At 34.6% G+C, this 144,179-nt stretch overlaps 4 protein-coding genes across 5 annotated transcripts in view; 2 read left to right on the top strand and 2 right to left on the bottom strand.

The window, feature by feature from the left end:
• Positions 1–56,325, bottom strand: part of LOC110091779 (carnosine N-methyltransferase) — a 63,997-nt gene extending 7,672 nt beyond the window's left edge. The window contains exons 1-15 of the mRNA XM_020819412.2: positions 56,145–56,325; positions 50,008–50,080; positions 49,723–49,766; positions 46,641–46,683; positions 46,206–46,418; positions 45,917–46,063; positions 39,520–39,591; positions 27,242–27,286; positions 27,058–27,137; positions 21,746–21,810; positions 21,599–21,665; positions 21,357–21,470; positions 11,619–11,692; positions 334–431; positions 90–149 (exon numbers count right to left, since the gene is read on the bottom strand). Coding sequence (XP_020675071.1) covers positions 90–149; positions 334–431; positions 11,619–11,692; positions 21,357–21,470; positions 21,599–21,665; positions 21,746–21,810; positions 27,058–27,137; positions 27,242–27,286; positions 39,520–39,591; positions 45,917–46,063; positions 46,206–46,418; positions 46,641–46,683; positions 49,723–49,766; positions 50,008–50,080; positions 56,145–56,242 — 1,293 coding nt within the window. The 5' untranslated portion in view covers positions 56,243–56,325. The remainder of the gene's footprint in view (positions 1–89; positions 150–333; positions 432–11,618; positions 11,693–21,356; positions 21,471–21,598; positions 21,666–21,745; positions 21,811–27,057; positions 27,138–27,241; positions 27,287–39,519; positions 39,592–45,916; positions 46,064–46,205; positions 46,419–46,640; positions 46,684–49,722; positions 49,767–50,007; positions 50,081–56,144) is intronic.
• A 13,810-nt stretch (positions 56,326–70,135) lies between these two features.
• On the top strand, positions 70,136–87,054 carry LOC110098574 (probable ribose-5-phosphate isomerase 4, chloroplastic). The gene is made up of 9 exons (XM_020825759.2): positions 70,136–70,332; positions 70,921–71,048; positions 80,733–80,802; positions 80,990–81,094; positions 81,948–82,043; positions 82,129–82,185; positions 82,279–82,396; positions 83,064–83,130; positions 86,790–87,054. Exons 1-9 carry the CDS (start codon positions 70,144–70,146, stop codon positions 86,845–86,847), a joined length of 888 nt encoding a protein of 295 aa, XP_020681418.1. The 5' UTR covers positions 70,136–70,143; the 3' UTR covers positions 86,848–87,054.
• A 5,486-nt stretch (positions 87,055–92,540) lies between these two features.
• On the top strand, positions 92,541–120,641 carry LOC110095171 (WD repeat-containing protein 75). Its single transcript, XM_028695427.1, has 16 exons — positions 92,541–92,922; positions 93,013–93,198; positions 94,530–94,706; positions 96,463–96,853; positions 97,218–97,336; positions 108,298–108,375; positions 108,554–108,694; positions 108,792–108,836; positions 109,919–110,082; positions 112,506–112,593; positions 112,679–112,764; positions 114,049–114,178; positions 114,297–114,429; positions 115,295–115,443; positions 119,652–119,844; positions 120,064–120,641. Exons 1-16 carry the CDS (start codon positions 92,803–92,805, stop codon positions 120,267–120,269), a joined length of 2,406 nt encoding a protein of 801 aa, XP_028551260.1. The 5' UTR covers positions 92,541–92,802; the 3' UTR covers positions 120,270–120,641.
• Positions 120,642–122,586: 1,945 nt separating this feature from the next.
• On the bottom strand, positions 122,587–136,181 carry LOC110095907 (ferrochelatase-1, chloroplastic). 2 transcript variants are annotated; one of them, XM_020821950.2, is made up of 10 exons: positions 136,025–136,181; positions 134,703–134,813; positions 134,077–134,422; positions 128,449–128,592; positions 128,013–128,114; positions 127,447–127,550; positions 127,226–127,352; positions 124,143–124,295; positions 123,874–123,974; positions 122,587–123,161 (listed from the first exon to the last, which is right to left on the bottom strand). In XM_020821950.2, the coding sequence occupies exons 2-10, from the start codon at positions 134,780–134,782 to the stop codon at positions 122,846–122,848; spliced, it is 1,473 nt and encodes a 490-aa protein (XP_020677609.1). In that variant the 5' UTR covers positions 134,783–134,813; positions 136,025–136,181; the 3' UTR covers positions 122,587–122,845. The 2 variants fall into 2 exon arrangements, with proteins under 2 accessions (XP_020677609.1, XP_020678325.1); XM_020822666.2 differs by having other exon boundaries at positions 134,703–134,783; positions 136,025–136,175.
• Between the last annotated feature and the right edge of the window lie 7,998 nt (positions 136,182–144,179).

Here is a 144,179-nt window from a genome sequence, read left to right as displayed (position 1 = left end):
ATATCAAAGAAAGAGCAACTAATCAAACAAATTTCTAGCCACATATTCTGAGGATTAGGAGACTGAGGTAATTGAAACTCTCTACAAACCTCTTCAGGCCCATATGCATCTGCAAAATGGTAAAGCAGAGGACCCAAGTTTATCCAGACCTACAAATTTAGAAAAGGTGGACGGAGTCATTCATTGGAGGATAAGGAGAATGATTGGACGGAAACTATTAGGTTTGAAATCCATTTGAATATAATTTGTTCAAAAATGAAGGAAAGATGGAAGTATGGTAATAGAATAGTAAACTTAAGAATTATGTTCATTCATTATGTGAAATATACTTACACCCCCATCTTTAAGAATTTTTGATATAACTTCGATGTACTCAACAATGTTATGTGCAGTATCCAGGAAGAAGCAAGTCGCCACAGCATCCCATGAAGCTGCAGAAGTAATAAATTGTAAATAAACTCCAGTTAGGATTACTGCAGATATATCATGCATCTTAAAAAGCAGATACCTAACCAGCAGAAAGTTAAAAACAAAATCAGAGATCAGACTATAGCATGCATGGCAGTGCAGAATAATGCAAAAAAAACAGTGTTAAAGTTCAATAGTTCCCAGAGAATCCTTGTAGATGCAGTTTAAACTGTGTAACATAAGTAAGGCATAAACTTTATTGTAAAAAAATAAAAAAATAAACTGCGTAACAAGAAACAAGAATTCTTTCCAAACATTTCCCCCCAACGGATGTTATCTCATGGTAAAATTACAAGAGTGTTCACATTTTCAGCCCATAAGAAAATCTCAATTTTCATTTAAAAGGTATGATTCAGGATGTAGCCATGATTTCAAATAAATCCCAATGCAATCTATTAAATATGGGAAATTTGACTTTTTTATCCCTCAATGTGTTTTTTTGGGACAAATACCCCCCCCCCCCCCCCCCCCCCCCATGTTATCTCATGGTAAAATTACAGGAGTGTTCACATTTTCAGCCCATAAGAAAATCTCAATTTTCATTTAAAAGGTATGATTCAGGATGTAGCCATGATTTCAAATACATCCCAATGCAATCTATTAAATATGGGAAATTTGACTTTTTTATCCCTCAATGTGCTTTTTTTGGGACAAATACCCCCCCCCCCCCTCCTTTTTAAAGCAAAAATTCTTCACCCCCCCCCCCCCCTTTTTTTTAAGGCAAATATCCTTCAAAGTACTTTTTGGACCTACATAATGCCAAAATTCATATGAAAGCTGAGGATTGAGGAGCTAGGGAAGCCAAAACCTTGAATATGATTTGAACCTGGTTCAAGCTTGTTTGAACAAGATTTGAAAACCTTACTCACAACTGCTTCATCATCGTCTATGCTAGCTCCATCAGCCCGTCAACACCATCATCTATGTCTTCCATCCAGATAATACCAACAATGCCTGCTCTCCAACTTGGTCGTCACCACTGATCCTTTGTAATAGGGTTGGCACCAAAACCTTTCTTTCATTCCCTTATTGGTTCAAACACGATTCGACTATTTATTTAGCACAAACTTTCTTCGTCCATTATTTGAACACGGTTTGAATAAGATAGCAACAAAGCTAATAAATTGAAAATTGCAGATACAATAACAATTCTAATAAATTAAGAAACTTTTAAACTAATACTTATTGCATATTGTTCCCAAATCTCAGATGGAACTTCTGAAATTTGCTTTGGTGTAAGATCATTATTAAATGGAACTACTGAAGTTTAAATGCACATTATATTGTTCAAAATAGATTAAAGATTTCATTTTCTCTATAATGACATGCCAAAAGATAAAAACAAACTTTAACAAAAAAAAAAAAAAAAACCTGGGAACTATTAGAGGCAACATGACAAACTTTCTCAATTTGAAGGTCTTTTATTTTTCTTTGGATAATCACTCTTCAACTTCACTATTAGAGGCAACATGACAATACCCTTTATTTCATCTGACACATCCCATCTATCCTGATATCTTGCTAAATATATATTTCCAGAATACAAACCTAACCAAGCCTCTTGAGTTTAAAACCTTAAACAAAGGCTATATTAGCTTACACCCCAATCAAGAGTTCTAGCAAATGCATGTTCACACAGTAGACCCACTACATAAAATTTCTAGAAGTGTGTGTCATCCTATTCAGATCAACTTCACCATACAGATCAACATCAACAGGTAGTTCAAACTAGCCGATAGGATACACAATTAACATTTGAGCCTTAGTCAGGAGAATATCCAATGTTTCATCGATCTCCTTTGATAAAGAAGATTTAACATTCATTGTGAGGATGCACCTTTCAAAGAACCATTTGTCATAAATTTGAGGAACACTATCCAAGTGGTTATTCAATAACATGCACTTTTGGTAATATTACTAAAACTCTCTGAAACAAAATTAAAATGCACTTTTGGTAATATTAGTTAAACTCTATGAAACATCAATAATCCTTAAAATATATTAATTTTTAGAGAAAATTTTCCCACCTTTCAAAATCTATTGATTATCCAAAATGTAGCAATGTCAAATTAATTGATCCTAATTTAATCAAATTGTCAATGAAACTTAGCCCTCTTATAAGCTTTGGTGTCAACTGATGCTCCACATGACAATGATCAGTTTAAAAATTTTTCATGATATTTATCCCCATGTGACAATTACATGCACCATGATGTCTCTAGAAATATTTTAGATAAAGCTTTAGTGATCTTATTACATTGATTAGAAACGAACACTAGGTTCTATACTAAGCCTATTGATTCTGTTAATCTAACCATGAAATACAACTACGAGATATTAATTTCTAAGTCAACTATTGCAAATCTCACTAGATAAATATGAGCACGGGCATCTTAGGCCATAGCGACTAGATAACTCCAAATCTAGAACAAAAAAAAATCTCATCGATACTTAGCACTAGATGACATGCATCCTTAAAGCATCAAATATAAACACCGAAAAATAATTATATACAATTAAAAATCCTGAAATATCTGCATATTCTAGAGAGATTAATCTAAAAATATGCATAAAGGAGGATTACCACCCAAATTTATCATTAAGATTTTTAGATATAAAACTTGGATAGAAGTCATAAAAACAATTTGAAAGATTATGAAATGTTTGTTTAGTATGACAGTTATAGTAACTTATATTCATTGATTAGATCTACAAATTAAAAAAAAATGAAACATAGTAAAATGATAATATCTAACATAATGTGTAACAAAAGTTCATCGAAATTATTAAAAATTAAAAAATGCATATCTTTTAATCTCTACATTATTGAAGTTTAAAACCTCTAATAAAATCTTGAAATGCGCTTGTGTTCCTCATTCATAACTAAAATGACAGAGATCCTAAACTAGCTTAAGCACTGCCTCGAGATTACGGATCAACAATCAACTAAACATACAATAAATAAATATAGTTCCAATCCTTTTGAATTAGACGATCCATCCATCTTTATAACTCAACTCGAACTACTCAAGAATACCTTGGCCCCTCTGGTGGATTAACCACCAATTCTACCAGACTTAGAAATTTAACTCGACTCAAGTAACTACAAATAGGCATTCAATAACTTAGAGAATATGTTCTCAGTCCTAAATAACTTTCTCCTTAAATGAAACCACACTCAGAACTCTCCTCATAAAATAAATCATGTGATTACTCAGGAATCACGTAAACATTCAATGAACAGAAAGGTTAACTAATAACATTTCAAGAAGGGTTAACTAATAAGAATTGTGTGACGAGTCATAAAGGGTTACACTAACTAATCTGGCGAATATCCAATCATCTCTCCTCACACAAACATACAATAAATAAATATTTCAATTATTTTTGAAAAAAAATATTTCAATTCTAAGATCTTTAAGAGGGAATTATTATAATCATTTCCACAAAAGAATTTGAAAGAATCTTGAATTAGTGGCAAACACCATTCTAACGATATCAATCAAGCAATCCATGGATAATAGCTTTACATCAACAATCAATGCACAACTTTCCATCTATAGCAAACCAACAACTTGCGAATAATATTGCATTTCTATTGTATAGTTAATTTTAAAATCTAGAATTGAAAACTAGTTTCCTTATTAATTTCTATCCAATAAATTATTTTTTCACACATTTATGTACATCTTCCTTTTTTAACACAAAAAAGGAGAATACATTTCTCTCATCCAATCTCTCATTGTCTACTTTCTTTGCTTATTTTAATTTTTAAGATGATATCAAAGCCATTAAGGTTCTACTCCTTCTGAAGCTAAAGGTTTCCTTCAACATGGAGTGTCTCATCCAAAGCCAAAAGGTCATTCACCAATATTGATCCAACAAGAATGGAAATAAAACATGCGATGTATCCTTTTGAAAAGAAGATGGTCTCCGCTACAACCAAGAAGAAAGTGGCAAAAAAGCAAACAACTCCAACCCTATAAATCATCCAGAAAATAAAAAAAAAAAAAATTCCAAAATGTAGGCAATCTATGAAGAAATATTAAAACTAAAAATTTTCAAAGAGAACCAACAATAATGAAAAATCATAGTAGCTCTCTTCTTATTTTAGTCATCTAAATAGCCGAAGACAACTAGTTAATCTCTCATAAATATCTTATTTAGGAATATGATGGACCGGTAGATTTGATTGGGAGAGAATAAGGAAGTTTCCTAATAAAAAAAGAGTTGTTTAGGAAGGTTCTTAATCAAAGGGGAATTATTTAGCAATGTTTAAATTACAATTTGGAGGGAATTATTTAAGCAAGAGATCAAATTTGAATTCAAAATCTAAGAGGAATTTATTAAGGGAAAAGGAGGAGGAATTAAGGGGGGATTGTTTAGGAAAGTTTTAATTACAATTGGGAGGAAATTAATTTGGGAAATAAATCTAATTTGAATTCAAATATGAAATGGAATTATTTAGGGAAAGGGGATTGATTTGGGAGGAAATTATGGGAGCCTATTTAAGGCTAACAGTAACGTGATTTCAGATTATGCCTTTGGGAGTTTGCTGAATTTATTTATTCTTGGGTTATTTGGGCTTTAGCCGTCGGCTAGGGACTTGGGAGAGCCGGATCCTCCTCTCCAATTGAAGATCCAATTGTGTCTTGCTATTTTCTTTCATATATCTTCTAATAAAAATAGTTTTGATATGTTTTTCTTCCTAATTTTATATTGTCGTTCGCTGATTTTGAGGAAATTGCATCCATTTCCTATCTGAATATCACTGGAATAAATTTTGGTTGGAAAAAAGATAAATTCTCATCTATATTCATTGGAAATCAGTAGAAAACTACTACTAAACAGTAGAGTTAGGAGCATTAGATCACATGCAACAGAAGATAAAAATGTCACTTACATTTGCAACCCATGCAGGGAAAATTATAATATGCAAATTATAGATGCAGCACTATCAAAATAGGTAATAGTTTTTATTGTTCTCTCAAGAGACGGAAGCTCAACTCTATGCTTATAGTGCCTAAATTACATTACAACTTATTATCAACTAACAAACTAACTCAAGACAACTTATTTTGCTAATATCGCATCCAATTTTTGTCATTTTCAAGATTTAAGCCTAGGGAGGATGATTAATAGTGCAAAATATATCCAGGACTCTACGTTCTAAATAAGGGCCCCTCAAGTAATGTAAAGGCTTAAAGAATGGATTATGTATCAACCAAAAACCCACTTCAAATTCTAAACATACTTCAACTATAGATAATGATGTATGGCTTTGGCATTATTGTCAAGGACGACCAAACTTTACTTTGAAGAATCAATGCAAAGAACCTCAGGGTAAATTTTATCATTTGGCTAACCATAACCGTAGTTCATATCTCAAATAAACCTAAAAACTTTCTAGACTTTTTGCATAAGTCCACAATGATGTGTGAGAGACCTCCTAGAATAAAAAAATATCTCTAGAACTAAATGGATTATTTCTTTCACCAACAATCATACCTCTCTCAATTGGGTTTTATTAATTAAAAAGTTAAAAAATGAGACGAAGTTTTAAACATTTCAACATTATGATGATCCACAGTCAATTTAAACATTTCAACAACATTATGATTATCCCAATATAGGCAAGACTTCATTTTGTGGATCATCACCAATTTGTATTTCATTGGTCTTTAAAATTGTGTGGATCATCACCATCTAAAAAATTATAACTCTTTAAATCTATGGGCTAGGGCTATAATATTCCATATATACTGCATAGTTACCTCAAAATTCCAAAATAAAAACTATTTTATAAGAATTTATTTCCTCAATAGTTATTTCTCCACATATTTATGTAAATCTTCCTTTTCTTAGATACAGCAAAGAAAAATATTCAATCATAAAATCTCCCATTTTCAAGAACAATTAAATTCTCATAATTGCTCAATTGGCATCTCTCACAGGATGTGATAACCTCCAAGATTATCATTTTCATTGAGTACTTTTCTCTCTAACCAATTGATGAAACATAGGAATTCAATTTCAATAATGAACATTATGATCAATTGCATGAAATTGAATGTAAGTTGATACAATAAGCATTAGATTTCCACTTCATACTTGCATGGCCAGTCTCCTTTGTTAAATGGCAAGCACCTAATGATCAAGATCGATCAAAGCAAGTTTCAATCAAGGTTCAAACATGCATGGTAAGGCCCTCTTCTTTTATACAAGCATAATGTGCTAAAAAAGGGATTGCTCACTTTCCAAAGGCTTAATCAACCACCCATTCCAGGAAATCCAATTTAGGTATTACAGAGTGGTTTAAAAGCAACATAATATGGAATGGATGGCCCTGGCTTTGTTGGAATTCAAATATCGTATTATGAAATGGTTTTAAAATCTTCTTTAGTGTTGGCAAACCACTCCCCTTTGAGCAGTTTAGGTTACTTATAGGAAATACTTGAGTTCGAAAGTAATCCTAAGGTAATACTTGAGTTCGCAAGCAAACCGAGTCGAAATTAGTACAAAAACAGAGAGAAAAACTGCTGTCACGGTAGAAAACAGCACCCACGCAGCAGGTCTTGCGCCAAAACAGTGGAAAATAGGGAGGGGAAACAAGGATTTCACTAGTAGATGCAAGAAAACAATACAAGATACAATGTTCTTCAATTCGAGAGGAAGAACAACTCTCCAAAACTCTCTAGCAAAGCCTAGAGCCCAAAACCATGAAGAGATCTCAAAATTTCAGCAAATCTCAAGATGAAACCCTAACTCACACCTTAACTCCTAATTAAAGCAAAAGGACTAAATTAAAATCCCTAAACAGCCCCTTAATTCAAATTTCCCTCCTAAAGCTCATTACATTAAGTGCTTGGGCCCACAAGGACTATCGAACCCCCCCCCCCCCCCCCCCCCCCCCCCCCCCCCCCCTCTCTCCCTGCTCTGATTCCGCAACAAGTGGGGCCGCCTGGAATAAAAGAGGAACCGACCCCCCCAGGCCAGCGGCATAACAGTTACGCTTGGAACACTCCATATACGCAAGAGTTATGTAATTATAAAGAATCATTGAAAGAATTAAATTATTATTGTGCTTGTTTGCAAATGCCTTGGGAAGTGCCTAAATGGCTTCTTCTTCCTTTCAAGGATTTTCATGTGTCGTCTTGTATCTAATCGAATAGACGATTAGGAAGACTAAGAATACTTTCTATAAATCTTTTTTCCTTTCATTTTTACCATCCTTGCTTTGTCTTATGTTTTATTCTTTTGTATCTTTGTGCTTACTACAACTATTATTATGTTGAAAGAGGTTTGGTGGATCCATTATCCAATATAAGTTATTTAGTAACCGGATCGGACCGGCCGTTTCAACCATGAACCGATCAGGTGGCCGTTGCGATCCAACCTACAAAACCAGCTTCGCATCGAACGGGATCAAATAGGATTGTAACAGCAGTTCAACCTGTGAACGGCTGAACCGGTCAGAGTTGGAAAGAACCAGCCGGTTCTATTAAAAAAATTATTTTTATTTTAATTAAATTTTAAACAATATATTTTAGTTTATTAAATTCTTTTAACTTTTTGCACTTAAACATATAATCATCTTTCATTTTCTTTGAAGCCTATATATAATATTATAATTAGATATCTCATGTTCTACCAATATATATAACATAAAGTTAGTTTTTATAGCTTCATAATAATGTTCAAAGAAGCTCAGGTAAAATTGCAGCATTATCATCATTGAACTACATTAAGGTCATAATGCCTCTATCGGGATCCCTTTTGCCCCCACTTATGCAGGTATTATAGCATCTCTTTGTCAACCATCAACTAATATGATATTCATTATTGAATGGTCATTAGATGCTTTATGGCTTAATATAAAAGACATACCTAATATAATGCTTGCATAAGAAGAATAAGAAAACAATAATTAACTCAATATTTTTATTTTCAAAATGTTGCCAATTAGGAAAACATTTACATGATTATATGGTACTACATTTTAAGTTTGAACTCTTAAAATTTACATGTGTTCGTACATACTTGATTTTTTTACTATAGACCCACTTAACTGAGTTTAACTCGAATGCACTTTACTCTTTGTTTTGATCAATTACAAGTGTACATGCCTAGAAACGAGAGAATTTACTTTTTAAATTAAAATTGCATTTCTTACCCCCAAGACGAATGCCTCCTTGATTTTGACATCTCGTACCTTTTTTCGCATTAGGTAATGCATTAGTGTTGTGCTAGTGCTGAAATTAATTAATTAACAGTAATTAATTTATTGTTAACAGAAATTAGAATTTAATAATTAATAGTTTTAATTGATTGTTAACCATAATTAAGAGTAATTATAATTTAAACTTTAGGAAAAAATAAAAACTAAAAATTAATGTGAAAATTTTCACACATTTACGAAGAAATTAATATTTTGGGTATAGTTTAATTAAGAAATTGTTGTATTTTTACCTAAAACTTTTGGGTATTAAAGAGAAGAATGCTGGCTGTTCTTAGGAGAAAACGAAGGGAAGAACAGATGTTGGCTGCTACTGTGGAAGAAAAGAAAGGGAGCCACCGAGCCACCACTTGGAATACATTCCATAATACAAAAAAGAAAACTAGAGAGATAGAAACCAAACTCTCATTTATATTTATCAAGGAAAAAATTGATTGCAAATGAAGGAGGGACTCCTGTTTATAGAGCTGAACCACCCCTCCACCTCTGCGTGAATAGTATAACTACTTAATTGATTAAACATAACCCACTTGGTTGGGTTTGCTGAACCAACCGATATTGGGACAGCTCTAGCGTCATTCCCCCCACTAGGCGATGCTTCTGGATAATCTGAAGCCACTAGTTAGTAGGGTCTTGGGTGCAGAGTAGTATAAAGGTTCAACTTTCTACCATAAGGATGGATACCATATTTTCATACCTTTAGTCATATGTCTTGCCTTGGGCAGTTCACCTTGTTCTGAATATATTATGACGAAGTCATTCATTCTCTTTTTCATATTGTACACTTACAAGGCGGACAACTAATAATTCACCCTCATCTTTAGGTAAGAGTTGTTCTTCCATTGGTTCTTTAACTTCTGGAACCAAGGAAGTGTTGTTTTCGCCTGGTGCTTCTTCTACTAAGATTACCAACTGCCTTGTAGGATAATTGGATGCAAAATGTCCAAAACCATGGCAATTGAAACAATTGCGAATGGGGATAGAGGTTGTGAAAGCCGGTGGAGGAGGTTCAATAGTTCAATCAGGTGTTCTTGCGGTTTCAGGTCATCAGACAATAATAGGACCCAGTGCCAGAAGTACTCCCAGCCCTGTTCGATTGCTAAAATTATTTTTCACAGTTTGTTGTTGTTTTTCTAAGTTGAGAACGAGGTTGATGACATCGTTGATTGTCCAATATGATTACATTTGTACCACATTGGCAATGGATGGGTTTAAACCCAAGAAACTGAGCTATGGCGTTCTGTTTAGGTTCCACCAAGTTACATTTCAGCCCTAACTATTTGAATTCAGCCGCACAACCTTCCACTGAGAGTTCTTATTATTGATGATTGGGTAACTAGAAAAATATATATTGGCGATAACGTGCCAACAAAAATTTTCACCACATTTCTCTCATCATTTTATCCCATGAATGGATCTAGGTTTTCCCTTCACATTGTTTTGATCACTTCAAATTCTCCAACAACAAAAAGGCATTTCCTTTTAATTTGATGGCTATCAATTTAACAATGCGTCGAGAGGTACCTCTTTGTATTCAAGAGTTCGTTGTATTCAAGAATTTGCTCCACGGTGTGTAGCCAATTGAGAAATTCATCCGAATCCAATATTCCTTCAAAGTCTGAAATCTTGAGAACACCTCAAGGTTCTCGCCTAAAATAGCAAAGAGATAGTTCCTCCTCAAGCTTCTTGGTGAAAAAGATTCTCCTTCTCCGCTTGATTTTCTTCATCATTCTGGCATTATGTAGGATGGCATAGTTCCATCACAGCAAGCTTTTCTTGAAGTTGGTTAATCTCCCTTTATAATTCTTTCATGGAAGGTTCTTGAATTGGTCTTGGATTTGGCTATTCTTGGCAGTATTCTTGCGGTAAATTGACTGGCTCTAATATCAAATGACATCCGAATAGGTGTGAACAAGGAAAATCCAAGAAAGAACACACAAACCTGAAGGAGAAGGGGGAAGACAGCCTAAGAGATCCACTGGAAGGGCAAGAATTCCTTGCTCCTGCTGTTGTCGGCAGTTGAACCAGAAGGGTGTCGATGCCCAGATGACTGCAGCACTGCAGGGATGATTGACAGGCATCCAGCTGTTGCTGGCAGGCTTGGAGGAGAAGAATTCTAGCTGGTTCTTAGGGGAAAATGGAGGGAAGAACAGAAGTTGGCTGCTGCTGTGGAAGAAGACAGAGAGGTGGCCGCCACCTGGAATACATTCCAAGATACAGAAAAGCAGAAACCAAACTCTTCTTTTCAATTTTCCAGGAAAATGTGATTACAAATGAAAGAGGGACTCCTATATATAAAGATGAAATCCCACCCCACCGCATCATTTGTAATCAATTTCAATCCTCCAGGAAAATGTGTTTGGTTGCTGCTGGCGGGCCTAGAGGAGAAGAATGCTGGCTGAGTGGCTGCTCTTAGGGGAAAACGGAGGGAAGAACAACAGTTGGCTGCTATTGTGGAAGAAGAGAGTTGGACAACACCTAGAATACATTCTAGTATACAAAAAAAAAGAAAATGAAAAGTAGAAGCCAACTTCAAGTAAATAAAAATTGTTTCCGCCCCCCCTTCTCTCTCGTTAAGGAAGCATCCCGAAATCATGAATCATTTGGAATGGGACTTGAATATATTCCAAAATATTCAACAATGTCAAAACTGCCTTCATCATAAAAAAAAAAATCATTAGTTGGATGAGCTAGCATCAGCAATAAAGCGTGGCCTGTTAATTAACGTTAGAGAAACATCACTTTTGTCAACCAAAATTCAATGTCTTAAACAAAGCACACTCAAATTGAGGAACTCTGTCAAAAAGAATGAGATAAACTTCATTCAAACACAAAGTATAATGCACTTGAGAAATATCACTGTATGTGGTCGTAACATCTAATAAACGTCACAGAAGCGCTATAATCACCATACCTTCTTGATCTATATCATTATAGACCTCAATGAAATCGCCTCCACACATTGAAAAACCTTCAGTGATCCCTGCACTATTTAAAATACAATAGGTTCTCGACGATAAGTTGACACACAAAGTGTAGAATTGTTCTACTGAATAAAATGAACAGTCAATAAAAAAAAGCAGAGAAGATGATAGGACAATCAATCTATTAGTTGTTCTCCATCGATGATAAAGCATGACCACAAAGTAGAGGATAGGAGACCAAGGTGTCTATGCGTGGCTGCGTGCAACCCTTTTTTAGTAATGAGTATATTGTTCTTTATCCAAGTTATTATATATAACACAACAAAGGTACAAGATCCAACGGTAGTGCTTCTCCAAGCCAATTCAAGGATTTAAACTAGAACTAGATTAAAAGATTAAAATTTTAGGATGCAATATGCCAAAACTATGTTAGACAACTGTTTTAAGTGATGAGGTTTGATGAAATAAGATTTTTGTTCATCAAAAGTAACGTCAACAGATACAAGAGTTTTTTTGGTGGATGGATGCATAGTTGTCAATGGCGCAAAATAGCGCGCGCCATGGCGCACGGCGCGGCGCGACGCACCTACGGCGCCATGTTCATGGCGAGGCGCATGTGTTTAAGATAGCGCGCGCTATTTGCGCCACATGTGAGCCATGGCGCATTGCGCACGGCGCAAAATAGCGCGCAAAATTTGTTTTTAAATTTTGGTATACTTATGAATATTTTTATACCGCTCGGTACTGCTAGTTACATGCTCTGTACCGCTCGGTACAGCTAGGTACACACTCGGTACTGCTAAGTACACGCTCGGAATCGCTAAGTACCGCTCTGTACCGCTCGGTACATGCTTTGTACCGCTCGGTACATGCTTTGTACCACTCGGTACAGCTCGGTACAACTAGGTACATGCTCAGTATTGCTAAGTACATGCATGATACCGCTCGGTATTGCTAAGTACATGCATGATACCGCTCGGTACCGCTATGTAAATGCTCGGTACCGCTAGTTACATGCTTTGTACCACTCGGTACAGTGATAGAAATAGGTATAGATACGGTATACCGCTCCCTAATATTATACAAAACGAACTTCAAAATTTCTCTACAAATAAATTTTGTTCCGGGGGCAGGCAGAACCCCCGCAAAGGGCGCTGCCCTTTGACCCGCCAACCTAAACCCGGGCAGGTCGAACCCCGCCCAGGGCAGTGCCCCTTGGACCCCGGCAGGCCACATATTATGTTTCTTGGACAATATTATGTTTCTTTTATCTAAATTTGTTTGCTTTTAGGTGATCATAAATGTCAGATTCATGTTCTTATAGGATTATGAAGTAGCGGTACCAGAGGGTGATGAAGAGGATTGAAGCTTTTTTAACATTTGGCTGATTGATGATGGATTCCCAAGAAGAGTAGATTAATTTTATTTGATCTTAAAAAAAAAAGATTCTAGTATTTGAATTATGAGATATTTGAATGTTAGTTAGTCGAACTTATATATGTTATGGTTGTCTTTTATTATTATGATAGCTTGTCTTCATTTTTAATAATATTCAATATTCATGCTTATTATTTTATAATTTTTATATAGCTTGCGACCTATGTTCAAAATAGTGCGCGCCGCGTTGTCGCTATGCCGCCATGGCTCCAAACTGGACCTTTGCGCCATAGTGCCGCCATTCGCTGTTAACAGGTTGTATGGATGTGATGATAACAATTATAAATTTTTGAGTGGATGAATATCCAACTAGAGCCTGTCAATTCGGGTCACGGTCGGTTCCGGGTCGACCCGGAATTGACGGGCACTATTCGGGTTCGGGTCAACCCGACCCGTTTTTCACAAACGGGTCATTTTTCCGGACCCGCACCTGACCCGCTTCGGTTTGGTTTTTCGAGTTCCTCAGCGGGCGATGCAGAGGCGGTCAGGCAGGTGGCGGACTGCACACAGCGACGGGCGGATTGCGGCGCGAGGGTGCGCGGCGGCTGCAGGGTGCAAGGCGGCCCGATGCAAGCTGCAACGCGGGCGAACGAAGCGCCGGAGCGGTCACGCGACGCCATGTCACGCGTGGCGGCGTGGGGCTCGATGCGGGCAGTGGCCACTGGCCAGTGGGGCAGGGGGGCAGCCCGTGTACGCGTGGGGCAGAGCAGGGCAGCCGGGGCACGAGGCACGGGGCAGGCGGGCAGATTCGGGCAGGTTCGATTTCAGGGTCATTCCGGGTCATTTTCGGGTTGTCGGGTCAACCCGAACCCGACCCAGTTTTGCAAACGGGTCGATTTTCCGGACCCGAACCCGACCCGCTTCGGGTTCGGGTCAACCCAAACAGGAAATTTTCGGGTTGGGTCCAATATTGACAGGTCTATATCCAACAAAGATACATTTGAGTACTCTTGGATCTAATTTTTCTCTATTTTGACAATGAATATGAACATAGGAAGTGCAAATATTATGGGTGTGACATTGTTATGGGTTTAAAATTCTGGGTAAAAAGAGGACAGAGTATTCATTAGTGTTTTTAGTGCCAAGGTTGTTGAAGGTAGTCGGTTTATGAGATATGCAGCGGTCAGAAAACCTTCCCCCCAATAAGATTTGTGTACATTGTGGTGGAATATAAATGCATGGGTGGAGGCAAGAAGATGACTATTTTTTTCTTTCTACAACTCCGCTTTGTTGTGGGGTATTAATGTAGGAAGACTCATGAATGATACCTTCTTTTTTAAAGTAGGAGGGTAGAGTTTAGTTAAAATACTCTTTTGCATTGTCAGAACAAAGTTTTCTTATTTTTATCCCGAATTGATTTTGTATCATGGTGTGAAAAATGGAAAGGATAGTGCTTACATCAGATTTATTTTTTAGGAGAAAGATCCAAGAGAATCAAGTGTGCAGTCATTAATGAAGGATGCAAACCATTGGGCCCCTGAGATGTCAGAAATTTTTTATGAGTTCCCAAATATCACTATGAATAAGGTACAAAGGGGAATGACATCTCTCAATTTTATTTGGAAAAGAAACTCATTTATGCTTGGCTAACTCAAATGTTTCACAATAAAAATATTCATTTTCCAACTTATAAAAAAGTTTTTGATGCATATTTTTTAATGCATCAAAAGATGGATGTCTTAATCTAAAATGATGAAGTAAAATAATAGATTTTTGTATTAATTAAGAATAACATAGAATAGCCATTATTGATAATGGTGGATTTGTTCAGTTCTTCTAGGTAGTAAAGTTCATCTCTCTCCTTAACGAGTCCAATCTTCTTCCCCGGTCCCTGGTCCTGAAATAGTAACAAGTAGGGTTAAATAGGACTTGACAAATATGATCCCTAGTAAGTTTTTGCATATAGATTAGGTTTTTAGATAATTGAGGTACGTGGAGCATATTTTTTTAGAGAGGGGAGGGAAATAAGGGAATATCTCCTTGGCCTGCTACTATGATAAGAGAACCATCAACAGTGATGATTTTCTTATCACTCAGATAAAGAGTGCAGTTGATGAAGAGGGTAGTAGAGTGCGTCATATGATCTATGACTCTTGAGTCAATGATTCATACTCCTTTCAAATAATTTCTAGAGGCACTTAATCCAATAGATATAGGAAATTTACCTAAAAGTGAGACGAAAATGTAGGTGATTTTTCAAGTTATACTAAGAGTTGTTTTAGCTTATCAATATCTTCTTTGTTGAGCTCTCTAAAACTGGACTGTGTTTCTGAGATCAGCTGACTTTTTTTTTTTTTATCTGAGATGAGCTGACTTGTTGTAGTGTTAACATGAGATTTTCTCTTTTATCTACTTCTTTGATTCCTCTCATTACTTATGAGCTTTCCATGTAACTTCCAGCATGTCTCATTTATGTGTCTTGATTTCTTGAAATAGCTACATTAAAGGAAGCCTTTCCTTTGTCTTGAGGTTTTGAAAAATCCTTACCTCTTTCCTTCCATAATACCTCTTAGGCTATCACCATTGTTGAACCTTTAGCAATCTTTGGTTCCAGCATTCCGATGGTTCCAGCATTACGTCTTGTCGACTTTCCTCAGCACGAATGAGAGAAATGATCTCATTTAGTGAGGGTGTCTCCTCGTTGCCAAGAATCTAAACTATAACTTGGTCAAACACTGTATTTAATCCTGCAAGAAAATCATACACTTTATCTTTCTCAATAAAGCTTTTTAGGAAAGCCGCATCTTCTAGGCACTTGGTCTCTATGCATCTGTAGCTATCAAATTCTTGCCACAAGCTTTGAAGGAGAGTGGCATTGATGAGGACATCAGCAGAAGATTTCGATGCGTCTACCATCGAAGGAATCGTAGATCGACGGCTATGATTAAGAGTCTCTAATTATAATGCATTTTTGTATTTCTTTTATTTTTATTTCAGCTTTACCATTATACCCCTATGTGGGATTTCTTTTAAGTTGTAGCCCCGAGGGCATTTGAGCCTTTTATTTTTCTTTCATTGTGAGACCTATATATAGATGTCTTCACTATTGTATGGAGGTAATGACCGATTAAAAAAAAATCAGCTTTGGTTCATTGTCTTTGTGTTCATTGTCTTTTTCCCCTTCCTCTTTCCCTACCCTAAACCCCCTCCCCGATCCCTCCACCAAAAAACAAAAAAAAAAAAACTGGAATTTCGAGAGACCTCTTCCTAGTCTTGGCCGAAACCCACCAACACTCCGCCAATACCTCCCTACTCCCTTGCTACACACTCAATCCAAGGAGGAAGATACGCTACTATTGGGTCCCCTCCCCTCCATGGATGGCGGATCCCGAGCTTGACCACGGATTCGTCAACGACCATCAAGGCTTAGTGGATATTCTACAATTTTCTTTATTCGACCTCAATTTGAAAATTGACGACGCCGTCGATGAATACATCGACCACATCCTTTCACCTTTACGTCTGCTATTGAAGAACACCAACCCTCCGAACGTTGGCAAATCATCGGCCATCCACCAGCCTTCCCCTCCGCTAACTTTCCATTGATCAAGACCGTAAGCGTCCTCTTTCTTTTGGGGGCATCCCTAGGATTGTTGAAGTTATTCTTCCGCTAACCCCACTATCAAGAGTAAATGAGAGGGAAACTCGAAGGTGAATTTTCTATTTATTAAACGATGGATTTTTATTATTTTTCATCTTGTGTTATTATGAATTTTTATACTTATTTTAAATTATTCTATTAATCTTTTGTGTAATTGAATATCAAAGCATAATTGTAACTAAGATATCTTAGATTCTTATCTTGGTGAAACATTGAGTTTACAATTATCAAAGTTTCATAATTTGTTATTAATTTCTAAGCCATTCCTGTGTGGCTGTGTCCATATATGTTTCACATCAGGCATATTCAGTCACAGTCTTGCTTCCTTGTTTTGTGCTTCCCACCTTGACTTTAATTTCGAAGAATTGTGAAGCATTTCAAACTTTTGAGAAGGTTTATCTGGCAGCTTCCCATATGTCTTTTGCAGTAGATAGGAACATGAAAGTATCACTAATTTTCGGAGCATGGAATTCCACAACCATGACATAATCATGGAGGCTGCTTCATCCCAAACTAAAAAATTAGGATTTTTTCTTTTGGTCCTACCTCATGGAGGTGATTCATCTTTCCTTTTTCCTTTCAAATAATCCTTCACAAATTGAAACCACTTCAAATAATTCTTCCCATTTAAGTGATAGAAATGTTGCATATTTTGGAGATATCTCCCTTAGTGCACCATAGAGTCCTCCATTTGACCAAAGCTTTGGGAGGAAATTGCTTTAGACATTGCGGCGGCAAAGGGCATCGATGAAGGCTATATCAAGCATAGCAGTAATGAAGACTCCGTTGATTATAGATAGGATAACAACAAGGGAAGGCTGACAATGAACGCATGGCAGCACAAAAAATTCAAAATTCCTGCAACGAACACTTATAGCAGAATGATATGAACTAAAAAGATTTGAAAATTAAAGTTGATGATTGTCTAAACCACTTCTTAAGTAGTAAAAGCCCAAATAATTACATATTTTATTGTCATTTCTAGAAAATCTTTATTACAAATTTAATTCATAATGAAAACACTTATAGTAAAATGATCTGAACTAAAAAAAATTAAATTAAATTTGACAATAGTCGAAAACACTAATACGCAGCAAAAGCACAGTGAATTACATTATCAAAAAAAAAATTCATACACATTTAATATATAGTGTAAAAACATTACTAGCATGAATTGAAGTAGCAAAAACTAATTTTATTACAATTAATTTAATAAAAACAAGCGGAATTTGAAACTTTTCCTTACAATCAAAATTTGTATACATAGTCGAACCCCGCCAGGTAGAGATGTAAAACGGGTCGACGGGTCGGGTTTGGATAGAACCCAAGTTAACCCGAGTCTAAATGGGTCAACCCGAACCCAACCAATTTTTCAAATGGGTCACGTATTTCAACCCGGACCCGACCCGTGCGGGTCACCAGGTTGACCCGCAACAACTCGCGGACCTGTTTGATTCAAAAAATGGGCAATTGTAACGTCAAGCTAGGCGACACGGTGACAGGCAGTGCCTGTGCGTCCTACGGGTATGGGGTTGTCGTCGAGCGCGAATGAGTTAGACAGACTAGAATCGACGCGGGCATTTAGAGGACCAGACAATGGTAAGGGAGTCGAGAGGACCGGACGCCACCAGACGGACTGGACTAGACGAGCTGACGTGGTACGAGAGTCTAGAGCTACGCGAGTAGATGCTAACGACTAGATGGACTGCGGGACTGAACTGTGGACTAGACGTCACCGGACGGATTGCACTAGACGCGGACGACCAGACGGACTGGACTAGACGTTCACGCACCAGACACGCTGACATAACACTCTAACTGGGCAGCCATTTTGCATACATGTTAACCCGAGTTGATTTCAGGTTTTCGGGTCAACCCGACCTGATTTTGCATACAGGTCAAAAACTTGAACCCAACCCAACCCATATGGTAAATGGGTTGACCGAACCACAAATTTTTTGGGTTGGGTCAGGGTCCGGTTTCGGGTCATCTTAGATTTTGACACCCCTACCGCCAGGGAGAACTACCATTCGGACCCGCGACATATTCCCTAAGTATACATAAAACAAAGCTACTATTCCTTCAGGTTGCAGCTCTTTCAACTTCAATTCTTCTTCTCTTAGCGTTTGCATACTGCCCCTTGAGATTTTGCTTTCTATCGGCATACCCTCTACTCCAATAATGAACGTCCTCCTCCAAATCATTCATCATCTTCATCAACTCTTCCTCGTTATTTTTTCTCAGCAAATATCAAAATTTTATTGAGCTAAAATCCTATGTATTGTGGAGCTTTCGCGGTTATTTTCACTTAAAAAAAGCGTCAACCCAAAAACCTAAATTTGAACGGGATGTTGAACCTTTGGTTCGGGTCGATCGGATCAATAAAATAAAAATTAAAATGAAATCCAATTTAAATATCCACGTCTACACTCCACGTGTCATGATTTAATTGGAGTCCGGATATAGAGCTACGTCCGGACTCTGCAAAGAATAATTTCTTCCCACATTGTTGGATAGAGGCTTGATGTTGTTATTTAAGTGCTCAATGCTGTAATATCTCCACCTACCTAGCCTTCCAATATGGAGTACAACTTCCATTTTACTTCATGAGGTTTCCCTTTGATCTCAACTTCCTTCAATGGTGACAATGTGGATGATTGACCTCATGCTTCTTCTCTTCTAGTGTCTCTTCGTGATGTCGCGTGCCACCCATCTTTTGGTCCCACGAATGTTGTTGGTCCATTAGCTTTTGCTTTCAAGCTTAATCATGTTGCAGCTACTCCTACGAAGTCTGACTCACATTTTTCTTTTATTGAGGTTTGCTATGGGTAAGGAATCTCTGCAATAGGGTCTATATGCTTGTTTTCCTCTATCTTTAAACACGGCGAATTTTGCTAAAGCTCAAGTAACACAATTTATCTTGTCAAGCGCTCATCTTTGCTAAGGCTGAAATTTTGTATTTAGCATCACCATTTTTGTACACTTTGGCTAGTAAATTTGCCTTTGGCAGCCCAAATTTGGAGATTATTCATAACTTTATGTTTGATTTGCATATGATGGTTAATTTCTCTAGCTTAGCAAACAATCCTTGAAAGAATATTTCATCTTATTGCTCATATTATGTGAATAGACTTATGATGCATATATTGAAGTGTATCTTTATAGTTTGATACCTTTGAAGAGCCTGTTATTACGCCTAAGATTTGATACTAGAAAGAAAATTGTAGATTGGTTGATCCTAGTGTAGAACTACTATGTTTTCCCTCATCTAATATTAACATCATCAATCTAAATTTTTTTCTCATCAGGATCAATTCTTAGAAAACCAATACAATTAGATGATGCTACTGCCAGACTCTTCCAATCATATCTGGCCTGTGTTATTATTGAAATAGAAATTTGACAGTTTGCCTGCATATTGTTAGTCTTGCCAAACCTTTAGTAATGAATATGCTGATTATTTCAAGGCTCATCCGAAATTATGAAATTCACCTTACAAGTCCCTATTTATTAATCATAGTTCTATTTAGTATGGTTTAGGCATGCAAGATTTTCATGTAGTTGATAGTAATGATTAATTTAAATTTTCCAACTTATTGGAAGTTGTTCTCTCAATTTTGCCCCCATGAAATGTTCTCATGCTCCAGAATCTACTAAGCCTCCTGATTGAATATGTGTTTTCCTGAGCTGCAGTTAGTTTGTAGAATGCCAGCAGCCCCCCATTCCCACATCTCCAACATCTTCAAATATGACTGTTGGATCTACTGATACTTCAAGATTCATGTTTGGGAAAGCTATATTATATATATTTAAATATAAATAATAATAAAAAAAATGTTTGGGAAAGCTATCTTTCAACATTGAAGAATCCTCAGTTATCATTTCATTCTTCACTACGATGTTATTATTGTGTTCCCATTGATAGGCATGGTTGCTCTAATATGGAAATGGTTGATGCTTCAAGCTTAGTTCAATCCCAAGTTTCAACCCAAAGTTATTGATTTAGGCTTCGTTTGGGACGGCTTTTTACTGCTTCTTAAAATAACTTTTTAGTACAAAAGTTGCTTTAAGAAGCAGCAAAAAAGCCGTCCCAAATGAAGCCTTAGTGGATAAAAAATTTCAGCTTTTGGTTTTTTGCCAATGCACGAATAGAAAAAAAAAACTTCTTTCTCCAAATTTTATCAGATTTCAATATGGATGCAATAAGGCTTCTAATGAATATGGCGTTCTTACTAATCAGGTGCCTGAAAATAAGCTTTTACCCTATTTTTAGACAAAAATTACTCACTCAACTCTATGTTATCTTGATCCGATGTGTTTTATTTCTTTTCTATCCGTAGGTAATTCTTCTCAACTACTTCTTCCTGCATTTTTTTTTTCTCTGATAGTTAAGAAAAATTTATCACTTTACAAAACAAAAGGTTCTAAGTTCGATTCATGCCACAAAGGACATTATTTTAGATTATTGTCATTCAATCCAGAAGAACCTCTTCAGTTAGTTTCATGGGAATAATATCAACTAATGGAATGGCACTATAAATCTTTTCTTCTCAGAAGGTTGATATGTAGAAGAAATAGAGGCTTGAAGATTAAAATCACAAGCCAATGGAAACATCCAGAATGTATCATCACAAAGGGAAAAACACATGCCATTGTAGCATTAATGTATAAACCATTTCATACTAGTTACCTTGCTGGTTGAATATCAGGGAATGAGACAGGACGACATTGGTCATCATCGGATAGAGAATTGCAGTTGCTATGAATCCAAGGGAATATCGTCCACTGATTGGCTGCTTGAGTTCTAATATTATAATTAGATTGGATAAGAATAAGAAAACAGCTAAAAAATTATATGACTTTAAATTTGAATCAAGCAAATGAAATATAAAGGAATTGATCACCCAAAGAAAACAGAGTATCTGACTTAACTGGTTGAGGATGAAACTCGAGCAGATCATCATGTAATAAGAAAACTCATTGCCCTGACTCACAAAGCCTGTTTGGCGGAAAAAAAAGCGGTAATTATGAGACAAATTAATAGGAAAAACCTAATATCAGCTTTATCTTTCTAAATACCTAGGCAAGAAATCTCCAAAGCCAGTCTTCCAAGTCCAGCACCAGGTACCAAACAACTGGGAGGTCTACAAAGAGCAGGAACAAATTTCGGCAAGTTCAGCACCACAAAGCATATTCTTTAACTTTCTTTGATGCCACGACTTTGTAAGATGTTTGTGAAAATTTAAGGCAGCAAAAGTAAAAAAAATGAACAAAATAAAGATGATTTTACAGTCTATACCTAATTGTTTCACAATGTGATGATTAAAGAATGTTAATAGAACAAACACATAGAAAATGCATCTCCAACTTATGCTAATTCCGCAGAGGAAATTGTCAATATAGAACTCACTCAAGTGCTTTCACACTGCATTTTTTTCCTTTGTTTTTTCTTTCAAATTTTGTTCATTGATCACATATTCAGTAGTAATAAATAATTATATATTGTTATCAATACCTAGTAAAATCGGTACTAGATTCACAAAATATCATTAAATGACATGAGACCACAAATAACAGCATTAAAATTAGAATAAGCATCTAGTTACACCATGCATGCCCACATATACATGCTGTTCACACAGTAATGACCACAACAGAATACGACTCCATTGTGGGTTTTAGTTGTGACAAACAGCAGTAATTTCTCCATGGATAACTTACCAATATTATTCAAAATTAAGAATATACACTCTCTCTCTGACACAGCAAATACATCTTATAAGCAGTGTTTTAAAAAGGCAAAAAGTGGCATTTGGGTTGGGGAAATTGGATGTGAGACAGACGCCCCAAGAGTTGGGGTGCTGCCCCCGCCCAAGACATATGAAGTACATTTTTTAAACTCAAAGATTAAATTTCAATGATAAGAACGTGAACCTACTGTCAAATAAGTCAGCCAAAGAGTCATTTAAGTTTGAGAGCCCCCCAAGTGTATGCTTTCTTGGAATCACTTTTTGTTTTATTTTTAAAATACTTAAAATAAGTTGTGTTTTTTATTTTTAAAAACAAGTTATTTTCCAAACAACTCCTTAATCTCTTCACCTTCTTTCCAACATCTGGTACCCTCCCGTCCCACCCGCAAGTCAATGGCAGCTAAAAGCTCCCCAGCCCCTTTTACATGCACTACAACACCCCACCACTGACCTCTATTTCCTCACCAAGCGACCCATCACCTCGACAACCTCTCTTCACTCACCCCGCTCATTATCATCTTTGATTGCTAATACCATGCCCCAAAGCATCATCTCTTATGATCACGCCTAGTCCACCCTCCTCAAAACAACCTAAATCAGGTGCTACCTCAACAAATCTTCTCCAAAGTAGATCCATGGCTAGCTGAGCACGACAACATAGGGCACATTGGCAACAAAACTAACAAACTTTTTCCATCAAGTTAATGGCATTGATCAACCTTTTCGTCTGGAGTGTTTGTGGGCTCTAAACAAAAAAATACAAGCCCTCAGGCTATCATACAATTTTTTTCTTATAAAAATATAAATAAAATACAACAACAACAACAACATCAAGCCTTTGTCCCACTACGTGGGGTCGGCAACATGAATCCTTTTTCTCCATTGTGTTCTGTTAAAAGTCAAATTCTTGTTTAAATCTAATAAAGAAATATTACTTCTAACAATTTCTAACCAAGTATTTTTATGTTTATCTCTACCTTTCTTAACATAAGTCAAGTCTAATACCTCTGCTTTCCTAACCGGGTCATCAGAAGGCCGTCGTTTTATGTGACCAAACCATCTAAAGCGACTCTCTCTAATCTTATTTTTCACTTGAGCTACTCCAACCTTCTCACATATATGCTCATTTCGTATCCTATCACTAAGGGTAAAGCCACTCATCCACCTGATTATACTCATCTCTGCAACACTTAACTTAGTATTATGCTTCTCTTTTAATGGTCAACATTTGGCACCATAAAGTATTGCAGGACTAACCACTGTCATATAGAATTTTCCCTTAAGTTAGAGGGGGACTTTTCTATCACACAACAAAGCCCAATGAATTCCTCCATTTCAACCATCCAACGTGAATTCTGCTGATAATTTTCCCATCTATTTCACCATCACTCTGAACAATATATCCAAGATATCTAAAACGTGTACTCTTATTAATGACTTGAACGCCCAAAGTCACAACCCCCTCACTAAGTCTATTACTACTAAAATTACACTCCATATATTTAGTTTTAGATCTACTCTGGCGAAAACCTTTAGACTCTAAGGTTGACCGCCGTAATTCAAGTTTACCATCAACTCCCTCTCTAGTTTTATCAACAAGAAGAATATAATCAATAAAATGCATACACCAAGGTACATCCTCTTGCAAATGTCTAGTGAGAACATCCATGACTAAAGCAAAAAAGATATTGGCTTAAGGCTGATCCTTGATGTAATCCAACCAAAATAGGAAAATACTTGGTCAAGCCACCTTGTGTTTGAACACAACTAATAGCTACTACATAAATATCTTTAATAATTTGAATATAAGATTTATTAACTACTTTCTTTTCAAGAACTCTCCATAGCACTTCTCTTGGAACTTTATCAAATGCTTTCTCTAAATCAATAAATATCATATGTAGATCCTCCTTATTTTCTAAATTTCTCCATCAAACCTCTCAATAAATGTCTGGCTTCCATAGTAAACCTACCCGGCATGAATCCAAATTGATTTTGAGAAACATTAGTATCACGCCGCAACTTATGCTCCATAACTCACATAGTTTTAAAGTATGAAACATTAACTTAATTCCTCTATAATTCGCACAATCTTGTGCATCACCTTTATTCTTAAAAATATGAATTAACACACCATTCTCCACTCATCTGGCATCTTTTTAGTCTTCAAAACACTATTAAAAAGTTTAGTAAGCCAAAAATTTTTTAATCTCCTAAGCATTTCCACACCTCTATTGGAACATCATCAGGTCTAACAGCTTTTCCACACTTCATTTTCTTTAAAGCCTCTCTAACTTTGATTTTACTAATACGTTTATAAAAACATAAATATTTATTTTCAGTAGGGTGCTAAGGTCACTAAAGCAAAATATCACATCCGCCTACGTTGAATATCATCTTCTAAGAAAAGTACTTTTTTATATTCATTCTTAATACACTTCACTTGAACTAGATCATTACTACTCATGTCTCTTTGAATGGCTAACTTATACATGTATCTTTCTCCCTCCTTAATATCTAATCTATTAGATAAATCATTAAAAGCTAAAATCTTTGCATCGTATATTATTTTCTTAGATTCTTTACTTGCCTCTTTATATTTATCCTAATTATCATAATTTTTTACATCTAAACTAATTTTTAAAACAAATCTTTTTTTTTCTTTTTCTCATACATTTGGATTCCACCACCAACTCTTTTTAGTACTAGGAGCTTTTCCCTTTGATACTCCTAGCACATCTTTAACAATATTCTTAATATCAATAGCCACTTTTTCCCACATAATATTAGCATTCTCATGCACAGACAAAATCTCAAGATCTAAAATCTTACTTTCAAAAATATTTTTGTTAATATTATTTAAATGCCACCATCTAACCCTAGAATATCATTTAACTTTATTTTTTATTTTCTCGACTTTTATTTTAAAGTCCAAAACTAATAATCAATGTTGGGTACATAAATTTTCACTCGGAATAACTTTACAATCTAAACGATCTAATTTTCTTATAAGAAAATAATCAATATGAGTTTTACTATATCCATTTTTATAAGTGATGAGATGGTCATCTCTTTTCTTAAATAAACTATTAGTAATTAAAAAATCATAAGCAAAAGAAAAATCTAATATGGTCTTACCACCTTCATTTGTCGTTCCAAACCCATGGCCACCATGCATACTTTTAAAATTATTTGCCTCTCTACCAACATGTCCATTTAAATCTTCTCCAATAAAAACTCTTTCTTCAAGAGGTATCATTTGTGTTAATTCTTCTAAGTCATTCCAAAATTTTAATTTTGAACCCATATCTAAACCTACATGAGGAACATAAGCACTTATAATATTAACAATCTTAGCATCAACAATAATCTTTAAGGCTATAATTCTAGTTATCTCCCATTACAATCTTTAAAGCTAAAATAAATATTAAAAAAACAAAAAAAAGACTCCAAACAAAACTAATGTAGTTTTTTATCCTTCAATCTCAAAAAATGGCCTACTTGAAATTGAAAATGGCCTCTTTGTCGATTTTCAACCCAGATCTCTAGATAAATTGCTGAACTTGTAGCCAATCTTTCCTCCGCCAAACATTAAAGTTATTTCCATTAGTTTCCTTTATATTGATCATTGAATCCACCATGGGTGTCCTATCTGCCAATTGCTAGAAACTAGGTGACTGATAAAGGAATTAAGACATAGATGAAGTGAAGTTTATTCCTAAAATTTAATTTGTAACCCCTCTACTTGCATCTACATTCAACTTGGATGCCTCAATTAGATAACATGTTTAAGATAAGAAGAGTAAAAAAGAGTGAATAATTAATTGGCTTGTTTGTTTAATTTTCATCTAATTTACTTTACTTTAAATGCTAACGTTAACTACGGAATATGATTATGAAATGTCATCAACTGCATTATGCATGCATATTCTATGAAAAAAAAAACTCTGTTTTCATTCTGGTTTTTTATTTAACTAGAATTTTAGTTTAACTAGTTCTTTATACACTTGTTTTTTAGTCATATTTTTAAACTTACAGAATATTAAAATTAAAAATCATAGGGCCTACGCTCCTCCTGTACCATGCCTCCTTTAGGTTTTTTCCTTCGAAGAAATTGCTTATATGTTTTGAATACTGTCACTTCTCTAAAAGAAACATCAATTTAAATCAGCATGATTGCTCATACATCAATTTTATAATTCTATCGTGTGGTTATGCTTTTTTAAGTTGACATCTTTATTTAAGTATAGAGAAAAAATAGATTGTTTTTTATTAAAAATATATACTCTCAGATAAATAAATAATTTAATTAGCCTTTCTTAGCCAATCACAAAACTTGATTTATCTAAAACAGAATCTATTTCTTTGTAGTGCAAACCAACTTATTTTCTCTAAAACAACTTATAAGCACACTTCTACAAAAAGAATTCTACGGGAACCAAAAGAACTATCCTTCCAGAAACATGCCATATCAACATTCAAAAACATGATCAAATTAGAACTTGCTCTCTTTGAAAGCTCATTTTGAAGATTTATTTGAAATGCAGCAACTAGCAGCCTAGGGCCTCAATATAGGGAGCTAATTGCAAGCGACCCATTAAGAATACTTTTAGTAATGGTATATATTCATAGAATCAGTACCTTTCCTTGCGTCGAACAGGAAAAAGGCGATTAAGCTCTTCAAGAATAGGCTTATAACATTGATCACGCTCCTTTTGACCCTATAGTAACAGGATATGCCAATCATTTGAAATATAAAGGAATCAAGGAACATTCCACATGAAAAACAAATAAGTAATAAGGGAGCATGAAAAGAATAATGTACCTCCATTGCCCAATCTCTCACAATGTTCCGAATAATACATCGTACCTGAAAACAAGTTCTTATTAATTTGGAATTCACAAGTATTGTGCAGGCTCTTGATTTTCTACAAAATAGAAGATAAATAATTAAAACATTCTGGAAAAAAATGAAGTAGTCGAACAATAAAATTGAGTGTATCTTAAGTATAAATGCCTAACTAAAAAATGATTGGTTGCTAGGTTTGATGGAACATTGATGGAGGTGAAATGATTTTTCTACATTGATGCGGTTTGACTGATCACATTGATGAAGCCCTATTGAAAGAGATACCATTTTGGAGGTTGATTTTCTTCCAACTAAGGATCAACTTATCTAGAAATTCATCATTAAGAGGTGAATCAATGAGAAAATGATTGGTTGCTAGGAAATTGATCAGGTCCTGCCCGTACATAACCTTTTGTGAAGCATATATAATGTCAAACTAAAAAGCAATAACACTACCCGCCTACCAAAAAGAACAATTAGAGTGGGCCTAATCATTAAAATTTAAGTTGGTCCACTTTAAATATTAAAATTAGTTTTTGAACCAACATATAAAGACAAAGCTTTGCGTAGCAAATATTAATGTCAGGCATTGTTTTTCAATGATAAGTGCTTTAATTCGACCCCTCTTCACCATCGACTAATCTAATAGAGGATTATTTATTCCCCATCTTCATTACATTGAGCAAGAAATTCCCCTAACGACTCATCCCATGCCGTCCCATTCAAAATTAGTTTCTTTCCCAAAATCAAAACTACAATAATTGGGAGATGCAATAAATATTGCTTTATGAAATCAAAAGCTCACGGACAATTATTTTTACATATGACAAAGGCATCCTTTTTAATCAACTAGGCAAAGGGTTGATACCTACTCAGGAGGTTGGAGATGACCCTCCATATATATGCCAACCTCCCACAAATAGAGTGAAGCTACTTAAAATATTTTTTTCGTTGTGGCATTTTGACAATTGATTTCATTTTAATGAGGTCTACTTCGATACCACTATAGCATACAACACAACAAAAACAACAACATACGTAAGGTATCAATTACATGAAGTATTTTTTTTCATTATGCCATATTAAGAGTCAATTTCTCATCTAAATCTGATAAAAATTAATATTTTCTAACCAAATCTTTTTAGGTCTACCTCTATCTTTATTAGCATAGGCCGACTTTAATACATCTACTCTCCTAACAAAGTCATTGGAAGGTCAATATTTTATGTGACCAAATCATCCAATGTGACTCTCTAATATCATCTGCCACGGAGCTACTCCAACCTTTCCACATATGCACTCATTTCGAATTTGTCACTAATTGTAAAACCACTCATCCAATCGAGCATCCTCATATCTACAATACTTAATTTAGTTTTATGTTTGTCTTTTAATGGACAACATTCTGCACCATAAAGCATTATAGGTCTTAACACCATCTTATAAAATTATCCCTTTAATTTTAGGTGTACTTTTCTATAACATAACTGGCCCGATGCATTCCTCTACTTCAACCATCCAGCTTGAATTCTACTAATAATATACCCATCTATTTCACCATCGTTTTGAACAATAGACCCGAGATATCTAAACGTGCACCATTCTTAATGACTTGATCATCCAATGTCACAATCTCACTACTAGATCTATTGCAACTAAAATTACACTCCATGTGTTCAATTTTAGATCTACTCAAACAAAAAAAATTTAACTCTAAGATTGACCTCCATAATTCAAGTTTTTCTTCAACTCCCTCTCTGCACTTATCAATAAGAAAAATATCATCAGCAAAAAGCATAAACAAAGGCACATTATCTTATAAATGTCTAGTAAGAACATCCATGACTAAAGCAAAAAAGATATAGGCTTAAAGTTGATCCTTGATCTAATCCAACTAAAATAGGAAAAATACTTGGCCAAACCACCTTTTGTTTGAGCACAAGTAATAGCTCATGTATACAAATCCTTATTGACTTGCATATAACTCCTTTTTATTCTATAACTCTCCAGAGCACTTCTCTTGAAACTTTATCATGTGCTTTCTCTATATTAATAAATATCAAAATTTTCCATATGAAATACCAAAAATGCATTTCAACGAATTCATTTTTAGATTGAATTTTGTAATTCTTACAAACAAAAAACTAAGATCATTTATGATCAAGGTGGTTCAACTTTATAAGAAGTGATCGACATGACAATCTACTTATTTATGTACAACACTATAAGTTCATCAATGACATCATGGTTCTTTGTAATGTAATTCAACATTTTTCAAATCAAAAGTCATCGCCATGCAAAAGTAGATACCTATAAGAGTGCGGAGGATGTGTTTATCGTCTTTGGAAGATATCAAGATTTAGTTATAGCCTGATAACCCATACATAAAGGAGCATATCATGGTTCAATCTATTGTCAATCATGAGTTATGCCTTGGATAGTGAGAAGTTATCATTTGGGAAGGCTTTATCTCGATCCTAAAAATCTACAAAAACACAAATTTGGCCATTTTTCTCCTTCATTAGGAAGCAAAGCCCTACATGGGATCCTGGTTGGGTACCCATTGAATACCCACGCTTATGGGAAGGCTTTACCCACCCACACTCACCTATGGTGACTTTCCGGATGTCATACCCACCCACACCCACCCACTTTCCACGCTTATCGAATGCAGCCTACCCATAGAATAATGGCCTTGAGATTTTTTGTCATTTTCTCTGACTGTAAACTTTCAAGCCACTTACCAAATTTATCATGGTCGTGACGCGGTTCAGTGTTGCGCACTGCGTAGTAAGGATTATTATAATATATTGCATGTATATGATGATTAGTAATATAAACCAGTTCTCCTCTGATGTTGAGTACCCACCCACAAGGCTATGGGCGTACCCATACCCACCCATGCCCATTGGATATGGGTGGGTACGTGGGTGGGTGTGGGTATGGGTACCCAATGCAGGGCTCTGTTAGGAAGACATTTTTTCATCTTGAATGAATCCAACTTTGATAAGATTATTGGTTTCAAAAACTTAATATTTCTTAATTTGAAGTTTCATTCGCCGAATCACCTGGATAACAAGTGTCATCTTGGGTCTGATAGAGAGCTTGTGGATTGCTACATCTACAAATAAGCTTGACATTTTCGAAGTTCCAAGCAAAGCCATTCTTATTTTCAAGGAGAAATATTTTAGTTCTTATATCATCTCATATTAAAGAAGAACAATAATAAAAACAACATTATGATCACTCTCTATGCTCAAGTCAATTTCTCAAAGCACATCAATTGTAGCTTAATCGCCTTTTTCAAACTTTAGAAGCCTCTTTTAAATCAGCAATCACCTTCAAACTCATTCTTGGATCTAGAGGGACAAGCTTCATTGCCTGTAATGGAATACCATGCACTCCTTAAGAAGCATGAGGATTAAGCAAACCCGAAAACTCATGTGCAATTCTCATGTTCTGTTAGCGCCAAGGCAAGATTTCTTTGCCAAAGCCTTCTAAAATCACAAGATTGTTCGTTTGTATGTTTAAGAGGATTTTGCTTTTTAATGATGCATTATAGAGCAGGTCAGAAATATTAAGGGACCATTATTCTTGTCGCTTCTTTCAAACTGTATCTTTTTCATTCTTATTTGAGAATTGTGTGGGTTTCTAATTTTTAGGAAAAAAAAATTACATGCCTATCACGGCCCCTCATTACAGGAACACAAAAGGTTTTTAACTACTCTATATCGCAAGTTAAAAGCGAAATCAATGTTTCAGCATGAGTAGTTAACACAACTATTATTGCCATGCTGCTTTGAGAAATTTGAGTGTCAACCACCCTTACTAAGTAGATCGAGACTTTCTTTTTTATATAGTTAATAAGTTGGGCATTAGACATCCTTTATAATGGAGTCATGGGTGTTCCTCTAATTTAATAGAGAAGTAATTAGTTTTCTTCATTTTTGTGTCATTGCAAGTGGGGTAATCTTTTCAATTAATAGCAGAAAGCTTCACTAAATTACATTTCTTTGCTTCTTATTGCCCTTTGCCTTAAAATATCCCAAATAGACCAGGGTGAATGTATGTGTTTTTTTTAACATGCATATTTGATTTTATCAGAGAGCGTGTTAGCAAGGGAGTTGACTTGAGTATAGTATAGGTTGGAGCACATATCTTCATTGGAGGCCGGATTTTAATTAGAACAGACACATCTATGAAAAGACCAAATTTGATCAAATGGGTTTGTTGACAATGTGCTTACCTTAATTAATTGAGATGTGGCTCAGATTTGTCCCATTTGAAGGGGCTCATATACGGAACATCTCGAAATAATACATGGTGAAAGTTCGTTAGGGATGTTAAGCCCTATAAAACTGGCCCAAGCTAACCAAGGGGAGGGGGGGGAGGGTGAATTGGTATTTAAAAAAAAAATCTTTTCTCAAAGAACTAAAATCACATAAACCAAAATCACACCACAAAAAAAAATAAGTGCGGAAATTAAAGTGCGGAAGCAAGAAACAAGAACATAGAGATTTATAGTGGTTCGGTCAACTCGACCTACGTCCACTCCCCGGAGGCGCCCTCCGAGTATTGCACTACAATCGTGACTCTCCTTTAGCCCCCACAGCTAGGCGGAGAAACCTTTACAAAGAACCTCTTTTTGCCACCCCGGCAAGGCAGAGAACCTATCTCCTTTTGCTTCCTCCTGAAGCTGGCAAAGAACCACAATCAGATGTTGAATCCTTACCTCTACCGACCCTTCCACGGACGAGAAACTCTAGACGAAGAAGAAGCAGAGCGATCCTTGAAGCAACCCTTGTGAATCCCCTCACAAGCTCCCCCTCACAAGATCTTCTCTCTCTCCCTCTCTCTCTTTCTCTCCTCAAGGTCTTCTCAGGTCAAGGCAGCAGCAAAAGATTATTCAAAACATTGAACAAGAGCTCTTAAATAGAAAAGCTTCAAAGGAGCTCATTAATTGCAAGTTGCCGACTATATCGTCCAGGATGATATGGACATCATCCTGGCCGATCAGTACAAATCTCAGAAGATCGGCCAGAGTATCGCCCTGAATGCAATCTGGACGATTGAAAATTGGCTTGATCGTCATCGTCCCGGCCGATCTCACGATCGTCCAGGCCGATCAGTTCAAATCTGAGGAAAATCGTCCAGAGCATCGCCCTGAATTCAAGCTGTCCGATCCCGATCGTCCAGAAGTTAACTAAGGTTTTTTAATATATCGTCCTGGCCGATCCTGCGATCGTCCAGGACGATATGATCGCATCAATCATCCTTTAATTACTTCCTTGATTGTCTGAGCAATTAAGGCATAATTTGTGAATATCATCCAGGCCGATCCAAGGTCGTCCTGGCCGATTACCAAAAAATACAGAATACCTTAATTGTTTATGGCGGCAATTTCTTTCTGTTTTGAGCTTATCGTCCAGGACGATCTGTTAATGACGGCTGCCTTAATTAAGAATCCTTGTTTAGATTTTCTGTTTTAAGCTCGATCGTCCAGGACGATGTAAATATCGTCCAGGACGATGTAAATATCGACCTGGCCGATATGAGTAAAAACAGAAATTCTAAGTCTCTCAAGTGTGTGTGTAGGGTTATACTTAGCATCGGTCTCTTTGAACATTCCAAATATACTCAAGAAGAGAAAAAATAAAGTACAGACTGACTCAACCCTAAACCTACACAATCTTGAACTGGCTTCGTTTGTTCGTCCGATCTTTGATTCCTGAAAAATTAGAAGTAACAAGCAGTCCAAGAGAGTCAAAAGTGTTTGTCAATCATCAAAACATAAGTCATGAAAATAGATTTGCAACAATCTCCCACTTTTTGATGATGGCAAACACAAGTAGGAAAAAACTCAGTAAAAACAGCAATTCATTAAAATTTCAAAGTTACAAGCACATCAACTTTTTCCTACCACATCCTACTCCCCCTTTTGTCATCACAAAAATAGGGTCCTAGACACATAAAGAAAAAAAAAAGAAAAAAGGAAAAAACACAGTAGAAACTAACACAAACTACAAAACAAACTACAGAAAATAGAAAAACAGAAAACAAAAAAAACTAGAAAAAAGAGGGACCCTGATCATCAGATGGAGGTGGTGGAGGTGGCTGCTGAAAGTAGCTAGCTAGCGAAGTAAACTGAGCATTGAACCAGGCGATGTCCTGGTCATGCTGCTGCTGCTGGTGAGTAATGTAGCTATCAAAACGGGCTAAAACCTCTGTGCGGTGCTGCTCGTAGCGGGCAATATCCTCAGAATGTTGCTGCTCCTGTGCAGCAACGTAAGCATCGAAGCGGGTCTCCCATCGATCAAACCTCTCCACTAACTGGTCAAACTGTGAGTGCTGTCGAAGAGGAACAGGATCAGGAACTGGAGCGGGAGCGAGAGCCTCCTCCTCCTCAGCCCCCCGACCTTCCCCATCTCCTGGGTGGAGACGAGTACTATGAATGATAGTGAAAGAATTGTTTGAGTAGCAAGGAGGCTGAAGGTCGTGACGAGCAGGATATTGAAGATTGTATTTGGTTTAAAAAATGTAGGCTATGAGATGTCCTAAAGCAAGGTTGGGTTTCCTCCTATGGCCTGGAACGCGAATAGTTGTTAAATGATCAATGTAACGAAAGAGTAGATCAGTGGCATTAAATTCTCTCTGAGCCATGATGAAAAAGATAGTCAAAGAAAGTAGAGGAGTGATGTGGATCCAGTCCCCGGCTTTTGGAATAATGGAGGTGTGAAAGACATGTTGAATTGTCCTAGCATTTTTGATTAAAGAGCTAGTCTCTTCAATATGAAAGGGTGTGTTGGTTTGGCGAAGAAAATGGTTTGCCGTGGACCAATCAAAATCAGGATTTGAAACGATTAGGTGCAGCTTATCCCCGGTGGTGGATAGCTGTAAAAGTTCCGCACAGTCCTGATATGTGATCTCGACCGGGCGTCGATTCACATAGGAGGTCAGGGCTGTGAAAGTAGAATTTATGCGAAAATTTGCATAAAATTCTAGCAGAAGTTCAAAAGAAAAAGGGACAACGAGGGTAAGTATGAAACAAAGAGAAGTGTGGGCAAAGAGATCCATTACCGGATACGAAAGGTGTGCAGGATTGATTATTCTGGAAAGGGTAATGCCACACTCTTTGTAGCGACGGTAAGCAGCCTGATCCTCTGCCTCCCTGAATCGAGGGTCCAGAGTGGCCCTCGAGGAACTCCCAGAAGCCTGTCGAACTCGTTTCCCACCAGCCATAGTAAGGAGTTAGCAAGAAAACACAAGAGAGGAAGATGTGTGAGGTGAAAAACATGGCTGGAATGGCCTGAATTTAAAGAAACGGCCATATCGTTCAGGCCATCTCAGATTTGTCCAGGACGATATGGCACAATAATTGCGTACAAGCCGATTGGTCAAAAAGGCGGTCCGATCGTCCGAGCCGATCAGATATCGGCCAGGACGATTAGACACAGGCGATCGTCCCGAGGAGCCAAGCCGGACGGCCGTTGAAAAAGCAGATCGTCCGGTCCGATTAGGTGTATCGTCCAAGACGATGCATAATAATTGATCGTACCGGCCGAAGTTAAAACGTTTTAAATCAGTGCCACGTGTATCATCCAGGACGAACAGTGTATCGGCCAGGACGATTGTCCAATAATGGATCGTCCGAGGCCGATTTTAAGAATTTAAACGTGCTGACACGTGGATCGTCCAGGACGATCTAGTGTATCGGCCAGGACGATGACCATAAAATGCATCGGTCAGGACGAAATATATTATCGGACAGAACTATCATCATGATTGCAACCGAGTTCGATCAGATCATCCAGGACGATAATGGATCGTCCAGGACGAAGAGTTACAGTAAGCACAGAAAATTTCAGCATATGGGAATTTGAAGAGTGATTTTCCTATCGTCCAGGACGATAAAAGTATCGGCCAGGACGATGTGAATAGAATTTGAAAATCAATGAAGGATGGTGATGATCAAAGCCCTCAAAAATAAAACAAAAGAAAAGCAGAAGGAAAGAAAAATAACAGCGAAAAAAAAAATACTAAAAACAATCAATTTGAAAAGAAACCAAATATTTTGTTTTTAATTTTTCTTTATTTTATATATTATTTTTTTTTATCAAAGCAATTCATATGAGAATTTCTCAAATAATTTAAACTTTAGAGTTTCAAGAGATCACTAGGTTAACAAATTTCAATCGGAAGAAGGTAGAGTATCCGATTCTGTTAACCCTAGATCGGACATCCTTCAGGGTATAAATTGTCTTTTGAAAAACGGACGCCTAACTCAGAATAACTAAATAGGATAAAAAGAAGATCCATTCAAAACTTGTTTACAAAGAAAATATCTCATAAATAATATGTCAAAGTAATTTTTCTCAATTATGAAATTTGCAATCAAGCCTTTGAAAATCTCACATAACTCATAAGTTCTTCTAAGTTTTAAAAGTTTTGAAAAGAGAGGATAGCTTGCTTTTTAGTGGGCTCATTTTATGCCTCTTGAATCTTTGATTGGCTCTTTGAACATCTTTTGATTTTTGATACACATTTGTGTATATACTTTTTATTTCAATTTTGGCGTCTTTACCACTTTCAATTTTATCTTTTGCAAGCTCAATTCTCTTTTGCCAACTCTTAAAAGTTCTTAATTGTGAGTATATCTTCTAGATATTAGAGAATAGGAGCACTCTCTCTAACATAGGGAAGAACTACCCACAAAACAAAACCAAAAATCATATGATCAGTGCAAAGGCAAGATTTCAATTAACTTGAGAGATATATAAGAACTTTGGATATTATGCACAAGATAGATTTTTGTAGCAAGATAAAAAGAATCTTAGTTTCAAAAATCATTGGCTAAAATGAGTTATACTTTTGTTTATAGAAGAAAAGCATACCACTAAACAAGGTCAGAAGGAGGGAAACCATCAACGGTATTTCTCCCTTTAACCGATTTAGAAATACTAAACATAATCTCTAAAACTCCAAAATTTTAAAAGCTTGAAAAGTTCATCATATGGAAAGAAAGCAAAGTGAAAACAAAATAAATTAAAAAAAAAACAACAAAAAACTAGCACACAACCAAAAGACTAAAACAACACTAATAATAAAAAAAAAATTCAAGAAATTTTATGAAGCAGCATGTTTAAGCATTTATGAGTTGCGAGCCTCCATATGTCCAATTATCCTATGCTCCCACGAGGTCTTTGGTGAGAGCACACATGCAAAACTCAACAACAGTCAGATTTAGGAACCCAAATTGGTTTGGGCCCCTTCTGTGAGAGCACCCATACTTTATTTTTTCTCTTCTTGAGTCTATTTGTAATGTTCAAAGAGACTGATGCTAAGTAACCCTACACACACACAATCTTGAACTGGCTTTGTTTGTTCGTCCGATCTTTGATTCCTGAAAAGTTAGAAGTAACAGACAGTCCAAGAGAGTCAAAAGTGTTTGTCAATCATCAAAACATAAGTCATGAAAATAGATTTGCAACACATGGGCCATGAGATTCAATTAATCGAGATTCAGAAGATGAAATTTCACCTCTCCCATCAATAGGTTTATCCATAGCATTTATAACACGACCCAAAAAAGCCTCGCTCACAGAAATCTGAGCGATTCTTCCTGTTGCTTTTATATAACTCCTCTCTTTTATTATTAAACCATTGCTAAGGCTCCTAAACAAGCCTTGTAACCTCAAGGGAAAGAAAATCCTAAAAATAATGGGCCTTACAACCTTCCTCTATAAATAAGGAGTAGGCCTTGAAGGTTGAGGCTTATATCCACTGAAAGGTCCGGAAGGTTGGAGCTTACATCCTAGCTTTTAGAAGTCTCAAATATTGGTGTTTACACAATTGTGGGCCTTAAAATCTTATCTTATGATCAAGGCTGGTTGAGTTTAGGTTGGATAATCACTTCACTATTTTTATATATAAATTATCCTCAATTTTGCAATAATAAGACTATCGAAACATTCTAACTAGGCTATAGAAATTATAAATATGCTTCTCCAGCTAAATGGATCAAGAAATAAAATTAACCAAAGGACATAGCTACAATGCTTTTCAATGATACCACAAATTTTATATGTAGAAGCAATAATTTTCCAATAGGTTAAATACAAAATTATTTCACAAACATTTATTTTTCAAGTGTTTCAAATTAAAACAAATGCAAGATATTTGATATGACTTTGACCGAGAATTGTAACTTGCCACCTTTTGTTACACATAAATCTTGTTAGATTTTATATGTTAACAAGGAAGTACAGAAGGATAATGTGGTCCTCCTTTGATGAAGTTGTTCATTGGAGAGCCTCATTGAAAACGGCTAATAGAAGTAGGAAAGGTGAGAGGAAGAAAATGGAGAAAAAAGGGTTAAAAAAAGAAAAGTTAAAGAACAAAATTGCCTTAATTCTACCTTGAAAACCTTTATTAACTCCTTCGGGAACTTTTAAAACATCACTATGTGAGATTCCGCAAGTTGTCAACAAATGCAAATGCTAGTTAAGTGAGGTGAATGAAGAGAGAATGAAAGAAATGACCCTGAGGTGTACTAAAAGCAGTAAATTCTCTACCGCATCATAATTTGCCAAAATCCGGATTTCCAATCTCATTTTCGTGGGCTCAAGTATTGTTGGAAATACTAAAAAAAATTTAATTGAGAATGTTTTATTAGTTGATGGTTTAAAGAATAACTTATTAAGTATTAGTTAATTGTGTGACAAAGGTTTTGACAAGACTCTCCATTTTGATCAATAACTTGCACATTTATCATAAATTAGTACTTGCAGTTAGTACAACTTGTTTTGACAGGTACACAGAGATCATTTTCTTCTATTATAATTTTCTTTGTTTCTCTTCAAATTTGCATAGTTCCCAAACCACCTTCTTCTTTCTCCATCACATGCAATGCACAATCACTAGATTGAAGGCCAGCTATTTGTGACTTCCTCTTGTTGATGACTGGACAACCAATCCAATCCGTGTACCTTCTCGACAAATGATGTGAGATCATGAGCAACTAAGTGTCATCGAAATCACAAGAGTACCACAAGGTTTCTACTCGGCAAAGGCTCAAACACTTATATCAAGCATTAGCCATACATAGTCATGAGAAAATATCTCCCTGAGGAGGGATTAAAAAATCAAGAAATAGAAGAAGAAATCAAGCCACATAAAAGATGCCACAAACACAAAGGGTAACTTTTTTTTCTAGGAGGGATCAACAATACGAGAAGCACAGAGCCTTTGTATGATGATACTAACTTAAGAAAAAGCATTCTATGCTCTATGATTATCCTTTATTCAATTTGCCTGTCATTAGCTATGGGATTTCCAAGTGGTGGCGAGACGAACACTAGGACATCAAGGCAGCAAAGAACGTGTGTGATTTAGAGTTGTGGGTTTTGAAATGGGGATCATGACTGGTTTGCATTATCAAGACGAGCATTGGAAAGCATAACATGGGGTCATACAGCAAGTGGAGTAAAGTACGCATAGATGCCGTTGCGAGCCAACCAAGCAAACGAGGGCAAAATGCATAGGGGCGCCTTTGCCAGATCATGGGCAAGGTGTGGTTGTGTGCGAACATTAGCAAACAAAGCAAAGTCACTTGTGGGAGAGGCAAAAGCTAAGCAATCAAATCCCAAGCAAAGATGACACGCAAGTAACGTGGGCAATGTCCAGGCACACATGATTATTTTTCTCTTTTCGTTAAGATTGAATATTTGCCAATAAAATCATGTAGCAATAATCACTAACAGAATCATTTGGATGATGCAAATCTTTTTTTAGATAAAAAATATAACAAGCTTCCTACAAATATATGTATATGATATTAACCAATAAATACTGTCATTTTTAACTTATAAATATACTCATCAATACATAATCACCTCAACAAGATAAAAAATTCCTACATGTAGATATTATAAAGATATTACTCCTCTTACTCTAATGTTATTGTGATTTAGATGGAATTGCATTGAGTGAAACAAAACTCGGGTAGCCATGTTTATGTGCACATATTTCAATAAGCACGCAGACATATGCATGTTCATACATTTTCACAAGTGCATGAATCAATGCAAGTGCAAATACAGCGATGGGAAGGAATGGAAAATATGTATCCATGTCTTTCACAGAAAGATCTTTCTCATAATAGGATATACTTAAATTAAATACGAATGATGCTAACTTAAAGCCACACAACTATCAGCAATGCACCGGCCACCAAGAATGTAATAGGCCCAACATACCTTATCAACGTCAACCAGAGGAACACTGGACCTTAATGATGTTTCCATCCAATTATTTGGCACTGAAGTTATCTGAAGTACAAGAAACAGAATTAGATGTACATTACATAAGAGAATAACAATTTGGAAATGATTTGAAGACAAATTTTAAAGGGTGAACATAAAAATAGCTTAAAAAATAGAATGGTTGCATAATGAGACAAATAAATGCAATTGCCTGGCAAAGCAAATCATCAATAATGCAAAATATACCAGCAAAGTTCAAACATTTTATTATGAAAAAAGAACAATTATATCATCTTAGTCAGGATAGAGAAAATATTTGATTCTAAAAATACCTATAACAAATAGTTATCAAAGATTCAGCCGCCTACACAGTTGAAAAATAAGTAAATTTTGGATGCACAACCTAACAATTAAATTTTGAGGAATATTAGAGAAACGAACCCTTTGACGTTCAATATCCCTAGAGAAACCCCAATATATGATAAGGAAATGAGTACAAGATATTTTCTTACACTACCAGTTTCCTCAAACTGGATCATATATAAATCAACTAGATCCAGCTTTCTACATGTGTTTAAGAAATGATGAGGATTAAGAGCCTTGATAAATATATCACCCAATTGTTTATTGGCAACATGAGTGATAACCTTCATCAATATAACAATATATTTGATGAAATGATAGTCATCTTTAATGTGTTTAGTCTTTTCATGAAAGACAGAATTGCTAAAAATATAAAATGCAGCTTGATTGCCACATTTTTTAAATCATAAGTTGGCAAAAGGAAAACCAAACTCCTTACTAAGATTTTTTACCAGCATACGTGTAGTAGATCATGGACTTACAATATATTTAGCAATAAATCTGTTATAATTGTTTACTTATTACTTCTCGAGGTCGCGTTTAAACACTTGTCAACGGCGAATAACGCAGCACAGCGCAAAGTTCCACGTGGATCCATGGCGCAAAGCACACGGCGCGGTGAGCGCCATTTTGAACACGGCAGAAAATAAAAAATAATTATAAAAATCATTATATGGATCATATTATAGAATATCAATCAAGTTAGATAAGGCTTGGTTAAATATGTCTGTGGTTCAAAGTTCAAACTATTAAAATAAGCTTTAAGTTTGTCCAAAATTTCTAGTAAAATAGAGTCTAAATAAAGTCTAATAAATTCTAACTAAACTATTTTAATCATATCAAATAATTTTAAAATTAACTATTACATTATTTTAGAAATTAAAATATATAAATATTAAAAACTATTTATAATTATATTAAAAAATCACTAAAATTCAAATTGCGCGTGTTGAGCGCCATTGCGCACACATGGCGCAAATGGCGCGTGCCAACTTAATCATGTGCACCACGCCATGCGCCATGGCGTGCACCATTGACAAGTAGGCCACAAGATTTTCACCAAAATAAGCACAATATCTAAAATTTGGCTTACTTTCTTCAATCGATCCAACATAGTCAAAATTGCATTGGCTTCAACCTTTAGATGATTATCTCTTTGGTAAACAAATCATTTCCCAAAAAATTTCATGGTATAATTTAAAGCCTATATGAGTCGAGATACTCTACCAATTTTTCTTCTTCAAATTTTCTATGTGCTAGCTAACCACAACAACAGCAAGGGATGCATCAGGTCTAAGCAACATTAAAAATGAAAGTAAGATTCGAGATTTTAAGATTATGTATGTGCATGAGGAAGCTAATATTATGTGGGAAAAAGTAGCTAATAATATTAAAATTGTTGCACGGGATGTGCTTGGAAATTCAAAAGAAAAAGCTCATAATAATAAAAAAAGTTGGTGAAAGAATTAAAATGTGCAAGAAAAGATCAAAAATAAGAAGTATTATTATAATAATTGGTTTAGATGTAAAAACTCTGATAAAATTGAGAAATATATAAAGAGGCTCATAAGGTGTCTAAGAAAGCAATTGTTATGCAAAGATTTTAGCTTTTAATGATTTGTATAATAGATTAGATTCTAACGAGGGTGATAGAAAATACTTGAGTTCGCAAGGAACCCTAAGGTAATACTTGAGTTTGCAAGCAAACCTATCCCAAATCGGTGAACAAACAGTAACGAAACTGCTGTTTGCAGTAGGAAAACAGCCCGAAACAATGGAAAACAACATAGAAACTGAGTAGAAATCTGAAAAAAATCAAGCCAACCACTTGTATTCCACTAGTAGGTTAATAAAGACAACAACCATACAAGATTCTTTGATTCGAGAGGAAGAGAACTCTCCAAAATCTCTAGCCAAGAAAACTAGAGCCCAAGCCTCCAAGAAGATCCCAAAAATCAGCCCCAATTCAAGATAAAACCCTAAATCCCTCTTTCCCCCTAATTAACTCCAAAGCCCCATACAAAATCCCTAAACAGCCCTTCTATTCAAATTCCCACCCCCCCGGTGCCCCCTTCCATTCAAAATTTCCCTCCCACACTTAAATTAAACCCAAGCTTGGGCCCACTTGGCTTCCGCCCCCCTTGCCCTCTTTTCGCCCCATGTGGGGCCGCCTGGAGTCCGTAAGGATCGGTCCAACCGACCCCTCCTAGGCCGGCCTAACAAAGGGCTAATAGGGAATAAGTAAAGGAAATAATTAAAGTGGAGTTAATGAGAAAGAGGAAAAGGTGGCAATTAAAATGGAGTTAATGGGAATGAGGAAAAGGTTGTAATTAAAGTGGAGTTAATGGGGAATGGGAAAATGCAGTAATTAAAGTGGAGCTAATGAGGAAGGAAAAAAAGGTTGAAATTAAAGTGGATCTAATGGGGAAGGGGAAAAGGTTGTAATTAAAGCGGAGCCAATGAGAAAAGGAATAGGAAGAGGTAGCAACCCTTGGGGAAACCAATGGATAAGAGGAAAAGGTGGAGGGAATACCAAAAGGCTATGGAGTGGGGGTTGGCTGGCAATGGGAAGAGAGGCAGGGTAGGCTTGCCGGTGCGTGGAAATGGTAGAGAGGGAAGTTGGTTCGGTTGTATGAGGCAGCAGGGAATTTCGGACAGTTGTTTAAAAGAGGGTTGGAGGGCTCAACAGCCAATGGAGGAAGGTGGGGTAATGAGGGAGAGAAAATAGAGCCAAGAAACTTGTCACGGCACCAATTTTTGGGTGTTACGTTGCCCTACTCATAGGGACTTCACTCTTCTCACAAAAAGACTCAAAAACACACAATTTAGAAAAACTGAAGTTTAATTCATGATAATCATCATCCCCATACAATAGCCTAAGGCCTCAATATATAGGCCTCGAAACATGAAGACTCAAAATACAAAAATGCCCCTTGGGCTACAATACACAAATAACCCAACATAAGGGTAAAATTAGAAAGACTCTCAACATTCATGAAATAAGAAAATCAAAAACATGAAATAAATCATAAATAAAGGCTCCTAATCATAGCCATCGATCTATGACTCCTCCTGTGATAGACGCGGAAAGATTTCCTACTGATGTCCACATCAATTTGACTCTTAACAAGACACAATAGATAAAAAGGATTCATGTAGCTAACCCCAGATAGTTGGATAAAGGCTTGATGTTGTTTCTGTTGTATATAAGAAATATTGTATATATAAAATAGATCATCTCCCAGAGATTGAAGAAAAACAGACATCGAAGAGATACCATGATAAGAGATGACCATGCTTGTTTATTACCAATCATATCAAAAGAAGCGCCAAAATATAAAACACAAAACAGCGTAATGAATAGTTACAGCCAAGTCAGCAAAAAGTAAAATAAGGCAAAAATGGGCATCTAGGACTTCAGGTCATATCCTCTTGGGAAATGCTAATAATACTAATGACGTGCTACTGTAGTTGATTGGAAAAGTGTCAGTGTTTGAGACATGCTCAACAGTGGGTGGATGACCAAACTTTTCCCAGCAACAGTAAAAAAATAGTGCTGACAATGTTAGAAATAGTTTCATCTACAACTACGACTACCACCACAGCCCTACATCCATGAGAAATATGAACACCCATTGCTATAGCGGTAGGGGCAGTATGATGGAATCAGAAAGTGAAGTAACTCAATGACTTGAAGAAGTCATGGAGGAATGAAGACGTTCAGTACAATAGAATCCACAACAGTTGAACTTGAAAGATTGCAAGAATGGATGAAGGCAAACGAGGAACTTAGCAAAAATAAAATCTTAATTATGCTTGTAACAAATAGGGGCAATATTGAGAGAGCTCATGCCATCTTCCTCTTAATTTGTACTACTACTCTTGAATGGATACGCCATCTTGCTGCAACAAACAATAGTTCAGAGTAAAAAATGTATACTCAAGAGACATTGGTGCTTTATCTATTTGGCAATTTTCTAGAGCATGGTGACAAATGCAATAGTGGGAAAACATCATATTTGAAGATTGGCCATTACAACTATGCAACCCTTTGTTCAAGAAGTAGAGAGTAGGGATGACAAAAATTTCTATTAGAAACCACATAGATAAGAGATAGTAGGTACATTGAGTTAAATAGATGTATCGATAGTAGATGAAAAGTGATGCAAGCAAAAAATTTGGGAAAACCCCCAAATTTTTTCAAGCAAAAGTAACTCTTTCTAGGATAATAAGAAAATACACGAAAAAACACAAAATACAACTTTTTATAATAAAAAGACACTTACAACTTTGACGCTTACAAACTTATATAATAAAAACCTAAACTTGCATTTCATTTGCTTTGAGAAGAATGATACAATTAGAGTGGTCACATGCAGAGAGAAGAAATAGATAAGAGGCCGAGACGAAAGAGAACAAGCTCGTAAGCTTTCCTAGAAGAGGAGTAGAAGAGGTGGAACAAGCTCGCAAGCCTTTCCAAGAAAAACCCCCAGGTTTTTAGATCCAAAAATAACATTATATCATTCTCATAACATCCTCGACTGAAGTTTGTATAGTTATCCTAGGAAAAAGCCCCAAATTTGGAAAAACATAACAATGACGCTTACAAACTTATAACCTGGAAACACCAATGCTTGCATCAATTTGGTATTAGAGCAAAGTTAGTATATCCTAGGTCTTGGTGTCATGTTAGTTGTCATGTATGTGAGTGTCATGTGAGTTTTGTTTGTGAGTCATGTTAGTTTTAATTATAAGTTTTGTTGAGCCTTGGTTGTATCCATTAAATGGCCGATCCTGAAGTCGACAGCGGGTTCATTTACAATGCTCAAGGTAAAGTCGACATTCTTAAATCACCTTTCTTCGACTTTGTTCCAGAGATAGTCCAAAAATGTGGAGGAATATGTGGATAGAATAATTTTTCAACTGGCTGCCATCATCAAAGAGCAAATTTCTTCCGTCCATTGGATGATTGTCGCTAAGGAAAAGAAATATTTCGAAGACGAAAATCAATTTTCATTGCGAGCAACCTCATCGGGAGCTGAGCTCTTTCAACCGTTACCCGGTTCCCTGTGTTGCCCCTTCGGTTCTCCCCTCATGTTGTTTCCCGTGAGTTGTTCCTCCTCCCTTTCTTGGGTGCTAGTTCCGGTTCCTGTGCCTCCTTTTCGGTTTCTTCACTGGCTGTTTTCCCGTGGTTGCCTCTTCCCGGTTCTTGTGCTGTCTTTTCGGGTGTTGTTTTGTGTTGCCTGCAGGCCTTCCTCTTCCCCTTACCTGATTGGTTCGGTTGGAGGTGGAAATTAGCTGTTTGGCTCCCCTCTTTCTCCTATAAATATTAGGTGTTTTGGTAAATAAAATAAAATGTTATGATGTTATTTTTGGAAGCCAAAACCTGCGGATTTCTTTGTGGAAAAGCTTGAAAGCTTGTTCCACCTCTTCCTCTTCTTCTAGGAAAGCTTGCGAGCTTGTCCTCCCTTCGTCTCGGACTTCTTATCTTCTTCTTCTCCCCGCAAGTGTCCACCCCACCTATATCTTTCATCTCAAGTAAAGAAGAGCTCCTTTAGGTGTTTAATTTTATGTTAAAGTTTGTAAGAGCGTTTTTGATAAAATAAAAGTTGTATTTTGTTTTGTTTTTTAGTATTTTATGTAATTTTCTAATTATCTAGGAAGTCTTTTGTTTTTGCTTGCAAAAATTAGGCTTTCTCCTAATTTTTGCTTGCATCAAAAAGTTTCTCAGTCAAGATATGTTTCCATTCTAACAAGGAAAACCAATTCAATATTCTTACCCATTGTAATAAATTCCAACCATTGGCTTGTAATTTTTAGGGAATCTGTTATCAATATATGTCAAAAATATGCTAAATAAGTCTGCATATACTTTAATAACAAAATGCTTTTAATTTTCGTTTAACTTTTTTTTAATGCCAAGTAAGAAAGAAAGGTTTAAATAACATAAAATATTGCACAGTTTTTTTCTAAAGCATTAGGATCATAACCAAAGTTGTTGATAGAATTGGGACATAAACATGCTTACATTTCCATTTGGAGTAGAATCACGGGGGGGTGAATCCAGTTTACAAATAAATTTGGCATCATCTTTACTTTCATCAACCAACTTGGCGTTGCAATCAGGTGTGCTCACATTCATAATAAGAGTACAAGAACTTTCACTTGAAATCTCCTGCGGTTATCTACAGGGGTCAAATATCTAAATGAAAAGCCAGAACAATAATGAAAGTTATTACGTTTTAGGAAGCCAATTCAAGAGCAAGTTCATAAATTCCAATAGCAAGTAAATCGTGATAAGGTCTGCAGTTAGGTACTTTTTCATTATTTATTTTTGAAGGGGTTTGAAGACATCCTCCACCGCAACTAGAAAACTCGGGCCTCTTGAGCACAGGCTGCTTCAGATAAGAGCTACAATCTTGAGTATAATGAGAAGCTTGCGTGCAGAGATGACCATTAGGAAGACGTTCAGTACCACCATGCCCGTCAAGATGTATATCTTGACTCATGTCAAAAGGAGGATCAAATGCCTGCAAAAGTATTTTTTTGTTAAGTGATAATCTTAAGGTATCATCGTTACTCCCAAATAATGCAAAGAATAAGTAGAACCAGCCCATCAAGAAAAAACAGGGGGAATTGTGAGCTCGATCAAAAATTATTTGTTTCACGGACAAAAACAACGAAATTTAAAATGCAAGCACACATATAATAATAATTAAAAAAAAACTAAGAACAGAGAAGAAAATATTTACTTGAAGCATGTTCATGATGAAAAACGAATTTGCAGCAATACACCTGCAAATAACTTATGTTAGTAGCAAAGAAATGTTTTAGTTTTCCAACAAATTAGGCAAATGCTGAGAATTTTAATTATAGAAAAAGCTGGGGTCCTAATACCAAACAGCCCAATGGTTTTCTGCACGATTGGATTCAAAAGCTTATCATGGTCATAACAAGGCTTAATTCTGAATTCATAGCACAAAAAATGTTCTAAATCCAGTCAGAATGCTAATTCAATATGTGACACAATTGGCCTTGAAACTTCTAGTAGAAATATCTCATTAATCATGTCCTCCTTTAAACATATACCATGGTTGTTCGCATACTTCTGATGAATTAAGCAGATGCTATCAATACTAACAAATCTGGTGTATGCAAATAACAGAACTTCCCACATAAAATCCTTGTTTGACAATCAAACGGAAAAGCAAAAGCACCAATATCAGGTTAAAACACAGCAATGTGATTTCAACCAACATCATAAAAACTCTTTACCAATAAACTTATGCTTCACCAGGGGCAGATCTACCAAATGCCTGGGGGGGGGCCTAAAAAACTAAAAAAAAAAATATTATATGATTTTTTAGGAAATTTGTCCCCTTTCATCTATTGTTTAGTCTTTGTTACAAGGGTTTTTTGGCAATTGCCCCCCCTAAAAGTTTTAAAATACTATGGTCTTTAGGCAATTGCCCCCAACATAATTAAACACATTGTGTAGAGGTGTTATTGTTAGGGAATGATTGACCAAATACAAATAGAAATAGTAAAGAGAATTCAAAAATATTCAGAAATAGTGAACGGTCGAACCCCGCAAGGGGGCGCAACCCCCTTGGACCCCCGGCATATCTGTTAAATTTCTACACTTTTACTTATAGTTTGTACCCAAAGTTCACTATTCCTGTGAATGGATGCACCCAAAGTTCTAAAAATTAGACCGTACATAGAACTAAGAAAATAAAAAAAGAGATTCAAGGTTCAATGACTTAATTGGGGTTGAACCGAAAGACATAATAAATATTAAATTATTTAAGATATAAATGCCATAATAATGATACAATAATATAAATTTGTGACTAAAAAATAAACAAAATTCATACACAAATAATATCTTCTATATTTTTAAATTTAAAATCCTTAAATCTTTAAATTTGGTTTACTTTTAATATAAATTTAGTTCATATATAAGCTTATAAATTTAATATAAATTATTATTGATTTATGTTATATATTTAGATATAATTTACACATAAAAATTATATATATATATATATTTGTGTCTATAAACTATTCATATTAGATCATTTATAATTAAAAAATAGATACAAAATAATTTTTTTATAGTGTATAATTAAATTAATTAATTAATTAGATAAAAAATAAATATTAAACAAAAAAAATAAATATTATTCACATTATCAAATAATAATACTAATTTTATTTTAAAATATATAGTGCATGTGTTATGATCTTCAAAACTTCAACTTAGTAATTTAATCCTACATCACTAAGAAACTTTCTCTTAGTATTGTTTACAAATAATTTTTTGAATTTGCATGCGTTAAGAACTCGTGTGAAGTTATGAGGCCATGAGAAAATGCTTAGTCGGTACTTCTTTAACAAAAAATTATTCTAAAAATTTAATGATTATTAAAATTTTAAATTAATTTGTTAAGTTTAAAGCTTAATTTAATATTTTATACTAATTATATTTAATTATTTTAAATGGTTCAACAATTGAACCGAACAATTCAACAATTTGTCGTTTGAACCAACGGATCTAAATAGTTCATTCATATTTGAAGAATAGGCAGGTTTTAAGATGGGATTAGATCAACCATATGTCAGGCTACGTTGAACAGATCGAACCGACCAATCCAATCCAATTTTCAAAATCATGGTTGTACCCGCAATCTGCCTATCAGTAGCTAGTGTGGACATCCTTTGTATTGCCAAGAAACAAGTCCTCCGATAAAAACGCCGGACAAGCGAACCTGGGGAATAAACTGACTGCGCAAATATGTCATTATTATTAAGCAAATTTTAAAATGGGATCCCTCACTTTGGCTTCTTGAGTTCTGAAAGCTAACAATAATTTCATAATTTCCAGGAGGAAACATTTCAATATGTCCTTCTAAATCAACCCTGGTAAAAAAGTGAGATTGCTGATCATTGAATTGAATATAAGCAGGCCATTAGTGACTTAGATATTAATATACACTACTTTCTGCTGCAAACCTAGCTGCCAATGTAACACTAAAAGCACTGAATCAACATATAGCTCAGTGAACTCCACTGTCCCTAGCACACAAACTCTAAATTAACGCTTTGACAAGCCCAGCGGCCAGCACCCATGGCACAAGTTATGATTCTAGGGTTAGAATGTAATGAAGATTAATGACAGCATGAGAGGAGAAATTTAGATTGAAATGAAATCTCTATTAAAAAAATGACAACAATAAAACCTTTTTAAATAGGATTTTGATCATTTCTTTGAACTGAATGGATTGCTTGTACAGAAAATCATAATTTAATTTTAAAAACTGACTTATTTCTCAGTTATGGAATTTCAGGGACCCTAGTAATCGGCAAGGAAAATAAGAGAGGACAAAATGCAGCCTTGCCTAAGGAGATGGAATTAACAAGCTACAGTCGAAGGACCAAACCCAAAAATTTAATGACTCAATAGATTTACTGGTAGCATAGCCACTATGAAAATACGGAAATTTGAATTCAGAGGCATTACAATTCAATCCTAAAAATCAAACGAATTCTAATCACAAGACTCAAGCAAGTACGGTAAATTTACATTTTCTACAGAATGTGCAGAGAACATTCACAAAAAGAAAACTAAAGGTTTCAAAAACTTCAAATTCAGTTGATAAGAAAACAAAATAAAATCATTATAGCTTCATCTTAGCTATTTTGGTTGGATTTATGAATCATTTCAACATTCATTACAAATGCAATACCATTAATCTTACACCATAAAATTCTTGATTAAATTTACTCAATTCTGGATTAGTGTAACAAAGTTTTAGCATAAAATTTAGTTACCGTCTAAGCCTTTGAAATTTTTGCAGAAGATGAGAAAGAAGTCCCTACACAAAAAATAAAACAAGCAATGTCAGAGATCAGGAATAGTAAAGCATGCATGATTGTATGGAGATCATCTAACAAGAATGCATGTTGCCGTTGGCTAACAGAGGCCAAATAAAAAATTAACAGCATGGAACAATCTAGTTTGACTCCAAAAATTTCAAAGGGGAATTGTTGACAAAGCAGAATTGAATAAATGTGTAAACTTATACCGAAAACCATTCTAAAATATCCAGCACTCACCTTGTGCTCACGTGAGAGCTTTCTAAATGACCTTTCATATCTCCTCACATCCTCCTCTGCAGCATCAGAGTAACTGAAACACAATGTTTACATTTTCTAGTTAAAAAGAGATGCAGCAAAGAGTAACAAGCAAGAACCAAAGATAAGCACCGTGTAAAGCACCGTGTAAGTAAAAAAAAGCAAGAGAAGCGTGACCCAGTGGTTAGGGAGGATTCCTCCTGTGCCTTGGCCCGCATTCGAACGCACACCCCTCCCGCATAAAAAAAAATCCTGTTAAAACAACTTAAAAGAGGCGAACTGATTGCATTCACCTTTATAGATGCTCCTCTCATGCAAGTTAGGTGTTATGTTATATCCTAATAAAGAATTTAAATCATAACTTCAGTTTTGGACTATAACACACAAGACAAAGAAACTAGACAAACAGGGCACCATGAAAAGCCATAAGCATGATATTTTCTTTCATAAAGCAATAATATAAAATGTATAATAAAAACATCAATTGCTATTTTTTTATCATTAAAAAATTATAAACATCTAATCTAAAAAATATAAAATATATATAAGAAAATCTGAAATATAAAGATTCAATGCAGATTAAAAATATAAGAATATCTACTTTCAGAACGGGAGAAGAACAAAATAGCTCAGGAAAAAACCATTGATCTAAAATTATGCTTAGAAAGAAAAAGGTTAAAGCCGTATCTAAGATTATAAGGCGAGCTATGATGCACAAACACGGATACAACACGACACGGGACATATCAATTATTGAAAATTTCAGGCACAGACACAGGTTAGACATGATATTATAATTTTTTATGTAAAATTAGTGAATAAAAATTAAATAAATATACTATTAAAAATAATTTAAAAATAAAAAGCATTTAACTAGAATTTATGCTTAAAATGATTAATATTAGGATGTCGAGAGTCGGGCGTCGTGTCATGTATCAGACATCGAGAGAGGAGAAAACAATGATATCGAGAGTTGAGCATCGATTTTATGCAACAACTATTGGGCTTCGATGTCAAGAAGGCATTTGTCGTTGATCTTGAGAGGGCGTTGGTCGTCGATGTTAAGACGACGTTGGACAAATATAATTTTCAAGTTATGGGTGTAGAAATTGCTATCGTCGAGCATCAATGTCAAGACAGTGTCAGACTTTGATGCTTAGATAATTTTGAATGTCAATGTTGTAATGACGTCAAGCTTCGATGTTGAGATAACATTGAGCATTTTTGTGAAACTAAAATTGTGACCCACTAAAGAGAAATAAAAATGAGAATATTCGATGAATGAGGTATTGAGTGCATGCAATTGATTTAGTGTTATGGATCAAAAATATAAAATTTAGTTTTTATATTTTAAATAAATAAAAATTTTAAATACGAAAAAATATATTTAAGACACATGTCTAATTTATATTTAATATTTAAGACATGCGTGTCTGACATGCATGTTCGACATGCATGTCCAATTTGCAAATGAGCTGTTGTACGACAAACGTGTCGGAGATGTGTCGGACACATGACATGTCGGATACGTGTCGAACATTACACATCTCTTTGAGTAGAAGTGTCGGTGCATCATAGAAGGCAAGTGATATGTCGTAGAAGCAAAAATACCAAGTAAAACATAAGAAAAACATAGGAACACCAATATAAAGTTGATTTTTTGGATTATCTCTTCAATAATAAAGCAAGATACAATTAATCTGCTATTCAAGAGGTAGATTCGCTCTCCCAAAAATCCTAGATATCGCTAAGAACTCACAACAATGCTAGAAAAATAAAACTTAGCAATAGCATAATCCTAACCTTAGTAAAAATTCCCTCTTAAATAGCCCTAATCACAATAACACAAATAGAGCCTTCCTAAACAATTAAACATAATTTAGGAAATATTCCTAAACAATTAAACTTTATTTAGGAAACATTCCTAAATAATTAAACATTATCTAGGAAATATTCTTAAATAATTTAACATAATTTAGAATACATTCATAAATAATTTAAACATGATTTAAGAAATCTTTCTAAACAATTAAATATAATTTAGGAAACCTTCCTAAATAATTAAACATGATTTAGTAGAGGTAATAGATTTGACTTATGTTAAGAAAGGTAGAGGCATACCTAAAAAGACTTGGTTAGAAAATATTAGGAATGACCTTTCTTTATTAGATTTAAACGAGCATTTGACTTTTAATAGGACGCAATGGAGAAAAAGGATACATATAGCCGACCCCACGTAGTGGGATAAAGGCTTGATGTTGTTGTTGTTGTTGTTGTAGGAAAACTTCATAAATATTTCTCTTTCGTACATAGTGAATATTAACTTTCCTGGGCCCCACAGGGGGAGTCGAAATCCCCTTTGACCCTCCCCCTGGTTTTGCCCAAACCTAGGCTAGTTTGGCTACTGGACCGGCCGGCTAGGTGCAGGTTGGTCCAATCCACCAGATGCTCCTCTTGTTCCTTCCTTTGTCATATCAATACTCCCCCCACCCCCCTCGACGCCCACCAAAAAAAATGCACCTTATCCTCAAGGTATAAAGATAGAAATGACTAACAAACACTATGTCTTCAAGGGGGAGCCATCTAATCATCCCAGAATCTCAGCCCTCTAGGTTATGCAGCTCCACCAAATAGCTCAGCCCTACTCCCTGCATGGTTTTGAGTGAAACCATGGTTCTGTACTGTCTAGCATCTCCTTGCAGCACCACCCTCCTCACATGACCCATAACAAAAGAAGATAAGGATGTTACATCCGTTGTCATATGCCTGAGAACAATCATGGAAAGGGCTGCACCAGAGCCTAACACCACATGTACTAGAGTTTTTGGATTAGAAATAATTGAGTCATTATGAGAATAGTTTGGCAATAAATGGTGGCCAGCACATGAGCATCTTTGCTAAAGATCTCGCAGCATGCAAACGAACAGTTTAATAGTTGTGCAAAGAGAGTTCCATGAGATCATCCATCAGAGGAACCATGTATTCTGATGGAGCCAAAAGGGTATCAGCTCGAATTTATGATATGAGGACTTTGATGATCTCCATGTATTATGCGTGAATGCTTTGTCAATAAGCGTCCACCTGGGTCTTCTCTTTCCAAGCGTATGAGAAGAAGCAATGAATTACATGGAGGTTCAATTATTGAAGCAGATTCCATTTTCCAAGCCTGAATATGATTTAACCAATCTTCATACTCCAAGCTTCCATAATTAGCTAAAGCATGAATTATGTGAATAATAAGTATCAAGACAATGCTATCATCTGATCTCTCTTTCAGCAAGTATCTGCAAGCCACATGTACTTGTTGAGCAGCTCTTTCCCTCAGTTCTGAACTACCAACAGGAGAGCCAACTGCCCAACAATTAAAAAGAAGTTGTAATTCTTTGTAATCCTGGTCTGTAATACTCGCGCTTCTGAGCGATGGACGCATCTCAGGCAAGCAGAGCATAACACCCTGCAATGATTAGTGTATACGCAACAATGTCACTTTCAACAGTTCCTTCTCATTCCCTGCATCTACATGAGTTTTTTGTCTGCCCTATTTCAAGAAGATCATCTAAAGCTGCTTAAAAATGGTAAACCAACAGCTCATTTGCAAATGAAAGCTGTTTTTTTTTTTTTCAGGGATATGCCATTTTGGGAGCGAGCTGTCATTTTCATTGTTTGAGCAACCCCATTCTTCTAAAATTGAAGCTCCAAGCTTCTCTGGCAATGAATTGTACTGCTCAATTGGATAATAGTGAACCAAGCTTCAAAGGAGAGAATGAAGAACATGATCACCAGCTTCATTAACCTTCCGTGAAGGAGCCCGGAATGCAGAGGCAATTGCTTCTTTCAGCTCATCTTTGTGATGAAGTAGTTGAGGGCCTGCATAACTGATGGCAATAGCTAGCACTTTTAAGTATGACTCCAACTGCTATTTCAAGAGCTGGGGAAAGTGTAGCCTTGGTGGATGAAGGTGTCCCTTGTAAAGAAGAGGTTACAGACTGCAGCAGTGGTTTGATAATGTTGGCAGCCGAGTCTTCTGGGTTAGAATGTTCACCAGCACAACAAAGAAGCCCAACTTCTGCAGTAGCACCAGGAAGAATATTTGCATTCACGAATCTGGAAATTTTCTTCAATGCCTATTTGAATAACAATTTGGAAAGTTTTCCTGGCATAACTTCTAACATGTAAAAGTAATGAGTGTCCTCAACAAGAAAAGTTCCTAGCCATTCTGATAATGCAAGGCTTTGAAGGAATAGGGGGGCATCTTCATTATCACCCAATACAATTAAATTGGAAAATATAGAACCAATTAATTGCATAGTTGCTAAGGTCTTTGGAGGATCATTTGCATCCATCCCATGCAATGCATTAGATAGGGGTATTGCAACAACATTCATGAAAGAATCACCAGCATGTATTTCCTCCTTTTGGGGAGATGCCAACAAAGAAGCAAGAAAGAGATCACGGCCAACATACGCCAATGAGGTAACATCAGTTTTCAACTGCTGAGTAGGAGTCATTGTCTCCAGGACCAACTGAAAGCGAGATGCAATGAAAGGATGACCAAGGTAGGCTCCACATATGCTAAAACAAAAGTTGCAACAACAACCGTTTCTGAAAGAATTTCGGTTGGGCTGAATTGACCCTGATCAATTAATTTCAGGGTCACTTTAACAAAAGGTTTTTCTAATGTTACCAAAGACAAGTCAACCTGTTGGTCATCCTTAGCATAAAATTGTTCCTGCCGAAGGCGCTTTTGATAGCTAATTACTAAGTATCTCAACCAGCGCTCCAAGGAATAAATCCAACGGCCTCCATTTGAAGGATGGTAATATTGCTCCATGAGGCACCCCAATCTCTCAAAGTGCTCATGCGTCATACTAACATGTTTTAAGTGAGAAACTACAGATTTTGCTATAGCTTTAGCAAGCGTTCCAGTTTTGGTGTAAAATAGAAAATCTTCTGTTTTTAGGAACCTCAAGAGGTACAGGATACGCTCCATTTCCAGTCAACAAGGGAACTTGAATTTCATCCTTTGAATCTTTGCGTATCACCAATCAATGTGCCATAAATACAATCTACTTCACAGCTACATGATCCTTGTGGATCACCAATCAATGTGCCATAAATACAATCTAGGGTATATCAGTTAATGGACATGTTGGCATCCATATCAAGGTTAAGTGATCAGATTCCAGCCAAACTTTTCATGACAATGACCTTTTCTATCAAATATCCCACCAAGGTCAATTTCATCCACTTTACTCTTTTCCAGTTTTCAATTTAGATTTCTCTCACAATTGAATAGAAGCCTTCGTAGGTTAATTCATAAAGGCCAGAAGAAATGCCTAGAATCAGCAAGCTCAATAGACAGGTTGGCTAGTGTAATTCATCGCTAACTTAGCCTTTTAGACACTTCCCAATGAACAATCCCTCAAATAAGTCGCATATATTTGTTTGGTTTTGTGTGCACAAGAACAACTAAAGATGCACAATCTGGATGCCATACCATACCAGCACAACATAGTTGTTCTAATCTACATATTTTCTCAAAACTCTCCCTAAAAATCCAAAAGATGATAATCAAGGTTTTCCTCAAATATATTTTCAGAGAGTAATCTAATGCAGCAACCCCTCCTAAAGGAATTATAAATCTATTTCTGGTAGAGTTAAATCAACATGATAACATGCTGGATCAGATTTTTAATTACTTACACAGCCAAACCATTATCTAACATCCAATGTAAACTTTGCAAAACTAACTTTAACTTATACATCCGATAAACGTCCCACTAAATCAACCATAATATCGTGAGAAAATATATTAGTTATGTATGACAAAAATCAAGGAAACCTCACTCCTGCAATTCATATTGAGGAAAATAAGTAATATAGAATAACTCAAACGAAAACCAAGGAGAAATATGAGCATAAAATAACCCATAGAACGCATTATTCAATTCAAGAAGAACAAGAACCGAAAAAATTTTATAAAAAAAATACTACATCAATAATAAAAAGAAAGGAAGCGGGTGAAGGAGCAATGCGTAACAACATGAATTCCAATAACAAATACATGGCATTAGGCTAGGGGAGAGAAAATGGAGAAATATTGGCTTGTTAGGGTTTACTTGATGTATGCGCTGATGATTCGGCGGAGTGATTTGATCTCGAGGGCTTCCTCGAGCTTGCTGTAGCGCCGCGGCAGCCCCTCTGCTTCGCGACTCATCGATCGCTGCTGATAAGCTCCGGATGCTCTTCTCGCGCTGCTCTCTGCGGCCAAAGACGGTACGTGAAAGCTAAAATGGGGTGCTAAATACTAAATACTGAGTAATCCCATACAAAAATACTTGCTGGTAAGATAAGTTTAGGGGGATAATTGGTACAGTGTATAATTAAATGCAATTATTACGTCATAATACATTAAGCTTTTTTCTTTTAAGATTGTGAATGAGTCAATGTAAAATTTCTCAAATATAAATGAAATTCTTGCCTTTAAAGAAATTTTATTTTTTTATAATATATTAATTTTAAAATGTATTGATTAACTATTTTAATATAAATAAATATTCTTTTTTCATCTAATGCTTGTCTTGTGTAATTTAATATGATTTTATTTGAAAAATTAAAAAAAAAATTATGGGAAAATTTATGGTGAGGTTTTGTAATTGAAATTTATTGATTTTTTTTAGAAAATATATGATTAAATTGTTATGTGTAACTTGAACTTAGGTTTGTCTATCTATAATATTTTATATATTTTGTAAAACTAAGAAGACTAAAATGCTTACATATAAAATAAAATTTTAAAGTTGGATAAATATTATATCAATAAATAAATTGTTTGCAATGTCACATTTAATAGATATAATAAAAGTTTTTTGTTAAACTATAAACTAAATCTAATTTGTATATGCAAACTAATAATAACTATTTCTTTTTTTAATAATAACTATATAATTCTTAGTGATTCATTTTAAATAAAAATATCATATAATTTCATAATTATACATTCAAATTTATCATCCAAATTCATAAGCCATGCAAAATACTACTGAAATTTATCAATTTCAACCATTCTTGAAGTTGCCTATTAAATAATTTTCTAAAGTGCACATAAATACAGTAGTAATTAATAGCCATGTTAATGACCACTTTAATTAAAAAATTTGTTAAAGCCATCTTATTAAACATGTGATCGTGTACCTCTCGGCTAAGAGATAAGAGTTCAAGTTCTTAAAGAGAAAAGAGAATAGTTGAGACTGAGTGTTTTACAGTTAGGCAAGAGCAAGACGACCATGCATATGGTTATCACATAAAAACTAGGCAAGAGCAAAACAATCATGTGTATGGTTGTCACATAAACAAAATGACAATTTTTTGTGTGATTATATCAAACAATTGCTTATATACGCTATTGGGAGTTGAGTGTCAATGACATTAACTTGTGTACCAAATAAGATAAGAGAACGAGTATACGCGTTATAGGTTCATGGAGAGTAAATTTTTTTCAGATATAGTGAAAAGTCACCAAAATGTTTCGTATGACCTAGATTCATCGTAGGAATTGCTAAGAATTTTGATTATATATCTTGAGTATAGAGATAGAATTTCGTTGGGTCTTGCTAATATGGGGAATAAAATAGGCAAAGAGATGTTGCACATTAAAGAAGTCAAGTAAAAAATAAATCCTTCATAAATTAAAACTAGGCTATGTTACAATGGAATAGATGAAATGGGGTGAGCTCTCAGCAGTAGCGAGAATAGGTTGGAAGTAGCAAGTGCAATTATAACAGAATCAAGTACTATTTTTTTCTTTAGTACACTTATCTTTTAAGAGTCATAAATCATTTTTAATTCAGATGGGTCAACATTGTAATATTTTATGTCTGTATGAGCTTTATCTCCAATTTTCATCACTTTTTTAGAGTTCTAATGTATAGGTGTATGTAAGTCGAGTAATTTGCGAATTCGACTCATTAATGAATTCATGAGTCAAGCTTATCAACCCACAAGCTTAAGCCTGAGCTGGGATTAAATCTCATATATTCAACATTGTAATATTTTATGTCTGTAGGAGCTTTATCTCCAATTTTCATCAGTTTTTTAGAGTTCTAATGTATAGGTGTATGTAAGTCGAGTAATTTGCGAATTCGACACATTAATGAATTCATGAGTCAAGCTTATCAACCCACAAGCTTAAGCCTGAGCTGGGATTAAATCTCATATATTCTACATTCTCAAGTTTGAGCTTGACAAGGCTCACAAGTTAGCTTGATCAAATCCCATATCTCTCCCATTTTACATTAAAGTGTTGCCAACATTGGAATACTTGATGAAGGGAATAAGAAGAAGGCACAATTTTATTACTTAAAAAAAATTATATTTTATAGCAGTTGGGCTTCACGAGTTGATCATCGGATATTTTCGATTGACTACACCATCTTTAAAAAACAATCATTACTCATTAAATATTGATAGAAGTGAGCACTAAAGTGTGAAAAATGAATACTTAACTTGTTAGCTTTCATTTTTCACACTTAACTATTATATTCACACGTAATGATTAAAGAATGAACTCACATGGCTTAGAATCATATTTCTATTATATTGATGGGAGAGGTTAAGGGCATTGCAAAACACTAATTGGTACTTTTGTCGGATCAAACCAATTGGATTAACACTAACTTATCGATCATATGTCTTACATTAACAAATCGATTTACTTTCATTTGTTCAATATCAACATAATGGCCCTTCCATTAGTATACATTCTAATTGCATCAACAATCATAGCCATTAGTATGAATAAATGTATGGATGCAAAGTGACATCTCTTAGTACAGCCCAAAATCAACTCCATGTTCTTATGGGCCTTGCTAACAACCTTTAAAATAATCCACAAGGTATCAATAACACATGACAACCTATTGTCAGAATTTATGATCATCAAGATTACAATGTATGGCACTTAGTGCATTATGAGATTAATGTGTGTCCACCACATTCTGATTCTCTCATACTTTGTCATGACACAGTTATTTAAGGATCATTTATGCATAGCCTTAACCTAAAAATTGATCCTCGTTATACCTACAAAAGGTGGTGTACAAAAAAATGTATAATTGAGACAACGAACCTTACTAACATCCTTATCTATTCCTTTTCTCCTTAATAAAGATAAGTAGAAAACTCTACATCATTTTTTATTATTATAGTTAAGGCTTTGTCATATGTCATTCAATAGTTGTCAGATGAGAAATCAAAATTCACAACGTCCTCCTTAGAAGTTACAACAAAACAAATAAAATGATCAAATGTGGATTAATATAAGTTGGGCTGGATACAAACATATAATACTCAAAATACATGGGTTTCATATTTATAATTCCACTTGTCAATAGGAAAGCAAGATGCTAATTTTACCTTTTTTACTCCCTTTTGGTTCTCCCAACTTTCCATGTATCCTTTATTAGCTACACTCTTCTTTACTTTGACCCTCATTTTCTTTCTTTGATTGCTTGCCACTTTTTTTTTGCTTTGCAGAATTTGTCATAAAGGAATCAATCACATGCAACTTTTATTTACATTGAATTGTGGAAATATATATCTTATACTCTTCTTCAATTAAAAAAAAAAAGCGTCTAAACATCTTGATCAGGTGATTATGAGTTCCAAAATAAAATTTTAACTTTATGTGCCTCATAATAGTAACAATTAGTCAAATATGCTTGTTATTTATATTTTAGAAGAAATGCCCCAAAATTCATTTCACATAAATTACCCATTTTTAAGTGTTGGCTCTTTATTTGAAGGCCGAAGTAAATAAAATTGGTTCAAACTAGTTTGCATTTAAACTTTATTCAAACATGGTTCAAATATAGCTTAATATAATTCAAATATTTTTAAATATGATTTGAACTTGGTTTAACGCTACAAGAATCCAATGCAACTTTAGAGGATTTATCCATAAAAAATCAAACTAATCCCATCGGTATTGATAATTTTTGCTTGGATTTCTTGTGGATATCAACGCAACGCTAATAATTGAGTAGGAAAACACATTCTAACAATTAAATTTCCTCCAAAAATATTACCGAAGGATTTTTGGCGAATTCTTTAAATATCTTTGGTTGAATAGAATCGTCGAAAATACCAGGATTTCTAACAACATGCGACAAAAAATTCATTCAGCCTTACCGACAGAAGTGCCATCGAAAATTTCCACCCCCATTATCGACAAAAATTTTTTGCAAATAGTTCCGCTAGTAAGGCTGACATAATGTCATTGTGTTCGCCCCATTGAAAATCAATCATTATGATTTTTGTGGTATATTTGCTAATATTGTTACTACAATTATTAATGTTGACTTTTACTAATGTTGTGATTGATGATGTAATGTATTGAGATGTGATGAATTATAGAAGGATAAAGTAATAAAAATATTCAATATAAACATTGATGCATATATTTCTTTATATGATTTATAGCATATTATTAACTTTTATTTTTCATTGCATTAAATTGTAAGATTTTAGTTACTTGTAGGGATATATACTCATTACATGATTTTATATATATATTTTTTAAAAAAAAAAGATTAAGGATCATATGATATGAGGCTCCGGACAACATGAATAATTTTTCTACCAGCTGTTTTAGACAAAATGCAATAATGTTATTTTCCACTTGTCCATTAGTAAAGAGTTAAATGATTAAAATGAAAGACAAATGTAATTCTTCAAATATAGATCATAGAGTGAGACACAAGCATACATATAAAATTGAAGTATCTCCAAACCAAACATCAATGATAACCAAACATGAGCCTAGAAATAGGTTGAACCCTCAAACCCCTTAAGTGTTTGGGCTTGCAAGTATTTTTTTCGTAAGATGAGATTTTTTTTATATTGGCATTTCCAAGACTAGAGAAAAATTTGTTAAGAAATTTGTAACAGGTTTTAATGATAACTACCCCTCTAATTCAATAAACAATAGAGTTCCAAATAGTGAATCTTAAGAACAACAATCTCCAAACAAGTGAAAGGGTTATAATTTTCCACCCATTCAACAAGATAGTATTAGAGAGATCTGATTTAATATGATTAAAACTGTAATCTGTCACTCACTTAATGATGTGTAATTATCGTATTGGCTAGGATTGCTTTATCCGTACAAGCCTGGATCTATTTAAAGCATGGCTGTACCGCTTGTAGACATATTGGTTAATACATTGTCTTTACCTTTCTTGTTATTGCTTTATGTCTTCAAACCATTGGTTTCTACATGGTATCAGATAGGTTTTAGATCCCTATTCATGTCTCATTTTGTGACTTTCGCCATGGCAAACTCACAGAGCAATTTGCCCAACGCTGAAGCAGAGCCGATCATCTCCTCCAACCTAAAGTTCTTGGTTTCAAATCTGAAGAACACGGTTGCAGTTCAACTTTCGTCCGACAACTATACGATCTGGAAATCTCAGATCCTAAAGATCATTCGGGCTAATGGGTTCCTCTCGTTTCTTGATCCCAATACTGTTCCTCCCGATCGGTTTCAACTCGACTCTGACGGTATGATGATTTCGAATCCGAACTTCTCCCAATGGCTTCTTACCGATCAGAACCTCTCCGCATCCATTTGTTCCACCATATCTGCCTCAATTCTTCCCTATGTCATCAATCTTGACACCACGGCAGCAATTTGGACAACTCTTGAACTCCGTTTTCAATCAACTAATCGTTCAAAGGTCATTCAATTAAAGAATGATCTTCATCATATATCTCTAAAAAATCAAACGATGACACAATATCTTTCCGAGATCAAATCTCTGGTGGATCAGATAGCTTCGGCGGGATCCGTGGTTGACACTGAGGACACAATCCTATACATACTTAATGGCCTTCCTCCGCTGTATCAATCTTTCAAGACGGCAATTCGAACGATGCTTCATCCTATCAGTCTTGAGCAGCTGTATCCGCTATTGTTAAGCGAAGAAGTCAATCATGCTGCTGAAGCCGCTCGCTCTACTACTCATCAAGATTCGTCTGCAGTATTGTTCACGTACCATGGTCGTGGTCGTCCCAATCAATCAAGAAACTACAACAACACCAATATCTAACCAAGATCCACTTCCGCAAACTCTACTGTGTGCCAAATTTGTCTCAAGACGGGCCACTCGACCCAGACTTGTTGGCATCGCATGAATGCGCAGTACACACCATCTCCGAAGCAGACCAATGCCGCCCTCACTGATCACACTGAATCGTCCGACTCCTCCTGGTTCTTGGACTCGGGAGCGTCTACGCATCTCACAAACTCCCTTGACAACCTCTCTATTTCCACACCGTATCATGGTTCGGATGGAGTTACCATCGTGGACGGCAGCTCGATCAACATCGCTAACACCGGGGCGGGAATACTTCCTACCCCGTCTCGTAAGCTAAAACTTGCTCAAATTCTTCATTCCCCGCTACTTCGTTACAATTTACTTTCGATTTCACAATTAACCAAAGACAACAATGTTGTCATTATTTTTGATCCTAATGGATTTACCTTGAAGGACATGAAGACTCACAACATTCTCTACCAAGGACCATGTGAAGGCGGGCTGTACAAAATTCCTATAGCAGATACTCCAAAGAATCAAGCGCTGGCTGCATTCAAGAACTCGGGACACTCATGGCACCAACGTCTTGGCCATCCGAATAAACGTTCATTTGATGTTATCTCCTCTTGCAATCCTTTTCTTAAACTAGGAAAACATTATGAACATTGTATTTTTTGTAATTCGGCAAAATGTCACAAACTCTCTTTTGAAAACTCTGCTCATCGCAGTACTAAGCCTCTATCTCTGATTCACTCAGATGTATGGGGACCTGCTCCCATCACATCGAACGAGGGATACATGTTTTATGTCATTTTCGTTGACGATTTTCGTGTTTTACGTGGTTGTTTCCTCTACGATGCAAGCCTGATGTTCTTGAAACGTTCATTGCTTTTAAAACACAAATTGAAAAAATTATGTAATCCAAAATAATTACTCTTCGCACGGACGGAGGTTCCGAGTACATAAATCACGATTTCGCCAATTTTCTTCGCACGAATGGTATTTTGCATCAGGTATCATGCCCGTATACGCCAGAGCAAAACGGGTTAGCTGAAAGAAAACATAGGCACATAATTGAGACAACTCGGTCCCTACTTCATACTGCCATGATTCCTTATGCATATTGGTCTGATGCTGTGCTAACATCTGTCTATCTTATTAACATGTTACCGTCGTCAACACTGCAAAACCGCACACCGTATGAATTGATCCACAAAATAAAACCGTCCTACGATCACCTTAAATTTTTTGGTTGTGAGTGTTTCCCTCTCATACCAGCTCAGTCTCGGCACAAGCTTCAGCCCAAAGCACTTCCTCACGTGTTCATTGGATACTCGAAAACATACAAAGGCTATCGATGCCTCAATTTAACTAATGGCAAGGTCACCATGTATAGACATGTTTTGTTCAATGAACAGAAATTTCTGTTTTCGGACACGCAGTCTCTTCCCAAACAAGTTCCGACCAACACATCTCTGATGCTTCTGATTCCTACGTCCATGCCCAAGTGCATGCAATTGGCTCCTTCCAATGCTTCTACCCATATACAAAATCTTGGACCTCAGCCTCGGCCAGCAACTCCACCCGAAACCCTGCACACTCAAGATACTCAAACTGAACCAAACGTACCCTTTCCTACTCAGTCAAATGTTAACCATCATCCTATGACAACTAGAAGCAAGGCAGGGATCTTCAAACCTAATATTAGGCTTAATCTTATACACGATCACAACAATGCTCAATAACATAATGACCCGACATCATGTACCGAGGCCATCAAGAAACCGGAGTGGCGCCAAGCAATGTCCCAAGAATTCCTTGCACTTCAACAACAAGGAACCTTGAGTCTTATTCCAACTCCTCCGAAGGCGTCAGTCCTCGGCTGTCGCTGGACGTATAAAACCAAACGACATTCGGATGGTTCCATTGCCAAATACAAGGCTAGACTTGTCGCTCAAGGTAATCATCAGATGTATGGTTTAGACTATACAGAAACTTTCAGCCCGGTGGCGAAATTGCCGACAATTCGAATACTACTTGACACGACTCTCCAATACAATTTGCCGGTTCTCCAACTTGACGTGGCGAACGCTTTCCTACATGGGAAACTATCCGAAGTCGTCTATATGTCTCAACCAAAGGGCTTCATCGACTCAGAGCATCCGGATTATGTATGTCGCCTCCACAAATCTATCTATGGCTTAAAACAAGCTTCGCTACAATGGTATAATACATTCACTAATTTTCTTCTTTCCATTGGGTTCAACCATAGCCAATCTGATCCTTCGTTACTCATATATAACAAAAACAATACTCGTGTTTATCTTCTTGTATATGTTGACGATATCCTCATATCCATAAACGATCAAAATGTAGTTACTGACATTTTGCACAAACTGAGTAAGGAATTTGCCATGAAACAACTTGGGAATGCACATGAATTCTGACGATATCCTCATATCCATAAACGATCAAAATGTAGTTACTGACATTTTGCACAAACTGAGTAAGGAATTTGCCATGAAACAACTTGGGAATGCACATGAATTCCTGGGTATTCGCATTGACCGACTCCCTGACAAATTTTTTTCTTTCTCAATCCAGCTATGCATCTCAGTTACTACAGCAAGCATCTCTTACCCAGTGCAAGTCGCTGGCCAACCCTTCCTGCACGAAGCTCCCGGACACCTTTCCCACCGGAACACCATTTCACGACACCAATGCGTACAGAAGGCTGACCGGCTCGTTACAATACTTAACTATAACACGTCCGGATATTGCCTTCAGTGTAAACCAATTGTCACAGCACATGCATGATCCCGAACCAAAAGACTTTTTCATGCTCAAACGATTGCTTCGTTACATACAAGGTACGCGTGATTTTGGCCTTCATATCATCAAATATAATATGATCCTCACTGCCTTCTCAGATGCTGATTGGGTCGGCGATCCACTGTCGAGTAAATCAACGACTGGCCACTGTTCGTTCCTCGGGTCAAATATTATTTATTGGACAGTCAAGAAACAAACTACTGCTGCACGATCCTCAACCGAATCCGAGTATCGTGCTCTTGCATCTCTCACAACAGATGTCATATGGCTTCGTCGACTTCTACAAGACTTCGGCTTTCCTCAAGCAACGCCCACCAAAATATTTTGTGACAACACCTCTGCAATCGCACTTGCCAACAATTGTCTTTCACGCCCGCACTAAACACATAGAGATTGATCGTCTCATTAGAGATCATATCCACAAGCACAACAAATGCATTCTTCCGATTAGTACGGTGGACCAAGTGGCAGACATTCTCACTAAGTCTCTCTCGACACAGCGGTTTCAGCTAATGCACAACAAACTGACGGTCGTCCAAGACCCATCAGTTTGTCGGGGAGTATTAGAGAGATCTGATTTAATATGATTAAAACTGTAATCTGTCACTCACTTAATGATGTGTAATTACCGTATTGGCTAGGATTGCTTTATCCGTACATGCCTGGCTCTATTTAAAGCATGGCTGTACCGCTTGTAGACATATTGGTTAATACATTGTCTTTACCTTTCCTGTTATTGCTTTATGTCTTCAAACCATTGGTTTCTACAGATAGTAGCCTTACAAAGAAGTGGGGTCAAATATGAGATGCAAAGCTTTTTGATGGTGAGACAGGAATCCTCAAATAGGCAATAACATTGGTGTTATTAAAAATACCTAAAGTTTATGCAAGTTTTTGTTGATATTGAGTTGATTTTGAGAAAATAATGGAACTTTGAGAGGAGTTTATACCTAAGCCATGGAGGCTTTGAAAACGAGATAAGATATCGTTCAAAGCATTAAAATTGTTCACATTGGTTTTACCAAAAATTGATAAGTCATATGAGTACAAAAGATGTGTGAAGTGATTGACCCGACCTTGATGTCAGAATAGACATTGCAATCAACCACATTATCAATTAGGTTGGTTATGTAATAACCCGTATTTTAACTTCGTTAATTTTTTTCCTGGAGTCATTATAACTCAAAAACGTAAATTGTCTTCTCCATGATATTTTGATTGATGTATTTTACTTACACAAATTTTTTTATAATTTTTGGACACCGATAAATCCTTAATGAATCTGTACATGTTGGTAAAAGTGAGAATTTAAGTACCTTCAGGTGTTCGTTTTGCAAACCAACTTCATCGATATTTTTTAAATATTATGTTTTATTTTATGGATTTTTTTTTTTGTAATTTTTGTAGTACTATAGTGATTTATTTGTATTTTATACTAAAGAAATGATTTAATTAATTGTTATATAAATATTATATTATTATACTATTATAGAAATCCTAAACCACTAAGATATTTTATTAAAAAAGCTTGTCCCTCATAACTTCGGCAACGAGAGAACCATTAGAGAGAAATTTGGGAGAAATTAGAGGAGAGAGAAAAATATATTTGAGATTTGGAGGTCACAGAGTGATTTTTGTTCGTCGACGTAGTTGAGAGATTTGCTTGTCTCGCTGTAAGGAATCCATATCTTATTTCTAATTTAAAAGATTTTGTGTTTTTGGTATTTTCCCGCTGAAATTTGTATTTTTGTTACCAAAAAATGTGAATAACTTTGTATTGACAAAACTTTCACCACGTAATTTTTTGTATGTTATAAAGATCGTGATTATGAGCATTTTGAGTATTTTTTATGATTTTTCATCGGATGATTTTGAAAATGCAATGATTTTTTTACTCCGAAATTTATTATGACCTTTAAAAATAATAGTGTAATAGAATAAAAGTCTTAAAATATCATATACAGTTTGTTGTAATTTGGTAATTTTTTAAAAATGTGTATTTTTGCCTAATAAGATTTTTTGTTGTATGCCGTTATGATATTTTTGCATCTTCTTAATTAAGCTTAATTATACATTATTTATTGCAGTACATTGAAATTGGTTGTGGATGTGTGCTTGAGTAATAGTTGCTCACTATTATTATTATAGTATTGTGATAATAATATGCGTGTGTGAAACAAACAAGTAAAGACTGGTTGACCCGTTGGTTGGAGACTGATTAACCTATAAAAAATGGTGGGCCGACAGACTTTCCTTTAAATATTGTGATTTGGTGTTATCCTCTACTAATTCACGTGATACACCGATTGAGAGTTATAAGGAGATTACTACTATGCCGACGAGCAAAAAGTGATGACTCTATTTACCGAGTCAATGGTTTACTCACACTGAAAAACATTGTGATAGCCATGACTTCTACTTGTCTAGTGTGATTATTGTAATACATATTTTTTAGGCATTTTTATTATTACTGTGTAGATTTATTATTACTAAATGAATTTAATATTATTACATAATTCTACTGCTCCTACCACCAGATTGCAACGGTTACTGATATAAATACCTATTTGATACTACTAATTCACTATACTAATATTATGCATGCGATATACTGAGCACGTGATAAAGAATAACTGGATATCATGTGTACATTTTGATATGATTTTACTATATTGATTTGATTTCAATAGTTATTAATGATGTTTTGATTTGATGCTTTATACAATTTTATACTAACTGATATTATGGATATGATGATTTCTTTAGAGATATGACACTCGTATTGATTTACTGCTTTACGGGTTTTTATACTGTTTATAGATTATATTACTATTACATGTGAAATTTTTTATTTATTAACTGATTCAATGATCACATGAATGTAACTGTTATGATTTGACTGTTGACATGCATATTGCTCATTTACTGTGTTTTTGAATTTAGCCGTAGGTTTTGGTGATCTGTTGGTTTTTTAAGCTCATTATATGTGATTAAATGATTTCAAATCAAAGTAGGGGAGCAGAAGTGTGAGGTTGGTCATATTCTTCAGGTTTTGTTTCTTTTTATTATAGTCCTGAGTGTGTATATGATTTTGGGGAATGAATATAGACGTGTACATTGATATTTTAAATTGTGGAATCTGTTGTATTATTTATGACTGATAGATGACATTAGATAGCTATGGTTGTTGATTATTTAAAGGATAAATGAATAATTCTTCCAATTTAAATTTTGGGACATCACAGGTTAAATCATTCATGATGGTGCCATAGAGATAAAGGAGAAAGAGAGTATCCTTGTTTTAAACCAACAACAACAACAACAACAAGCCTTTGCCCCACGTAGGGTCAGCTACATGAATCATTTTTCTTCATTGTGTCATGATAAAAATCAAATTTTTGTTTAAATCTAATAAAGAAAGATCATTTCTAATATTTTCTAACCAATTTTTTTTAGGTCTACCTCTACCTTTCTTAACATAAGTCAAATAAAATACGTATACTTTCTAAGTGAGTCATCGGAAGATCGCCGTTTTATGTGACCAAACCATCTTAGGCAATTCTCTCTAATCTTATCTTCCACTGGCGCTACTCTAACCTTTTCACATATATGCTCATTTCGTATCCTAACTCTAAGAGTAAAGCCACTCATCCACCTAAGCATCCTCATCTCTGCAACACTTAACTTAGTATTATGTTTCTCTTTTAATGGTCAACATTTGACAACATAAAGCATTGCAGGTCTCACCACCATCTTATAGAATTCCCCCTTAACTTTGAGTGGTTTTTTCTATCACACAACAAACCCGATGCATTCATTCACTTCAACCATCCAACTTGAATCATGCTGATAATATCCATATCAATTTCACCATCACTATGAACAATAGATCCAAGATATATAAAAAACGTGTATCTTGGACAAAAAAAAAATCCTTCCAAATTAATATTTATGCAAATAAAATATTTTACTTTGTCAATGTAAACTTTGATCCAACATATGAACAGTTAACCTGTCCTTCAATAATGTCCTAATTGCTGCCCCACTGCCCCAAATAAAACACAGGATAACGGGAAGAAACTAAGGGGCTGTTTGGTATGCGGATTTAGGCGGATTTAAGGCCGGATTTGGGCGAAATCCAGCCAAACGGCCTAAAATGCAAATCCAAATCTCACGGCAAACGAAATCCTCCGTGGACGGAAAATTCCGCCGATTCGCTCTAAATCCCGGATTTCCGAAATCCTTTGGTTCGGCGGATTTAGGGGATTTGGCCGAAGAAGCGCGCGAAAGGGAGAAAGTTACCTTCACAGCAAGCGAGCTCCCGTTGTTGAATCCGATCAAAATGTCGTAACTTCCGATCCGATAGGAAGGGAAAGTCGACGAAGGAGCGAAGTCGAACAACCACGAAGGACGAAGGAGCCGAAGAAGCGACTCGTGAAATCTTTACACCTCCTGCGAAGCAACGAAGCCGAAGAGGAGAGGAAAGGTAAACCCGATACGCCTCTGAAGTTATTACTGCTTAACTTAATTAATATAAGTTATAATAATAATAATTGAGTAAATTAATAGTATAATTAGTTCATAAAATATTTATCTAATTTAAATTAATTAAAAAATTAATGATATATTAATAATTAAATATAATATCATTAGCTTTATTAATATAACTTAAAAAATATATAATATGGTAATTAATAGTGTAATAAAAATTAATAAGTAATTTGAACTTAATAATCTTGATAATCATACCATTTAAATCTTTAACTGTTTTAAATCTTGTAATCTGTTGTAAAACATCTTCTCTTGATTTAACATGATTTAAAATACTTAGTTATTTCAAAATAATTAATAGGATTAAAATATGATCTTAAATAAAAAAAATTCTTATAAAATATTATAAATAATAATAAATAATTAATTAGTATTAATAAAATTTTGTTATATTTTATTTAAACTTTTTTTGTCGTGCTTTAATTATCTTAATAAAGTATGTCAATTTTTTAACCGCCTTAAACCCTAAAATGAATAGCCAAACAGTCACAAAGGATTTAACTGGATTTATCATGAATGTTACCAAACAGTTTTCAGGATTTAACCCCTCAGGATTTCGTAAATCCGGAATTTGAAGGATTTACGAAATCCACTTAAATGAAATCCTAAATTCTACCAAACAGCCCCTAAAAGAAAACGAATGGCCCAAGCCAGTCCCTCCCTGTTCGCTACCTACAGCCACTTCTCCGCCATTATCCGCCGGAATATTAGATCCGCCGGCATCCATTCCCCGCACATTCCGGCCCGTCCCACCTCTGTCCTTCCGCTCTCAGTTTCTCCAGTGGCGTGCGTCGGTGTTCCCAACCTCCTTGAAGCTGCGAAGCGTACCGTAATGGCTTCCCAATAACTCTAATAGTCTCATTCATTATTCACTCTTTTAATGCTTTCTGGTTTTAGTTATTTTGGTTCCTTTTCAATGGTTTCCTTTAAAATGGCTTGTAATCAGATAACATTTCAGTCTTTGGCCGATTTCAGGAGTTCTGACCGAAATTCAACAGTTTCAGTAAAATTTCTGGTGCCAATCAGAAATCTCACCTGAAGCTTGTAAATTTTTAATGATTCTCTTGCTAGAATTCTCATGCAGTCCTCAAAATTCCATTCAAACATTATTGAGACAATACCGAAATTCAGATGTTGTAACTCTAGTCTCAAAAAGATAATCTTCCTCGTTTAATATTTACATGTATATTTTTAGCCATATCGAACGATAAAAGCCATCGAAAACAAAATCAAAATTGAATCTGAAATCAATGAAACTAAAAAAAAGTCACCGAAATTGAAATTCTAATGATGGGTCCGAAACAAAAACAGAAACTGAAAGGGAAATTTCAAACTTGTTTCAGACTTTCCTGCTTCTATTCTTTCTCAAGGCATCTTGGATTCTTATCAGGTTAATATAAGTGGAATTGATTGATAGGTAGATGATTATATTAGAAGTGGAATGGTTGTTGGATTAGGCTCCGGTCGCGCTTCCCGCCTCGCGATAGAGTATTTGGGCCAGCGGCTTCGAGAGGGAGTTCTAAAGGATGTCGTTGGAGTGCCCACGTGAGTTAATTCTCTTGTTCAAGAAAATTTTCTATCTTTTTTGTTTTTTATGGTGAAAGTGGAACTGATATTGATATTTGCTGTAAAAATGCAAGAGTTAAGATACGAAGTTATTGAAATCCAGCTCTGAGTTACAGAGAAATCTCATTTGGTTGCTCGATTTTTTCTACCACATGAAAAAAAAAAGAAGATAAAATTGTTAGATCCATCATTTGGTTGGATGTTGTTGGACATTAATTGTAATTTAAACTTCACAAATCCTCTCAAGACTCTCCCCAATATAATTATTTCTTTTCAAGCACACAATAAGTGTAAACAAAATCATCATTCTTTATGACAGGCTTTCTATCTAGAAATAGTCAAATGAGCCCTTAGTTCCAATTAATTGTCGTTAATGCATCACTGTTGCATGTTATGTAGTAATAAGCTCTATTTGGACTTTAACGCATGCTAAGATGGAAAAGGAGTGAAAACTGACTAGAGAATTGCTGGAGTAAAAAGAAAAAAATTGAGAAGAATGAGTTAGCTCTGATGTTTCTGTTGCATCCAAAATCTTGAGATTTGGCTAAGACAACTGTAGTTTGGAATGCTAGAAAATTTTATGGGTCAAGCCACCATGAATAACTAATTGGCTATGATATACTGATACTTCATAATAATGAATTATGCATGTTGTGTCTGACATGTGCAAGACACAGATTTGTCAAAGAGGTGTCCGATAATATCGAATATGCCATTTATATGTCCAGTTAATAAAAAAATAAAAAAATTAACGGACACATGTGTCATGACTAATAAATTTTAACTTTAAAAGTATACTAAATAAATAACTTAAGTTGGGCCATCTATTCTCATTTATTTTAAAATATATTCTTAAATAGCTTAATAACTATTTAACATTATTTCTATTTTTCTTATTCAATTCTATTTTCCTATTATTTTTTATGATGTATTTTTATTTTGAAATTTTCTTATAAAAGAATTAATTTTCTCAACTTCATGTTAATAATATATAATATCATTTGACCATTACTTCTTCAAAGTTTATGATATTAAATAAATTAAGTAGATTTCTTATTGTATGAGCAATTGAAAAAAATATTATCACATGAATTCATTTCATATTTAGTTAATTTATGTGATCTCTATTTTTTTTTAATTTAAAGGTATAATTCTATAGTGTCGTGTCCAATATATATTTGCGTCTTATATTTTTAATAATAAGTTTATCTTGTGTTTATGTCGTATCGTGTCACTATACTAGTATTTATATTAGGGCATCCTAGCTCATTATAAACTAAATTCCAATTAGTGAAAGGAGAAAAATATAGGTACTCCTTAAAATGGACGGTAAGAGAATTTGATTTAGAATTAGCTTTAATTCTTATATTACATTAGATTTCACTATAGAGATTGAACTACAAAGCCTGGTGATAGAAAGGTTAGGAGTGAATTTATACATTAGCGTGTTTCAAACTTTAAGGAGAAGTTATAGATGTCAAGGATGAGAGAAAAGAACCAGCGAATCATGAGTAAATGAGAGTAATGAATTTTCTCTAGAACTTTAGAAAATTACTACCAATAAGACAAAGCTACATGCCTTTAATTCGCTGATGAGAAATTCTAAATTCCCTAAATCACCCCTACCCCAAGTGAAAGAAAAAAAAAGTGGGAAGTACAAGATCAAATAATTTTCTAAACCCTTTTAGAGATTTAGGCAGATCAATGATATGCTAGTTATATTATGATCAACATTAAACTTGGGTGATGATGTTATGGTCTTTGGCATTTAGCATAATTTGTTATGTGATAAATTTAAACACAACATTTGCATAATTCTTACTATCATAAATGAGCTTACAAAGCTTCTTTTGAGTTTGTAATAGTTTTGCAAAATGGAAATTCACTTCTAGTCGAACTCAAACTTCGAAGTGGCTATGATGCAACACAATAAATTCAAGAATTATTAATTAAAGTATCTTTAGAATCACTAATCTCTTTATCAACTAATGAACATCATCAAATATTTGATTTCATTTTCATTTTCCTCCATATTGATATGCTAGTTCAAATTAGGATTCTCATTAGCAAAATGCTAGTATGATGGTACTTAAAAACATACTTTTAGAAAAACATTAGACCTAGATGTAGGTGCAATTGATTTTCTTTTCATATATTTATTGACTTCGGTGTTAATGCCATTAGATGTAGTTGGTGCAATATATTAAATTTAATTACTTTGGTGACATGATGCACTCCTTGAATATGGAATAACCATATTGGATACAAAAAAGGTTAACATTTGCTCTAACTCAATATATGTCCAATGCATGTTTCAAGTGATAGAATGCAATGGGTGCCATCTCTCTCTTGATATTAGGCTTCAAACTAAGCCTAGAGTGTGGTTTGAGATCTTCAATGATATCAAATTGCAACATTTCTTCAAATTTATTTATGTATTGAATAATAGTTTTCATCCCTTGCTTTAATGAATTAAATTCATCAAACAAGTGATACAAAAATGACAAAGGAAAATATTATTCTTTCATTTTATCATAGGTTGTTGTAGTTTCCTTTCTCAGTCTTTCCCTTCACCTTTCCATACTCATCTAATAAAATTATACTTGAATTGTTAACTTTTCTCTTCCACGTGATAAATTTATTATGAATATTAAATAATATCTACTTACAATATATACAACAATAATTAAGAGTGTAAATGAGTCGAGTCGATTTGAGTTCTTGCTTAATCGAGCCATGCTCATTTGTTTTATACTTAGCTCAAACTCAAGCTCGAGTTCCAGTTTGGCTTAAATAAAAAATATGAGGCTCGAGCTAGATTCGAATCCTCAAACTCAAGCTTAGCTCTTGGCTCATTTTTTAGCTCAAATTCCTATATTGAATTTTGACAATAGATAAATAATCATACTAACATAAATGTTAATTTGCCAATTGATAATAATAGAACTGACCCAACAAACTGACGAGGTGATCTGATCTGAGCTTGAGCTCATATAATATATGAGCTCAAATTTAAGCTTGAACTCGAACCCATGGCTCGATAAACTCGAACTATAAACTCGCTAGCGAGTAAAGTTCAAGTCAACTCAGCTCACTCACACCCATAACAACAATTGAGTTTTAAATGAAGGGTTGACAACCTATAAATATTTAAAAATCTAATTCAAGCATCAAAGTTAACACCCTTAAAAAAGAATGGGATGTTTATCCTTTAATAAATAACATTTACTTATCTCAAAGTGAATGTTATGAAACTCCAAATAGGGATCCAATTACATCAAACCAGATGCAACAAGAACATCAAGCCTTTATTCCACTTTGTGAGGTCGGCTGCATAAATCATTTTACTCCATTGTATCCTACTAAGAGTCAAATTATCATTTAAATTTAATAAAAATGTCATTTTTAATATTTTTTAGCTAAGACTTTTTAGGTTTATCTCCACTTTTCTTAACATAGGCCAAATCAAATACATCTACTCTCCTAAGAGGGTTATCAGAAGGCCGACGTTTTATCCATCCAAACCATCTTAGGCTGCTCGATCTCTCTAATCTCATCTACCACTGGAGCTACTCGAACCTTTTCATGTACAAACTCATTTTTATATTTTGTCTCTAAGAGTGAAGCCACTCATCCACCATAACATCCTCATCTCTGAAACACTTAACTTATGCTTTCTTTTAATGACCAACATTTTGCATCAAAAAGAATTGCAGGTCTCACCACCATTTTATAGAATTTTCTCTTAAGTTTGAGTGATATTTTTCTATCAAACAACAGACCCAATGCATCCCTCTAATTCAACCATTTAATTTGAATTATACTAATAATATGCCTATCTATTTCACCATTACTTTGAACGATAAATCTAAGATATCTGAAATATGTACTCTTATTAATGACTTGATCATCGAAAGTCACAATCTTTCACTAGATCTATTACTACTAAAATTGCACTATATGTATTCAATTTTAGATCTACTCAAACAAAAACCTTTAGACTCTAATGTTGGGCTCCGTAAAATAAGTTTTCCATTAACTTCCTTTCAAGTCTTATCAATAAGAAAAATATCATCAACAAAAAGCATACACCAGGGTGCATCCTCTTATAAATGTCTAGTAAAAGCACCCATTACTAAAGCAAAAAAGACATGGGCTTAAAATTGACCCTTGATCTAATCCAACTGAAATAGGAAAATACTTGGTCAATCATCTTGCATTTGAACACAAGTAATAACTCCTGCATACATATTCTTAATAAGTTGAATATAAGCATTATTAACTCTTTTGTTTTCTAGAACTCTCGAGCGCACTTTCCTTAAAACTTTTTCATATGTTTTCTCTAAATCAATAAATATCATATGTAAATAGTCTTTATTCTCTCTATACTTCTCCATCAACCTCTTAATAAATGTATAGCTTTCATAGTAGACATACCCGGCATGAATCCAAATTGATTTGGAGAAACATTAGTTACGCATCATAACCTATGCTCAATAATTCTCTCCCAATTTTAATGTATGACACATTAACTTAATTCCTCTATAATTCTCAAACTCTTGTGCATCACCTTTATTATTAAAAATATAAATGAACACACCTCCACTCATATGATATCTTTTTAGTCTTCAAAACAATATTATTATTTTTTAAGTAAAGAAATTCCTTAATCTCGTAAGTAGTTCCAAACTTTTATTAGAATATCATTAGGTCCAACAATTTTTATATACTTTATTTTCCTTAAAGCCTCTCCAACTTCAATTTTATGGATACGACGTTAAAAATAAAAATCTCAATTTTCATTTAGGGTGTTAAGATCACTAAAATCAATCATATTCTCGCAATTTTTATTGAAAAGTTTATCGAAGTATCTCAACCACCTTTGTTGAATATCTTCCTCTAATAAAAAGACTTTTTGATCTTTTAATCCTTAATGCACTTCACTTGAATTAAATCATTACTTCTCTTATCTCTTTGTTTGGCTAACTTGTACATACATCATTCACCCTCCTTAGTATCTAATATATTATATAAATCATTAAAAATTAAATACTTTACATTACATATTGCTTTCTTAGATTCATTATGGGTCTCTTTATATCTTTCCTAATTTATCAACTTTTACATCTAAATTAATTTTTATAACAAAACTTCTTATTGTTTATCTTATCTTTCATAGTTTGATTCCACTATCAACTATTTTTACTACAAGAGATTTTTACTTTTGACACTCCAAGTCTCCAATCACATCTTTTACTATATTCTTAATATCACTAGTTACTTTTTCTACATAACATTAGCTTTCTCATATATAATCAAAATTTTAAGATATTGAATATGACTCTCAAAAATATTTTTATTAGTGATATTTAAATACCCCCATCTTATCCTATGTCAACATTTTATTTTATTTTTCATATTTCGCCCATGCATCTTAAAATCAAAACTAATAAGTGATGCTATGTGCATAAACTTTCACTTAAAATAATTTTATAATTTTTATCTAAACAATCTATTTTTTTTATAAGATAATAATAAATCTTAGTTTTATTATATGGATTCTTATAACTGATGATATGTTCATATCTTTTCTTAGATAAGATTACAAAATTTTAAGCTAGAGCAAAATTTAATATGATCATACTAATTTTATTAGTTGCTCCAAACTCATATATACCATGAATGCTTTTAAAATCTTCTACCACTGTACCAACATATCCATTTAAATCTCCTATAATAAAATTTGTTTCTTTAAGAAATATCTTTTGTATTAATTCTTATAAGTTATTTCAAAACTTTAATTTTGAGCACATATCCAAACGTACATGAGGAGCATAAACACTTATAATGTTAATAATATTGATATTAACGATAATCTTTAGCGGTAACTCTATCACTAATTCTATTAATTTCTACAATATTATCCTTCAAACTTTTATATATAATCACACCAACATCATTTCTAGTACGTCTCCTACCCGAATACTATAATTTAAATCATAAACTATCAATCTCTTTAGCATTCTCTACAACCTATTTCATTTCCTGAATTCAAATAATATTTATCTTCCTATGAATCATAATATTTATTAATTTTATTAATTCGCCTATTTGAGAACCTATATTCCAAGATTCTTTTCAAATCCTAGTTTCACGAACTAGCTTTTTTGCTCACATATGTCATGATATAGTGACTCTTGCTTATTTAACAATAAACTCGGGTGTTGGTGTAGCTGTCTATGTACACTTCTCGTTGTATTCGGGCCATATAATGCGTCTCTTCTAAGGAATGTCTTAATATTTACAAATTGTATTAAATAATTCATATAATTATTGTTCAATAAGTTTTATGCTGGCTGTTGATTACATAACGCAATCCTCCACTTTTTTCATTTAGAACTTGGGACCTGACAACGACAATGTTATGTCACACTAGATGAAAAAAATTAATAATAAAACCCCACATAATACAAATTTCAATCAATTATCATATGCAAATTACATTATTGGGAACTAAATAATGTAACAAATCTTGTGGATCAAGATAATCAAGTTATAAGCTTTATTACAAGAGCTAAGACTAAAAGCTAAGAAAAAAATTAAAGAAAATACCCAATTATAATAGCCTAATCAAGTTTCCATAATTTAAATATTTTGAATGTAATTGATATTCTATTATTTTTATATTTTCAACCTATGGATTTGTATGGCAAGCATGACATAATTTGGTATGGATGGAGCATTAAAAATAAGTTTTTTTTAAACTCCTCTTTAACAATCACCAATCTTATCTTTATCCTCTTTTTCACCTTAATTTTTCTCTCAAAAAGTGATTTCCCATGAGTCTTGTAATGCCTATAAATATGGACTAATATGTATTATAATTTTTAGTTTTGTAAATAAATATTTTGGCTAAGAAGTGTTCTCCATTTGCTTGGTGTTTGGTGGTTTTAAATGTGTACATTTTTTTGTGAGAATATTTAATTATCTTAATTATTTATTATTCATGCCTAGCACCTGCTCTAATCTCTTCATACATTTTCCTCCATTTCATAAGAATCCCAAGACCAATAAAATAATAACTAAAATCTTAAAACTTTTCCACATACTTCAATATAGCTCTTGGACAAACTAGAGAACAGTAGGACCTAGTCTTGTTTCATATAACTTAGCCTTACTCCATCAAACTCTACCATCATCTATAGATTATAAATTCACATCCTAAGATAACTCTCCATATTTCCAACCATCTATTTTATATAAAATTCACTCCATAAAGAGATCTTTGAAATTAGCTCAAATTAACCTAAATTAGACCTGTCTTAGTATTCTTGCTAGTACACTCCTTTAAACCTCTCACTATTCAACTATAAACTTCAAAACACTTCTTTAAATATCAAATTAAAGATTCATAATCTTTTTTAGCCACATCCCACCAAAAGGCCATCCACCACCATTGCTAATTAAGTAACAATAATATAATTTAACCTAAACAATCCTAGTTTACCCAACCATTCGTCCAAAATTAGTCCCTGCAAAGATAAACCTAACCTATTGAACTAAGTCTTAATTCTCCTATTCTATTATTTTCTAAAAATACAAAAGAAATTACTTGCAACAAAATAAAATATTCAGTACCAAAATGTTGACATGGACGGCAAAAGCAAGAAGGATTAACCTACAATAAATTAAAAATAGCAAATCTCTTCTTAATGTCATAAGTGTAGACTATAAGGAGAGGATGGTTCCATAATAATAATGAGAAGGAGAAGGCAAGGGAGAAAAAGGAAGACAAGGGAGAAAAAAAAAAAAAGTAGAAGGGAGGTTTTACTTGTCTTATGATTGAAGGAAGGAGAGGAGGCAGGATGAGTTTGATGTTGATGGCTCTTAGTCGAAGAGGAAGTTAGCAAGAGAGGGTTGACTGCTTTACCAAAATGGTTCGATAGTTACAAAGGAAGGGTAGAGCAATGCCGTAGTCCCAAACTCTTTAAATCGAGTGAGCTAGGGGCAAAAGAGAGAGTACGGGTTGTCGCGTGCGAAGATTGCAGGCTGATGGATGTTGTGTGATTTGTGAGTGGGAGGACTTAGGCCTTCATGTGAAATTGAGGGAATATGGGTGAAATGGGATCGACGGGGACGTGAAGAACTGCTTCGGTTTGAGTTTGCTGATTGCCGATTCAGTTATAATAGGTGATCAGGTCATAATGCATTTAAATTGGAACTAATGCTTACAAGTTAGAAACCCTTCAAATTTTGGTATAAATTGAACTTTCAAAGTGTTTAGTTTGGCCTTATTAATTGTGAATACTACTTAGTTCTTATATTCTACTCTCTCTTCACCTCTTTCTTCTGAACCCACATCTAATTCTCTGTTATATATTTCTATACAGTTTATTGTTGAAGTTATTTTTGATGATAAGATTGTGTTAAACTGTTGATGGTGGATTTTGGAGATGTCTTTTTAATTAGTGAGACATACTTGATTGCAATGATTCATGGATTACTCCATAAGAGGCCTAGAGTTTACATCTAAATTTGCTTGATGATATTAAATGTCTAAATTGTCAGAGTTGAATTTCTGGATAGATTTGATGGAAATCTTCACTTTTATTCTCGAGAATTATCACATCTAGCATTAATATTATGTTTATTTTATGTATCTTCTTATCATTTTTGTGTCATTTTTTATTATTTCTATTTTGATGACATGCAAATAATGACAACTAAAAAATGTTGTATTTTATTTCCTAGCTTTAGGTTAGTTTTTTTTTTTGGTTGACATAATTTCAATCTTGACATCGGTTGTATTTTATTTTGATGACATGCAAATAATTAACTTGTATTAGAAAGAGTTAATAAATAGCGGTCTAAGGCATTTAATTTACAACTTTTGGCTTGACGATTTTTTTTCTTCAAATTTTCAATTTTGTGAGTGCAAGTTGGATATATAATTCCTTCTAGCGCATACAAATGCGACTTAGCAGATTTCATTGGAAGTCATCTCGTAAATCTAAATGTGGCCCAATTTTCTTTATTTTGTTAGTTTGCGTATTATAATTTTTTTCTACATAATTTGTGTAGAGGTCTTGATTCTGATAAAAAATGATATTTCAGAAATATGATTTTGTGAAAAAAAATTTTTTTTGGTTGATTTTATTTATTTCTAAATTCTTATGAAATTGTTGAATATTTATGGCCAGGTCATTATCAATTGGGCTTCAACTCTATCTTTGCTTATTTTCATTTAAAGGAAGTGAGTTGTGGGATTAATTGATAACTTGTAATCTATGAATACTCAATTTTTCTTTGCATGAAAGCTTACTACATATCATTATAATTGCATAAGAAAATTATAACCTTGAGTGTCTTGCATCAAGTGATAGGAAGATTCATTTTGATTAATGTTTAGGGGGGAGATTGTAATATTGAAGTTAGATTGTCTGCTTATTGTTGGCAAGCATGGGTGGCTGTAGAATAATTTAAAATTTTAACATATTGCATAATGCTTCCTTGAGGGATTATCAAAAGCTTAAAAGCTAAGGAAAAGAGTAAGTTAAACTTATTTCACATCAATATGTTGTTTGCTTTATACTGATTTCTTTCATGTTTTCGTTATATATTTACTTAAACGTTGTGCATAATGTGTCTCGTAAAATGCTACAGGTCAAATTTCAGTTCAAGTGAGGCAACAAAAGCTGGCATCTATCTAAACTATTATCAGGATAGCCTTCAAGTGTGCACAAATCCTTATTGTACAATAAGTTGGTTGCATTTTTGTGTTGGTTTTTGTGAGTATTAAACGATTAGGTGTTTCTAACAACTAAGACTTTGTTTTTATTATTTTTTTATAATTTTTTTTATTTTTTTAACAATTATTAAAACTTATTATTGATGTCTGTATGATATTTACACTTGTGCAGATTGATTTTGCTTTTGATGATGCTGATGCTATTGAAAAAGGCACGCTGACAGCCATCATAGGCCGAAGACAACTTGAGATTGATGAGTCCATAATTGAAGAGAAGGTAGCAACTTTTCAAATTCTTACAATGGTTGAGAGATTCTTTTCTTGACATTGCATTTTGATGGCTTGGGTGGTTCTATTTTTGGCCTTAGGAAAAAATTTAAATGGGCCAATTTCATTTTGGCCTTTGGTAGGTTTGATTTTTACTTTAATTTTAGGTGATTCAGTTTACAAAAACCTCATGATGATGATAGAATGAGTTTGGTAAGTTCAACTAAAAATATTTAATTAGTTGGCTTGCATGCATCATATGTGACCAAATCTTCATTTTGATTTAAATTTTTATTAGGTAAAGAGTGTGCACCTAACTTTAATTATAGAAGAAAAAAAGGTCAAACAAATAAAAATGACACCAAGATTTATTTAGTTTGATTAGATCCATCCATGCTTATAGCCACACAGATTAATTTTTTTTACTAAGCTTTAAGAATGTACATGGAGTATTTCTTTGTTTATTGGGAGATGAGTAAAGGCTACTACTTTAATAAAAATGGAGGAAGAAAAACAAATCTTCTTGTTGTTCTTGCAAATCAAGTTTGAAGCATGAATGATACAAATGAGAAGAAAATCAGGAATTATCTCTATGGTGAAGCTTGAGTGCAACTTCTGAAATCACCGAAGAGTGGAACTTGAAAATAAGAGGATATATAAGTATGAAAACTCTCCTAATCGCACATGTAAGAAATAATAGCTTAAATATCTCAAAATATATACAAGATCTCTCATATACTTACCTCCCAAAAAAGTCAATTTCTATAATCTTAATCCTCAAATGTAGCTCAAACCTCTCTGAACCAAATTGATTGGTTTCCTCGGTTTGTTTTGATATCTCTGGCCTTAATGCATTTCTGCAGTCCGTAATGAAATCAGCGAGTAAACTTGCCTTCATCGTTGCTGAAAAGCAATATGCAAGAGGTCTTGATGGATCCATTCCGGTCTTGGTTAAACCTGTAAGTTGTTCAACTCACCATTGCTGGGCCAGGAGAAAATATAAAATCATCTTATTTACGTTGCAAGTTTGCACAACCTTTTCAGGGTTACTGGATGTTAACTGCTGAAGAAATAGATGACTTGTTTCTAGGAGATGCAGAGGTTTGTTCCTGTGATGATTTTAGATTACTACGGAGCAAAAATTTGTTTTTTCAACTTTCATGTTCATGTAAATTTGGTTCCTCGATATTTAAGGTTTGGAGAAGACCAACACATGGGAAAGCAGATCCACTTGGAGGTGACTTTCCAATGGTGACTAAAGAAGGACATCATATCCTTGATGTTATTTTTACATCTCCAATACTTGATTTAGGTACCGGGAGATGCTAATTGTAATGAAATCTCAATGTGTCTGAGCTTTTCTTTTTCTTCCATCTTTCCTCACTTGACAAAAACTCCAGTATTGTGGGACTTGATTTTTATTGTCATATTAGTTCTACAAATTATATATTTCTAAAGTTTGATTTTTGCATTATCAGAAAATAATATTCGCACTCGTTTGAGTAGAATTATGAAAATAACGTTTTATAAACTAATATTCTTTAATTTTTTTACATATAGAAGATTCTTGGCTTTGTCCTTTTCTATTAAAATAAGTATGATAGAATGTCTTATATTTATAGTTTTCTATAATTTTTTTGTTATCAATAAATTTTTAGCTTATAGAAGAAGCTTCTCAATTAATCATAGAATCATAAGCTGATTGTATTCCATGTCACATTTAAGATATTTATCTTATTAGAAAAATCTCAAAATAATTTCCAGATTATCCGTGTTTGGCCAATTTAGTCTTATAGTATCATGTTGTCCAAATTTAGTCCCTCAATTATATTATAATTGTGGCCATATACAAACAGTCGGAGGACTAATTTCAAATTTAAACCTCTTTATTTTATTCATGTCTTTCATCATTTGTTGTTGTCCTCTCTTCAATTATTCCTGTATTGCACTTTTGCTATTGCTGATATTTTGATTTACAGCTAAGGTAGGTGAGTACCTGGATCAAATTGACGGTGTAGTGGACCATGGAGTGATAGCCGGCATTCCGTTAGTCCTCTTTACTCTTTCCAATGCCTTTTTAGTAGTATTATGAATTCAGTGAGCTGTAAAAATAATAATAATAATAATAATTCAGTAAGCTGTGGAGAAATTTTTTTGAGTTGGTTATTCATCAACAGAGTTCGCTTTGCGACAAACCAATAATCTATTTTATGTTAATTGTTCAAAATGCTGAAAGTGTAAATCTGCATATAAATAACATGTTCTCCGGTGTTTAATTATCTCATGCGTAACAAAATATAACCTTACACCCTTTTTATTTTATTTCAAATGAATCAATGTCACCATTACTTCCTAGCAATGGCACTGTAGCGATTCCTCTTGTTAAGGTATGTGAGAGTTGCTTAGTTTCGCCCAAGATGATTGAAATATATATTAATGCAAAAAATGCTAAATGGTTCGTTATCCTCAAATAGGTTTAAAATTTTTGGTTCAAAATGAATTTATTCACTTCTAGAATTATTATTAATTCAATAACACTATTGTTGTCAGGTCTCAAGTCCTGAATGAGAAGAACTGAGGGTTGTGTTAGGTAGTCGACAGTCAGCATAAAACTTGTTGAATAATCATGACATGAATCCTTTAATACATTGTGTTAATGCTAGGGCATTTCCTGAAAGCAATGCGCTGTATGGCCTGAATACATCGACAAGTGTGCAAGGGTTGTTGCATTGGCCCTTGGGTGCATAATTAATTAGGCAAGAGTTCCCACATCATAAATGAATGTTGGCAAAGAAGCTAGTCCATGAAATTAAAATTAAGATAGGAACTTGGATTATAGGTTTTCTTACAGACAAATTAAGGGAATTAATAGCTATTATGATTCATAGGAATATAAATATTTTATGCATCCAGGAAACGAAATTGGCTAGAGAGAAGGTTAAGGGGATTGATAGTTAATTAGGATTTAAACTATGATATTATGGTAGGAATAATACTAGAAATGATGTATGTGTGATTATAAATAAGAATTTAGAGGATAATGTTGTAAAAATTAATATAATTGGATATTGAATTATAGTTTTAAAGATTGTTATTGATGCTAAGATTATTAATATTATAAGTGTTTATGCTCTTCAAATAGGTTTTGAAATGTATTCAAAATTAAAATTGTGAAATTACTTAGAAGAATTAATACAAAATATACCTCTTAAAGAAAGAGTTTTTATTGGAGGAGATTTAAATTGACATGTTGGAAGAGAGGCAGATGAGTTTAAAAGTATTCATGGTGGCTATGAGTTTGGAGCGACTAATGAAGATGATATGACCATATTAGATTTTTCTTTAGCTTATGATTTTGTAATTGCTAAGACCTTATTTAAGAAAATATATGAGCATCTCATCACTTATAAGATTAAATATTGTAAAGCTCAGGTTGATTATTTTCTTATCAAAAAAATAGATCGTTTAGATTTCAAAGATTATAAGGTTATTCTGAGTGAAAGTTTATGTACCCAACATCACTTATTAGTTTTAGACTTTAAGAAGAAGGGGCAAAAAGTTAAAAATTAAGTTAAACATTCTTCTAGGATTAGTTCGAGGCATTTATAAAATATTTTTGAGAGTAAGATTCTAGATCTTAAGATTTTTTCTATGTATGAGAAAGCTAATTTTATGTAGGAAAAGTAGCTAGTGATATTAAAAATATTGCAAAAATGTGTTTATAGTATTAAAGGAAAAACTCATAATAGTAAAAATAATTGGTACTTGAATCAAAATGAGTAAGAAAAGATAAAAAAAAAGATTTGTTATAATAATTGGTTTAGATGTAAAAATTTTAAAAATTGGGAAAGACAAAAAGAAACTCGTAAAGAGTCTAAGAAAGTAATATGCGTTGCAAAGATTTTAGCTTTTTAATGATTTATATAATCGATTAGATATTAATGAGGGCAAAAGATATATGTATAAGTTAGTCAACAAAAAAAATAGGAGAGGGCTTTAGTACCGGTGAAATGTATTAAGGATGAAGATTAAAAAGTGCTTTTATTATAAGAGGATATTTAACAAAGGTGAATGAGATATTTTACTAAACTTTTTAATGAAGATTTTGAGAATGTGATTAATTTTAGTGACCTTAGTACTCTAAATAAAAATAATTTTTTTGTTTTTATCGACGTATTAGTAAAATCAAAGTTAGAGAAGCTTTAAAAAATGATGTGTGAAAAAGCTGTTGAACTTGATGATATTCAATAGAGGTGTGAAAATTCTTAGGAGATGAAGGAATTTCTCGACTTACTAAACGTTTTAATATTATTTTGAAGACTAAAAAGATGTCAGATAAGTGGAGAATGAGTGTGTTGATTGTTATTTTTAAGAATAAAGGTGATGCACAAGATTGTGGGAATTATAGAAGAATTAAGTTAACGTGTCATAATTTAAAACTATGGGAGAGAGTTATGGAGCATAGGTTGCGACGTGTTACTAATGTTTCTCAAAATAAATTTGGATTCCTGCCGGGTAGGTTTACTATGGAAGCTATACATTTATTGAGAGGTTTGATGAAGAAGTCTAGAGAGAATAAAGAGGATCTACATATAATATTTATTGATTTAGAGAAAGCATATGATAAAGTTTTAAGAGAAGTGCTATGGTGAATTCTAGAAAAGAAATGGATTAGCAATGCTTATGTTCAAGTCATTAAGGATATGTATGCAAGAGTTGTTTCTTGTGTTCAAACACAAGGTGATTTGACTAAGAATTTTCCTATTTTAGTTGGATTACATCAAGGATCATCCTTAAGCCCATATTTTTTTTTTAGTCATGAATTTTCTCACAAGACATTTGTAGGAGGTTGTAACCTTGTATATTTTTTTTGCTGATGATATTCTTTTTGTTGATAAGACTAGATGGGGAGTTGAAGGTAAACTTGAATTATGGAGGTCAACTTTAGAGTCTAAAGGCTTGCGTTTGAGTAGATCGAAAATTGAATATATGGAGTGTAATTTTAGAAATAATATATCTAGTGGAGGGAATTGTGACTTTGGGCGATCAAGTCATTAATAGGAGTACAAGTTTTAAGTTGGATGGTTGAAATGGAGGAATGCATCGGGCTTTTCGTGTGATAGAAAAATCCCCCTTAAACTTAAGGAAAATTCTATAAAATGGTGGTGAGACATGCAATACTTTATGGTGCATAATGCTGACCATTAAAAGAGAAGCATGATTCAAGTTAAGTGTTGCAGAGATGAGGATGCTCAGGTGGATGAGTGACTTTAGTGTTAGAGACAGAATACGAAATGAGCATATACGTGAAAAAGTTGGAGTAGCTCCAGTGGAAGATAAGATTAGAGAGAGTTGCCTTGGATGGATTCGTCACATAAAACGGCGGCCTTCCGATGACCCATTTAGGAAAGTAGATGTGTTAGACTTGATTTATGTTAAGAAAGGTAGAGATAGACCTAAAAAGACTTGGTTAGAAAATATTAGAAACGACTTTTCTTCATTAGATTTAAATGAGAATGTAACTATTAACAGTACACGATGGAGAAAAATGATTCATGTATCCGACCCCACATAGTGGGATAAAGGCTTGATGTTCTTGTTGTTGTTGTTGTTGTTCTAAAATTATTATTAATTCCTTTAATCTCCCTATACCTGCTTTTGATTATTATGTATGGGTAATGTTATTCCTTTTTGCTTTCATGTAGTTGCACTGTAATCATTGCTGCAAAAAGTGGAGTGCTAACTGTGGATAATCTTTCATAGCGCCCCAGTTCAAAGCTGAGTCAGATGCAAAATATTCGGATTCTTATGATGAGAGTTTTCTGCAGAGCCATAAAGGTTGGGGAGTCTCAGTAAACTGTTTTCTGTATTTATACTTCCATTTCATTTGTTTCATGGAGAAGCAGATTTACTGCCTCTTTTACTGAACAATAAAACAACTAAATAAATAAATCTGATTTCTTTGCTGCATAACCTGTGTGATTTGTAGTGTAGAATTTGAGGTAATTCTTTATTTGAACTAATTGTTCTCTTTATTAAATCATCCAGCTCTCTAAAAACTTGTGCTTAACTGCTTATTAATAGGGGCTCGAATTCAATTTGTTGCATTTTTTAAGGATGGTTTAATGAAGTAAAATTATAAATATTTATAATAAGCATAGATATTAAGATTGTAGCTGTCGGTAAAGCAGGCTGTGAACTTTTTTTTTTTATCATACCTCAAAATAATTTGTTCAAATTTTAGATTCTCGATTATTGCTTTATAATAAAGCATTTTTTTTCGTAATAATACAAATATATTTTGATTGATGCTATGGAAATGCAGATGATCTCAAGAGATATTTGATAGAAACTTGACTGTTATAATAATTTAAAATTATAATATAATATGCTAAATATCAAATCATATTATTATTTTTTTTTATAAATGAGAGTAAAAATATGTTTTAAGCATTTTTTTAAAGTTTGTGATTATTGATGTTGTTGATAAAGTTTTTTTTTTTTTTTAAGATAATTATTCAGCCATTTAAAACAAAATATGGTTAAAAGTTTTAATCCCATCATCAATAATCATGTTTTTTTAAAAGAGTTTGATTATAATATAACAAAATATAGCTAGAAACAGTACTTTTAATCATAATTTTAATAAGACATGTAACCAAAATTTTATATATGTTGTTGGCCATTAAAAGATAAATATAAATGACATATATGCGCAGAGGCTAGATTAACTCAGTGTAGGGAAGTAAATGATTGACATGACCCGCCAATTTAATCTGAAAATTTCAAAAATTTTGGATTTGGGTTGACTCATTTAATGATCGGGCCAAGTTCATTGATCTCATTTTTGACTTGAAATGACCCGTTTAATATATATATTTTTTGTGCAAGTAAGAATAATCTTATTATCATTAATGTAAGTGAAAATCAACTCGCTGGAGATCGGAGCCCTCTCCAACGCCTCCGTTCGCGAGCTCTTGGAGGAACCCGGCGTGGAGTCCTGAGCCCATCCTCGACCAGCGGCTTCTCCCACCGGCAGGCCGGCGACGGCGACGGGGACGACGTCGGCGCTCTTCTCATTGCCTCAGCGTGTTCGGAGAATAAAGACCCACAAGGTTATCAAGCGTAGCTCTCACTCTTCTTCCGCCTCTCTCTCACACACAGGTGCTGAAGATCAGTGCGGTCGGCCCTCTCTCGCACAGATGTTGTTTGTTCTCCTCTGATAGTGCCTAGTACTGTAGAGGTAATACAGCGTGATCTAAAGCCTGTACGCTCCCGCCGATGCTACTTCATCAGCGGCATTTCCTCCAGCTTTCCTCTGGTTTGATTTCTTCTTCACCCTTCTTATGGTTGCTAGTCATTTGCATGACCCGGGTTTTCTAGATGGGATTTCGCCGTCTCGTTCTTTTTTGGGAGGTCCTGTCCGGGACCTCCTCTGTGTCAAGTATTTCGCCTTTGAAGGTTTCTTCCTGCCACGGTCTTCCTGTTTTATTGATTTATAATGAAGAATTGGATGCCCTAGCTGTGCCTTTTGAGTTGTCTTGGTTGGAAAATTTCCCGGCAGTCGTCCGTCACTGGAATCTATTCGTAAATTTTTCGTCAATCTTAAGCTGAATGGAGAGTTCTCTGTCACTATTCTCAACAAAATAATATTTTGATCAAGCTTATGAATGATTTGGATTACTGTCGAGTTTTCGCTCACCGTTCCTATTTTGTTAACAACTGTTACATGAAGTTGGTTAAATGGACTCCGCATTTTGACGTTTGTGTGGAATCTCCTATCATCCCGATTTGGATTTCTTTCCCTAACCTTCGCCCTCACCTGTTCTCTTCCCGTATTCTTCAAGGTTGGGGTCCATTTTTGGTCGACCCTTAAAGACTGATAACGCTACTGCCAATGGAACTAGCCCGTCATTTGCTCGTGTACTTGTTGAGCTAGATATTACTAAGCGGTATTTGGATAAAGTTTGGCTTGGTTCTGAAACTTTGGGTTATGCCCAAAATGTGGAAATGAAATTTTTCCCCTTATATTGTGGTCATTGTAAAGCTTTGGGTCATTCAAAAGATGAATATAGTGTGTTGCATCCTCATCCTACTGTTGTCCCCGCATATGTGATTGGTTCGGTTTTGGAACTTGTGGCTCATCCTGTTGCTGAGATTGATATGGTGGTTTCTGGTATTTGTGACCAATCTTTAGCACATGTGGAGTTGGGGTTGTCTGCAGCTGCTGTTTGTTCTCCTCTGATAATGCCTAGTGCTGTCGAGTTCAATAACTCGGATGTTGTTGCAGTTGTTGACATGCCGCAAAACCCCTTGGTTGTTGATGTTAATCATGTGGATGCATTAGTTGCACCAGTTGTTGTGCTTGAGTCGGTTGCACCTTCCTGCATCACCCCTTGCTTACTAGTTTCACCTGATGGAGTTTTGACTGCTGACAAGCTAGGGGATGTGTGTGTGGCTGGTGATGCTCCTTCGGTTTGTATAGATGGTGAGGGTACCTTGCCTAATGTTGTGGGTTTGGTGAAGAAGATTGATGGTAGGGGTGTGGGTTGATTTGAGGTTGATGATGGCGGTGAAACTGGTGCTGTTTTGGAGACTACAGCTGTTTTTTGTGCTATTTCTGATGGTGATGGTCCCTTATCTAAAAGTTTTGAAGAGTCATTTTTGAATGTGCCGTTAACCCTTGTTTCCAAGGATGATTTGCATACTCACATTTCGAGGGATAGTGAGGTGATGCGTGGTGACTGGTTACATGCCGATAATTCCTCAGCTGATGGTGAAGAATCTTATGAGGATGATTTGGCTTCAATACCGAATTTAATTAAAAGAAGTGACAAATCTAGAGCTCGTAATTCTAAAAAGAAGTGATGCTCTTTTTGGTCTTGATTTGGTTTTCGTGGACATTTATTCGTGCTTTTGGGACCTGTTTTGGTGTTGGCGTTGATGCTGATGTAGTATTTTTGGATGTTAGAGCTGATTTGATTTTGTTTGGTGTTGGTTTGACTTGTTTCAAGTTGTCTTTTCCTATGTTGTGTGATTGAGCCTTGTTTACCTCTGCTTTGTGTTTCTCTTTTTAGCTTCTTTTGTTTGATCTAGTCTTGGTTTCAATCTATGGCTCATATGTTTTACTTAAAAAAAAGAATAATCTTATTATTATTTATTAAATATCATAAATTTCATAATTAATTAGTTATTTTTTTAATCAGAATGGGTTAAATGATCAAGTTTGGGTCATTCAGATTGCTAGCAGTTCGGGTTGATTTTTTTACTAGTTTATTAAATGAGTAGTGATTTATTTTGATTGGATTCGGGTTGGATCTAAACCCAACCCATCCACCCGTTTTAACACCCCAATGAGATAAGGTTAGAGAGAGTTACCTTAGATGATTTGGTCATTTAAAATGTTGGTCGTTCGATGATCCGATTATACGAGTAGAAGCATTCGATCGGACCTAAAAAAACTTGGTTAGTGAGTATCTTTTTTATTAGATTTAAATGATAATTTGACATGCGATTGGGATCTTATTATTATTATTATTATTATTATTTTTTTGGATAGAAGAAAGGCAATTAGTCATGGACTGATTTTTCATGCTAAGGGAGTGAGCTCATTTTTAAGCCAAATAACGTGGGATTGATTGGTAGACTATAGACGACATTCAAATAATCAAGTGTAGCACAAATGGAATGACAGGAGTCGAGATTAAGAACATATGAAAAATAGATGGTGAAATGGTTTAGTAGAGGGCAACAACAAGGTTTTGATCAATGAGCAACCAAAGTGCAAACTAAGGATTTGAGGTGGGATGCTCGGCGTCAGAGAAAGGGAGTTTAGAGGGACAAGTTGTGCTGCCATCAAGATATCTATCAAAGCTATTTATTTGCCGCAAAATAAACTGTGATTATAAATTAAATTTGATGTAATTGTTGTTGTCTTTTCCACAAATAAACTGCGATTATAAATTAAATTTGAGAAAAAGATCAAAATGATCTCTCTCTCTCTTTAAGAGATCAAGATGATTCCTAACTATATTAAATGATTATTTTGATCTTTCAAATTCTTTAAAGTGGAATCATACTATCAGACTATTTTGATTCTTTATAAAGAGTTGAGGGGTTAAAAAAACCTTTTAATTTTGGAAGCTACTCCTTATTGTTTATCATTGTACATAAATTGACTATGTATAGATTTATTTTATATGTATGTTGATCAATATGTCAATAGATAGATAGCCAAAAAAGATTGAATTGTGAAATTGATGATGTTCAATTAATTGTTTGTATCAACCTGATAGTATCTAGGGGTGTCAAAACATGATCTGATATGTCAACTTGATACAAAAAATTCGGGTTCCGGTTGACTCTTTTAATAAGTGGGTTGGATTTTTTTGCCCATTTATTAAATGGGTCGGTTTGGGTTGACCCGCCAACCTATTTTTTACTCGAAATGACTCGTTTAAAATCTTTTTTTCTTAAATTTTTCTGTTTGGGAGTAAAATCTTCTTGTTTTTGATTAAATATTCTAAATTTATAGTTAATAAGTTATACTTTTTTTAGCTATTAATTTTTTTAACCAAAACATGTTAATTGGTCAAGTTCGAGTCATTCGTGTCAGTAGCAGGTTGAGTTAGAGTTTTTGACATGTTTATTCATTAAATTAGTCGACTTTAGGTTGAGTAGATTTGGGTAATGACAATTTTGGGTTATATCCGAATTCGACCGATCAACCCATTTTGACAGTCCAGTGACATATTGTGTTATTATTATTTTAAATGCACCATGATAAACCCAAATTAAGATGTGTTGTGTTTTTATTGTTGTTATTGCTCTATAATGGATCAAACAACAACATATCGAGTTATAACTATTATCATTATAATATGTTGTATCAACTTTATTTATTAATATGTTATAGCCGTTATGATTGTCTAAAGCTATATTAATCTTAAATTATGTTGTTCTATAGTTTAATCGAATCATATTCAAACTTTGCTTGAAAATTATTATAATGATGTTTGAATCTTGCTCGAATATTATTTAATTCATAATTAAACATTATTCAAATGATATACAAATATGATTCGACCAATATATGAACATTCTTTCAATCATATTTGATCTATTTTCAAATCATATTCTAATTTTATTTGAATAAGTTAGAATGTTATTCCAATTTTATTCGAATTGTATTCATATATTCTCTTAAATCAAAATTGTGTTTTATTCGAATAAATTAATATTTAGATTTATTTAAAAATATTTAAAATTTAATTTATATTATATTCAATTATTATTCAAAATTTATATATATATATTATTAAAACAAAAAGTCTTCGTAAATTTTATAAACTTAAAAAAATTAGAGCGATAATTTCACTGGAATAAAATTTCAACAAACATATTTTTTAGGTGTAAAAAAAAACAATAGCGGTGATGTTTGACATATAAGTAAAATTTTTTGGCATTTCCAGCGCCAACCCTAGGCGGCGGACGAGCGAGTAGAAATTCGGAGCGTGGCTCTGCTCGGAGATTTGTGCGACTGGTTTCCTTTGACATCCAAGTACCCGCTGCTCCTTAGCATCGCTCTCTTACCCTAAATCAACGTAAGGCACGGGCTCCTCTTCTTCCGTCCCGAGTCTCCCGTCACGTTTTCGCTGCCTATGTGTAGAAGAAGATAAAAGAGAAGAGTTTCTTCCCATCTACCTCCAAATCGGAAGCATGATCACTGGCGGGCAGAGCTTGGTTTCATCCGCGCCAGCTTTCTCAAATGACGGGAAGAAACTCCTGGTGTGCACGGGCAATATCGTCTCCATATTCAGCACATCCACGGGCATGCTGGTACTTCCATTCTCTCAAATTTTCTCATTTTCTGGATTTGGGTATTTAGAATCGAAAGAGTATTCAAAAACAGTAATGTGATGTTCTTAGATAACGGAATTGGAGGGCCACACAGATCGGGTCACTTCAGTCATCGTGGTTCCAGTTTCGGGCCCCGTGAGCAAGGTCATGTCGTACTGCTGGACTTCTTCTTTGGACGGGACCATTTGTTATTGGGATTTCTCAGCGGCAGAGTTGATAAAGACGATCAAGGCTCAACACCCAATCATCTCCATGGTAGTAGGAATCCTCAAATTTCCATCTTGTCTAAATTTTATTTATTTATTTTTTGGCTGGAGAGTTTTAAATACAGTAATTCTTCGGTTGATTATGACATATGACTTTTATATTTATGATTTTTTTCTGTAGTGGGTATTTCACAGTTAGTTTGATCATTTTGGATTAAGCTGTGGCTTTGGTTTTACGAAGTGCAAAATATCTAGCAGTTGTTTGGTAAAATGTAGAAAATCAGTGTATGAACTTTGAGGCTTCTTCGGCTACTGTTGGAATATTGGGTGTCATCATTCGGTTTGATGCTAAAGCAGTAATCTTGCCAACTGCAAAAAAATCTGAAGTTAGGATTCTATGAGTTGATAGGATAAAAATGGGCATGGAAATATACTTGTCTGCTTAATGGTACTGCAAAGTTGTTTAAGACCAGGCTTTTTTAAAGCACATTCTACCAGCTTCCAGTATATATCAGTGTTGGTGGAATTACCAGATTTAATTTGATTTTTTTTAGTAGATAAAAATTGGTAATGTTTATTACATTGAATTGATCATTAGTATGGCTTATTTCTCATAATTTTAATTAACATAAAGCGTGTTGTGCTATTTATATATTCAAGTTAATCCTTGGCTAGAACTATTTAATTTTTGTATAAGAGTTTGCAAGGAAGAATTAAGGAGTTAGGTGCTTTATGATACGATCTAGGATAAGGATCTAATATACAACTTTGATCGTGGGTGTAGGTAGCAAGATGAGCAATCCTTGGCAAGAAGATACAAGGAATAATGCTAGTTGTATAGGAAAGAGGGGTTGCTAGCGTGCTAGATAGAAGCAAATAAATGATACAATTTATTATGAGAGGAATAATCTTTGAAAAATGCTAGTTGCATTTGTATAATTTACATGATTATGTGATTAAAGTACATATATTTCTAATTTCTAATTATTTGCATATGTTTAATGAACTTGCAAACACATTAAATTTGAACCACCATCTAGAGAAATTGAATGGACAAATAATTCTTTAGAACATAGGCAATTTTCCCTATCTTGAAATATGAGCACAAAAGACATTACATAGCACCCTTTTGTTCAATCTTAAAGATGGAGACACTTTTGTGACTTCATAATAATTTTTTTTTATTCTGATTCACCAATAGGTCATTCTAATTTTATTCTCTAGTAGTCATTCTATGCGTTTAACCTATTTAAATGTTCATAATGCTCAATTTATCCATGTGGTAAATGAACATTGAGGTTAATTTTATTCATTTTTATTGCTGTTCATTCTTGTACTCTTTTAATGCCTATTTTCATTTTTCATAATATACTCATGCAGGTGATCCCAAGCATAGCATGCCATCTAGACGAGAGCATTGAGGAGGAATCAAAGCTCTATGCTTTTGTATCAATTGAAGATACAAGCAAACCAGCTGATAAGAAGAAAGCCTTGCTTGGACAAGTTCAATTGTATAACTTAACTGACTCTCGCCGGGTTGGAGGATTGTTGTGTGAGGTATGATCACATGACCAATTTTAACTTGTGGAAATGGCTTCAGTTCTCATCCTTCACTCTTTGATTCTTAGATTACTAGTACTATAATTTTTAGCTTTTCTTAACCTAGTTATGGTAGTCCGGAAAGGCTCTCCGAAAACTGTATATGCTATTTGGTTAAAATGATATTGGATGCATAGTGCATTTAGTCTATGTTGAAAATTTCCTGTTGGAAGCAAAAAAAATTGACATGTTTCAATTTTTTCTTAAGATTTTTCAGGAAAAAAAATATTCAAATGAATTAAACAAAGGAAATAAAAAAAAAATATTAGAGGAGAAAGTCAACCTGCCATCAATTAAAAACTATCAACCTGCCATCAATTAAAAACTAAGCCTACTAATCAAACATCATATCCATCAATACGCTTTTTCGATTCAACTTAAAACTCCTGAACAATTAATAGTTATGCCATGTCTCTGAGCTCTTGCTGGTCATATTTTGTTTCTCTGAATTGCAGGAAGCTAGTTTTGTGCCTTTGAATTATTAAGTGAAAACATTGTACAATAATGCCTCTACTAGTCAACAAGTTGATGCCAAATTTGAAAATACGTCGCAGCTTTGACATATGCATCCACTTTGTTTTGCTTGAGGTACTTGATAGGAAGAAACCTATTGTTGTTAATTAGACTCTTTAGATATTATTGGTTTAAAGCCCTCTGAAGTTGGTAGATTGGATATGCTTAAGATGTCGAATATGAGATTTTAATGGGGTCTACACTATTCCCCATGAATTAAATTCAAACATAAATGTTGAATTTGACCCCAAAAATTGATCCTAAATAACCTCCTTAATCTTCAGTGCTCTCTCGTGTGTGGTAATTAACTATGAGGTCTTACACTCATAGGAAACCTTGTTCCTAGATCTAAATAAACCTTTCTCAAAATGTTGGAGAAAATTTGGTTAAAGACTTAAAGAACACATAATCTCAGGTAAAATTGCTCTTGAGTCTTATCATTTACACATTTGGGGAGGCTTTAGGAAAGGGGTTGGCCTTTCCTGAGTGATAGCATTGCTAGCTCTTTGATTTATTGCCTGCTAAAACACAAAGCTTGTTGACTTAAGCTACATTGTTGCAATTATGGCATCCTGGCTCTTTAGACTTAGGGTTGACCCATAAAAATTGGACAATGGAATCATAAGATTTTGACAAGATATACCATCCATCCTTACATCCCATGGAAAGTGTAGTAGTACGTGTTAGTATTTGCTAATACTGTCATTGTAGAGTGAATTTTTGAAAGCTGGAAGCAGTTTCTTTCTTAATTGAGAGTGTTCTCCCGGCGGAGAGGGTAAATGAACTATAGAGTCTTGCGACTTTAAGAAGTTTTGGTCCCTTGATCTAAATAAATTTTGGCATCCTCATCGGGAACAATTTGATTATATCAAATTGTCATCCCGCGAATCATCTATATTTTCCTCATCAGGAACGCAACTAAGGATCTCTACTTCAAGAGCCTATGTTTGTCTGTCTTTTTTAAGGTGGGGTCTTGCATCTACGTTTTTTTCTCATAAACCAGCTTGATTACTAGATCATTGCTAAAGATTTGTTTGTACATGATTTTGAAATTGTTTTAAAATTCTTATTTGAAAGACATACCATTTACCTTCTCATGTCTCGTTCTATGAAGCGGTTCATCTGTTTCTTTTAATATCAAGTATAAAAATATGCTTTATTGTATCAATGCTGACACCTTGTCTTCCCCCCCCCTAATTAGACTCGAAAGTCACATCTAATACATGCGAGTAAATCAGGAGAGTTTATTGGCATTCCAAACAAGCGTAAACTACATATTTGGCAAATTCCTGACAAGCGATTTAGAAGTGATGAAGTGAAAAAGATCACATTGCATCACACAAAAAAATTGAGCACTCTTGCGTTCCATCCAACAGAGAGAGTTGTAGCGGGTGGTGATATAACTGGAAGAATACTAATATGGAGGGGATTTGGGAAGAAAAATTTCTCAAACAAACTGCCAGTTAGAGACGAGGAAGAGAGGCCTTGTGTAAGAGGTAATGATGATGCTGACTCCTGTACAACATGGCATTGGCATGCCAATGAAGTCAAGTTTCTTTTCTTCTCCTCTGATGGTGCTTATTTGTACTCAGGTATGGTAATTTCATTTTAATGATTCAAATTCGATGGTTAAGCCTCTTTGTAAGCAAGCGGCCTAGATGTTGTGAATTAAATGTTATTGGTTGGTGGCATTTAATCATTACTTGATTGATTTTGAAGATAACAAACTTTTCTAACTCATGATGAAAGAAAAAAAAAAAAAAAACTAAATGAATTTCATTGAGCGTTGGTTTCTTCTTTAAGAGGGCTATTTTTTATTAGCGTAATATTCTATACCATTAGACTTCTATTGCTTAGATTGATTTATTTCCTTAATTAGCATTAATCTCTTGTCGATGCAGTGGGTTTGTTATGATTGTGTTCTGTCATATTAATAAACTGAATCTAATTGTTCAGGCGGGAAGGAAGGAGTCATAGTAGTTTGGCAGCTTGACACGGGAAAGAAAAAGTTTAAGCCTCGTCTAGGATCTCCACTCATATATTTCATAGATTCACCAGATCCAAATCTTTCTTGTGTAAGAAATTTTTCTATATTTTTAATTACCTGATTTTGCTTTATAATTACATGCATCATATTCATTTCATGCTATTTTCAGTCATGGTTATGGGCAGATATGGTCCATTTTCTTATTTTGTGTTCAGGATCTGAATTATCCGCTTAGCATTTTGTATGGATACAGATCTGCTATAAAGGGTGGCAATCAATTTCACTTCTTATTGATTATGGTTGTTACTTTGTTTTAGGTTGATGTTGAGAGGGTAATAATTAATAGTCTTTTTTCAGGGGCACCTAGCTTCTATTGTATTGATAGATTATGAATTGGAAACTTTCTTCCAACTTACCAAACTTCTGGCAGTCTTTCTATGTTTTCTTACATTAACTTGATCCTTCAGATCTGCCCATCTGGCATCTTCAAATGTAACTGTATCAAGTTACAACGTTGCTGTTTGTTTAAATGTGATTTGTTACTCTTCCTATGAATTATGTTGTATTCTTAAGGTTAATTATCATTTATATTCCCTGTGATTACTGATAGTTTCTATTATATTGCCCTTTGTTTTCTGGCAGATTATCAATTGTTTCCTTGCGTTAATTTCTCCATCCAACTTTAAGTTAAAGCAGAGGGTAGGTTATTCATTTAACATTTAAAAAGGTAATTGCTAAAACTTATTTATATGATAAAGTAATTGCTAAAAAAAATTAATAGCGAAAGCATATGACAAAGTTCCAAGAGAAGTGCTCTAGAGAGTTCTAGAAATGAAAGAAGATAGTAATGCTTATATCCAAATCATTAAAGATATGTATACACGAGCCATTACGTTGGTTCAAACACAAGATGGTTTGACAAAGTATTTTTCTATTTCAGTTGGATTACATCAAGGATCAACTTGATGCCCATATCTTTTTTTCCTTGGTCATGGATGTTCTAACTAGACATTTGCAAAATGATGCATCCTAGTGTGTGCTTTTTGCTGATGATATTTATTGAAATTAGGAAGTTTGAGAGGGAAAAGCTTGAATTTTATTATGCAACATACTATCTATTTATAGATCTATACTAGGTGCATTGATAAAGAAACAAATAACTATAAATAATTAAAGAGTAATGAGTAATACAATCCTTCCTAAATCAGCTGCCTAGCTATGGAAGGAATTTAATGTGATCCAGGCAGTCTTCCCACGGATTACTGTTCATAGCCGTTGGATCATCTTTGAAACGAGAGGCCGAGATTTAACACTCCCTTTCAAGCTGAGGAATATAGATTTGTCATTCCCATCTTGACGATCATTCTGATAAAGGTAGAGCTGTCTAATCCTTTGGTAAGGATGTCTGCAAGTTGATCATGTATCGTCGAAAGATCAACTTGCAGACATCCTTACCAAAGGATTGGACAAATCTTCTGGACATCTGGTTTCTATGCATTTGTAGTGATCAAGTTCTTGCCAAAGGTTTTGTAGAAGGGTGGCATACTCCGTCACGGTCTTGCTTCCTTGTTTTGTGCTCCCTACTTTGTTTTTGATTTCAAAGATTTGAGCAGCATCTCGAGCTTTTGAGAAAATTTGTCTGGCGGCATCCCATATCTCCTTTGTAGTGGAGAGGAACATCAATGCATCGCTAATTTTTGGAGTCATGGAATTTCACAACCATGACATAATCATTGAGGTTGCTTCATCCCATGCCCAAAAAATTAGGATCTCCTTCTTTTGGTCCTCCTCCGAGGTGGTGTATTTTTCCTTTCCCCTTTAAGTAGGTCTTCACAAATTGAGACCACTTTAGGTAGTTCTTTCCATTCAGACAATATGAAGGTATCATGCTTTGGAGGTCACCCCGTCCTTGGTGCATCATAAACTCCTCCATTTGGTCAATGCTTTGGGAGGAATTGATTTCTGATCTGATGATAGTAATGAAGATTATATGTATGATTTTTGGGTAGCAATGAAGTCTTCCTTTTTTTTTTGGATCGATAATAAAGGTCGTTGAAAAGAGAGAAAAATTTCTCGGTTTACTTATAGGATGAATCGAACCGAGCCAAGTACTCGAATTGGATAGCTGGGGCACGCACGGAGGTTTAACTCATAAGAGCTGGGTGGGTGAAATCCCATGGTTAGTTCTTCCAGGCGGGAGCGAGCGTCCCGCATGCGAGTATTTCGGACGACAGGTCTTCTGTACGTATGTTGGCGGCGTCTATTTACGACAAAAAAGCGACTGTCAGCGGCGTCTGGTAAAGCATCGCTCCAGCTTCTGTTGGCACAATGTTGTCTTCGGTGCTTCGTTTGCGGCGTCCGTTTTTGGCAAAAGGCTCCGTCTGATATTTGTCGGCAAAGCTTTCTCTTTAAAATCCGTTTGCGGCGCCCATCTTCTAGGCTTTGGGCTCTGTCGGCTGCTCTGTCTGGGAGGTCTTTATCCCGCTTTACTTCCTTTGTATCTCTGATACCAAGTTGAAATCAGGAAGTTTGAGAGGGAAAAGTTTGAATTTTATCATGCAACATACTCCCTATTTATAGATCTATACAATGTGCATTTATAAATAAATAAATAACTCTAAATAATTATAGAATAGTTAGTAATACAATCCTTCCTAAATCAACTGCCTAGTTATGGAAGGAATTTAATGTGATCCAGGCGGTCTTTCCATGAATTACTGTTCATAGCTGTGGGATCATCTTTGAAACGAGAGGTTGAGATTTAATAATATTTTTCTTGTTGATAAGATTAGTGAGGGAGTTGAAGGAATACTTGAATTATGTATATCAACCTTTGTTGACCTCTACACATCAAAACACACAAAAATAAGTGAAAAACGACGATTTAAGCAACGCTCGTGTCAAACGACATTAGATCGCAAAATAGATTGCCCCATTGCGATCATAACATTAGAGTGCTGTGCACACCCAAAGATGATCATTTGCACAGCTGATCAACACCAAATATTTCAAAATGCCACACATGCACTACAACATGTATACATACAAATATGAAAATATACATGTAAGTATATGTAAGAATATATACTCGCATGGGCCCTGATGAGCATGTTATGAGTATACACGTGATGTTTGAGGATGCTTCGCGGCTCAAAATGATAAATTTAAGTTTGAGCCCAATCATTCTATGTGAGTAGATAGAAGTCGACACGAATCGAACTATTAAAAAAAATATGGTTACGATGTTGACCGAGTTATTTGTTTTATACGTTCATATTTAGACCTTTAAAGCCTATTACAAAGCAATTTCATTAACAAAGGCACAAGACCTACTAAGAACCTGATCCTTCATCATCAATTATATACAGCCAACAACGTTCAACAAATAATTACAAAAATGCCCCTAAGTACATGCATGGGCCCCGACGAGCGTAATGTATGTGCATACATGACGTTTGAAGATGTTGCGCGAGTCAAGAAGTGAACGTAAGTTCAAGCTTGATCCGTCTATGTGGATAGATAGGAGTGAACGCGGCTTGAACTGTCGAACAAATATACAATCGCGGTGTCGACCGAAATATTAGTTTTATACATTTATATTAGTCCTTTAAGGCCTATAACCAGGAAAATTCACTAATAAAGTATAGAACCGATAATGAACCTGAGCCTTTGTTGACAAGTAGACAGGGTCGACAAGGTTCAACCAATAAAATGAAAATTGCACATAAATATCTCAATAATGGTCGTGTTGATAGAAAATATCAACCGGACCCCAAACATTCAAGAAAATGCCTCCCAAATGCTTATGAAAACCTAAAATATCAAAAATCACAAAAATATGGAATATTTAAAATTGAAATAAATCATCAACCATTTAAAGTGAAAACCATCCTCATGCAATAATTTGTTGGTGTGGACAAATCTGAAAATCACTTCAGCTCACAAAGAACAGATGTCTCGTTGAGATATAACTAGGATTTATTCTTAATATGTTTCTTGCCATTAAGGACATGACATTGGTCTTCTAATTGGTGGTTTGGCCAGATGGTTCCACAAAGGACCCGTGGCTTGGCCAAATGGTTTCGCATGGTTAATGATTATGACCGCGACCTCCGAGCTAGTGGCTTGGTCCAATGACTCCATTGCATTACAATTACGGTCATAGCCCACATGCTCATTAATGACATCAAATCCTTGAGATATGAATCAATAAGATATAATCGATAGGGCACAAAGCCCTTTGTTAGCTAAGGTGGATTCATATTTGTCCCCTTAGAAAAATATTCACCATAGGTCTACAAGTTACTAATGGACGAAGCAACTCATGGCTGTCGACAAGTATCATTTTGTTAGGTTAGGTCGACTACGTCCTATGACTAAGTAGACTAGGGACCATTATGACCCAGGACGACGGAACCATGAGATCTTGATCGGGCTCATCATCAGTTCCCCACCATTTGCTTTAAGATCAAGACGGTGAATTTTCAATTTTAAAAATCAAAATTTTCAATTCCAAATCATGATGCTAATACACCAGATACTACGCATCTCTACGTATCTATTGGACTACTAGCCTTAATTGAAAGTTCTCTCTAGTTATCGAGAGGGACAATTAACTATAGGTGCTTGCGCAGTGATGCAACCTAAGTTTCTAAATATTTTATAGAGAACACTTAGGAAAGAAATTAGAGAACTTCCTTTCAATAAAGCATAAACATCCACATATAAAACTAAAACTAGGAACAATCTCTAGAAAGCGGCTTACAAAATTCGTAAACATAAAGAATTGATAACAAGGCTACCCTCAGAATAACTAACAAGCGGTCACCTCACATGCAATGCTCGAAATATAAAAGATAGATGCTCAAAGGATTGATCTAACCCGGAATCCACCACTGGAACGATTCGACAAATACCAATCAAAATGTGGCAGCAGATACAACCAAGCTCACAAGAGAAGAAGGATATAGATGGGGCGGGAACCATAGATAGAGAAGAAGAGGTAGAAGACTGAGATGAAATAATAGAGGGGAAGGGGAAATGAGGCTAGCTCGCAAGCTAAAAAACCCACAGGTTTGCATGCAAATTCTTCACAAAAATTGCCTCCAAATGCAGTAAAACATCAACTATATATAGGGGAGAAAATGGGAAAAAATATTTAATGCAAGGTAATTAAAGCACCACTCAAACAACCGCTAGAATTCCCTTGAAAACTGCAGCAAACAGGGACCGAAGGGACAACAACTAGGGGGAAAACGAGGCATTAATATAACAACTAATGGACACCAAAATCGAAGGGACAGCTGCCAAAATCGAAGGGACAGCTGCCAAAATCAAAGTGATAACATCTAGGGGGAAAATGAGGCATTAATACAGCAACTAATGGAAACAAAAATCAAAGGGATAACAAACAGGGGCCGAAGAGATAGCAGCTAGGGGGAAAACGAGGCATTAATACAAAAGCTAATGGGCACAAAAACTGACATGATAGCTGCCCAAATTAAGGGGACAACTACAAAGGGGAAAAATTGAGGAAAACAAGGTCCACGAGGGGAAAAACCAGCAGCCCACCAAGGGAAAAATCAAAGAAACAAAGTGAAGGATTTGGAGAGACATTCCTAAGTGCACCAACCTAGCATGATCATCAGCTGCCTTCCATCATAGGGTAAAAGAAGAGTCCAAATGACATGAGTTCAAAACATGGAAAAATGAAAAAACATAAAATGAAAATCCTTGATTGCATCAATTCTCTCCAGCGGAAGAATATCATCTCCTGATAAAAATGCCTCAGTTATATGCTGGTAGGTATCAGGATGACAACGCTGCAACTTCTCATCTTCAACAGTCAGTCAGGGGGGCATCCATTCCATCTAACCAAGAGTTGTTGGTGTACTCTATGTTTTGTTTTGGTTGTACATATATCCACAACATCATTAGGAACAGTAAGGGCAAAGTCCCACACAACTGTATGCTTTTAGTAGTGCCAGTTAATATCTTCTCAACAATGGAAGGATTTTTCTCAAAATAAGATTTTGCATGATATGTGATTGAACCAACTCTTTCAAAAAGCTCAACATCTTTTGATAGAATACTGCTAATCAAAGTATCATTGTCATGAAAAATAATGGATGATAAACCATTACTTGATGCAGCTAGATTTATCAATTCTAGTTGTTCATCCTCTATAAGCTGCATTTTTCCTTCAACATTTTGATGAGCTATGAAGTTTGTATCAATAGCTTCCTCTATGGTCGTTGTCCCTAATTGCAGTTCTTCTGGCTGCCTCACTTTCTCTTCTTCCATGTTTACTGCATTTAACAACATTTTGTAGCTAACAGGTTGATCAACATACTGCAACATCACCTCATCAGATTTCTTAGTGGTGTCAATATTGGACAGACCAGAAAATCGACCCGAACCCAACTCGAAAATTTTGGGTTTGGGTTGACCCGAACCCGAAAATTGACCCGTTTGCATAATCGGGTAGGGTTCGGGTTGACCCGAGAACCCAGAAATGACCCGAAAATCCAGCTGCCCCGCTACCCCGCACCAGCTGCCTCGCCTGCCCCGCGGTTCGCTTGCCCGCCTGGCCCGCGTCGCTTCGCGTCATGTCCGCTCCGCATATAGCTGGCTGTCGCGTCACCGACATCGTTGACGCTGCCCTGCCGGCCGTCGGTACCGCTGCAGCTGACGCGTTATGCCTAAACCCTAAATGGGTCGGGTTGGCCTGAACCCATAGTGGGTCGGGTTTGGGTCCAAAAAATCAACCCGACGAGTCGGGTTGACTCAAATCCGAATAGTGCCGAGTTAGTTTTGGGTTCTACCCGAACCCGACCCATGACTTGAAATTGACATCCCTAAGATTGCCTTTAAAAATAACAGCTTCTCCATTATTTTTATAGGATTTCAACTTTGTTTACTGTTTGAGTCTCAAATTTATCCACAATATTTTTGACTGGATAAATGGTAAACTAAGCATCTGAAGAGTATAGTTTGGCTGCATTTCTTCTTACTTTTTTAGGATGTTGCTTCGCAGGAGGAAAACATGACAATTTACCAACTTCATCAATAGTCATTCTCCAAAGTGAGTTTTGCAGATAGCTAGAATCTGATTGTTGGAATTTAAATTTCACCTTATTAGATCCCGCATTTTGTTTCAAAATAGGTTTACCTTTTGGACTTAGTGCAGCTAGGGTATTAGTCTTTGCTTCCATTTGTTGTTGTAGGTTAATCAGTTGTTGCATAAAACATACGTTGCCATTCAGCTTGTTGATTTTCCATATTTTTATAAAGAAGAAATGAAGACTAGAACGATAACCAAGGTCTCTGATACAAAATTGATGCAACCTAAGTTTCTGAATATTTTTATGGAGAACACTTAGGAAAGCAATTAGAGAACTTCTTCCTTTCAATAAAGCATAAACATCCATATATAAAACTAAAAGTAGGAACAAGCTCTAGAAAGCGGCTTACAAAATCCTTAAACATAAAGAAATTACAACAAGGCTACCCTCAGAACAACCAGCAAGCGGTCACCTCTCATGCAATGCTTGAAATATAAAGGATAGGTGCTCAAAGGATAGTTCTCACCCGGAATCCACCATTGGAACGATCCGGCAAATACCAACCAAAATGTGGCAGCAGACACCACCAAGCTCACAAGAGAAGAAAGATACAGAAGGGGCGGGAACCGTGGATAGATAAGAAGAGGTAGAAGACCGAGATGAAGTTATAGAGGGGAAGGGGAAAGGGGGCTAGCTCGCAAGCTAGAAAAACTCGCAGGTTTGCATGCAAATTCTTCACAGAAACTGCCTGCATCTGCAGGAAAACAGCCATTATATATAGGGGAAAAAGAGAGAAAATATTTATTGCAAGTAATTAAAGCACCACCCAAACAACCACTAGAATTCTCTTGAAAAGGACAGCAAAGAGGGACCGAAGGGACAGCAGCTAGGGGAAAATGAGGCATTAATATAACAACTAATGGGCACAAAAACCGAAGGGACAGCTGCCTAAATCGAAGGGACAACAAAGAGGACCGAAGGGGCAACAATTAGGGGGAAAACTAGGCATTAATACAGCAGCTAATGTGCACAAAAATCGAAGGGACAATTGTCCAAACCAAAGGTACAGCAAACATGAACCGAAGGGAAAACAACTAGGGGGAAAACAAGGCATTAATGCAACAACTAATGGACACAAAAATTGAAAAAAACAACTACCCAAACCGAATTTTCGGAGCCCACAACCTTGGAGTCTAAAGGTTTGCGTTTGAGTAGATTTAAAATTGAATACATTAAGTGTAATGTTAGTAGTAATATGTCTAGTGGTGGGATTGTAATATTGGGTGATCAAGTCATTAAAAATAGTGCATTTTATATAATTTGGGTCTATTGTTCAAAACGATGGTGAAATAGACGAGGATATTATTAGTAGAATTCAAGTTGAATGGTTGAAGTGGAGGTTGGCATCAAGCCTTTTCTGTGATAGAAAAGTGCCCCTCAAACTTAAGAAAAAAATTTATAAGATGGTGGTGAGACCTGCAATGCCTTATGGCGCAGAATGTTAGTCATTAAAAGAAAAGTATTAAATTAAGTTAATTATTGTAGAGACGGGGATACTCAGGTGGATGTGGTCTTTACACTTAGAGATAATGCGAAACTAGTTTATACGTGAAAAAGTTGGAGGAGCTCCAGTGGTAGATAGTATTTGAGAGAGTTGCCTTAGATTGTTTGGCCACATAAAAGGTTTGCCTTTTGATGACCCTGCTAGATGTATTAGATCTAACCTATGTTTAAAAGGGTAGAGGTAGACCTAAAAAGACTTGGTTAGCTAATATCACAAAATGATCTTTTCATATTAGATTTAAATGAGAACTTGACTCTTAACAGGACACAATGTGGAAAAATGATTCATGTAGCTGATCCTATGTAGTCATATAAAGGTTTCATTCCTAAAATGCTGATCTCAATCAACGAAGGGGTCATTTAAGAATATATTTGAAAATATTTTGTTTATCTTGAAAATTTTATTTTAGATATAATTTTGCAAAATTTTGCTAACATAAGGAAGTTTACATATAATTTGTAAAATTAATTAACTTAGAGGTTTTGAAGAAATTCTTGAAGTTTTTTTTGTTATCAAAATAGTATTGTAAACTAACCTGCAGTTGTTGTTAAAATTCTATTATAGTACATGATAGTTTTGATATATGAGTAATTTGTTTTGGTAATATTTGTTGCTGCTATAATATGGCAATGCTTCAAAATAAATCTGAAATTAAATAGTTGTACAATAATATAAAAATATATAGTATCTAGTGTAAATAAATCAATGAGTGTTGTATATAATACAATTTTATGCATCGTTTTTGGAATACTTTTAATTATATTTGATTGATTCTTCCACTAAACATTTAATGAATGATCATTAAGAAAGAGCTGTAGCGACTGAACTTCTTGTTGCTGAGGATCCCGGGTGAATCATAATGGTGTTTGGCTATTAGATTTTTCTAATTTTAAGTGACTAACCTACCCTTTCTTTTAATGGATGTTAGATGGAAAGTTAATGTAGTGCTGGGATTTGATATTTTAGCAATTATCAGGGAGATAACCTTAGGAAGATATATAATAGTTAGTTAAATCTGAAGGAGGTACATGATAATGAACCTCAAGGAGGATTTGTTATTTTACCAATTCTTAGGGAGCCATATAATAGTTAGCTAAACCTCTGGGAGATAAATGATAAATGATAATGAAGTTAATTCTTAGTGTTTGATGCATGCTCTTGTAAATCTTAGTGTAGGATACATGCTCTTGTTTGTAGCTTTTAACCATCAACCATAATTATTTTTTAAATTTTAATCAACTATCCTTGCTTTGATAACACAAATGGCTATGGAATAAAGTAATTTACACATCTCCATAGGCCGATCTTATACATATACAACGAGTAGGTTGTCTTTTGAAGGTATAGTGGTGCTTTGATTTTGGTAGGGCTAGAGATGTGACTAAGCCAAAACCTGATCTCAATTGCGGTGCATTTAAATTTGTGCTCAAGCTTTTGTCCTGTTCCACCATTTCTCTAATTTGAAGTGGGGAGCCTTGATATTTAGCTCGTGAGCCTACTGGAAAAGAGGTAACAAAAATGGTTGGTGATGGTTGCTGGAGAAAATGAAGGCCATGGGAGGATGGTCCTGTTGCAGTTGTGATGTGATATCAAATTTATGAATGCTCATCATAGTACTGATACCGGAATGGAGGATGCTTGTTAGGATTAAAAGGACAGGATGTGGCAATGAGGGTGACTATGAAGATGTGGGATTGGAAGGGAGGGTTGGGTGAGTTGGAGTATGTGAGGTCCATGTCAAAATGGTATGCGCTATCAGTTGTGGTGGAGATAGTTTGATCAGGAGCGTGGATACTAAGACAGTTGATCTATAGAAGCTGTAGAAGAAGATTATGGGAGAAGTGAATGCTGTGGAGAGTATGAGGAAGATGGAATTTTGGGATAAGAGGTGTAAGAGTAGTAGTGCTGGGAGATGGGTCTAGAGCTTGGTTTATATTTGAATTTTCTTTGAAAACTTACTTTTTAATGATAAATATTTTTGTACTTGCAAATATATCTTAAAATTTTTATGGACCTTAACAAATTATTTCCTTAGGCATGTGAGTTGAGTTGGGATTGGCTCATGCTTGGGTCACTTAATGCTTTAGTCTACTTTATGGTTTGCATTGTGGTTTGCTGACTTATTAAACTCTAGCCGAGCACAAGCTAAAATAATGAAACATGTTGTATCATTCCTAATGAAAAGTTGCATGTATGACTTAACAGAAAATATAGATTGAAATAAATTGTGACATACATCGCTTTCAAAATAGTTCATTGACAGAAATTTAAATTGATGTATGCCAAGACCTTCAGTTCATCACTTTAGAAGGATTCCTTTAAACTCGATTTGTAGCTCCTGGTTATCATGAATTTCTGCTGATCAATTTGTGCTGTATTCATTTCTGCTTCTTTGGGTTTTACTGACATCACCATCTTCAGCTTTCTTGTGCAGATAATCAAATCCATCTGTTAAAGATGCCCACAATGGAGATCATCAAGTCTATTTCAGGAATTAAGGTTTGTGCGTCTCTATATTCATTCTTCATGCTTGTTATACTATGTAATTATATATATATATATATATATATATATATAAAGGTTTATTGATTGTGGAAAGGAAACCATTTTACTCATTTACTACCATTACCACTGATTTGCTTTCTGTTTTGTGTTTGTTCTCACTATATGTGTTCAGTTGCCTTTCTCATTTCCAGATTCGTGTGAGTGCTCAAACAATGAATTTGCCTTTTATAATGATGCTGGATTAGTCGCATTGCGTGCTGAAGATTTTTGCATACAGTTCTTTAACTTGTTTGAAAACCGGGAAATTTCACAGGTGTGCTACTTGCAGAACTGCTTTTACTTTACCTTAAGTTTGACACAGTTGACCATTGGCTTATAGTAATGATGGACTCATAGTTCCTCATTTCCAGGTGCAAGTATGTGAAAGGAACTTCCAACCTGTTGATGATGTCACGGTAATTGATTTGGAACTTCCACTCTAATATTTCACGTATTCTTTTATTGGTCTAATTATCATTAGATACCCTCTTGTATTTCTCTATTTGAAAAGTATCATCCTCCTTTTCTCGTCCTATGCTCCATTTTGCAGACACTAAGAAAGTTCCATAAGTAAAGAGGTGGTTATTTTTGTGAGATTTTTTCAATGACAGATTATACAAACTTGACTGGACCACCATCCCTGAAAAGTACAGCGAGCATATGGCAGACAATTCCCTAAACTATTAACGCATTAAATAAGCTTTCTTTGTACATCAACCTAATATATCAATAATGTGTGACCCGATGAACCCTAATTGATATGTTGGAGTGGATATGTCCAATTTGACATCCACAGTGACATGAAATAATTTAGGGAAGATCATGCCTAATTTAAAGCTTTTTATCTTACAGGAATAATGTGTGATTATTTGTACTTTTGAATGCTTTATCATGTTATTAGAAGCAGTGCAGATGGATGTAAGAAATCAACTTTACTATATCCATAGCATTATCATGTCTTTCTTTTATTCGCATAAAAGATTAAATGTAAGTAAAGATTTTGTCCATGCTATCTTCTTTGATGATGATTCAGAACTTCTCCCAATTCTTTATGAGGTTTGAAGGAACTATCTTTTACAATTTCAGAATGAAAATAAGGCCCCATTTAATTGCTGGTTGTTAGAAAACATATTTTAGAAAATGATAAAATTTGCTAATTCTTTCAGTTGGCTAGATTTAGAAATCTACATTGGCTTCAAGCTCGAAACATTATTAATAAGCTTGTTAAATTCTGTGCTCAAGATTTATTCTTGTTGTCTCGTAGAATTTTCTTTTGTGGCTTTGCTTATGATGTTGGATAAAGTTAATATTAGCAAAGTATGACATGTGCATGATTTAGTGCTTTAGGACTTTAGGTTATTGGCTTGGGCTGCTTTCTTTGTAAGAATGATGTGGCATTTTCTTTTTCTGATAGTGATTGGACAAGTCTGCAGCTTCTATTTTTTAGCTTCTCTGGCTTATACTTAATTAACCATGTGTTTACTTTTAATTTCCATAGGTGTTTGTTGCTCTCATCGCTCTCTCTCCTGATGGTTCTATGATGAGCACTGTTGATGTTAAGCTTCCTGAGGAGGGGTTAGGAGGCTTTGTGACTCTGAAGTTTTGGAGTGGTTCCCACATTGGAGAATACACCTTGTCTACTGTGATTTATGAGCCTCACAGGTTACATACAACCTAGAACCTTAACACCCTTGCTTTTAATTGGTATTGATGTGTTGCATATGCAATTGTTGGTGCAGTGTGCATGCTTATGTTTTTATGTGAATTAGAGGGAGATAGAGCTTGTGTCTCTTTATATATATATATTATGTCCCACTTACATATCAATATTCTCATTTCTATCACACTCAACTTAAACATTAGATCCATACAACTTGTTGATAGGTAAATAATAATTGTTATCGTCATTTTCGATAATATTTTATATCATATACTAAGTCATTATTTTACTAATTCTAAGGCCCCTATCTTTTAAAAATATTTCACACTGTTTTAAATGCCACTTAATTTGATTGATTTCTTACTAATTAGAATTATATCAACTATAAAAACATACATTAAGGTAGTTTATTATGAATATTCTTTTGTAAGCATCTCCTTAACTAAGAAAAAAAAAGATATGGGCTCAATGTTTGTCATGACCTGGCCCAGTTAGCTCGTGTAGACGAGGCGGGAACGGAATCAGACGTTCAGAACATTCCAAAACATTTCAATATATGCGTTTTTAATTCCTGTTGAAGTCTTTCAGATTCTTAAATATATGTTTTAAGAAGATTTAAATGTTTTGGAATGTTTTGAACGTCCGATTCCGTTGCCGCCTCGTCTATACGAGCTAACCGGGCCGGGTCGTGACAATGTTGATCCTTGATGGAAAGTTGGGATTATAATTCTATAAATTTGAACAAAAACTTTCATTTTCCTTCTTTTAAAATATATTTTTACTTTTTTAGCTCACAAATCATTATTATCAATAATCTTATCTCGTAATGAAACTACCTAGATACCAAAGTTTATTTGATTTAACAATTGTTCTATCGTCAATCAAGCAAGTTTGATTTTCGTTAATAAATGGTGCATATAGCATATGCTGTTATGTTTCATATTTTGTATGAACTATTCAAATTGAATGAAGCCTTATGCGGACATCTTTGCATCCACCATTTTTCTTGCATTAATTGTTTTAATTTATGAAAGTTTACTGATTCATCATTTCTTTTCTGTAGCGTTAACTACTAAATTTGAGTTTGGCCATGTTAGTTGCTACGGATATGAAAACTGATGTCTCCATTTGAGATGTGGGTTCATTTTGGGAGTATGCTTTTATGATTTTATCTTTTCAGTAGTGAATTGTTAAATCAATATATTGGTGGTCTGTGGTTTTTAATATCACCCGTTTGTTTGTGGAATTTTAGCTGATATGTATGAGCTGCATGCTGCATTTCTGGATACAATTTGTTTATTAGGTTAGTATATTTAAAAGCAGGGTCAGGAAGGAGTTTAGTCGATGAAATAGCAGCGTTTGTGGTAATCTTCAGTTTGTTTAATTTATGTGGAGTCAAAATGCTTATGTGCAGAAACGTTCAATCGGTGAAATATGAAAAATAGTTAAGTGTATTGTTTGAATTAAGATGCCTAAGAACAGTAAAATTCCTTGGTTTTGTTTGTAATGCACTAATACTCTATTGGCGACACTCGCATCTCAATAACATAATAATAATAATTTTTTTTGCACGAGCATAGAATAAGATTTGGTTGAAGTAGATGAAGATTTAAGTTGTGCTGTCTTCCATCCAACCTACTTTTTACATTTTACTTTTCCTCTTGTTCTAACCAACCCAATCCATCTTAATGCCTAACCTGGGTGCAATTTAGTAAAAAATTAGGGTTTTGTTTCTGGTTGGATCCAGATCCGGACAATGGTTTGAGTTGCATTCTTAGTTTGTGAATGGTTCAATTAAACCTATGTAGATTTTGAAACTTCCTCTTGTTCTAGAATGGAGGGTAAATATGTGCGGCTGTACAAATACAAAAAGGTTTGAAGGTGTGAAAATGGTTTCCCTTTCAATTGTTGCAATTAAAGTATGGTATCTTATTTTAAGTTTTTTTTGGTGAATGACAAGTAGGGATGCTAATTTGGTTTGATTTTTGGGAATAGCTGGGTTGATTATTAGCTCTAAATTGCTTTCTTAATGAGTCAAACAAGAAAATGCCTGATTTCTCATGCTTCGATCAATAATAACTTATATTTGATAATAAATATGTGCATCTATACAATATGCGTATGTGTACATTTGTCTCTCGATGTATGCATTTAAGTGTGTTTATATTCTTTGTTTTATGTAATAATTTCATATGGACTTGAAGTTCTAGAACAACTCATTCCACTTGATAAGCAAGTCAAACATGAGTAATAGATAAATTAGTTTGTTTGGTTAATGAGCCAAATAAAATCTCAATTGCTCATTTATTCCCCTAAAGACAATCTTACAGTTAGCTTCCATTCTTGCAACCCAAATTCATTTTGTTGATGATTATTATACCTGTCTTTTGTTTTGCCTGCCGGAATTTCTCTCTTTTGGTTACAGTGATGCACAAATTTCTGCTATTGCATTTCGGCCGGGAGGCCCGGGACATTCTATGGCTGTGAGTTCTTCCTTGGGTGGGGATTTCAAGGTAGCTTCTTTCATTAGCAATTCCTGAAGTTTTGGTACGCCGTTGTTTGTTTGAATTTATAATTGCACTTATTCTTATGATGCAGGTGTGGGTTAATCCTTCCAATGTGCCTCAAGAAGGCCAAATGCATCAGAAATCGGGATGGAAATGCCAATCTGTTGGTTCTTACAAGTAATATTCTTTCTAATGATTTCATTTTGTAGATTACAATTCTGTGCTAGCGGATTTCAAGATATTTTTATAATTTTTTGGGTCATTACATCTCAAATGAAAAACTGGCTGTCAAGGCAAGGATTAATGTGATTCATAGATATTTGCTTTACCTTTCAAACATTTGATTTATTTTTTTTATCAAATGAATAATTATTTATTTACTTTGATTTATCTGCTATTTTGAATTTCTTTATTCTAGAAAAAATTGCTTTAAGTTTGTTGTTGTAAATTGTTAGATTATTGAATCATTCTATTGCCATGTTCTCGAGGAATTTGCTATATGATGCAAGTTACAGCATTTTTCTTAACAATTAATATGAAAATTGGACATATTAAACTTGAAGAAAAATATTTATAATAAAGCCAGCCATCTTTTATACTATTTAAGATCTTTAGTAGCCTTACTAAAATTTACTTTTGCTTTTCTTCAAGTTTCTTGGGGCTTACTAATTAAAACGAATCAACTAAACTATACCCGAATTAAAACATTTAAACTACACCTTGTTTAGAAAATTGTGTTAACCTTCAACAAAAAAAAAAGTGAAGTTATTTTGATCTTCGTTAGATATATGTGCCTCTCCAGCAGACTTAAATCAATCTTGTCATGCTAAGTAGTCATCTTAGTAGGTAAAGACTGTACTTGTTCAATGTCACTTTTAAAAATTAAAACAATGTTGTGTAGACGTTTTGTTTTCATTTTGAAATGTTGACTCAATTGTCTGCAGAAGTGCATTTTTTAGAATTCAATCTATTCGGACATTACTCACGAATTCATGGAACCAAAAGTTAGAGAAATATTGAAAATGATGTTAGAAAGTACAGCTTTATTAAATGATAGAGAAAATGATCAAAATGGTCCCTTGCTTATTATGAAGGATTAAAATGGTTCCTAACTATATTAAATGATCATTTTGGTCCCTTAACTCTTTAAAGATGAACCAAAATAGTCCCCTATGAGGCTATTTTGATTCATTTTTAAAGATTTGAAAGACTAAAATGATATTCTAATATAGTTGTGGACCATTTTGATTCTTCGTAAAGAGTCATGGGATTGTTTTTGATCCTTTTCATGGAAAAGATGTATATGACAAAATATGGTCTCTTAAATGCTTATTGGCCTTTCTATTCTTCTTGTGTGGGTACATTTAACTATGCTTATCCTGTGTAATGGCATATATGTTTTTTGTTCGCTTAATTCATTCTGCCATTCTTTGGCCAACTGATGGAGATCTGAATTTGTAGGAATTTGCCCATGACTGCAGCCACATTTTCTGCTGATGGTTCTGTACTAGCCGTTGCAGCTGCGAATCTGTTTACATTATGGGATCCTGAGAAGAATGTTCTTATAGCTGTAATTGGAAATACATTTGCGGTAATGTTTTATTATTTTAATTTATATGGCTGAAGGACTATGCTTTTTAAGTCATTGATGACCTTTATTTATGTACTCGTTGGATGATCGTTTTAAACTTTCTATTTTTTATTTGCAGCCGATTTGTAATCTATCATTTATTGCGCAATCTGAATATTTAGTTTCAATATCTCGGGATTCAAAGCCACAGTTAGCTGTTTGGAATTTGTTAAAGCTGTCTATGCAGTGGTCTTACCAAATTTCAACAGAAGGTAAGTCGAGTCCTTGCTTAATATAAGCATGCATGTTTATCACTTGGTCGAAGATCCAACACATAATACTAAGTTAGAGTTGAGAATTTGATAAGTTATATTTAGTAAAAAAAAGTAATAATAATACCTGCTCATATTTATTCATAAAACTTGAGATAGTAATCTTGATAAACATCTTTGAAACTGAAATTTAATGAAAGAGCAAAGATGGATCTAATTCAAGCTAACAAATTATTTTCTGATATAAGCTAGCGTTTTACTCACGCCAAGTTTTATTAAGAAGGAATACTTATTTGTACAGAAATTGTAAAATATTCATTGACAAATTAAAAATTTAATTTTCTAAACAACCTACCAGTTAAAATGTTATTAAGCCCTTATTGATCTATTTTTTCAACAATAGACAGGAATGTTAAAGAAGGAAACTTAGGGCTCATTTGGATGTTTGCAGATTAAATAAATGCTTTATACAACAATGATATTTTACTTTTACTCACTTTATGTTTGAAAGAATGTGCTCATCACTTTTGAGGGATTTTGAAGGTATTTGTAGAGTTTAAAACTAATATTAATTTGTAATTGCATCATCCAAATTACAAAGTTTAATAAATTCATTATTGTTCTTAACATCTTATGAACTTTAAGTAATTAAATGAGTTCTGAGCAATTTTGCTATAATTGAACTTGCTCAGTTGTAAATTGAGCTTTTTAAATAATGTTGAAAACTTATTCAATTATCAAAGCAAGCAAATGCCAAAAAAACTTTTACAGTCAAAATTTCTGACTACGTATTGGTTTGGTTGGTCTCTGATGATATTTTAGTTTCTTCAATGCCTCTTATTTTCACTGTTTCATGTTGTTTCAGCCATCAGCACTGCAAAAGATGGATCTCAGTTTGCTATCCTTGTCATCGACAATACACATGGCAAAGCTATTAAAAGAAACCAAGATGGGATAATTTTGTTATTTGAAGTGGAAAATCCTACCCCTTTAGCAACTTGGCGGGTCAGAAAGGTACAACTCTTCAGCTCTTAAAACTCATTGTGCTTCTGAAAACAGTTATTACTCAAAATTTAGCAAATATCATGCGCTGATATTCTTGATGCCATAAAACTTCTGGATACTTTGATTCTATTATATCATGTTTTATATGACAAGTGTTGACCCCAATACTAGTGTGGGGTCGAGTCGACCGCGCAAGGTGGATTTCAAAAGCGAAAGAGCTCGAAATCGCGCAAAAACTCACCCGACGTGTGTCGACCCAAAACCAAAAATCGCCGAAACGACCTCCGTTTGTGAAACGGACAGCGCCGATGCGTCCGGAGCAACAGAGACAGCTAAGATCGGCACCCATATTGGTGGGGGTCGCCGGTCTGCGAAAAATTAAATTTTGGGCGCGCGAATTGAGACGACGACTTGTGCGAGCGACAACGCGACGACCAACTCGATGCAAGATTAAAAAATTTATTTTTATTTTTGTGCAATCTAATTAAAAAATTTTGAAAAAAGGGAGAAAGAGCTTTTTTAAATAAAAAATGAATTTTCTTTTAATAAAAAATCATAAAAATACCTAAACTACCCCCCACTTAACCCTCATAACTCTCCTAACCGATCCCTCTCCCCACTCACGCCATTCCTCACGCAAGGAAGCCGCCCCTCTCACTCCTCTCTCACGCCTCTCTCACGACTCCAAGGCCGGCCTCCTCCCTCCTCCCTCCAAGCAAGGTAAACCTCTCCTTCTTCCTCTCTTTCTTCTTCTTCTTCTTCTTCTTCTTCCTCCATTCTCCATTCTTCTTCTTCTTCTCCTTCTTCCTTCCCTCTTCTTCCCCTTCCCTATTTTTCATCAACCCTCATCTTCCCTCCAAGTTTCCCACCATTTTCTTCTATTTTCTCCCTCTACTCCCTTCTCCTTCCTTTCCTTCATCTTCTTCTTCCTCCTCCAACCCTCTTTCTCAAAACCTACAAAAACCCTAAACCCTAATCTTTTTTTTCCTCACTTCCACTCACCAAACCACCTAAATCCCTTCACAAAAAATGTTCCTACACACCTCCTACACCCTTCCAACAAAAAAATTTTCATCCTTCATTTTCTCTCTCTAACCTAGAGAGAGAAAATTTTCTCTCTCTAGAATGAGAGTGAAATTCCTTCATGTACGGCTCTATTTCCATCCTAAGCGTCTCCCCTTCCCACCATACCTCCAAATACGTTGCCTGGAGAGAGAAACAAATTTCCCTCATCTCTTTCTCTCTCCAAAAGAGAGAGAGAGAGAGATTTTTCTCTCTCTAACCCCACTCCCCTAATCTCCTACACACTCTAAGCCCACTCCACAAGAAAAACCCATAAAATCCTTTCTCTCTCTTTCCCTCTCTAGAAAGAGAGATCTCTTCCTTTTCTTTCTCTCTCTAGCTTCTTTTTCAAATAAAAATATGATTAATTAAATTGCACAAGTAAAATTTTTTTTAATTATGCATCGCAGGTTCCTACGTTGCCGTCATCCGCCGTCGCCGCCTCGATTACTGCACACACAAGGTAAAAATTAGTATTTACATTTCTGTGCATAAAATAAGTACTCGTGATCGCTTTTCTTAGCGGGCGAGAAAACTTATGTACCCGTGACGCACTGAGCGAGCGGGGAAATTCGTATACATGAAAATATAAGTACCCGTGACCGATTTTCTTAGCAAGCGGAGAAATTTGTTATTTGCAAAAAAAAAAAATAATTAAGTACCCGTCTCTGCTTTTAGGCGGGGAAAATGTCATACTTTAATCCTGTGCTCAAAGACCACATGACCGCTTTTGTTAGCGAGCGGGGATTGGAACTGCGGTCGCGGTGTCACCCGACACCTACCGTGACTGCCTTTCTTGGCAGGTGGGAAGGCCTTACACACTCTGATGCAGCCCCCTACGCGGGGACGACGTTGGAGTGCTGCCGAATTTCTATTTGAAAATATTGAGGACTTAAACAAAAAGTGAACTTGAATTTTGAGCTTGAACAAAACACCCAAGTAAACCTCTCCTTCTTCCTCTCTTTCTTTGTGATCCCTCAAGTTCGAATTCACTTGAGTCTACTTGGGTGTTTTGTTCAAGCTCAAAATTCAAGTTTACTTTTTGTTTAAGTCCTCAATATTTTCAAATAGAAATTCGGCAGCACTCCGGCGTCATCCTCGCGTAGGGGGCTGCATCAGAGTGTGTAATGCCTTCCCGCCTGCCAAGAAAGGCAGTCACGGTAGGTGTCGGGTGACACCGCGGCCGCAGTTCCAATCCCCGCTCGCTAACAAAAGCGGTCACGGGGTCTTTGAGCACAAGATTAAAGTATGACATTTTCCCCGCCTAAAAGCAGTGACGGGTACTTAATTAAATAATTTTTTTTTTGCAAATAACAAATTTCCTCGCCTGCTAAGAAAAACAGTCACGGGTACTTATATTTTTATGTATACGAATTTCCCCGCTCGCTCAGTGCGTCACGGGTACTTAAGTTTTCTCGCCCGCTAAGAAAGGCGATCACGAGTACTTATTTCATACACAGAAATGTAAATACTAGTTTTTACCTTGGGTGTGCAGTAATCGAGGCGGCGACGGCGGATGACGGCGACGTAGGAACCTGCGATGCATAATTAAAAAAAAAATTTACTTGTGCAATTTAATTAATCATATTTTTATTTGAAAAAGAAGCTAGAGAGAGAAAGAAAAGGAAGAGAGCTCTCTTTCTAGAGAGGGAAAGAGAGAGAAAGGATTTTATGGGTTTTTCTTGTGGAGTGGGCTTAGAGTGTGTAGGAGATTAGGGGAGTGGGGTTAGAGAGAGAAAAATCTCTATCTCTCTCTCATTTTTGGAGAGACAAAGAGAGGAGGGAAATTTGTTTATCTCTAGGCAAGGTATTTGGAGGTATGGTGGGAAGTGGAGACACTTAGGATGTAAATAGAGCCGTACATGAAGGAATTTCACTCTCATTCTAGTTAGAGAAAATTTTCTCTCTCTAGGTTAGAGAGAGAAAATGAAGGATGAAAATTTTTTTTGTTGGGTGTAGGAGGTGTGTAGGAACATTTTTTGTGAAGGGATTTAGGTGGTTTGATGAGTGGAAGTGAGGAAAAAAAAAGATTAGGGTTTAGAGTTTTTGTAGGTTTTGAGAAAGAGGGTTGGAGGAGGAAGATGAAGGAAAGGAAGGAGAGGGAGAAAATGGTGGGAAACTTGGAGGGAAGATGAGGGTTGATGAAAAATTGGGAAGGGGAAGAAGAGGGAAAGAAGAAGAAGAATGGAGGAAGAAGAAAGAGAGGAAGAAGGAGAGGTTTACCTTGCTTGGAGGGAGGAGGCCGGCCTTGGAGTCGTGAGAGAGGCGTGAGAGGGGCGGCTTCCTTGCGTGAGAAATGGCGTGAGTGGGGAGAGGGATCGGTTAGGAGAGTTATGAGGGTTAAGTAGGGGGTAGTTTAGGTATTTTTATGATTTTTTATTAAAAAAAAATCATTTTTTATTTAAAAAAGCTCTTTCTCCCTCTTTTTTTCAAAATTTTTTTAATTAGATTGCACAAAAAAAAAATAATTTTTTTAATCTTGCATCGAGTTGGTTGTCGCGTCGTCGCTCGCACAAGTCGTCGTCTGGATTCGCGCGCCCAAAATTTAATTTTTCGCCGACCGGCAACTTCCACAAATATGGGTGCCGATCTTAGTTGTCTCCGTTGCTCCGGACGCATCGGCGCTGTCCGTTTCGCAAACGGAGGTTGTTTCGGCGATTTTTGGTTTTGGGTCGACACACGTCGGGTGAGTTTTTGCGCGATTTCGAGCTCTTTCGCTTTTGAAACCCACCTTGCGCGGTCGACTCGACCCGACACTAGTATTGGGGTCAACAACAAGGTTTGCATCCAGTTTTAATTTATGAGAATATTTGGACGCTGCATTGAATGCATGGAGCCTTTGTAAATACTCTTATATTTGGATATGCCGTGGCTTGCATCAATTTTTAATTTACATGGAATCAAATGAGATATAATAATTTTTTATGTAGTTAAACGTAAAGAAACTTTATTATTACTTGTTTTTGCTCTTCCATACTATGTGTCTACACGCCAATCTTTTATAGCCCTCAGTTAAATATTGAACTAGACTTAGCTAAAGTTTTATTTTGTTCATAATTTTACTTTTTATGATGAAGGATTCATACTATCGTAATTCATTGAAAATGTGAATATTAAACCATTATTTTATTGTAATTTTTTTTCCTTCCATTCAGGCGAAGGGAGGTGGGCTTGCTTTTCTAGCTCCTGATTTATTACTTCGTGATACAAAATATCCAGGGGAAGGAAGCCACTCATTACTAGCTTACATCAATGGTGATCATGAGTACGTTATCTTTAATCCACAGGACCCAGAGGTTCAGATTGCAAGGAATGCTCTTACCAGGCAAGTTCCTGACAAAGAATCAGGTAAAATCATGTTTACCACACATCCCTTTTTTTGATTTTTGCATTTTTTTCGGGACGGTTAGGGGATTCGAGCCCGGATGAGATGGGAGGAATTTCTTCCATCGACCACTTGGCCGCAGACCCGATCTCGTATATTCTTTTTCAGCGTCGTCTCTAGAAAACATTTGTGATTTCTTTTCATAAATTCTAATTAGTTTCATCTGACATCCCTATCTTCAGAATACATTGGATATACATCTATATATGGTGAGCTCCCAGAATTTGACATGAAGGGAGACAGTATTTCAGAAGTTCCATTTATGCCATCAGAAAGGCCTTGGGAAACTATATTTACTGGATCATCACATAATCTTCCACCATTAACAAAACTTTGCTCGACATTCTTGGAATCATTACTGGAGAGGAGGTCAACCATAAAAGGGTGATAAATCTGATCTTTTCCAGGTATAGGAGAATAGTTATATGATCTATATTTGCTGCTCATGGAAGACGCAGCACCCCAATACCTTATAATCAGTTTTGTCTTGGTTGGTTGCATTTCTGGATGTTTTGTTTTGATTGCGAATATTTTTGGTGAAGTAAGTTTGATTCCAAGTTGAAGTAATCTTATGTTGTGAGGTCATATTCCAAGCAGGCAGGAGCATAATTCAACATGCCTTGTGCTCTACAAATTTTTTGTAATAGTAGCTTAGTTTTTTTACAATGTAGGTTTTTGTTGTCTTCTATCCATTTGTTGAAGGTTTTGATGTTTATATTGATTAATCACATCCAATTTGAATACCAAGTTTTTTTTTTTTTTTTGTAATTTAACAATCCTGATATCATGATTTTTCAGAATTTTCTGTTCATTTTGATGCGAGCTCAATAAATTCTTTGCCCAAAAAATTTAATACTTGTATTGATAGTTTTCAGATCATTTTTATAAAATACATAATTCCAACAATATGGATGCTTTTGTTTGTTTCTAATTGATGTAGTCTCTGTATGTTCTGATTTTTGTTTCCATTCTTTTTGGCATCGCATTTTTTCGATTGCAATTGAAAATGCTGAAAGAATTATCATCTGCTTTGTTTTACTTTGTTTATGATAATATATTTGCTAACTTATAAATTCTTAGTTTAAGGCTTCGTTTGGAATGATTTTCTTACAGCTTCTTATAGTGACTTTATAGTTAAAAAAAAAAGCTATTTCAAGAAGCGGTAAGAAAGCCGTCCCAAACGAAGTGACTTGCCTAAGTCACTGTTAGCTTTCAAAATTTTATAAATTCTTAGTATAGGCAAACTTAGGCTCAATGTATAAAACTAAATTGTCTGTCTTGCAAGCACAGCTTGAATGCCGAGAAGTCATTTGATTTCCATGATTCTTATGGGAAAACAAATGGCCAAATAATTTTATTTTAATGTTTCAGTTTTATTTTAAATAATTTATGGAATTGTTATTTGTAGCAGAAGTTTGAATGTTTGACCTTTATTATACAAAAGTAAGTAAATCAGGCAGTGGCACTTAGAATTTAAGCAGTAGGATGTTGATTATGAACTTGAGACTTCGAAGAATTTGATATCATAGAAATTAGTTTTCTTGAACAGATAAAGATGGATAAACAAAGGGGCACTCTAATGTGACATTGATTTTAATCTATTCAACAACAACATCAAGCCTTTATCCCACTATACGGGGTCGACTAGATGAATCATTTTTCTCCATTGTGTCCTATTAAAAGTCAAATTCTCGTTTAAATCTAATAAAGAAAGGTCATTCCTAATATTTTCTAACCAAGTCTTTTTAAGTCTACCCCTACCTTTCTTAACATAAGTCAAATCTAATACCTCTACTCTCCATCTAAGGCGACTCTCTCTAATCTTATCAACAAAATGTCTATTGATGATTAAAATTCACATTTGTAACGAGTTTCACAATTCAACAACTCAAATCCAACTTTTGATTTAAGTTGTGCTCCAAACAACAATGAATCTATTTAGGATGACTATATTTTTTTGTAAATATGATTATAAAATTATAAAAATATATTTTAAAAAATTATTAAAAAATAATTTTATTAAGAAAAAGGCAATCAGCAACATTCTTATAGTTACAACATATTAATATATTTGATTATAATAAATAATTTCTAATCATTAAAACAATAAAATATAATAACAATTAAAAATGTGGTTATAATCTGTATGATTATTATGTGCATACATGTGCCCGAAGGCTAATCCAGATTCATCACGTCTCCCAATATACTGTGTATTGAATAACGTGGCTCATCTGGATGGCAAATTATTACGTCCGGTCACCGGACCTAGAAAATAGGTCCGAATATCCACTAAAAAGTTGCCGCGTGGACGCATTTTGACTGTGCGCTTTAAGTGCGCTTTGACTGCGCTTTGGGTGAACTTTGACTGCGCTTTACATGCACTTTCACTGCGCTTTACCTGCGCTTTTGACGTGCTTGACTTAAAATTCTGCGGACACATTTGCATTCCACGAGTGAAATTTTTAGAGGATATCCGGACGTATTTATAGGTCCGGTGACCGGATGTAATAATTTGCCCATCTGGACACCGCCCGTAATAATTTTTTCAAAAGTACAAAGTGTACTCATACAGAAATGCTCAGGTAGTCGTCATATTAGAGCAAATAGCACAATAGGTAATTATTTCAGTGTTTAGCATATTGATTCTGGGCCAAGCAATCAGACAAATCAGAGAAGAACAAAGAAAAAATGGTGGAGGTACAGCAAAAAAAGGAAAAAGCCAAACAAAACATCATATTTTCATTCTAAATCATAATGACAATTACAAGAACCTTGAACTTCTATTTTATAAGAAAGCCTGCATTGTTGTTGCTGATATCTATATCTATCCCTATAGTCTGGTGCTTTTGTTTGCCACTTACTATGTTGGCAACTACTATAAATTTCTTTATAAAGAATACGATCTTGTCCATCTGAAAATGGTATTGTGTAAAAATCTTGAAGGATCCCAGCAGAATTTTGTTAAAGGAGGTTGTTCTTGAACAAAGAGAACGCTCTAGGTGACAATAGTAAGAAAAAGGCTAAAAAAGATCCCAAAAATAAGCTAAGAATATAGTTCAGGGGATCTTTCTCAGCAAGGTTGATATGGCTCCTTTCAGCTGATATAGCAGTAGCAGAAGGAATGGCCTCAATGACAGCATCAGCTAAATCTGAAATGAAGGAAGAAGTGCAACCCAAAGCAGGCACTCTACCCCAGTTTTTGATGCCAGATTCTAAAGCCAAGTGCTTGTATTCCATGTCAATTTCTTCCAAAGTTTCAATGTGTTCACTAACAAAGCTGAATTGAAGAGAGTAATATTAGATCCATATTTATAGGAAAAGACCCTCTTTACTTTGGTTACATACATTTCAAAATAAAAAAAAAATAAAAAATGGTAAACATTTATATTCTTCTGAAGGAACAAAAATAGAGGGAAAGTTCAAATCTATCATAGAATGAGTACCTCGATTTCATATTCTTCTAAAGGAACAAAAATAGAGGGAAATTTCAAATCTATCATAGAATGGGTACCTCGATTTCATATTTGTACCTATCATAATTATAAAGATATCTTATGATAAGTCTATCTATTAGAAAGAATATTAAGATAATCTTAATATGAAGTATTTCAGAATAAATAACGAATGTAGAACTAAATGAAGTGTACCTATTCCTCTTTCTACACGAATATGTATGAGAATCCGCTTTCAGAAATTGGATTCTTATTTGATCTCTAAAATTTAAATGCTATGCAAGGTGGTTCCTTCATGAATTCCATTGTTACGGTTTCCTTGCAGGATAATTGAGGTCAGATTTGCTATTGAAAATTGAGAAAGAAAATTGCAATTAATTTCCTAGAAGGGGGGAAAAAGAAATTTTGAACTTCTTAAAAATCAGCTTTTCTACTTATTAGATAAAACGCATCAACAAAAATTCAGGAATCTTGTTAGGTAGTTCAAAGTGGTTTCTTGATACAAAACTCACAGTAAATTAAATTGCAAAAATCTACCTTATTGGAACAGTGAGAAGACTCTGAACACCTTTCTGACCAAGCTCGACTATGACTTCATCAGTGTAAGGTTTCAGCCACTGAACGGGTCCAACTCGGCTCTGATAAATATGTGAAATATTAAGCAAGCTCAAGCAAATTATGGATGGTTTTGAAGTAAAATTAGTCAGCAATTAAGAGTCAAGTTAGAGCTCCTACGGTTTCAAATAGAAAGCTTGTGAAAAGAAAGAAATATTTAAATGGTAAGGTGTCTAACTTTACCAATGTACCTGATAGGCCAGAGTGTGGTTATTCATGACTCTCCTTGACTTCAACTCATCCATTATCAAACTAATACAATCCTCCATTTGATCTCTGTAAGGATCTCCAGCGTCCTCAACATAGCTAAGTGGAACTCCATGTGCACTGAAGAATATCATGACCTATCGTTGTGCATTGAAGTGATGAATTTTATTAAAAACAAAAAATTCCATTTCAATTTTAAAGTAGAATAACACAACATCAAACAAGAAAAGTACATTAAGGTGGTAAGGTAAAAATCACTCGGGAACAGATACACTAGAAACTTGTTTTTTTTTTTAATAATAATAATAAAAAGTTTGCTAGTAAAATCTTGATGTCAGATTTTATTCATACTTCAATTTTAATATAGACAATTAATCTGAAAAAAAATGCAAAACCAATGTTGGACTTTCATTATATGTTCACAATTTGTTTTATTTATTTATTTAATAGATCTTAAGTTCACTAATGCAACCTTGCATCATGAAAGCTTAATATTATATAACATAAATTGCAGATGATCTATCAAAAATGAAGCCAGATTAAAAATAATAATTCTAATAAATTGGCCCAGATAAAAGTTACTATAATATTTGTCATAGGGCAAAGGAACTAAAACTTTCCAAGGCGCTCACCTTAATAAATAAATAATTCAGGAAAGCACAATGACCTAAGATGCAGCCTTGCCTTACCTGAGAGCATGAGGCACTAAGACATATAGCCTCAATGAGATGATAGTTGGTAAATCAAGTATATGGAGTTAAAAAATAGTAATTATCTTATAAAAACTATCATAGGAGGAACTTTTCTTCGAATGAGTATGAATAGAGAAGTCTCACAAAATACAAACGTTTCTATTTTGTCTTCAACAAAAACCATAGATTACGATTAAAAAAAAAAACCACCATGGAATCTCCTGTTCATTAACAATGATGCTCAACTAATGTATTTCATATGAAGCTTATGTATAAAAACAACCACCATTTGCATCATCATCATTAGCCTTAATGCCAAGTAATTAGGATCAGTATAATGAATACTCATTTTCCATTCATTGAATGTTGTTTCAGATATTAAATAAATTCTTCACAAATCATTTGAACTTTTATTTATGTAAATCATACATATAGTCTTAGATCTATCGTTTTTCATTTCTAACCCTTCGGCACTAATTCTTTCATATAACATTATAAAAAAATAATTTGTCTTATAATGAGCAAAGAGTCCAAGGGCTATGCCTATGATGCTACTATTGATAATAATCACAATCAATAAACTATAAGCCTAAAAAGTAAGCAGTTCAAACTTTTGATCTAGCTTAAGAAGAATCACTAGCAATTTCACGCAATCAAGAAAAGTTCAAAGTCTAGATGGCAGACATGATCAGATCTTCCAATCAAGTGCTCTTCAGATAATAATGATTATGACCAGATTTTAAGAGAATGCAAGGATATTTGTAGATGAGAGCCATGGCTTCACTCAAGCAACAATAAGCAACAAGTACAAATCTAATGGTATGCTTTTGGGTCAAAGCTTGCAGCACATGCTTTAACAATCTCCATAAAGTCTAGAACTTTTCATAATACAATTTGATAGTTATTATTCATAAGCGAGTAAAGCCTGAAGCAATGGTTAGGCCGCCTCTATTTTAACATGGAACTTAGAGGTTCAAATCATAGAAGTTACATCTCTACTTCTAGGGATAGACAACATAAATCTCTTTAACCTTACATTGGTATGACCATCAGGCATCATGCATTCTTATTTTAGCTAATTCTTCTGAGCAAGCTCTTAATCTTATATTCATTTTAGATTTTATCAAGAAAAAAAAAAGTAGAATAGTGCGTGCACACATATACTATTCGTAAGGAATGGTTAAGTGATGCCAACATGGATAAAAGAGCTATACATTGAATCAATGACGCGTGAATTACATGATGTGTCACGTTCCAAATCAATTTCAACAATCAAAACAAACCAACTAAAAATAATTTATAAAATGTTTTCTTGATATTTCAAAGGCGATCTTAGTTTTGTTTGATAGCTTTAATCTAAAATTAATCATTAACATTTTTTTTTACCAAGGGAATTTTTTATCCTCTCCTATTAATTATATTATTTCAAAGGATCATGAAATCTATTAGCATTATAAATTATGTATGTTTACAACAAATATATCAGGTACAGTCTGTCAGAAGAAGTAATTGTAATTCCAAAGACCATATATAATTTCTATTGAGTACAAATTCAAGCAGAGAAGATATCTAGAATTCCATAGCATGGAAGCAATAATTATACTAGCTTATAAACACATCAACTTTTTTAATATCTAAATGACAAATAGAGAGCATTCTGTTTCTAAGCCTGATAGGCCACACACATGTCTACAATACAAATTACAATATAATAAAAGAAGAGTATAAAACTAAAATAATTAGTTTAATGATAAATACATAGATGAGAATATTAAGATAGATATGAGGCAAAATTATGAATGATATGTTGAATAATGATTGCACGAAAGAGATCGTGAGTAGCACCTTTAGAAGCTAATGTAATAATAATAGACTTAAGTATTTTAAATATATCAATGGAGGGTAGAAGATGAATTAATAACATAAGTAGATAAATGCAGAAGGATTAGAACGGAAATAATGATAGAACAGAAGTAACACATAAAAGTTATGTAAAGAGGTTCACAAAAAAATAGGATTTAACACTTCAAAATGATACTCAATAGGAATAAATGGAGAACAAGGGTTCATGAAGCCAAAACCAAATTGATTTGGCTAATGATAATGATGATGAATAATGGAAAATAAATATAGATTACAATGAAACTATATCAGGAGATAAATTAGATTGGGAGACTTCCATTTGCTCCTACGGGAAAAAATAGGAACATTCCAATTGTTTTCCTAGCCTCATTTAAAACCATAACTTTCATAAATTAATTGTATTCCTCATATTTTTTAAAAGAACAAGAAATTAAAGCAAGCCCTTCACTTAAAGAGGGACTCTCTTCTACCTCAATGCCAAGACAAGCAAATGAATGAATTGAAAGAATTACCTCTTCAGGTTTAGAAAATTTTGATAATTCCTTCTCTATCAAATCAGCCATCGATCTTATATAACCCTCACGTTGATACCATGATTCTATTACAGAGATAGCCACTCTCGTAAAATAACCATCTTCCCTGTCAAGTGATTCAGTAAACATTCACCAAAGATTATCATTTTAAAGATTTGGTGAATAAGGGAATGGATTTAGTAGAGGAGATAGATTTTCACCTGAAGATACTATTAAGTACACGGATGCTTGACCCGCTTGTTGATATGGAGAACTGAGGATATAATGGTAGAATAACAAGCTTTGTAATGTCATCCCGCTTTATCTGTCAATTTCAAATTGAAAGTTATTCATAGAAAATGAAATGCAAAACAATTTATGGTTAACTAAATATAATATAGTCAGGATGTTTTCAATTTGTGGTATGAAAATGAAAGTCATTTGATGTTTTATAGAAACACTATCAACCATTTTGCCATGGAACAGTTTTTATCATACCCATGACATTCTTAAAATGATTCCCAAAATTGTTTTCCTTCAACTAAGGCAGCAATAACTACGATTTTCCAGATATCCTACACCATCATGCTAACAATTTATAGCTAGAAATCATAACTGTTTTCCAAAGTTTATAACACCAAAGTTGTCTCTAAGAAATAACATCAACATATTTTCAGCAAAATAATTTGAAGTTACCACTTTGATGGAAAAACACATAACTCAATGTAAACTGGCATTAAATAAATAATTATAACTATTTAGAAGCAAATAAAGAAAAATGAATAACCTGATGAATAGCTTCTTCTGTAAATGGATGCCAATATCGCATTGCAACAAACACATTTGCATGCAAACCTTTGTCTTCCAAGGCATTTTTTAGTGCTTGTGCCTAACAGAGCAGTCATTTAGAGTTAGCATCAATGCAGCTTGTCAGAGTAATCTTTATGAACATATCAAAAGGATAGGTGATAGGTTTTCGCTGAAACATAGATACAAGATGAACAATGAACGTATAAAGGTTGAATAGAATGAAGCACTATCACAACCAAGTAGGAATCTTTTGTACCATCTTGGAGATTACAACATAAAGAAGAGATCCCATAGGTTAAAATAACAAAATAAAGATCACCAGAAGCGTCTTAAAAAGTAGTTATAAGAAATGTTTAGGTAGAAAAATATGAGCCTTTCCATTCCAAAACTTAACCATATAAAGACTTTCGTACCTGCTCATCTGTAATCTTTCTCAGAGGCGACCCACCACCAATAGAAGCATAAGCTTCTTTACTCTTTGGAGCTCTAAAAGTTGAGATTAGCTTGGCCAAGGGCTTTTGAAGAAAACGGAAAAGTCTGGGAAGCCTGATTATATCCTGTGGCAAACAAAAAATTTCAACCCTTGATAAAACTTTAGGCACCAACTAAAGTAAACATTACACCTCAAGGATTTTGTTAAAAAATATAAATGATTAAACAGATATAAAAGTGATAGTCACTATCTTATATTAGGTGAAATATCCAATACCGACATTGCTAACATGTAAATGTTTTTCAGCTTGTGAGAATATTGTCCCAGTTTAAGAATATGGCAGTATATTAGTGACATCTACTTCGAAAGAAACACAAAAGATGGAAAATCCATCACATTAGCAAACTACAAAAAACTAGATTGCCTTCCACACAAGCAGTCCGTCTTTACATCTAGTTCCTAGGATTTATATCATATTCAGTAACTCATTGTTGTCATTTAATTTATCTTATTCATAAAAGACAGTGCAATGACTCATATTTTCATATATCATATAATAAAAAAAAGTTTTAAAACAACAAAGAAAGTAACAATAATAACACTTCTAAACTTATTAAATGCGATTGTTTGTTCCAATAAAAAAATCACTTGGAGGGCATTTATAAGTTATAACAGTAGATTTAACTCCTTGAGGTCATGGCATATCACCATAAAAGCTGGTATGCTTAAAAATTTTCATGACACTAACAAGCACAGAACTATCATTTAAAAAGCACATTGGGACCACCAACAATAGGCTTTATGCCATAAAACTACGCAGTGACAAAGAGAAATGTCTCTTTTTCATGCTCCAGTCAATAAAGCATTCTATGCCAATAAAAATAAATGCAAAAAACTAAAGAATGATTTCCTTCTGACATAAAACAAATGACTGCATAGTTTTTATATTCCTTGACCATAAAATATAAGAAGGAACGAAGGAGATGCCATTTTTTCATGGTGAATTTGAGTAGGAAAGCACAAAAAGTAAAAATATCAAAGCAATATCAATCAACTATGAAAAAGCCAGAAAAATCTTTAAAAAGACAGAAATACATAGCAACTGACTAAAGACGATGTTGCCAGGTGATTCTGTAACATCAAAGATTATTTTTCACAAAGCTGACGTTACAATCAATTACTGATATTGAGATGCACTATTTCCTTTCTTTTTTTATTTCACGACAAGGCACCAACATAGTAGTAATTCACCACCAACCACATGGTTGAGTGGTCTTAAATTCGACCTCAAGTAATGGTTTAAGGATTGGCTCAGCAAATTAAAAAAAAAAAAACATAGTAATTGAATCCACAAATGTGCAGTCATAAATAACAATCAATTCATTCAAACTACAAAATTGAGATGCACTAAAAGCTAAAGAGAGGAATAAATCCTCATAAATTGATTTTCTCTGAAAGGAGAACCTTGGAATGTTTAAAGAAGATTGGAAAGCATAACATAAAGATGAAAAAAAAGGTCTATTAATTGTAGGGAAGAAAATTTGTTTAATTAATAAAATTTACCAGTAACTACACCATATATATATATACATATAAAATGAGAATCCCATTTAGAAATTTACAAAAAAAGTTCTATGTATAGTATTATTTACAAATTTATAAAAAAGAATAAATATAAGTGACTTTTTTATTTTATTATTTAATTTAATTCAAAATTAAATTTGATTTTAGATTTTAAATAGGTTTCCTCAAACTCACCACCCCTTTCATATAATATGCTTTTATGCATGGACAAAAAGCCTAATAACTATATAGCCATTAAATACAAAATGGCTTTGTACAGTCGTACTTCAAAAAATCATTATAAATTTTTGAAGATGTGCCAAATAGTACATGAATTTCAAATTTAACTTCTAAATAAATTACATTTGTGCAAGATACCTACATAGAGCAACACTGGCATTGCTGACTGTCGGTTGTTTAACAATGAAGCACTTGCCAGCAAGAGAAGCGTGAGCATAGCTCGCATGGGAGAGCACAGCAGTTGATCGCAAACTGACTGGGTTGTGGCTACGTGTCATAGTTTATCAAATAAAAAAAATCAATCTTGAAATATGTAGTTTAAGGCCAGGCCAATGGGGGAATGGGCCCTTAGTGCCCCCATTGTAGATTCGCCATTAATACCAATCCCAATTAGTTGGGACAAACAAATAATGATGATGATGTTATTCAATGTTATCCACACTAAATGAATTCAAATTTGAGGTTTAAAATGTACATTTTTCTGTGATACACTTCAAAGAATATATTTCTCTTAATCATTGTTGATGTTGATGGCTGCTTCAAAAAGATATTAAGCTATGGAAACTTATTATGCATAAAATAGCTTCCCGGGGAAAAAATAATGCAAGTAAATTGATGCTATTTATAATAAAAAGAGTAACACCAACATGGTCTACCTGATTTGGGTTCCCTAGTTACATGCTTGCTACAATTTCCATTACCAAGCTCTTCAGAGAGCACAAATGCAACTAATTTCAACAATAAAATGATCTATTTGAAAAAAAACTACATTCAATCAACATGTATTGATAACAAAGAGAAGCATTAAGAGTTAAAAGAATCAACTGAGAGAATAATTAAAGAGGTAGAGGAAAGGTATTATAAAAGTTAGACGAATGAACACCTCAATAGGAGGGTGGTAAGGGGTAGAGATGAACCAACAAATAAAAATCCTAAGAGAGAATCCCCATATAGGATGCCACAAGCTATTCCAAATCTCAATTCATCATCTAAAAATTGCTACTATAAGACTATAGTCCCTTATATAGACTTGAAACTCATAATAGTTGTCCAAAAGATATTAAAACTAATATATAAAGAAATAAAATGTATTTATCACATATAAGAAGCATGTTTAAAATATGTTTTGAAATTATGGACATACATCCAATGAAAGTACATAAATTCCCATAAGTTGCAATGAAATCTACACCAGAGGATTGAAATATTACTAATGAGAGAGTTGGAGATCTTCAATTGTATTGCGGTGCTAAACAAATCTGTGAAGAAAAATATAGAAGAATGGGAAGTTCATTCCCATAAGAGGAGATGAATGGGAAATCCATCCAATAAAAGAAGACATGAAGGGGAAAGAACATCATCATCAATGACAATATTTGAGGGCAAGTAATGAGACGGACCACAATGAGTATATATGATGTGTGATGGTGAGATGCAAGATTATGTAAGGCCCAAGAGGCGTGAAGCTAGGGAACAAACACAATGAAGCTGACACAATGTGTTTCATACAAGCGAGTGACCAAGGGCAAGAGTGAACGAGAGAGCCACATGCAGTAATTGGGCCAACTCATGAATTTTGAGTTGCCTGCCATTGGATCAAACTTAAGCTCTTCTACTAAATTGACAACAAAAAGAAACATCGAGAGCTAAAAGAATCCATTGTAGGAGAAGAATTAGAGAGGTGGAAAGAAAATGAGTTGAAGAAGCTAGAAGAATGAATAGCTTAAGAGGAAGGTGGCAAGGATTATAAACACAACAACAAATCTAAACCTAAATAGGAAAGAATCCCCATAAGAGATGTCATGGGTAATTTCAAATTAGCTATAGAGCCTCTTTTATAGACACTTGACTTTATAAAATTTTCCTAAAATATATTAAGACTAATATGTAAGGAATAAAATATCCTTATTACATGTAGAAAACATATTTTAATATGTTTTAAAATTATTGGCATATATGCAAATGGCTAATCATCTTGTTGCATCACATCTCAAACATGTATAATGGTTTTTGCAAGATGCAAGAGGTAGCGTAATCTTTTTTATACCAGATTACCTTGAGTTTTAGGAAGAATTTCCTTGTCATGGGGAGGGAGAGGGAGTTAGAACTTCACCACAATTGATCTTAGAACTCAAATGTCATCTTTTGTGGGCTATCTAGGGGGTTTGTTGCAACATCTAGTTGGTGGAAGAATCCCACGTGCCATCATTGATCAACATAGGTCTCTTGAGAGTTGCACAAGGGGCAAAAACAATAACCGATCTAGGAAATTCATCATCAAGAGGGTATCTGATAGGAAACACTTGTAGATCTCAAGTTTTCCTGTCAATCTTCGGAAAACAACGAGAATTCTCCACAAAAATCCGCACAAAATCACGAAAATAGTAGATAATTTGTATTATTTGATGAAAGGGAACCGAAAAATAGAAAAATATAGTTGACCCTCTATTCGAGAGGAGGATCAATCTCTCTCAAATCTCTAGATGCCGCTAGAACCCAAAAGAAAATCTAAATCTAAGAGATATCAAATTTCAGCCCAATTCAAGATGCCATAATCCTAAGAAAACAAACTATTTAATGCATACAAATCAAAAGGAAATCCCTAAACAGTCCCTACATTCAATTTCGCTCATAATTCCCCCAAAAATCCTTCCTATTCGGCCCCCATGGAGCTGGCGGAGCGTGCGGATCTTCCTAGAGGAGGAAGAGTTCCATCTCAAATTGCGGACCGATCCATTGGATCTGTCTAACAGTATCCAATTTACAATTTCCATTTAATTTGATAGTAGTCCGTGCCTATATCCTCTCTTTTGAGTTCTTGATCATTCAACTCACTAAGTGTAAAAGATGATAGACGCTACTCTCATATTTCTTGGATTCATAATAGATGCATTAACACATTGAGCAAAGAATCACCTCTATCAGGTTATTTGTTCTTCCAATGTCTTTTATTATCGTATTGCTTTCATGTGAGCATTTGAACTGTTTTTTTTTTCTTTTATTAGAAGGGTGACGACTAGATAGTTTGGCCAATACATACTTGAAGGCAAGTTTTTTTTTTTCTTTTATAGATGCCAATATTTTTTGGGGGGGCTAGGAGTTGTTGGATCCTAGATACAAATCTTATCAGGTTCTATATTATCATTTACTTTGTTTCTTGATCAGTTAATATATTGGCTTCTTTTCCTCTTGTATAGTTTCCTTGGCTAACAGAAATTCCAGCCTAGTTCTCAATCAGTGCTTTGGGTATTAGGATAGAGATCAGAGGGGAGCAGGTAATTGCAGGAATAAGCGCAATGACCGCGTGCTTGCAAAGATCGATCCTTTGGGACAAATCAGGAATTGCCATCAATAAATTAATGTTAAATATGAATCGGTTATTCTTATATGAGGGTTTTTTTTTGTCATTTAATTTTGCTAAAGTAATTTGTATTCTATATTAGAATATCTCTATGGATCTTGAAGTTTTCTTGGTTTTATTATTATTATTATTATTATTTTTTGTATTCTTGGTAGTCTTGGGAAGTTTTAGGGGAAGGTAATTGTTAGTTTGGTGTGACAGCCAATTGTCCCCTCATAAAATATGGAGGTAATCCAAGTTTGGCATCGAACATGAGTGTTAGCCGGCAAAAAAGACAAAAAAAAATACTCATTAAGTCAAAGATTTGCCATACTAATGAGAATGAAAATCACATTAACAGAAGAGTAAAATTAGCAATAGCTTTTGATCAACGACCCAATTAGACTCCAATCTCAAAATTATGCATCAACACAAAGTAAAATAAAAGGTTTGCATGCTACATACAGGATCAGCAAACAGATTGAATAGAAATGGTTGAACATCGTCAAGAGTCTCTGGACCTCCAAGATTCAGCAGCAACACTCCAACTTTTTCATGTACAGTATTTGAAGAAATATTTTGGATACTTTCACTAAATGAGCATACTTCTGTTGAACCATATGTATTTTCTGTACATTTTCTCTTCATAATTGACAAATTATTGTTGAGCTTTACCGCATTCTCCTTATTAGTTGAAGCATGACATGAAAGAGAAGCTATATCAGATGATTTATTAACCCTTCTTGATTTTTTATCTGGATAAAACAGTGTAGGTGTCATATTGCCAAAGGAAGCATCTCGTTTCCCAGGCCTGAAAAGAGAAAAAAAGGTAGTGATTCTCATCTGGTCAACAACAAACCTAATTACTTAAATGAAGGGAACGGCAAAGAATCATTCAAGTACATCACATAAAAACATTTGAAAGTTACAGTAGTTGAATCATGGATTAGCTTGGACATCATATCATACCAAACATTAACTGTAATAATTTAAAGCATAAATTTAAGGAAAGGTTTATAAATACTCTGAAAATCATAATTAAAATAAAAAATTAACAACTGGAATGCTGATAACGCAAATGTAGAACTTACAATAATGAATACTTTCTAATTCTTTGTTGATGAACACCCGAAATCTTCAATTGTTGAAGTGCTAAGTTCGAAGCTTCCATGCTGCAAAAGTAATCTTGGTGTAATTCTAGCCTGAAGGACCAATTAAGGACATTCAGATCCAACACAACAAGCGGCTACATGAAAGCCACACATCATTAAAAAAAAGGGAAAAATCTGTAAAAAATATGTGAAATATAACAATAGACAATTCAATCAAGCCTATTAAAAATGAAGCAAAAGCAAACTACATTATGGATTCATAACTGAATGCCTAGTATAAATTTATCAATTTCATTTATGTTCTTAGAGAGAGAATAACCATACAACTTAGAGGCTGTTTGGTAGCAAGTTTTAACCTAAATCCTGCCAAACAGAAAAAATGACAGCTTTAGGGGCTGTTTGGATACAGCATTTATGCTAGATCTTGCCAAACAGGATTTAGGGAACTGTTAAATCTTCGAAGCCAGTTAAATCCTTCGTTTCCCTCTTTTTTCCGTAAATCCCGGATTTACTAAATCCAAGAATTCAGCGGATTTACGGGATTTGGCCGAAGAAGCACGCTAAAGGAAGAAAGATGACTACCTTCGCAACAAGCAAGGTCCCGTCGTCGTCGTTACTTCCGATCCAACAGAAGAACAGCGAGGAGGTGTAACATCGGATCCGACAGGAAGGAACCTCGTCGAAGGAGGCGAAGAAGTTATTTAGCGACTAGTTCAAAACTCTAATTCTCACGCGAAGCAGGCTAAGTCGAAGAGATTGTGGTAAAGCTCAACAATAAGTTTCTCCTCCGTTTTACCTTAAATCCAGGATTTAGTACACAATATAATTGGGCGGATTTAAGATAATCCGCAAGTCTCACGAATTTCCCTCCTTCACACGCCGCTAATCCCGTCGATCCCTACTAGCGACTTCCTAGCTTCATCTTCGTGGAGGTTTCAGGAATTTCGGAGTCGGGGATTCAAGAAGAAAGACGAGAAGAGAGACTTGTGAAAGAGGAATGCGAAAGAAAGCTCTTTGGAGTGCCTTTCGCGGAGCAGTTCGCCATTCTTATCATGCCACATAGTCTACTCGTAGCGATTTACCGTGTAGTCATACAATCCCAAGACGCCCAACCCAATAAGCAAGCAAACCCCTCTTCTTCCCCTTCTACCGTCGGTAAACAGCAAGAATCCAAGCAGAAAGATAGAAAGAATCCGTAACATATCCCAGTCAGACATAGCTTAGATCGCAAACTTGAAAGCATAAAGAAAACGGAGATTCGTGACATAAGACGAGAGGATCGGTGGCGATTATCAACGTACCGAGAGAATAACGATCAAATCTCAGATGCTGGCTCGGCTGCTCCTTTCGAACTTCCCTTGCTGGTCGTCAAAGGCGGAGAAGGTAAAGGTGGAAAATGGAGGAAGCTGAAGCACGGCAGCACGTCCTCGGTTTCGTCTTCGAGTTCGGTCAATACGTACGATTTATAAAGTCCTCTCCCAACAACTCGCCCACCCAAAGCAGAACGCGTGTTTGGTAGCGTGCTGAAAATACACCAATTTTGAAAAAAAAAATGTTTGACTATGTCCTAATTTAAATTTTAATTAGAACGGGGATTTACATATAATTTTATTTTATGTTATTTATATATATTTTAATATTATATTTCTATCACTCATATAAAATTTTAATATCAAATATATCACTCATAATTTCATTCTTATCATCTTATAATTTTAATATTTCATTTCATGTACTCATATTTGTTCCATAGTTGATAAGCTTATAATATTAAATTTTTCGGTGTTAGATATGTAAATAACATGAAATAAAGTGGAATGTATGTAAATCCTCCTTAGATTAATGTATTATAAAGTTTAATTATATTTTTCACATTTTAAACCTAAAACATATTTTGACTTAAAATTTTGATTTAAATCCAAAAGAAAAATTTAGAATAGGTTAACACCTATAATTTTTCTAAAATTATTAAATCATATTTAGAGAGATATGAATGTTTAAATAATCTAAAAGTTCAAATTATGAAAGAATAATATTTAAGCTCCATAAAAAAATCAATTAATATATAAATTATATTTTCTTGCAAGTAAAATTAATATCTCAAAGAAAAGTGACATTTTATCTGAATAAATGTTCAGATATATTTTCTAATAAATAAGCACTGGGAAATTTTACAATTTCCCATTTGGCACACATTTGATTGTATTGTTATAAGTTTTTATTTTTATATACACTCAAATAATCTATTACGTTAATCAAATTTTAACTATAATATATTATATATATATATATTATATATATATATATATATATATATATATATAATATAATATATTATTAATCATTCTTAAATTAGAATGATTTTAAATATCTCTTATATTTAATCATTTTTTTGATAAAATAATATGAGTAATCATGTCTAATCACACTTATTCAAAGTATAATATAAAAATAAAATTATAAAGCTTCTTTAATAATTTTATGCAAGAGACATAAACGTTTTTAAATGTTTAATGGTGTGAATATGGAAGAAATGTTAATCACATGTCTAATCACACTCAATCCTGGATATGTGTCTGCTTCAAGCCTGAATACAGGCGAGCAGGGCAAAGGAGGGCAATAGATGATATTTAGGGGGCACAATTAGATAATTAACCTAACTATAAGACTTTTTTTTTCTTTTTCGGGGGGCATTTGCACCTCCTAGGCGTACTTGGTTCTGCCATTAGGCTTAGGAATAGTTTATCTAATTTAGTACCTTTTCTGGGAGTTAACCTTTCTAAGTATATTGTTATAATAGCCTGCTATAGGTAAGAAATATAGACTAAATGAATGAATATTTTTGGGATTTAATAGTCTTTTCACTGTTTTTTGTGTGTTAGCTGATTAGCTCTAAGGAGCTGTATTTGCGATGCTTCTTAGAAGAGGGCGGAGCTAAGGGGAGGCCTCTTCCCCCACCCCCACAAGCCCCCCACCAATAAAAGAAAAATAATATAATTGTTTTTTATTTTATGTTGTTATTAATTTTTTATTAAAAAAATTAGTTAATCATATTCATTCTTTTATTTATCCTCTTATAACACATATTTTTATGTGAAAATAAATTATGATCTCAATCATGAAAGAAAACAAATTAAGAAAATATTTTAAAAATCTAATTTGTGTCCCCACTAGAAAATTTTCTTGCTCCGCCACTGAGTGCTCTTTCGATAATCATAAATGATATCTTGAGTATGTATGTTATGAATATAACACTTGTCTTTCTTATAATAAATAAATTAAGAAATAGTTAATTGCCAATCCCAAAGACAATTATTTGTCTCTACAATAAAAAATTAAAAGAGCTTCTCTTTCATCTCCTCTTTTGAATTAATTTCTCTTCATTTCATAGTCAATATTGTATATAAGGTCATGGCTGATGAACAAAATGGGATGTAACAAATAAATAAATAATAAGAAAAAAACTCAACAAAAGCATGTTAAGGTGAAAACTATGAACTCTAAAATTAGCAAAAATTGCTTAAATAAATATATCATTTTTTAATAAATAACATTTTTTTCTCCACGAAGATATGAACATAATAAAGATTTAACAGTAAGTTAATCATCCAATTGCAGCTGGGTTCATTATCTTGGTAAGAGGCACACCCTAAGCATGTGATTGAGTCAAGTTGATTTATGAGTCAGCTTGATAAGAAAGAGCTCATTAGATATGTCCTAACTCGATTCATTAGCTCGTGATATTTACTTCTCCTATCAAGGCATCATCGTAATTTCCTCACTTATTCTATGTTACTAAGGGTTTCCTCAACGCTTACACACTAATTTAGCCGATGCCTCCCCTCAACAAGATCTTGCCATAGCTTCCTCTCCTCTTTCTTCATCGTTGCGGGTTTCCGAAAAAAGAAATGTTGTGGCTGGAAAAAAATAACGAAGCAATAGTTTAATAAATGGATAGTTTTAGATGTTAGATATATAAATACCTTTAGAATCTATAACTAATTCAACCAAAACACCACATCCCAATGCAAGTTAATAGGATTCCAGAACGTGCAATATGTAGAAAAAATATGAATCATGTAAAAACACCAAGTTATAATTACGATTTTGTTCTAGTAGAGATTACAGGTCACTTATGCAGCTCACCTTGATCTCTGTTAGTTGGGAGCTTTGGCTACCAACTAAGTGGTCTTAGGTTTAAATTTTGTGTATATTTCGTGTATAAATTTGACTTAATTGTCCTAAAAAAAAATTATAAGTCATTTGAAAAGAAGCCACATGTCAAGGACAAAAGCTGAAATTCACATAATCCAGTGGGAATCTTTAAGGCCCAGAAGATAATCCAGTGAAAACCAATGGATATACAAACTAATTTGAAGGCTTAAAAAACAAGGCCCATTAATGGAGATTTATTTATAGCCCATAAAGATTGAAAGTAGCTCCTTATTTCTCCTAACAACCAAACAATGCACGTACACATAGGATCCAAAAAAAAAAAAAGTAAGCGCTGAGGTGAGCTAAAAATTAACAACACGATTCAATTCCATTAGCATTGAAACCTAAAAAAGTACTTAGACGAATTGAGCTGAGATTAGGAGTTCGTTTGGGATAACTTTTTATTATTTTTTAAAATAAAATTTTAATTAAAAATTTTAAGAAGTAATAAAAAACCGTCACAAACGAACCCTAAGTCTTTCTTGATTTGAGATTGAGCTTAATTTATTAATCGAGTTCGAGCTCAAACTTTATTCTATGAGTTCGAACCAGTTCACAAGCCACTTTTTTATTATGAAAGAGAGATGTTGCGGGCTAGAATATATGTGGCGGTAGAGTTAGAAAATTTTAATCTGAGCGTTGTACGAATATCTAGCACACAGAAATAGAAGATAAAAGAACACCAGGATTTTTATGTGGAAAACCCTGAAAAGGGAAAAAACAATGGGACCACGCCCAGTTGAAAAGTTCAACTAGTGTAGTTTGAGATATAAGAGGCTGATTCGGCCAACAAGTTAGGACGATCAGATTACAATGAGTTTTTTCTGAATTGAAATTCAGTTACAAAGTCGAGCAGAGTTCCGGCGTCACCCGGGCGTCTGGTGGGATTCCGGCGTCGTTCTGACGACGGGAAGAACTCCGACGGTGGTCGAGGAGGAGCTGTTCTCTCCTCTCCTTCTCTTCTCTTCTTCTCTTTTTCTTCTTGCTTGCCCCCCCCCAATGAGAAATGAGGGCTCTATTTATAATTTTTTTGGAGTGGCATAGCTCATAAATAGGTGTGAGATCAGGGGGAAATAGGGAGTGGCCGAATGGACGGCTGATATTGAATCCTTCGATCGTGCATAGTTCGTTGGACATTTGAAGGCTTTAGTGATTTCGGAAAACCGTGAATGCTAATATATTTTAAGTGCATTTTATAGTAATATTTACGTTATAATGCATATATTATATAAATTCAAACCTACCTAACTTATCTAGAATCACCTAACCCACTTTCACTCTTTCACATAAAAAACTTACCACATCATGTAATTCATGTGTGCATTTTAAATCAACACATAACAAATCATCTAACTCATATTTAAGCTTTCACTTAAGAAGTTTAGACCTAGCTCATCATGTGATTAATCCATTATATTAAGTAAAACACTTGAGAAATCTCTCATTGATTCATTATTATAACGAAAACCTTGATCTTCTACTATAAATCTTGCCAACCTATACATTATAATTAGGTCCTCTCTCATATACTAGGTCTAATTTAGATACACTTATATCATACCGTAAATTAGGGGTGTCAACATTTAACACGACCTGAAAATCCGACTCGAACCCGACCCAAAAATTTCGGGTTAGGGTCAACCCGAACCCAAAACGGGTCATGTTCGGGTTCAATATTTCGAATAGGGGTGTCAATAATTGACACGACACGAGAACCCGACTCGAACCCGATCCGAAAATTTTGTGACTGATGTGGGTCTCCGAAAGGATTCCGTTCGTGTGGTTCGAATGCAGAGGGTACGATCACACTATCCCGTAGGACAAAATGGTCGTAGACCTTTACACTCGGCACAAGCAGGCCGATGGAAGAGCAGATGGAGTTATAGATACGATTAGCCATGGAGGATAGCGGCTTTCACCTACCAACCTCGCTCGAACCCGTCCCAAAAATTTTGGGTTAGGGTCAACCCGAACCTAAAACGGGTCAGGTTCGGGTTCAACATTTAGACTAGGGGTGTCAATAATTGACATGACACGAGAACCCGACTCGAACTCGATCCGGAAATTTCGGGTCTGACCCGACCCGATCTCAAAACGGGTCAGGTTCGGGTTTAGTAAATTGTCCCGGTTCAACTTTCGGGTCGGGTCCGGGTTAATACGACAACCCGATGACAACCCGTTTTGACCCGCGCTGTATTCATTTTCGCGCGATGGATTAATTGGGGTTAGGGCTCCATAGGGCCGCATTTCGCATCCGCGCGTATTCATCCTCTCCTCTTCTTTGCTGCTTCGTCTAGGGTTTCCATTTCTTCTCTCCAGATCTCCTCGCTTTGTCGACGGTTTCCTCTATTCTCCTTCTCTGGTACATTGTTGTCTTGTTGGTACGTGGTGTTCATCGTGCACATCTCATTTGGCTCAACACGAACATCTATATCGTTCGATGTTTGTATTTCTTATCTTTTTTCTATTTTCTCCTTTTAGAAGCTTGATCTATGAGCACAGTAGAGGGTGGTTTGTTTTCTTGCTGATTGATCAAAATATTCTGAAGTTTTGTGAAAAGTTTTGGGTTTAGCTGTTTAGGGTTTGTCCGATTTATTGTTATCTTGCTGATTTGCTTTTATGTCGAATATTATATCAATTTTTTTGAAGATTTGGTAAAGTTTGGCATGCATTTGTGGATTGGCATGCTTTCGATTTTGGGGTTGTTTTTGGCCGAATAGTTGAAGAGGTGTTGTTCAATTAAATCTATTTTTAGAAGGGTTTTTTTGTTCAGTTTGTGCTAGGTTTTCTGTTTAGTACTTGATGGGTTTTAATCTATCGCAGTAGGTGTGCAATCGAGCCAAGTCGAGCTCGATGTGCTGATTTTTCTGTTCAGTTTGTTTTGGTTTTTCTGTTCAGTTAATGCAGTTGTTGTTAAGCATATGGTTTTGGAGCGATTTTTTAAATTTAAAGGATATGTTATGCTATCACATTTGTATTTGGCAATTGGCAATTATGTTGTTATTCTTAGTTCTTGGAGAAGTTGTTCTTTGGCATTTGGGGAAGAATTAGTTGAGTTAAAATCTCGATGTGTTATGTCTATTTTTTAAAGAAGAAAATAAACAAAAAGGTTAGAATTAGTAATGTAAATTTGTAATATATTTTATTATTTTGGTTAGATGGAGGATTCCAACATCATTCATGAGAATTTATCTATTGATGAAAATGAAGATGTTCGGACTTGTGAAAATGTGGTAGAGCTGTCTAACGAGCTATGTAATGAGGGGACAATTACTAAGAAACAGCAAAGGATGACCTCATTTGTTTGGGGCCATTATGAGTTGTTACCTAATACGAAAGATGGAAAACAAAAATGTAAATGTAAGAAATGTGGCAGTACTTACCTATGTGATAGCAAAAATGGAACTTGTAATCTTAGACGCCACCTAAAAAATTGTAAGAAAAGAAGTATGCGTGATATATGACAGTTGATCTTACAAAGTAACACTGAATCTTCAATGTCTATGTCTGATAACAAGTTTGATCATGCTGAATTTCGTGACTTGTTTACTGCTTTTATCATCATGCACGATTTGCCATTTCAATGTGTGGAGTGGGTTGGAGTTCGAGCACTTTTGTTTTGTAAAGAAATACTGTTAGAAATGATTGCAAAAAAATATTCATTAAGGAGAAGCATAATTTAATGGAGCAGTTTTCTAAAGTCACTAGCAAGGTTTGTTTGACATCTGACCTTTGGACATCAATAAATACAAATGGATTTATTTGTTTAACTGCTCATTATATTGATAATGATTGGGTTTTACAAAAGAAAATTATTAATTTTTCAATCATGCCACCCCCCCATGATGGCATTTCTTTATTTGAAAAGATACTATCTCTTTTGGTAGAATGGAAAATAGAAACCAAGTTATTCAGCATAACTTTGGATAATGCATCTGCAAATAATACTTCAGTTGATTATCTAAGAAATCATTTGAATTTGCGGGCTGGCTTGTTATGCGATGGTGATTTTTTTCATATACGTTGCACAGCACATATCGTTAATCTTGTGGTTCAAGAAGGTTTGAAAGACATTGATAGTGCAATTGTGAAAATAAGAGAGAGCATTAAGTATGTTAAAGGATCTCAGGCTAGAAAATAAAAGTTTCTTGAATGTGTGACACAAAGTTGTTTGGATGGGAGACGAGGTTTGCGTCAGGATGTCCCAACCAGATGGAATTCCATCTTCATAATGCTTGACAGTGCAACTTATTTTAAACATGTTTTTCAACATTTAGAATTGGTAGATTCAAATTTCAAGCATTGTCCAATATCTTCTGAATGGAAAAAAGTGAACAGATTAGCCAAATTTTGGAAACTTTCTATGAAATAACTTGTCTCATTTATGGATCTAAATACCCTACAACAAATTTATACTTCCCCTGTATTTCAACAGCTTATGCAGAACTGAAAAATGCAATGTTAAGTGGCCATCAATCTATAAAGAGAATGGCAATAGGAATGATTGTAAAGTTTGAAAAATACTAGTATGAATTCAGTGAAATTTTGGCAGTAGCAGTTATTCTAGATCCGAGATACAAAATGACTTTTGTAGAGTGGTGTTATCAAAGATTATATGGTAGCAATTACATGTCCGAATTGAGGAAACTGAAACTTAAGTTAATTTCATTGATTGCTAACTACAGTTCAAGAAGGAATCTTTGAGTAGGAGAAAGTTCAAATACGTCTGAGGTGGTACAAGGGTGTCCTTCAAAGATTAAGTCCAAATTTATGCAGGTTTTCGTTTCCAATTTTGTATAGTTTCCACTTCATTTGTTTTTCATTTTTTTTTTGTTTTGTTTCTAACGGTCTTTAAAAAAACAGGATTTTGCTTCATTTCAGAAAGATGCCTTTACATTGAGGAAATCTGAATTAGACATTTACCTAGATGAACCTAAGCTTGATAGCAGTATAAATTTAGATATTTTAAAGTTTTGGCAAGGGAACCAATATAGATTTCCTAGTGTTTATGCTATGGCTCGTGATGTACTTTGCATTCCAATAACAACAGTAGCATCTGAAAGTGCATTCAGTAATAGCGTGAGAATTTTAGATCAATACCAAAGTGCTTTGAAACATGATATTGTCTGATGCGGAAATTCAACCGTCAATGCCTATCCGAGGAGCTGAAGATCGACGGTTGTCATCATCCCACGTTATCTTATAATTTATTTGTAACTTTTCTTTTTTTTATTATAAATT

Source organism: Dendrobium catenatum, unplaced genomic scaffold (genome assembly GCF_001605985.2).
Source record: "Dendrobium catenatum unplaced genomic scaffold, ASM160598v2 fragScaff_scaffold_635, whole genome shotgun sequence".
Taxonomy (NCBI): domain Eukaryota; kingdom Viridiplantae; phylum Streptophyta; class Magnoliopsida; order Asparagales; family Orchidaceae; genus Dendrobium; species Dendrobium catenatum.
The sequence above is the reverse complement of the archived record's forward strand: the minus strand, read 5'-3'. Positions and strand labels throughout refer to the sequence as shown.

Bases quoted from the DNA above. Each gene is read 5' to 3' on its own strand.
- LOC110098574 (XM_020825759.2), top strand. From the start codon at position 70,144: ATGGCCCAAGCCAGTCCCTCCCTGTTCGCTACCTACAGCCACTTCTCC. The intron at 82,044-82,128 runs GTAAGTTGTTCA...CAACCTTTTCAG, and splicing joins TTCCGGTCTTGGTTAAACCT to GGTTACTGGATGTTAACTGC. The intron at 83,131-86,789 runs GTTAGTCCTCTT...GCTTTCATGTAG, and splicing joins GGAGTGATAGCCGGCATTCC to TTGCACTGTAATCATTGCTG.
- LOC110095907 (XM_020821950.2), bottom strand. From the start codon at position 134,782: ATGGAAGCTTCGAACTTAGCACTTCAACAATTGAAGATTTCGGGTGTT. The intron at 127,353-127,446 runs GTGAAAATCTAT...ATCACTTGACAG, and splicing joins GTACTTAATAGTATCTTCAG to GGAAGATGGTTATTTTACGA. The intron at 124,296-127,225 runs GTAATTCTTTCA...GCACAACGATAG, and splicing joins AATTTTCTAAACCTGAAGAG to GTCATGATATTCTTCAGTGC.
- LOC110095171 (XM_028695427.1), top strand. From the start codon at position 92,803: ATGATCACTGGCGGGCAGAGCTTGGTTTCATCCGCGCCAGCTTTCTCA. The intron at 108,695-108,791 runs GTGTGCTACTTG...CCTCATTTCCAG, and splicing joins AAAACCGGGAAATTTCACAG to GTGCAAGTATGTGAAAGGAA. The intron at 112,765-114,048 runs GTAATATTCTTT...CTGAATTTGTAG, and splicing joins CAATCTGTTGGTTCTTACAA to GAATTTGCCCATGACTGCAG.